The sequence below is a fragment of the Physella acuta genome, unplaced genomic scaffold (assembly GCF_028476545.2).
Source record: "Physella acuta isolate Inbredline_101_S28 unplaced genomic scaffold, ASM2847654v3 ptg002053l, whole genome shotgun sequence".
NCBI lineage: Eukaryota > Metazoa > Mollusca > Gastropoda > Physidae > Physella > Physella acuta.
In genome coordinates this window covers 42,959-173,965 of record NW_026733556.1, presented here as the reverse complement: position 1 = coordinate 173,965, position 131,007 = coordinate 42,959, and the positions used below count along the sequence as shown (strand labels likewise).

The window sequence follows — 131,007 nt, the reverse complement described above, 5'->3', positions numbered from 1 at the left end:
GTCGGCGGAGTTTTACACGAACATCAAGTTTACTGAGATGAGGATGAGACCCACCTGAGTATAGGGGGGGGGGGGGGTCGGCGGAGTTTTTACACGAACATCAAGTTTACTGAGATGAGGATGAGACCCACCTGAGTATAGGGGGGGGGTCGGGCGGAGTTTTTACACGAACATCAAGTTTACTGAGATGAGGATGAGACCCACCTGAGTATAGGGGGATGGGGGGGGGGGGGTCGGCTGAGTTTTACACGAACATCAAGTTTACTGAGATGAGGATGAGACCCACCTGAGTATAGGGGGTGGGGGGGGGGTCGGCTGAGTTTTACAGGTACATCAAGTTTACTGAGATGAGGATGAGACCCACCTAAGATAATTACTGGGGGGTGGGAGGGGGTCAAGTCACATAGTAACCCAGTGGCGTGTGGGGGGGGGGGGAGGAGGGAAGTACACTCTGTGTTTTACATGAACATAAAGTTTACTGAGATGAGGATGAGACCCACCTAAAATAATTACTGGGGGTGGGGGGGGGAGGGTCAAATCACATAGTAACCCAGGGGCGTGTGTGTGGGGGGGGGGGGGAAGTACAGTCTGTGTTTTACATGAACATTGAGTTTTGTGAGATGAGGATGAAACCCACCTAAGATAATTACCGTGGGGAGGGGGTCTAGTCACATAGTAACCTAGGGGTTGGAGAGAGGGGGTGTAGTCTGTGTTTTACATAAACATGAGGTTTTGTGAGATGAGGATCAGACTCATCTAAACACGAGCACAAAAGGGTCAAGTCATATGTAGCTTTGGGGTTGGGTTTGAGGAGAGGGGTGGGGGGGGGGGTTAGTTTACATTGTAACCTAGGGTTTGGGGTATGGGTCGTCTCTGTTTTACACGCTAATGAAATTTCGGGAGGGTGAGATCCACAAAATATGATTACCGGGGGTCAAGTCACATAGTAACCTTGGGGTGGGGGTGGGGTGTGTGAAGTCTGTGCTTATGAAATGAGGGTAAGACCCAGCTAACGTGATAATTACCATGGGGGGGGGGGGGGGGGGTAAGTAATATTGTAACATTGAGTTAGTGGGGTAGTTCTTTAACGTCACCTGAATATTTACACGGAGTCTGAGTTGTTACAGCTGAAACAGATTTCATTCATTGTATTTCAAATTTACTTTTTACTTTAGCTTCAACTTATACAGCTTTGTTTTTTGTTGACAGGTTTTAAATTTAGCACGTTTTTACATACTATATATATATATATATATATATATATATATATATATATATATATATATATATATATATATATATATATATATATATATATATATATGGGGTTATAGGGAGAGGAGTATATTGTTGGACCAGGTCTCTTGGCAAATTTATTTCAATAAATTAAATAAAATACACGTATTTAGAGTGAGAGTTTGTAATTATACTGAATTTGATTTGAAAATTCCAATTCAATTAGATAAATAATACTTTGAATAAAAAAAAACTCCAAAAATTTTTCTCTTGAGATCAATTATACTTCACGGCTCTATTCCGTTATTGATAAATGATAACTCATATGGGAAAATGCCTTAGCGGTCGTTGTCTTTAAGAAAAATGATTACATTATTAAAAACAGAATCCAAATGTATTTCCGTTCTGTTATTAATTTGAAATGAAAGTGTAAGTAGTGAAAGTGAATAGATACTTTCCCTAACGTGAGTTAGGCATCGTAGTAGGGTGGACTCAGGGACGGTCTACTGACTTGAACCCGGATTCGAACTCGAGACTTACGGTTTAGCAGTCCAGCTCACTACCGCTAGACCACTCCGTCCCCTTAACCAGATCATGAGTAAAACACTTCTGGAATAACGAGATGGCACCATCAACAGGACTCTGTCGTAGACTTACATAACAAGTATTGTCGCTTGACATTTTCATTATATAAATAAAACAATGGTTCTTAACTTTTTTGAGGTACCGAACCCCATCAGTTTCATATGCGCATTCACCGAACACCTTTTAATAGTTCTATCATCTGACAAAATACGATCGTGAATCATATGAGTCGGATATGTATCTTGACCTCCGCCTAACCCATGAGACTGACTCACCGAACACCTAGGGTTCGATCGAACCTAGTTTAAGAACCACCTAAATAAAACCACCGACTAAGCATTTTGTGTTAATACTACTTTGAGTAAAATAGACAAGAACCAGGAAAGGGGAAGGGGATGTTTTGCATGCAGTGGTGCAGTTTGGTGAAACGGAGGGGTTAGGAAAATTTGTCCACAGTCAGCGATGATGGGAACAGGAAACAGATTCTGCAGTGTAAGTGTTGAAAGGGCATGCACATCATCTCGTGATAAGTGAGCCGGATTGGCGAGAAACTTGGATCTATCATAAGCTTTTACACAGAAACTGCTGACGGAGAGTTACATAAGAAAGCAGTTGTTTTTCAGTATATATATATATATACAAATATATAAAGGCCTATATGCGTACTTGGATGAGACTTTTCTTGAGACGGCATAAAGTAAAACAATAATTCTTCATCATGACAGCAGTTGAAATAATGCTGATTCTTTTTCTGCCTTTTGAAGTCATTTATGGTAACGTTACATATATTATGTTACATAATATAATGTTATGTTATTGTGAATTCTAATTCAGTCTCGTATTTATGCACTGAAATAGATGTATATGTTTTAAAGACATGTTATGATGTTTTTAACTCTAAGGTATTTTTAAAAAATATATTCTGACTCACTGTCCAAAAACTCATTTCTATCTTTACAACGCTATACTTTGCATTCAATCGAACACTTTCTTCGAATAACTAAATAAATTGCATTAAATTGGAATAAAGTTGAGGGGAATCGTTATGTCGAAAGATAATCGTTACGTGACAAGGACAGCATGCAAAAATGGAGTGGGAGGGTATGGTCGAGTGGTAGAACGTTTGACTGCATGTCCGGACGTCACAAGTTCGGATCGCGGTTCGGCTTTGTGATGTTTGGACGTCCATGAGTCCATCTATCCCGGGTGGGTACCTGACTTACGCTGGGAAAAGTGAAAGTGGGTTGGCATAATGCTGGCCACACAATGAATCATCGGCCCAATGAATCGTTACATCTAAAGAGGAATCATTACTTTCTTATGTGAAGAAGGGATCTTTGTTTGATATTTCTAATTGGCTTGGTGTAATAATGTGACTACGTAATCTAAGGCTTGATATTAGTATAGATATTAGAAAACAAAAACACTACCATGCTCGTATGAAATATAGATGCAGTCGTACACAAATGCGTAGTTCGTATGTTACAATCCCCGCAAGGATGCCTTATCCAACCATTTGTACAACTAATTACTTGACTAACCAAAGTGACTTCACGGCTTCAAATTGTGGGACGGGTGGCAAAAGCGGTATAGCGCTAGGCTACTAAATCAGGGTGCAAGTCAGTCGAAAGTCCCTGGGTCCACCCAGCTCTGATGGGTACATAACTCAGGATAGGGAAAGTAAAGGCGGCTTGGCAAAGTGCTTACCACACCATCCAGAAGATCTCCCCTAAACTTTCTCGAATATTCTTATATAACACTAAGGCGGTAATAAACCGTTCAATGCAGGGGCTAAAAGATAATATTTTTCTTAATAAAAACAGCATTTCTAAAGTTGATCAAAGTTTAGAAGGAATTAACCGTTCAATGCAGGGACTTAAAGATCGAATAATGAGTAACAACGTTGACACAACAAACGTTTATGTGTTTACGTTTTAACTACGTTGCAGAAATATAGAATTTTTATTTCATTTTAACACATTGTTGAAATACGTATTCATTGTAAATTTTTAAAAATGCAATAGTGTACATTAAAATGGGCAGGTAATTGAAATACGTTTTGTTTCGGTGGTTTACAATATTTTTAAAGTTGTAATTAACATTATCCGACATTTGTAGAAACGTGAAATATTCAAGAACCATTTTTGTTTTGTGACCAGCTGATACGCGATATAAATTTAAAAATTACTGACCAAACGTTGAACATATCCGATCAAAAGCCACAAACTCCAGACTCAAGAATACTCAAGATTCTATTTTCTAGAATGTAACTACAAGCTAGATCCTTCTGAGTACACAACAATGCACTGTAATTGACTTTACAGATGGACATGTGTGTCGTAAATAAATTATGAAGCCACTGGAAACCTAGGGCTAGTCGCTGTTCTAGTAAAAGTAAGTTCATTTTCTTTTTCTTGAGTATTTAGCGAAACTTAGTATATTAATTATATCCTATTGCCCAGAACTATATTTCTAAATAAATCTAACTCATCAATTATTGTTACTCTAATTTAAGAGAATCCGTATTGTCGCCAGTGCTGGTAATGAAAACGTGTGTGCAATCCTCATCATATGGCAGCTAATATCCATTTGGGAATTGTTGAGGGTCTGATTACTGCCGGATGGAATATTTGTATTACCTACACCCATATCGAATGGGGAAGTGTTGATTACCTGATTACAGCTGCACTGATATGTTTTTATTCAGCCAATGGTAGTACCAAAAGGACCCTCGCACCTTCATCGACGAGTTTCTTTACTTGTCTCTGTAATATATGTGTTCTTATAACTGATATTTTTTAAAAGTAATAATGCTTAAGAATAATAAATTAAAAGATAAATGATTTTCTTTATATATATTAAAATTAGCTACTATTTAAAAAACTTTAAAATGCGTGGGTCGCATGTATTGGATACCTTTACTAGAATTTGAAAATCGACCAACGCTTTTGTCTTTAGTTCTGTAAATAGTATTTTATTGTTATATTTATTTTCTTCTTTTTAATGTATATATATATATATATATATATATATGTATGCCCATAAAACAAACTAGTCCAATTGTTGTAGGGTAGTAGCCGGCCCGAAGGCGCATTAAATGAGGCAGTCGGTCGCCTAGGGCAAAATGAACAGGGGGGAAATCTCGATCAATAAAGCGTCCACAACAATGGTGTTATAAACTGGCCCCAACTGACCATCACGTTATATATATTTAAAAAAACTGGCCGTTGTAGAAAACCCTTTATCAACTCTATGGACGTATATATATATATATATATATATATATATATATATATATATATACATTATATATATGTTTTATGTATTTATTAAGAGGCGATGTAGATGGCGCTTTCATACGCATTATTCGCTCCTTCATCCATCTCTGCATGTGCCACTGCACTAATCATATATTGGTCTGGGTCACTTTACTTTCTCAATTTTTCTTTGGTTCCAAATCATAAAATCTGAGCTCATATCGCGATGTTCGTACATTTATTTAAATCGACTTGAAATTTCAAGTCTCTAGATAATTTTACGTGGAAAACCCACGTTGACCCAATTGAACAAATTTTTTTCGTAATATGCTGAATTAGACATACCAATAATAATATTGTGTTTCATGGTGTAAAAGTAGTTGAACATTTATTCATTAGTAGTAATGTAATTGTATTTAAGGGCGTAATATACACATTAAAATAAGACAGTGATTATTTAAAAAAAACTATCATTTAGTTTTGATTATTACTATTTAATAAATAATTTCAATTAATTTTGAGAAAAATTCTAATAAAAAGAGTTACGTTTTACAAAACCTGAGGGAAATGAATTGTGCGTCAACAAAAGATTGCGCGTGATGGCGTGCAATTTTCTGGCTGAAATGTAAAGTGCAAATAGCATTCACATCGTCTCCTGTCCTAACCAAGTTTTGCTTCCCTATGACAGCCCCTCACCCCCAGAAGATTGATATGTTGAAGCTCTTGTGGCATAGTTTACGACCCCAGTGGGTCGGTATACGACCGAATCTGTTACAGAGGTGCGTGCAATATATTAGCCAGATATAAACAGAGTAAGTATTATAAAAAAATTAAAATGTACTATTTGTTTTTTGCATAATTGACAATAATTATATACGGAAATACGACTGGTCAGCCTTATACGATTTTTTTTTTCGATTTTTTTCTAGATATTACACATTTTATTAATGATCGCCGCATGTCGATAAAAGAAGACAGGATGTCCAGCTTAACCTTGATTATGATTGAGCGGTAGTTCGCTTCTGTTCTGAGTTTCTTCCAGGCCGAAAATTTTTTACCGCCCCCCCCCCCCTCCCCCGAACGAAATGAAATTTATATAATTTATATAGAAAATATATACTTTTAACAGTGTCCGCCCCCCCCCCCCCCCGAAGAAAGTTTACCGCCCCCCCCCCCCTCCCGAAGATTTCAAGTGCCCCCCCCCCCCCCCGGAGAAAAAAGTCTGGAAGAAACACTGCTTCTGTTGATTTAAAAGACGAAATTTTGTGACAATGAGACATTGGTAAAAAAAACATGTTGTCTCTCTATCGAATGTTCTAGAGCACAAAATAGATAACAAAAAAAAATTCAAATTTATTTTTATTGGAAAGTAATTGATGAGGTTTTTTAAAAAAATAACTTTAAAATGTAGACCGTTTTGTAAAATTGAATTTAAAAAAATCTGCATACACTTGTCTTATACCTACCAATTTTTAAATCAACTTTAAATGTGAAGTCAGTTGTTGCACCTCGGCATGAACACAATTGTTCTTTAATTATTGTAGCTAAATGCACCGATGTTTCAAGCTGAGTAATATATTTTGTCTGCATTTTTCATGTAGAATCTTTTTTTTATTATTAAAAAAAAATTTTGTCGACCGCCGCACATTTTATACTTGTTATTATTTTTTTACATTTTAGACTCTAAGAAGATCATTTTTTCTTATTAATGTTTATTCCTTGATTTATCGTAGATGAAATGCAGCAATGACAACATCAGCACCTGCCAACTTTTGTGTATCGATGATTTAGATGACAAGAATTAACCTTTTACCATCGATTAAGCCTTTGGTGGTTTTTTTCCCAAACCATTTTTTTTAAACTTTCTGTTAACATAGTAGAGTGTTAAAACCGTTTAAAAATATATTTATACTAGAAGTAAATAAAAAACGGTTAAGAGCGTTTTAGTCCGATGTTTAATGTTTCGGGTTTTGTCAAATAGAGCTTGCAAGTAGGACACCAACGTCTCGTTTTCTTGCTCGCCAAACATTAAAAAAAAACAATAAATGTGAATATTTTAATAATTTGGTTAAAAAAATGAACCGCTAATGCTATTTTATTTAAATCGTAAACAATGATAATGATAAACTACAAGATGAAGGCAAGCTTAAAAACAATATGCCAAGTTAAAGAGAGATTTGTTAAAGAAGCGCAGTTTGACATTCCTTATTTATTCGGTTTCGTAACATGATGCCCTAAACGTAGTAACAAGACAATAAGTAATCATTGCAGATTATATACTATTATTAAAAACATATGCTTACCGCTTTTTTATTTTATTATTAGTTAAAAGAAGTTATAATTTTTGCATTTTGGGTATTCTTAGTATTTTTCAATCTTGAAGGCCTAAACAACAAATAGCGGTCATCTTATTTTGTTATCAATAAAAATTGTTTTCGAAACAATTAATTTGGTTCATAAATTTGAATGCTGTATCTGCATTCAAAATCTGACTATTGTAACTAAATTCAAAATTTGACTTAGTTATTGCACTATTCTTGTTGTTATAAATGCTTTGTTCATATAACTGTGTAGCTTATTAAAATTTGACTGTTGAATCTGCATTCAAAATCTGATTATTGTAACTGCCTAAATTTTTTGTCTATTGTAACTACATTCAAAATCTGATTATTGTAACTACCTAAGAAAATGTGTGACAAACAGTTCGTCCTCGTTGACAATCTGATCGAGCGATCGCAAATGGATTTATTTAATCTTGTTATCTCCCCTTTTTCAACTTTAATGTAGTATACAACATTGTCATCTGAGGAGAAGGTATATGGGAAATGTGAACGAAATTGCTGCATCATAGGTGAGACATAAATTGAGTTACAAGATTTGCCACAAACTCACGGACATTATGAACTTAGTAAATAACTTGTAAAGAGGTACAAGAAGAAATGAGAAAACGACATCAGGAGATGTGTGTGGGGGGGGGGGGGAGGGCACTTAAAGCGGCGTAAGACAAAGTGAAATGGAGGAAGACAATCTGAAGGACACAACTGCTGAGGCGTAGTGACCCATTCCGGCGCCCAGCGTGAATTATCAATCCCCCCCCCCTTATTTATATATAATTATTCAATGTAACGAAAAAGCGCCCCACCCCTTACAGCCACTATCTTGTAACAGTTTTTATTTTGGTCTAACAATAGATAAATAAAATAGTTAAATCAGTCCGTAAAGCCAAGTCTATCTTCTCAACTTCGATTGTTCAATAATGCAGCTCAGAATAGGCTTTTATTTCCTAACCCGTTTGGCGCCCCACCCTCCCTCCCCTTGCTACGCCTCTGCACAAGTGGCAGAGGCGTATCAAGGGGGGCGGGGGACATATGTCATGTCCCAGGGCGCCGACCTTAGGGGGGGGGGGCGCCAACTTGAAAGTTTGAGGGGGTGCAAATGAAAAGTTCGAGGGGGGGGGGGTGCAAATCGAAAGTTTGACGGGGGGGGGGTGCAAATGAAAAGTTACAGGGGGGATGCAAATCGAAAGTTTGAGGGGTGGGGATGCAAATGAAAAGTTCGAGGAGGGGTGCAAATAGAAAGTTTGTCCCCGGGCGAGGGGTCGCTACGCCTCTGACAAGTGGTATCCCAACAGTCAATTTAGACTACGTGAGAGAATAAATTATTGTTGGTGACACCATGACCAAACTTCTAACATGTCAGGGGTTGTCTATATATTCTGTTTCACTGTTGTGAACTCACGGACACGCCTCTACAGGTTAACCAGTGCGTCGAGCAACATATAAGACGACACAACCACAAACGGGTTACAACACACTAGACTAAATAAAACAAAGGTTCGTTATAAAAGAGTTTAATCCTATCTACACTATCTACACAAACAAAGGCTATTCTAAATAGTAACTCAAACTAGTACACAAACTACGATACAGTGGTTATGTAAAATGTAAAAGTACACAGAACTAACCAACACTAACTTGGTAGAAGAACTGGATTTAAATGAGGCGATCACACACGTTCTCACACATTGTATATACACATACACAAACATGTATAAACTGGGATAGGATTAGGTAACTGACACAACTCAATGCACGAGGATTGAACAGGAACAGGGTACAAAATACAAACAACATTCACCCCTCCCCCACCTTCATCCACCTTCACATGTTCACTACATACGCTTTTAAAACAGATTCATACCCCCCCCCCCCCAACTCCTATTATCACACGTTAGCACACAAAAATCTAAAACCCACTTGTAAAATTCAAATATCCTTATCCCCACCCACAACCTACCGTTTTCTAAGAAAAATTAAATTGTTTTTATTTATCTTCTGCCCTGTACATAATACAACATAATGACGGAACTGCGTTTATACTTCTCCCACACGGTCACTTCAGTTAATTCCATCTTCGCCTAATTCGCCAAAAGTGTTTTGTAATTTATACGCCCCCCCCCCACCCCACTCAACTAAACTGTTTTTACTACAAAACATTTAGCCAGTCGTAGGGTAGGAAGAAAAAAAAATATTTTTTAGTTCCGCTGTTAGTTATTTGCTAGTTCGTGATATCCTGTTATGCCTACATTTCTCTGAAATTTAACATGTTGTTAGTTACTTTTAAATTGATTGATGTTTTTTTGTATTAAATTTAAAAATGAACTTGTACAAAGTCGGTCCAGTTCTTATCATTAATAGAACTTTGGACTGCGGTTGATCTAATCATGGAGTCCATGTTTATTTAATTAGTACTTCTGGTGTACTCTAGCGATGAAGGAAATAGCAATAGGAAAGAGGCCTTATGATTTGCTCTAATGCAGATCATATATATATATATATATATATATATATATATATATATATATATATATATATATATATATATATATATATATATATATATGTTTGTAATTATAATGGATTTGATTTGATACTTCCAGTTCAATTTTGAAAAATAATATACGATTCACTTTTGAATTAAAAAACAACTCCAACAAATTTTGCTTGAGATCAATTATACTTCACGGCTCCATTCCGCTAGTTATAAATGATAACTCATATGGGAAAATGCGGTCGTTGTCTTTAAGAAAATGATTACATTATTAAAAACAGAATCCAAAGGTATTTTCGTTCAGTTATTAATTTGAAAGTGAAAGTAGTGAAAGTGAAAGTAGTGAAAGTGAAAGAAGTGAAAGTGAAAGAAGTGAAAGCCCAGCCGCCTTTACTTTCCCTAACGTGAGTTAGGCATCGGAAGACGGACTACTGACTTGAACCCGGATTCGAACTCGAGTTAGTAGTCCAGATCTCTACGGCTAGACCACTCCGTCCCCTGACTGCTAACCAGATCATGAGTAAAACACTTCTGGAATAACGAGATGGCACCATCAACATGACTCTGTCGTAGACTTAAATAACAATTATTGTCGCTTGACATTTTCATTATATAAATAAAACAATGGTTCTTAACTTTTTTTGAGGTTCCAAATCCCATCAGTTTCATATGCGCATTCACCGAACATCATTTTAATAGTTCTATCATCTGACAAAATACGATCGTGAATCATATGAGTCGGATATGTATCTTGACCTCCGCCTAACCCATGAGACTGACTCACCGAACACCTAGGGTCCGATCGAACCTGTTTAAGAACCACCGAACTAAAACCACCGACTAAGCATTTTGTGTTAATACTACTTTGAATAAAATAGACAAGAACCAGGAAAGGTGAGGGGGATGTTTTGCATGCAGTAGTGCAGTTTGGGGAAAGGGAGGGGGGGAGGGGGTAGGAAAATTTTCCCACAGTCAGCGATGATGGGACCAGGAAACAAAGTCTGCAGTGTAAGTGTTGAAAGGGCATGCACATCATCTCGTGATAAGTGAGCCGGATTAGCGAGAAACTTGGATCTAACATAAGCTTTTACACAGAAACTGCTGACTAAGAGTTACATAAGAAAGCAGTTGTTTTTCAGTATATATACACAAATATATAAAGGCCTATGTGCGTACTTGGATGAGCCTTTTCTTGAGACGGCATAAAGTACAACAATAACCCTTCAACATGACGGCAGTTGAATTAATGCTGATTCTCTTTCTGCCTTTCGAAGTCATTTATGGTAACGTTACATATATTATGTTGCATAATATAATGTTATGTTATTGTAAAATCTAATTCAGTCTCGTATTTATGCACTGTAATCGATTTATATGTTTTAAAGACATGTTAGTTTAACACTATTGTATTTTTAAAAATATATTCTGACTCACTGTCCAAAAACTCATTTCTATCTTTACAACGTTATACGTTGTATTCAATCGCACAGTTTCTTCGAATAACTGTAAATACATTGTATGTATTTAAAATAAAGTTGAGGGGAATCGTTATGTCGAAATATAATCTTTACCTTACAAGGACAGCAAGTAAAGATGGAGGACAGCCCAAGGCAAAACTTATTAAAAGCGCCCCCCCCCCCCTTTCGCATTTTTTTTCGTGCCCCCGTATTATCAGAGGCGTAGCGACCCTTCCCTTTCGATTTGCACCCCCTCAAACCTTTCAAATTGTTTTTCCAACCCATTTTGGCGCCCCCCCCCTTACGGACAACGCCCTAGGCGACCACCTAGTTCGCCTTATAGGTAGCGCCGTCCCTAAGTGGGATGGTGTGGTTCAATGGTAGTCGGGACGTTACGAGTTCGGATCGTGGTTCGGCTTTGTGACGTTTGGACGTCCGTGAGTCCATCATCCAACCCTGTGGGTACCTGACTTACGTTGGGAAAAGTAAAAGCAGGATGGCATAATTCTAGACACACTATCACATTTAAAGCCGAGGCCAATGAATCATCTGCCAGATGAATCATTACATTTAAAGAGGAATCTGTACTTTCTTATGTGAAGAAGGGTACTTTGTTTGATATTCCTAACTGCTTGATGTAATAATGTGACTTCGTAATCTAAGGCTTAATATTAGTATAGATATTAGAAAACAAAAACACCACCATGCTCGTATAAAATATAGATGCAGTCGTACACAAATACATAGTTCGTATGTTACAACCATTTGCACAACTTATTACTTGACTAACCAAAGTGAATTAACAGCTTCAAATCGTGGGACGGCGTGGCCTAAGCGGTAGAGCGCTATGCTGCTAAATCAGGGTGCAAGTTAGTCGAAAGTCCCTGAGTCCACCCAGCTCTGATGGGTACCTAACTCACGTTAGGGAAAGTAAAGGCGGCTGAGCAAAGTGCTGACCACACTATCCCTTTACAGGTCGAGGTCAAGAAACATATGAACTCTACTTCATCTTCCCAATGGATCGCTAGGTCTAAAGTAGAATCCTTTTACTTCATTAAATAAACCGGGGAGTGAACTCCCCTAAACTTTCTCGAATATTCTTATATAACACTACGGGGGTATAGACATGATTTTTAATCCATTTTTAATTACTTAATTAAACTTTTTAAAATAGAATAGAATCTCGTAGAAAATAAATTGCGCACTAAGTGAACGCCAAACAATATGTGTATAATATTGCGGAATATTATTAGTAGCCCTACTTTATAAATTCACATGCGTTTTTTTTTAGAAATCGGAGATAGCGTAAATTACTACTTCCCGTCAACGGAAATTAATCAAAGTTTGATAGAAGGAAGAAAATTAGATCTTTTACTTATATGTGAAATTTCATTTATCTATCTCAAAAAGTACTAAAGGTATAGGCTTTTGAAAAGAAATTGAAAGTAGAATAAGTTCCACTTCCGGTTACCGGAAATCGCTAAAAAGTTGACACAGAACTACAAATTTGACATAATACTTATATATAAAATTTCATCAACCTAGCTGTAACAGTACTCAAATTATCGCGTTTACAGACAGACACACATACACACACATACACAGACACAGACATATGGTCAGAATTGCAAAGCCCTGTTTTTCCGACTAGATTACGCATAGAACGCTGAAATTTTGATAAATCTGCATTTATTATTTTTGCCCAATTAAAATAAGTCCCTGAGGTGTAAAACGAGGAAAACTGTCAAAATTTCATGTGATTTTTGTGTACGTTTACAATACTTCCTCTATACTCTGTATACGAGAAAGTAAAATAAAAAAAAAAGTTATAAATGTACTTTGTAGTCATTCAGTACATAATTGTTTATTTAACAAGCGACTTCTAATTATAACTTGAAAGTCCCGGGTCCTGTTGCCAGGTATCATTGAGCCTACTCAGCTCCAATGGGTACCCGAATCACTTTAGGGAAAGGTGACTTGCAATGTAATTGATCACTACTGAGGTACTCATAAAAAGTAGAATTCTATTTCGTCTGTGCTATTGATTGCGATTTCCAAATGGGTATCTCTACTTATTTTTTATGTTGTAGGGCTTCATTTTGACGTTGAAATTACCGACTATTTGGAGGGCAAGAAACTGTACTGTGGCAAGCTGAATTGTGTTGTGGACTCAGCGAAAAACGCCGATATCAAATCTCTGGTCAACATGTCAGTCTACTCTATGAACGAACACCTTGAGAAGAACACGTTGGCGTTTCTTTCAATGTCTGGTTCCAAATTGAAAACAGTCAAATCTTCAGGAGCTCGCGTGGAGAAGGAGATATCAAAAACTCATGGGAGTATTACTGTTTCGTTGTACGAAGACAATATTTGTCGATCCCCGAAGATTATATGTGATGTTTTTTATCTCAATCATCTTGGTCAAATAACGAAGATGGAAGAAACCAGAACACAGGATGTCAAGGAGCTTGAGAATTCACTGATGATGATTTATGTCAAGTCAAAAACCCCAGACATTGTTAAAGCAATAGAATCGTTTATGTGGAAATCCTACGGGCAAGATGAATGCGAGAAAGCAGATGATAAGGTTGGTTGTGATATGGATTTAAATCTAATGGCCAACTATTTCTCCAATGAGAAACGAAATTTACCATCAGTAGACGTCACAAAAACACCGCTATTTTTAAAACTATCAAGTCTCGTAGAAGAAAAGCTACAAAATTTGACTGAAGAGCTTCATGAAAAATTGGAAGATATAGAAACAAGACTCACATTTCAGAAAGAAGATTTTGCGAAATTTAAATCTGAGTTTTTAGATACAAAGGAGAAAATCACGGAACTGATAAACGACGTTGAGACAAAGGCGTTACTGAATTGCTCTACGGGAATAAGAAAAGTTTACACTGCATTAAACAATAGCATTTCTCTTAATAAAAATAATATCTTTACAGTTGATCAAAGTTTAGAAGCAATTCACCATTCAATGCAGAAGCTAGAAGATAGCATTTCTTTTAATAAAAACAACATTTCTAAAGTTGATCAAAGTTTAGAAGTAATTAACCGTTCAATGCAGGTGCTTAATGATCGCATTTCTTTTAATAAAAACAACATTTCTAAAGTTGATCACAGTCTAGAAGTAATAAACCGTTCAATGCAGGGGCTAAAAGATAATATTTCTCTTAATAAAAACAGCATTTCTAAAGTTGATCAAAGTCTAGAAGTAATAAACCGTACAATGCAGGGGCTAAAAGATAATATTTATCTTAATAAAAACAGCATTTCTAAAGTTGATCAAAGTCTAGAAGTAGTTAACCGTTCAATGCAGGGGCTAAAAGATAATATTTATCTTAATAAAAACAGCATTTCTAAAGTTGATCACAGTCTAGAAGTAATAAACCGTACAATGCAGGGGCTAAAAGATAATATTTCTCTTAATAAAAACAACATTTCTAAAGTTGATCAAAGTCTAGAAGTAGTTAACCGTTCAATGCAGGGGCTAAAAGATAATATTTATCTTAATAAAAACAGCATTTCTAAAGTTGATCACAGTCTAGAAGTAATAAACCGTACAATGCAGGGGCTAAAAGATAATATTTATCTTAATAAAAACAGCATTTCTAAAGTTGATCAAAGTCTAGAAGTAGTTAACCGTTCAATGCAGGGGCTAAAAGATAATATTTATCTTAATAAAAACAGCATTTCTAAAGTTGATCACAGTCTAGAAGTAATAAACCGTACAATGCAGGGGCTAAAAGATAATATTTCTCTTAATAAAAACAACATTTCTAAAGTTGATCAAAGTCTAGAAGTAGTTAACCGTTCAATGCAGGGGCTAAAAGATAATATTTATCTTAATAAAAACAGCATTTCTAAAGTTGATCACAGTCTAGAAGTAGTTAACCGGACAATGCATGGGCTAAAAGATAATATTTATCTTAATAAAAACAGCATTTCTAAAGTTGATCAAAGTCTAGAAGTAGTTAACCGTACAATGCAGGGGCTAAAAGATAATATTTATCTTAATAAAAACAGCATTTCTAAAGTTGATCAAAGTCTAGAAGTAGTTAGCCGTTCAATGCAGGTGCTAAAAGATAATATTTCTCTTAATAAAAACAACATTTCTAAAGTTGATCACAGTCTAGAAGTAGTTAACCGTACAATGCAGGGGCTAAAAGATAATATTTCTCTTAATAAAAACAGCATTTCTAAAGTTGATCAAAGTCTAGAAGTAATAAACCGTACAATGCAGGGGCTAAAAGATAATATTTATCTTAATAAAAACAGCATTTCTAAAGTTGATCAAAGTCTAGAAGTAGTTAACCGTTCAATGCAGGGGCTAAAAGATAATATTTATCTTAATAAAAACAGCATTTCTAAAGTTGATCACAGTCTAGAAGTAATAAACCGTACAATGCAGGGGCTAAAAGATAATATTTCTCTTAATAAAAACAACATTTCTAAAGTTGATCAAAGTCTAGAAGTAGTTAACCGTTCAATGCAGGGGCTAAAAGATAATATTTATCTTAATAAAAACAGCATTTCTAAAGTTGATCAAAGTCTAGAAGTAGTTAGCCGTTCAATGCAGGTGCTAAAAGATAATATTTCTCTTAATAAAAACAACATTTCTAAAGTTGATCACAGTCTAGAAGTAGTTAACCGTACAATGCAGGGGCTAAAAGATAATATTTATCTTAATAAAAACAGCATTTCTAAAGTTGATCAAAGTCTAGAAGTATTGAACCGATCAATGCAGGGGCTTAAAGATCGAATAATGAGTAACAACGTTGACACAAAAATTGCATCCGTTGAAAGGAATTTAAAAGCAAACCAAGAGAACACCAATAAAGTATCTGGGCAGTTGAGAGTCATGGAGAGGGAGATTAGTGAATTAAAAGCGGCTAATAACAAGGAAGATTCTGCACGCGCTCTGGAAACTGTAAGTACTCAATGGAATATATATATATATATATATATATATATATATATATATATATATATATATATATATATATATATATGTATATATATATATATATATATATATATATATATATATATATATATATATATATATATATATATATATATGCCCTATATATATAAATCATACATTTTGGGACGTAAAGGCGTTTGGATTTATGCTTGGACGGGTGATTGGAAGGATTTTTGACGGATGGTTGGGCAGATAGTTTACGGATTGTTGGGCGGATAGTTGGAGGGACAACCAGACAACTGGAAGGAAGGATGGCTGGATTGATGTGTAGATGTGTGGATGGATGGTTAGTTACGTGGTGAATGTGTATTGATGGATGTATATGAAACAATAGATACTAGATTAAGTTTGTCTTTAAGCTTCGAATCATTCTCCAACAGTATGAATGTCGTAAAGGGAACAGAAACAGCCAAGTGCCGGGGCGTACAGTCGTCAGGCTGGACAATGGACATAAAGTTTTGTGTGACACCGAGACTGACGGTGGGGGGTAGATTGTGATACAGGTAACATCAAGATTAGATAAGTTATATTTCATATTTAAGACAATTTGACTACAGTAAAAGTCAAGGGGGCGGCATGGTCGACTCGGTAAAGCTCATGGTTGCTGAAACGAAAAGTCTCGAGTTCGAACCCTCGGGCAGATGAGGCTCGTTAGCTGGGGACAGCAACTCTTCTAGGAAAGACAACTCCAAAATCAAACAACTGATGCCTTGTAGTTTGTTCTTGGTTGAACAAAGGCTATGAAAGCAAATCCAAAAAGAAAAGCAGGCTGAAATCTGAGTCAATGGCCAAAATGACGCATAACCAGTTGACAGGTATATTTAATTGTGATGGAGGCGTGGTCGAGTCGGCAAAAAGCTCATTGTTGATAAATTCCAAAAAGTCTCGAGTTCAAACCCTCTGGCAGATAAGGCTCGATCCCTTCCAACACTAAAAATTAAGAATGAAGAAGAAGAAAGAAGATAATTAAGACAATTTGACTACAGTAAAAGTCTATTTTTCTAACTCTGGGTCTATTCCTGTCAATTTGTCAATCTTAAAACAAAAATCTGGTTGATGTGTGAAAGTACTTGACAAACATTATCTTCTTATTCATCTACTTCTTCCATTTGTCTTTCTTTGGAGCATGAGGATTAGAAAGTACTTTACAAACATTATTTCAAACTTAAAAATCCAGCCACATCCATCAAGCATGTAATTTGTGTTTGTGTTTGGATTTGAGTTTGTTTTTTTTGTTTGCTTTTTTTGTTCGCGATTGTGTTTGCATTTTCTTTGTGTTTGCGTTTGTGGTTGGGTTTGTGTTAGCGTGTGTGTAACCTTTGCGTTTATTTGTGTTTTGTTTTGGGGTGGTTGTGGTTGGGGTTAATTCGAAAAGTAGTATATTTCCTAAACCCGGGAAATGACGGCTATATGCTGATTTCTAAACACACAAGTAACGGTCCTTTACAGATAGGTTTTTCACAGAGGCCAGTGCAGGGCCTGGCCGGGACGGCTAGTTAATAATAAAATGTTCCATTTTAACTCGTCCCACATAGTAAAAATTATCTGAGAAAATTTTATTTTACTGTAACTATCAAAAATAATATTCGATAAAGTATATGAGACTTTCAAATTGAATATCATATAGTGTAGGTTAAAAAGTTGTTTAAAAATTGATTTTAGTTTTTCTTCAATTTTTAATGAGCTAAGCCACAAATGTGTGAATAAATGAAATATTAATTTTAGAAATCTATTTTCTTCTTTTTATTTAGAGAAGAATGAATGGCAAAGTAGATTTTCTGAGATCGTGGGACGAATATAAAAATGGCTTCGGTGACTTTTCTGGTGACTTTTGGGTTGGTAACAACATCATACATCTGTTAACCGTCCAGGTAATACTAGTATATATATATATATATATATATATATATATATACATATATATATATATATATATATATATATATATATATATATATATATATATATATATATATATGAAAACTCTTTTTAAAATTTATATATATATATATATATATATATATATATATATATATATATATATATATTTACACACACATATATACTTTAATAATTTCTACATTAAAGATTCTTATTGTTCAATTTTGTAAATGTTGTACGTAAATTTATAAGCTTTAAGAGACTGAAAGCACATTAAGTACCGTTTTCGGTTAACGGAAAAGATTAGAATTGAATAAAAACCACACATTTATTAGAGTATTTTTATTAAATGAAAGACATCAAAATTACTGAAATGGTGCTCAAATTATCGTGTCTGTTTATAGACACAAGGGGACACACAAAATTTTTCCTACTCGGCTAAGTATAAAACATCGAGATTTTGATAAATCTCGATTTAGATTTATTGCACGATTACAATACGTCATCAATGAGCCGTATACAATTAAGTAGTTCTTCTTTTGCGTTCGGATTTTCGTTTATGGTAGAGGATTTAAACAACAAGTCCAACTTCGTGTATGAACTGGACTGTGGTCTCCAGATCCGCGAGTGCCCCATACAGTTTTTCCTTGAGTGGGGTGTGTAGGGGTCAGTGTTTGGATCGCGCCTGGCTATATAAGGAATGTCCTGATGGACGTGCTCTGTATTCTCCGGGGCAATGCCACATTGGCAAGTTTCGCCAGACCCAATTTTTAGGTTTTTTATGCCTGTGATGTTTTAGTCTGTAGTGGCCTGTTCTGAGTCTGTAGATTAAGTGTTGTTGTTGATTAAGTAGTGAAATGTAAAACAGTAAAGACTGTCGAAATCTCATTTGATTTATTTCGCGCGATTATAAATTCTTTATACGAAGTATTAAATAGAAATTAATTTAAAAAAATTAAACTAAAACTTGAGTAAATTAAAAAATAAATAAGGATGATAACAAAATATAATTATAACGACATACCCCTACACATTTTAGCGACCAATATTTAAAAAAAAAAGCAAGTTTGTTGTATTTTCAAGTTTATTATTATGAAGTTTTTTTTTTATAGTTTTTTAGATAACTAAATTAAACTGAAGATTTTACATACTCTATTATGAAAATCAGTAGTTTTTTAAAATGCTGATGTAACTTGTTATTTACTTTAAAATAATCTGTCTTAATTTATTGAAAATATCTGTAACATTTAGTAGTTTAAAATTATGGCATGGTTTGTAGGGGGCGAGTAGGCATTTAGTATTATAAATAATGATTTTTAGAAATGTTGATAACATTGTATAGAGTAAAAAAAAGTCCTATTTTATGTTATATAATTTTTAAAAGATCCCATAACTGTTCATTGTTCTTCCTACAGGGCTACAGAGTGCTACGATTTGACTTAAAGTTTAGGGGTACAAGCTACTTTGCCGAATATAGAAACTTTTACGTCAAAAGCGAGGACTACAAATACAAGGTTAACTTCTCGGGCTACAGAGGAACTGCACCGGATCATTTTTACCAACACGAGAACCAGTGGTTCTCCACCATAGATAGAGACAACGATAACTCCTACAACGATTGTGCCAATAAGCGGAAGTCAGGCTGGTGGTATAACGATTGCCAGTGGGTCAATGTTAATGGTTTATGGAGAAGTCAAGGTGAGTATACTGGAATCTACTGGCACGACATAACGGGACCGCACGAATCTTTAGACTATGTTGAGATGAAAGTTCGCCGAGAATGATGACAAAAATGCAATGCCCAATGTAAAGAATAATTTTTGTGTGCACATTAACTATTATAAATGTGTAAATTCTCAGTTTACTTGCTACAGCGCTTTGTCTATTTTTTTTTAAAGACAGTTGTTGTATATCTATTGCAAGCGTGTTAATAATAAGTTTTACATGTTGTTGTTTTTAGATTCTTAAAATTGTTTTAGGTGTTCGTCTATAATTGACGTCACGTACCATGGGTATTTATGTTGCTCACTTGCATCAAGTAGGAGGAGGGGGGGGGGACGAATTGGTACGTAGGTTAAATTTGGTTCAATACAAAATGAAAAGTTGCCGCTTTAGACCAGGCATTTAATTGGACAAATGAAGTAGAGTTAGCATTTAGTTCAGCCCCCTTTACTTTCCCTAACGATGGTAAGGTACCCATTAGAGCTGGGTGCACTCAGGTACTGGAGATTTTCGGGTTCGTGAGAGAAAACCTTCTGACCTGGTAGATTATTAGATTAGGAATATATGCTCTTCCTGTAACAATGTTGGTATTTTAAAATTTATCATGTTCTTCTTACTAATTATTAATGATGAAAAAACATATAACTTATATTACGAGGGGGTGTTAAGAAAGAAAAGGGTAGTAAAAAAATTGTAAAACGCATTCAATTGAAATTGGGTTTTAATGAATGAAGATCATTCCTAGCCATAACAAATCCTGCCCCTTGTTTAATAAAACAGGTTTTTTTTTTGCCGCTGAAAAAGTAGTTAATCAACTTTGAGCAATCACTCAGATTTTAAAAAAAATACTTTTTTTGGAGGGGAGTCATCATTTAGACCTGGAATCGTTAAAACTTAAAGTAAATAACAAATGGTCGGCAGTGTTTACGGCAAATCAACATAAAAATGTTGACTGTAGTAGTTACCCTTCAGTCAAGATGGGACTTAGCCACAGTAGCATTTCGGGCAACTACGGTAAGAACGATAATCTAACAACTACAGAAAACTGATTTTATGTTGATTTTTTAAATAGACAGTTAGACAACCAGTTTATGTAAATTCAAGCTAGAAAAACTCAATTTGATTACATATTTGATGAATGCAAATTTACCTTAAAGATCATTTTAACTGTGTTAACTTGTCACCAACAGTTTATTAATGACACATGTTTAGTTTCTTATTGACCTGTAATGCTCTCCCTTCTACAAATTGTATTAGTTTACATTAGCACGTTTACATTCAAAACTTGACTTTAGTTATTGCGCTATTCTTGATGTTATAATTGCTTTGTTCGTATAACAGTGTTGTTAATATATATGCAATTTGACTCATGTAACTGCATTCAAAATCTGACTATTGTAAGAAAATTCAAAATTTGAATTGAGTTATTGCACTATTCTTGATGTAATAAATGCTTTTTTTTCATATAACTGTGTAGCTTATTAAAAATTTGACTGTAGTGTCTGCATTCAAAATCTAATTATTGTTTTTACTTTAAAAATGTGTCTATTGTAACTACATTCAAAATATGATTGTTGTTACTACCTAAAAAATGTGTCTATTGTAACTACATTTAAAATATGATTATTGTAACTATCTTTAAAATTTGACTATTTAATTACATTCAAAATTTGACTATTTTTACTGCACTATTCTTGATGTCATAAAGGTATTGAGATGTCATACACAGCAAAATCCTGTCTAAGTTTGGTCTTCAAAAAACCAGCGACATTGTATTGTTCAAATAACTGCGTTGCTTATATATTCAAATATTTATATAAATTTATATAAATATAAATGCTTTGTTCATATAACTGTGTAGCTTATTAAAAATTTGACTGTTGTATCTGCAATCAATTGTATTGTTTTCAATTGATTATTGTAACTACATAAATAAACCGGGAGTGATCTCCACTAACTTTCTTGAATATTCTTATATAAAACAACAGGGAATGGCAACTCGGGATATAGGCATGATTTTTAATCCATTTTAAATCCTTAAACTTTTTAAAATAGAATAGAATCTCATAGAAAAAAGAATTGCGTACCAAGCGAACGCCGAATAAAGATGTGTACAATATTGCGGAATATTATTAGTACTTTATAAATTCACATGCGTTTTTTGAGAAATCGGAAATAGTGAAAATTACTACTTACGGTCAACGGAAATTACTCAAAATTTGACAGAATGCAGAAAATTTGATCTTTTACTTACATGTGAAATTTCATTTATCTATCTGAAATAGTACTCAAGTTATAGGCTTTTCAAAAATTCAAAGTAGAAAAAGTTCCACTTCCGGTTACCGAAAATCGCTCGAAAATTGATACGGATCTACGATTTTGATATTATTTTTATGTATCAAAATTTCTTCAACCTAGCTGTAACGGTACTCAAGTCATCGTGTTTACACACACACACATACACACACACACATACGGACAAGATTGCAAAACTATGTTTTTCCGACTCGGCGAAAATCTCGATTTTTTTTTTTTTTGCACGATTACAAGACTTTCTCTATACTTTGTATATACGAGAAAGTAAAAATGTGTGACAAACAGTTCATCCTCAGCGACCCTCTGATCGAGCGATCGCAAGTGGATCTATTTAATCTTGTTATCTCCCCTTATCCAACCTAATGTAGTATACTACATTGTCATCGGAGAAGAAGGTATATGGGAAATGTGAACGAAATTGCTGCAATTATATTTGAGACATAAATTGAGTTACAAGATTTGCCACAAACTCACGGACATTATGAACTTAGTAAATAACTTGTAAAGAGGTAGAAGAAGAAATGAGAAAACGACATCAGTAGATGTGTGTGTGTGTATGGGGGGGGGGCACTTAAAGCGGCGTAAGACAAAGTGGAATGGAGGAAGAAAATCTTAAGGACACGAGTGCAGAGGCGTAGTGACCCATTCCAGCGCCCAGCGTGAATTATCAACCCCCCCCCCCCCCCTATTTAAATGTAAATGTCTAACAATAGATAAATAAAATAGTTAAATAAGTCCGTAAAGCCAAGTCTGTTTCCTAATTGGCTTTTTTTTTCTAACCCGTCGGGTCGGCGCCCAAGGTGTCCCAACAGTGAAATTAGACTAAGTGGGGGAATAAGTTATTGTTGGTGACACCATGTCCAAACTTCTAACATGTCAAGGGTTGTCTATAAATTCTGTTACACTGTTGTGAACTCACGGACACGCCTCTATGGGTTAACCAGTGCATCGCGCAACATATAAGACAAACAACCACAGACGGGTTACAAAACACAAGACTAAATAAAACAAAGGTTTGTTGTAAAAGAGTTTAATCCTATCTACACTCTCTACACAAACACAGACTATTCTAAATACGAACACAAACTTTTACACAAACTACGATACAGTGGTTACGTAAAAGTACACAGAACTAACCTACACTAACTTGGTAGAAGAACTGTGAGTTAATTTAGGCGATCTAGACAGACTGACGACAGACTGACGACAGAGGAAGTGAGTTAAATAAAAGCTTGTAAAAAATTCAAACACCCTTACCCCACCCATATTCTTGGAAAAATTAAATTGTTTTTATGTATATTCTGTCCTGTACAGAATACAACATAAATACAACATAAATGACGGAACTACTATTATACTTCTCCCACACGGTCACTTAAGTTACTTCCCTCTTCGCCTAATTCGACAAAAGTGTTTTGTAATTTATACGTCCCTCCCCCCCCCCCCTCAACTAAACTGTTTTTACTACAAACATTTAGCCAGTCGTAGGGTAGGTAGAAAAAAAAAGATTTTTTAGTTCCGCTATTAGTTATTTGCTACTTCGTGATATCCTGTTATGCCTACATTTCTCTGAAATGTAACATGTTGTTTTTTACTTTCAAATGAATTAATGCTTTCTGCACTAAATTTACAAATAAACGTGTACGAAGGTTGGGTTCAGAACTTGTCATTAACAGAACTTTGGACTGCGGGTGATATAATCTTGGAGCCCATGTTTATTTGATTGGTACCTCTGGTGTACGCGAGCGATGAAGGAAATAGAAATTGGAAATATGAATCCTATGTGGCCTTATGATTTGCTCTAATACTGCGCACGTACACACACACACGCACACACACACACACATATATATATATATATATATATATATATATATATATATATATATATATATATATATATATACATATATATATATATATGTGTATATATATATATATATATATATATATATATATATATATATATATATATATATATATATATATATATACATATATATATATATATATATATTCGTTCTCCTTTCTGAGATGATGAGAAAGCGGAAGGGGTGGTGTATAAAATTCACATTTTAGTAGATTTCATAAACATGACATTTAGACTTTTTTAAAACAGCGGTCCGGTAAAATAACAAAACTATTGTCTAAGAATGTCAAGTTCTTAAATACGTCATAGCGTTAAAGCCAGCTTCCTTGTTATTTGTTGCGGATCTTAAGGGCCGTGAGTTTGGGTGAAGTACGATAGCGACACCAACGACGTCTGCCGGAACTCCTTTAAGCTGTTCGCCGTAAGTGTCTGGAGATTTTAAAAGCTTTTTAGTCCGCAGTGTCTATACGTCTGTCTATCATTACGTTTGTAACTTATTATTCTTCCTGTAGCTTAATTCTGACACATTTCAACGATTGTTGTAACAACATGAATTCTTTGTTGTTATTGTGGGTTCTTCAATATACTCATACGAGCAACAGTAGTTGTGAAACAATAACTTTATTTACACTTTGTACAGAGAATTAATAGATCCATAGTAAATCCATGGTCACAACTGGTATAAGTACAATCACAGTCAAGAAACAAAGTGTCGTAGTAACATCCTACATTCACAGCCACAGTCCTCAGGTTCAAGTTCTAGCACACAACACCCGTTCACCTTTTTGCTCTCCCTTTTATTCACCACTTTCTCTCCCCTTACGTACATGAGCGATCTCACCCAAAAGCATGAAACAACACATGACGATCGCTCAGACAGTCCTTCCGCTAGCCAGGTACTCTTCATTCATGCAAAACACAATATAATAAGGATACATAATTATACAGTCTGTGACACGTCCCCCCTTCAATTAAAATTTTGTGTAACAAAATTTATAAATACAATATTGGTAGGGCAGGATCATGTGCCAGACAACAAAATTTTTTATACATCTCAAAAAACATGGAAAAATACATTCTTTGTAGACTAATGCACAAGCATTATGTGTAATGTATTCAAATATGAGAAAGAAAAACATTTCAATTACCAAGTAATTGTATAAACAAGACAAATGAGTTTAGTGAATTACCAAACTATAATACATAGTTGAAATTATCAAAGACTTAATTCAACTCATGAATTAAATAATTATATCCTATGTAGTAAAAAACTTCCTTAGCATCAAGGCATGTTATTACGACGCATGATTAATATACTTTGTTGTCTCCCCTAGTTGACCCATTTCAGACAAATCTAGGTCACAACACAACAACATTGCCTTTCACAGGTATGGCTAACACACAATTCATCATTGAGACTTCCGTCTTATTGTTATGCGGAATAATAGTCTCTAACTTTTACTTGATTTACTTTATTCACTGTTAATTAATAGTATAGAATAGGTTTAACATAATACAGTTTACAATCTTTTGAAATAGTACACAATTTATATTACTGATACAAATTGTTTGATATTTATATATTACAGTTACAGACTGTATAATATTAATAAACTGTAAATTGATAATTTAATCTTAGCACCCTCTATAGCATGAGTAATCGTTCTCGTGCAGTTGACGATGACCTGTATGCCATCTCTCCCTCAAATTGTAGCTTTTAGCTGTGCTACCATAATCATTTCCTAGATTTCGTGTAACTTGTGTTACTTCATTTGTTTTAATATTCTCCTCTGGTTTCTGAACAACGTCAGTGGTTATCTTGCTTTGTGTATGTTGGTTTGGTTCATCAACCAACTCAATATAAATATTATGGCATTGCTTTGGCCTCTCATAATATGTGTTGCGTCGGTAACTTCCATTAGTATACCTATTCACACTTTTGTTATTCTGATTTGAAGTTGATACATTTCTTAAATTACTGTATTTCTCACATGACTTTCTGTGTACATAATTGTTTCTTCTCTGATTTGCCAACCTATGCCAACATTGATTTTGGTAATGACCTGTTTTTCCGCAGTAAAAACATCTAGATTTTGGCTTCTTATAAACATGGTGACTGTATTCATAGTTTGCTAAATTTCTTTTTCTTTCATTCTGTGCATTAATGACATTAATGACATTCTTATTAACATGTTGACTGTATTCATAATTTGCTAAATTTCTTTTACTTTCATTCTGTGCATTAATGACATTGTAGTTTCTAGTTACTGTTTCATCTTTCTTAACTTCCTTGTGCTTCTTTATTGATTCTAATTCACACATAAATTTCTGTGTTAATTTCTCCATTTCTTTGTTAAATTTATTCTTGAGTTCTAGGATATCTTCTTTAAAGTTTGACTCCAGATTTCTAAGTAACTCCTCAATAGGTACGTTCTCTTTATTGTGGCTTATTAAGTTCACTGATTCATTAATCATCATTAGTTTATCATGATTCCTGCCATTCTCCGATGGACTTATTAAATCATCACTGCCATTGACTGATGGGCTTATTAAATCATTTTGACTACCATTCTCTGATGAACTTGTTTCTTGTTGACTGCCATTCTCTGATGGACTTGTTTCTTGTTGACTGCCATTCTCTGATGGACTTACGATACAACTTTCAATAATATTCTCGTGTACCTGCGTATCATTCAAAAAAGAGTCAATCTTAAGACATACTAATGTATCTGTCACCTTTAAATCATTATTAAGTTCAACCTCTGTTTTATCCTTGGGTTTCAATTCTTCCTGGACTATGTTACTCTGTTCTTCATTCCAAAGGTTGCCAATATTTACTTCTTCAAGTTCTGCTTTTAATTCTATCTGTTCACTTTCTAATTTTGGTTCATTTGTGTCTGTTATAGCTTTCATTTCTAATAGTTCTTGTTCATATGCTAGTTCATGTAGGCCAACTTGTTTTTCCATAGTTTCAGCCCTTTTATCTGCTCTCTGTTTTCTGTTTCTTTTTTTCCGCTTTCCTTTTGGTTGTACAGTCTCTTCTACTTTATCTAATTCTGAAATGTCTTCTTCTTTATGCATATCTGTAATAGCTCTTGATCTATTACACACTATTTCTATCACATCATCTAGTTCTCTCAATACATTTCCATGAGCTCGTCGGGGTTGTTCTGGTACTTCGTCCCATGCTTCTTTTGCTTCTTCTATGTCTCTTGCAAGTCGATTGGTTGCCCAGGCTATCTGCTTATTCATCTTCTTAATGCCTTGCGCCCTCGCCATTTCCATATATTCTTCAAGTTCTGTTTCATGCTTGTGCTTTCTTTCATCATCTTCTATTTTCCAATTCCTTTCCTCTAACCTCCTAGCCCTCTCTTCTGCCTTCCTAGCCTTCTCTTCTTCTTTTTCTTCAGCTTTCGCCTTAGCAGCTTTTTCTTCTCTAGCCTTCTCTTCTTCTTTTCTCTCAGCTTTCTCTTTAGCAGCTTTCTCTTCATCTTTCTTTAGTAGTTCTTTTATAAATGCCAACCTGTCTTCCTTCGGAATGTCAAGTTCCTTCACAAGTGCTGTATATGTTTCAAAATTTGACATTTTGATATATTTTCTATGACATAAAATATAAATTCATTAGTTGACAATAGATAAATGTTAATTAATTTACAATACCCTTTCTTGTATTCTGGCTTTGTTCAGTTCATTAGAGACATCTAGTAATCCAAGAAAAGTTCATAGTACATATATAGTACAAAAATAGTTCACTTTGTTGATTCCAAAAAGTTGAAAAAAATTCAAAATAGTTCTAGTAGCCTGTTACAGAGTAGAAATTTGTCCAGTTTTAGATAAGACATCTTTAGGAACAGTTACAAAAATAAACTTGATCTGCTAAATCCAAACAGTAGAAAAACTTGAACAGCTAATCCATATAGAAAAAAAATTGAACAGCTAAATCCAAATAGAAAAAACACACAGACGATATTTACTCGACATTGGTGAGACAATATCGAAATAAGGTGATAAAAATTATCACGTTGATGACTTGACTTGAACAAAACGTCTGACTTGACTACAGCAACCCTTCTGACTTGAGTGTAGATAGATGACTTTCAAGAACTTGACGTACTTGGTAAACAGTGGAAGACCACTTCAAAAACGTTGAAAACTGCTTACAATGATAATGTGACAATTCTTGATCACTTGTAGTAACACTGTAACTTCGTTGACGATTTCAGACTTCAATATAATTTACCAATGTAACAACATCACTTCTTCAATTGCTTCTGACAATGTAACAGTAGAATCAGTAACAGTAGCACCACTTCTTCAACCACTTTTGACATCATATGTAACAGTAGACGCTCACTTCTGACACCATATGTAACAACATGTATTCTTCATTGTTGTTATTGTGGGTTCTTCAATATACTCATACGAGCAACAGTAGTTGTGAAACAATAACTTTATTTACACTTTGTACAGAGAATTAATAGATCCATAGTAAATCCATGGTCACAACTGGTATAAGTACAATCACAGTCAAGAAACAAAGTGTCGTAGTAACATCCTACATTCACAGCCACAGTCCTCAGGTTCAAGTTCTAGCACACAACACCCGTTCACCTTTTTGCTCTCCCTTTTATTCACCACTTTCTCTCCCCTTACGTACATGAGCGATCTCACCCAAAAGCATGAAACAACACATGACGATCGCTCAGACAGTCCTTCCGCTAGCCAGGTACTCTTCATTCATGCAAAACACAATATAATAAGGATACATAATTATACAGTCTGTGACAATTGTGTTCATACTTTCCAGATACATTCGTCTCTTAATACAAAGAATGAAAATGTTATTTTAAAATTTATTTGATATTTGATATAGATCTAGTCAGTAAAAGATAATTAAAGGTGTACTCACTATTCAATACAATACCATAAGGGGAGATAACGGGATCGCTCAATCTTTGCAGAAGGAAAAGGTCCCAGCGGCCGACAAATTCGGTGTGAGCGATGTTTCAGCCTGTTAGGATCAGCCTTGTTGATGATAAGCTTAGCTTCTGTAGCGTCACAAGTGAGCGAGGGGGGGGGGGGGAGGGGGTCGGAAACAAATTTTAAAAATCGTAAAAAGTACTTGCAATATAATAGTATATCGAGTTAAAACTATAAAATAGTTGGGGGGGGGGATCGTGACATTATCAGTTAACATAACGGAAGACATTCGACCTAGTTATCCATTAGGCAGATGAAGTAGAGCGTATGTGTTTCTTGATCTCGACATTTGAAGGGATGGTCTGGTCAGCACAATGGCCAGCCGCATTTACTTTCCCCAACGTTATTCACGTACCCATCAGGGCTGGGTTGACTCACGGACCGAGGTCAGAACTCGAGGCTATATGGTTAACAGTCGAGTGCTCTATCCTTCGATCACGCAGCCCCCTCATTCGACCACACACAAACTCAACTTTTGTATTTTTAATTTGACTAAAAATACTAATTTTTTGTCTATTCTCATAAAGTGTTCGTAATTCAACAATGCATTTGAATTCATAATATTTTAATATTAATAAATACTCTTTGCAGCTATGGTGGTGTTAGATTCTCATATGTAACATTAGGTATTTATTAACCAATGGGTCTTTTTTTAGCGTCTGTTAATTAAGTAAGTTATAATGTCCTGCCGATTTTTAAGAAAAAAGTGAAACTCAATATAAACCAACCGTTTTCCAGATCCTTAAGTGTACGCTGGTCTAACCAACAAGGGCGTTAATTTCACGATGTCAAGTTTTTATCTCTCAGTGGCGTAACCAATGTTGTAGAGTTGTGCGCCTTGGGCAAATACTATTAATAGTGCTACTTTGGGTGAAATATTTGAGGGTAGAACAAATTAAAGCCACCATATATATATATATATATATATATATATATATATATATATATATATATATATATATATATATATATATATATATATATATATATATATATATATATATTTACATGTAAATGTTCCACTTCTCAAAAATGTTGACAATAAGGCTTTAAAGTTTTGTTTTCCTTAACATTTCTTTACTATCGAAAATGTAAAAATTTTAAAATGTGTAATAATGGTGAGTGTAATAGCCATGATTTCTTTTTTTGCCATCATGTCTTTGGTAGATTTAGAACACGACGTTGTTAAATTAATCGCGAAATACAAAAATGGAGTTAAAACATTTGGTTCTATGAAAGGGATATATATATATATATATATATATATATATATATATATATATATATATATATATATATATATATATATATATATGTATATGTATATATATTTGTATATGTATATATATGTATATATATATATATGTATATTTATATATGTACATATATATATATATATATATATATATATATATATATATATATATATATATATATATATATATATATATATATATATATATATATACATATATATATATATATATATACATATATATATATATATATATATATATATATATATATATATATATATATATATATATATATATATATATATATATATATATATATATATATATATATAAGGTTATTATATCTGACACAGTAAATACACATTGCACATCCGCGTCAAGAAACCTACGATAGGTTTCTGTCTACTCCCCTGTATTTCACAATAATGAGAGTGACGTAGGGACTGGTTATAAAAGATTGTAAAAGTAAATTGAAGAGTAAGCTACGCATCTCTCGATTGGTCGGTTAGAACCTTTGCTCCTTACGTGGACAAGATTCAAGTTCGGCTTCAGAACAATTTGTTAGGTACTCTAAAAGAGACATAGCTGTAAGTACGCTCAATACAATTTCATATCTTTTCTGTAATATGTTTATATCCATTGTGCTGTGTAAGTCTGTGCTGTGTTTATATCTATTATAATATGTAAATCATTGTGTGAGAGTAGCACTAAGTTAAAACTTTGTCGTGTGCAGAGTATTTTTAATGTAGAAATTCAAATTTTAGAATTTTATTTATTTTTAATATAAAATTTGACCTATTATGCTTTACCCCTTCTTTCTATATTGTAATATTGGATGGCGGGGGGGGGGGGGGATATCCTGTAACACAATTAAGACAATTCACCCTTGGGGTGTTATAGCTGAGAGCTTGACCCGACGATTTCCACCTTCTCTTCATTTAGGGTTTACTTCCTAACCCCAAACCCTAACCCCAACCCAACCCAAACCTCAAACCGTAACCCAACCCTAACCCTAACCCTAACCCTAACCCTAACCCTAACCCTAACCCTAACCCTAACCCTAACCCTAACCCTAACCCTAACAATAACCCTAACCCTAACCCTAACCCTAACCCTAACCCTAACCCTAACAATAACCCTAACCCTAACCCTAACCCTAACCCTAACCATAACCCCAAGCCAACCCAACCCTAACCCTAACCCTAACAATAACCCTAACCCTAACAATAACCCTAACCCTAACAATAACCCCAACCCAACCCAAACCTCAACCGTAACCCAACCCCAACCCTAATCCTAATTATTCTAAACCCAACCCCAACCCTAACCCAAACCCTAACAACAACCCTAACCCTAGTGGCGGATAAGGAGTTGTTTTATGGCGTGCGTTTAAATACCCAAATGTCTAGACATCTGAAATAGGTCACAAGTGGCGGGGCTTAACTTTTCGCCCGGGCACTTTATACATTAGTGGCGGAACTAATCTGGACAAGGTCCCTACAATGCAGCGATTGTTTATTTTTGGAGTTATCTCTCTTAGATGAGTTGCTGTTCCCAGATAACAAACCTCATCTGTCCTTTGGGACTTCCTATACTGCCGAGGCCGGACCGAGATCCGAACTCGAGACCTTCGGGCTCGTAGCCAAACAACTGTTCGCTAAGGCATTCAAACTACTAACCCTTCGATCTGATAAACGGTCACTAGTAAAACATGTTATTTAGTCAAATAGTTAATCTGTATATATAATTCTCTTCGTGGGGACCATACGAGACACCACGCAGCTTAGCCACCGCCCTCATCCCCACCTGTCAGGTGAGTTATGGTTCATCCCGAATGTTTACAATAGTAGAGCCGGTTCGAATAAGTGACGGCTATTAGGGGCAGATAATTTAGTTTTTAAACGATTTGAAACTAAGGGGAGATAATAAGTTATTTTTGACATTTTCATTTTCGTCTGTAAACGGCTGCTTTCACTGGGCGGAGTGGGGGTAGGGTGGGGGTGGGGGAGTGGGGGAGACAGGGGTGGGGTAGTGACGAATTCACAAATTATGAATTGTTGATACGTATAAAATAAAACAACTAGATGGCGGCGTATGCTACGTCGCGGGTCAGCTCGTTTAGTTTAAACCACAGAAATTGTATCAACGTTACTTTATCGAAACCATTCACCAAGTTAAACAGCTGATTTATTTCACACTTAAACCAATAAGATTTAGTGTAAACTTTGTACCAATTAAGTTAAATCTCTCCAGAGGCGTAGCCACCCTTCCCGGCGGCCGGGGAGAAACTTTCAATTTGGCACTCCCCTCGGTAGCAACCTTTCAATTTTCGATTTGCACCCCCTCCCCCCCCCCCCCCCCCCCCCGTCAAACTTTCTATTTTGACCCCCCCTCCCCATCTATCATATATATAATGCAAAAATGCAGCTAAAATGAGATTTTAATTTCTTTTTACAACCCATTTTGGCGCCCCCTAAGGTCGGCGCCCGGGGACATATATACCCCCCCTCGCTACGCCTCTGAATCTCTCGTATTTAGAAACGTTTCGGCAACTTTCTTTTTCAATGTTTACACGAGCAAAACCAAATGATCACAACCAGCTCTAACGCTGATCAAATTACGTCACATAAACTAAGCTACTGAACGAAGGAAAATGGGAGGGACGGGGAGGTAAACTCCCTTTACCTATCGCCCATTACCACCTGTAATTAGAACCTGACCCCGGGGGGTGTGACAGCTGACAGCGTGACCCTCCCATCATTCACCGGGGTCACGTCACGTGGTCACAGCGGAAGTTGATCATGTGCTTAGGATGTCGTGTATTTCGTGAATTTCGTCAAGTGTTTTCTGTGCATTGATTGGATTCTGTTTTAACTTTCAAACTTTCATTAAAGCAATACCTAGGTATGTTGTCTATGAATCTGTCATGAGTGTAGTTTCGATAAGAGATGTTATACTGTCAACTACTTCTTATTGAAAGATTTCGTAGAAAGAACTTGCATTTTAAAACGATGAATGTTGATTTAGAAGTTGTAAAATAAATCTAATTTCGCCTTGTCTCTTCGTTACATACAACCCCTCCTCCCTGCCCCACCTCCTAATTCCTCGCTTCCATTACTCTAACATCAATCCAAAAGGGGGGGGGAAGGGCTATGCCCTTCAGGACCAAATTGAACAAATTTACAATTAATATAGAAATTAAATACGTTATTTTAAACGGGAATTTCTTGCGAGAAAATGTCTGAAAGCAACCCTGGCAGGCATTTTTTTTTTGGGGGGGGGGGGGGGGGGGGCGTCCCTCCACTGTACGAAATATATTTTTAAAAAAACATAACTTATATAGGAAACATATTTTAACCAGTGAACCCCATCCCCCACTTCACTTGCCTCATAAACTGTCAGGTTTGAAAGAAACTTTACTTTCTTTACTACCCCCCCCCCACCCCCGTAGAGATTTACGCCCCCCCCCTCCTTCCCCGAAAGTTCGAATTGCTCCCCCCCCCCACACTTCCAAAGATACATGTCTGAAAAAAAACACTAAACCCTCTTGAAAGGGGGGGGGGGTCGGATCCCGTATATTTTCTGTACCTAGTTCTAACTCTGGCGATGAAATAATACTGTAAGTCTGCTAAAGACGGACATTTAGATACGGCCCTGGGTAATTAAACAGACGGGGAACGGATGAGCAGGTTAAGTAGATAAAGCAATTAGACATCCCGACAAGGTCGGCTTAAAGGAATCCGGCGCCCCGAGGGCAAGTGTTCTTTATAACCCCCCTCCCGTCCCCTTTTTCGTCAATACTACGACAGCGTCAGCTTTAAGGAATCCGACGCCCCGGGGTCAGATGTTTCATGTGCCCTATCCAACCCCCCCCCCCCCCCCCCCCCCCCCCCATGCACAGTGTAGGGATTAATAACAGGAAATGTGTAGTTTTTTTTAAGTGTGTTTTTTTTTTCTTTTTAATTTTGATGAGTCTTCTTAATTGATGAGACTTCTTAATTAATGCGTGTATTAACTTGTTGATTGACATACCTTATTAGGTGCTCGGTTGTATAATGGTATCTCAAAACTGCTTCGCGACACAGAAAGTTAGAATTAATGAGTAGAAATTCGCAGTGTACGTATAAACTTTGGAGTGATGATCACGATTTATGATATGGACGAACAGTTTGGCAACATTATTTTGTGGTTAGGGCTTTAAATAGCATTACAGTTTGTTTACTAAACGGTGTATACTATAGAAGTGAAATAATATTAGCGTCAGGTTATATAAATTGTCCCAAAAACAAATGATAAAAAGTAAACAAACATAATGTAAAATTATTAATTTTATTCTTATTGATATTCGGAGTTAATAATAAATTTTAATTTTTTTTTATTATTAAAACACAAAGTTGTATCAAATTTTTAATATTAAAAATTTCTCAAACTGATAAATATTTAAAAAATTCAGTCTTTAATACAAAGCGATTTTTCTGCTTATATCTATATGAAAGTTTGAAAAAATATTTATTTGAATTTATATCTCACAAACAAGAACTTAACGAGACAAACTTAAAGCTTAGATCAGATCTAGTGTCTTGATAAGCGTTAGCGAAAATCTCGGGTTTGAGTTTTTATTAGGTAAGATGAATTCTTTTTAAAATACAATCGACATGACATATTGATGTTTTTAAGTATCGATTCTAGAAGATATTTTTTTGCCACAATCTTTGGATACATTTTTACAAATATCGATGCTTGGTTTACAAATATCGATGCTAATATACAGTTTTACAACCATCAGTGCTTGTAAATATTTTGAAACGTAAATTTAATTATATTTTCGTTACTTAGAACTTACGTCTATTTGAGCGAATGAATTACACAGAATATCTAAAAATAATTTGGTGTTTACCTATAAAGTTAATCATTTTAGATGTTTTTTAAATCAATGAAATTGTGATGACCCATTGTGATGTCGTCGTCGCCCCCCCCCCCCCCCTCATCCTACCCACAACCCACAATTGATATTTAAAGCGATGGTAAAGACTAGGTTTAGGCGTCGTCTCTAACTGTCATACAGGTGAAGTAGAGTTCGGAGTTTGAGATTTATGTAGCATACAACTATTTGAAAGGGAAAAGGGAGGGGAGGCGATTATGTGTGGGGAGGCATCTACTTAGTATTTCTTACGGACAAAAATGTCGAAAACACTAATTTCATATGAAGTATTTTAAAGTAAGGCTTTAGCGGCAGTGGCATAGCGAGGTCGGGTGTCACCCGGTGCGGCACTTAATGGTGTCAGCCCCCCCCCCCCCCACTCCTCCACCATAGTCGGGATTTGTCAAATTTGCTCTTAAAAGACTATTTAAAACTCTAATTAATCACTTAATTAAGTGGAATTATCATTTTTCTGTATACATATTTTTTGGCTTGGTGTCACCCCCTAAATGGTGTCACCCGGTGCGGTCCGCACCCTCCGCCCCCACATTTGCTACGCCTCTGCTTAGCTGCGTTATGTTAGTGGCGCTTTAATTTTCATGACCTGTATCAATGTGGGGTAAGGGGGGGGGGGGGGTGATAAGGAAAATAAGTCTACTAATAAAACCTCACTTTTTGTACAAATCTATCCATGCTTGATTTTTCTTCTGATTATCCCGATTTGGTTTGAAAATTAATCTGCCTCAACCGCGGACATGCTATTTAAATTTATTTTGCTGACGAAGACATTTGGTCGGAGCAGGAAGTAACAAGACGTGGTATCCTCCGCAGGTTAAAGAGATGTGTTCCAGGCTTCAGATGTGTGTAGTGTGTTTGACACTGCTTGCTGCGATGGTCACATTGACGCAGGGGCACTTGTGTATACGGAACCCAGAGCAACGCTTAAGAAGTGAGTACTTGAATCTGGCTTGTGGTTGGTGAGTGAGGGTGTGAGATAAGATTAGCTGTGTCTTACACTTGAGATTATGGTGGGGTTGGGGTTATGGTGGTTTTGTGGTTATGGTGGTGTTGGGGTTATGGTGGTGTTTCGGTTAGTGTTAGGGTGGTGGTGGGGGTTATGATGGTGAGGCCATGGGGGTTTTATGGTTATGGTTGTGTTTGGGGTTATGGTGGCGTTGGAGTTATGGTTGTGTTGGGATTATGGTGGTGTTGGGGTTATGGTTGTGTTGGGATTATGGTGGTGTTGGGATTATGGTGGTGTTGGGGTTATGGTGGTGTTTGGGATTATGGTGGTGTTGGGGTTATGGTGGTGTTGGGGTTGGGGTTATGGTTGTGTTGGGATTATGGTGGTGTTGGGATTATGGTGGTGTTGGGGTTATGGTGGTGTTGGGGTTATGGTGGTGTTGGGGTTATGGTGGTGTTGGGGTTATGGTGGTGTTGGGGTTATGGTGGTGTTGGGGTTATGGTGGTGTTTGGGATTATGGTGGTGTTGGGGTTATGGTGGTGTTGGGGTTATGGTTGTGTTTGGGATTATGGTGGTGTTGAGGTTATGGTTGTGTTGGGATTATGGTGGTGTTGGGGTTATGGTGGTGTTGGGGTTATGGTGGTGTTGGGGTTATGGTGGTTTTGAGGTTATGGTGGTGTTGGGGTTATAGTGGTGTTGGGGTTATGATGGTGTTTGGGTTATGGTGGTGTTAGGTTATGGTGGTGTTGGGGTTGGGGTTATGGTTGTGTTGGGATTATGGTGGTGTTGGGGTTATGGTGGTGTTAGGTTATGGTGGTGTTGGGGTTGGGGTTATGGTTGTGTTGGGATTATGGTGGTGTTGGGGTTGGGGTTATGGTTGTGTTGGGATTATGGTGGTGTTGGGGTTATGGTGGTGTTGGGGTTGGGGTTATAGTGGTGTTGGGGTTATAGTGGTGTTGGGGTTATGGTGGTTTTGAGGTTAGGGTGGTGTTGGGGTTATAGTGGTGTTGGGGTTATGGTGGTGTTGGGGTTATGGTGGTGTTGAGGTTATGGTGGTGTTGGGGTTATAGTGGTGTTGGGGTTATGGTGGTGTTGAGGTTAGGGTGGTGTTGAGGTTATGGTGGTGTTGAGGTTAGGGTGGTATTAGGTTAGGTTAGTTGTGATGGTTATTTTTATGTTAAGGTCATGTTAATGTAAAATAATAATGGGGCTGTCTTTCTTTGATAGAAGAGGGGTCTTATACCCTCAATAACGACGCTCTGCTTCTATTATCTCTCATCTTTTCCGTTCGTGCCTAAGACATGGAGCAGTAAAGTAGAGTTCATCTGTTTTAATGACCTCGGAATATGAAAGGATAGTGTAGTCAACACTACGCCATCCGACATTATTTCCTTCAGAGAGTCGGATACCCATCAGAATTAGGTGTAAAAGGACGTCGTACAGACTCGAAACTAAGAACCGAACTCGAGATTTCGGATTAGCAGTCATTAGCTCTACCATTCGACCACTTCCCCTTTTAATAATATTTCCTTTCCAGCTGCCAACGATACTTGGTTCAACTGCTACCAGAACACCAACCCCCCTTGTGGCAAAGACTTCCCTGACACGCCCACAGAAAACCCCAAAGTTATCAAGTAAGCTGAACTTTCTACTCTGTAGCTTTATGTGACTCTTGAAGCTATCGTCTAACTTTGTAAGTTCGTGGTGCAATTTTGTAGTTTCCTGATCAAATTGTGATATTTTCAGGTGTAACGTTATTATTTGTGATGAAGATTTGTAACTTTTTTTCGAGTAATTTTTTTTTTTAACTTGGTAGCTTTGGGCTGTTAATTTGTTCTCTATAACAATCAGAGTACAAAGTAGACTATGTTTCTAATTGGTGCCCTATATAAGAGAGCCCTAAATAGATGTATACTCAGGAATATTGAACTCATTTACTTCTGAGGTGCATTAGAGCTTTCTAACTCGATCCAACTAATACATTTTTTAAAATGGTTTGTTATAACAAAAACATATTTTAAAAAACGACCTTATTAGAGTATATCCACATATGTTTATACTTATATTACACACACAGTTCAATATTACATAGAAATTTAAGTCAGTATGTATACATATATATATAATTATATATATATATATATATATATATATATATATATATATATATATATATATATATATATATATATATATATATATATATATATATATATATATATATATATATATATAATTATATATATAAATATATATATAAGTAAATAAATAAATAAATAAATATATATATATATATATATATAAATATATATATATATATATATATACATATATATATATATATATATATATATATATATATATATATATATATATATATTGTTGAACAGTGGGTGTACAGAAATATTAATGTACATCACAATAATGAATTTAAATTATGCGCCGGTTTTCTTTAAATGGTATGCATCACTTTTATTCCCTTTGGCCTAGCCTGTAAATAATCTTGAACTTGATACTTTTTCTTGTGCATTACCTGTCCCCGCTCATACCTGATAACCTCTGGAATTCCCGTTTTTGTTTTCAGATCTGGGAGTGAGTTTTCTGTCCATCTTAACATGCCCTTCACACATTATAATAAGGATTTCCCGGTAAGATTATTTTTAGAAACGTTACTTCATGGTTTTAAGTCATTTTCGAAACTCGTGGTGATTTTGTTTTAGTTATGCCGTTAGTGTCCACGCTTAATTGTTATGATTTTGAGAATGAAAAAAATCGTTTAAGAAATCAGATGAAGATATGGTTTCTTTTTTTACTTTCTCGTATATACGTAGTATAGAGAAAGTATTGTAATCGTGCAAAAAAAAAAAATCGAGATTTTTACAAATCTCGACGTTTTACACCTCACTGATACGGAAAAACATAATTTTGCAATCTTGTCCGTATGTCTGTGTGTGTGTGTGTCTGTGTGTCTGTGTGTGTGTCCGTGTGTAAACACGATAACTTGAGTACCGTTACAGCTAGGTTGATGAAATTTCATATATAAGTATTATATCAAAATCGTAGATCCGTATCAACTTTTGAGCGATTTCCGACAACCGGAAGTGGTACTTTTTCTACTTTGAATTTTTCAAAAGCCTATAACTTGAGTACTATTTCAGATAGATAAATGAAATTTCACATGTAAGTAAAAGATCTAATTCTCTACCTTCTGTTAAATTTTGAGTAATTTCCGTTGACCGGAAGTAGTAATTTACGCTACTTCCGATTTCTCAAAAAACTAATGTAAATTTTAAAAGTACTAATAATATTGCGAACTATTATGCGCTTTTTTATTTCGCGTTCACTTGGTGTGCAATTAATTTGTCTACGAGATTTTATTCTATTTTTAAAACTTTAAGTATTTAAAATGGATTAAAAATCATGTCTATAGCCCGAGTTCCCATCCCCTGTTATTTTATATAAAAATATTCGAGAAAGTTTAGGGGAGATCACTCCCGGTTTATTTAAATTATATCAAGTTAAAAATAAAAGTGCTATCTGTTAAGATTTCTACTTCATCAAACCAACGGATCGCTAGGTCTCAAAGAGGTATCTTTACTTTTTTTTTACTTTTTTTTACCTCTTAAAGTTTTTTTTTTTACATTTAAGTAATGTAGACTTTAATGTAAAGTAAAGATATATTTTCGGACCTGAAGGTCAATAGTGCAGGTGAAGTAGATTTCACCTTTTAAAGCGTAACGGGTAGAATGAGGGGGAGTACGTTCAGTTCATTGCCGAGACGCTTTTATCTTTCCTAACGTGGGTTAGGCAGCCATTTATTTGGTGATCTCAATTCTCCTGCATAGATTCTCAAAGTTTAATAAACAATTAAATCTATAAAAAAAATTCAGAGGCGTAGCTAGGGAAAGGCGGCTGGTGTGGCAGCCCAGGGTGCCTTTCTAAGGAGTGCTAAACGGAGTAGGTAAAAAACAATTAAAAAGCTCATCTTGAGCAGTTAAAAATTGGCTACTGCATTGTTTTCCTGACAACTTTAACTGTTTTCTACATCAATTGTGTGACGTCATAATGAATTTCCAGATGTCAGTGTATGTGTGTGTTGGGGTTGGGGTAGGTTCTTGTTCGCCAACTTGAACAACTGTATATGAATGGGGAGAGGGGTGCAAATTTGACAGTTCGCCGCGGGCGCCATAATGGGTCGCTACCCTTGTGGAAACAGCTTATATTCCAACAATTTGAGGTTCGCAGCTAAGTTTTATGTCGACTGGCATAGTGATGGTGATATGTACAAAGGACTTGAACCATAAGCGTTCAGCTAGCTGCACTGCTGTGAGATTTGATTACTGTATCAAACACAACAACACATCAAGCGACAGTAAAACCTTTCCAAATATGAGTGTGTGTTTTCGATGCTGGGTAGATGCCTTTTCGCCAACGTGAATAAACAGTTGAGGTTCACGGTTAACTTTTCATGAAGACTGGCCTGATAGTGAGTTGTGTACAAACGACTCAGATTTATAACATTTCAGCTAACCGCATTGCTGTGAGATGTGATTACTGTATTAATACGAAAACACACCAAGCGTTAGTGTGACGTCACGCCAATGTGTGGCTTAGACCCACGTGATGCGCACCTAACCCCGGGGCAATTTTTTTTATAATTGACAAAATCTTCGTCAACTTATGTAACACCGCTTACACATCACAGGTCACAGGTTAACTTTAAAGAGATGCTATTAGTTAAAATCTATTTATAGCAGTGCCCAGTGTTTTTATTATTAAAATACCTTATTCCAAAAAAACAAACAAAAATGTTTTAGCGTATGATGTTTTCGTTTTTCTTCACGTAAATTTTGTTTTCGAGAGATTCAGTATTATCAAACACCTTTATTGAAAGAACACATAAAATGTAGTTTTATTCATCACGGAGATCATTTTAAAACGACTAGTAAAACATGTTTCAGATAAAAAAAAAGGTCGTTTCGTTCTTGAAACTTTGATTATATTGTTTAACGGTAAACAGACGACCAAAGCAGTGAGTTTACATTATTTTACAATATCTGTTTGTTTGAGTTATTTTTAAAGGCTTTTGTATAGGCAACCGCAGGGTGTGTAAAGGGAGTTAAGTAGGTGGTTAATAAATATAAGATAGAGGGGAAACAACTTGACAATAAAATTAGAAGGGAGACTACTGAAATAATTATTCGAAAAGGCAGGTCGTTTGAAGAAAAGAGCAGCAAGGCTAGATTGAATACATATAAATAATAAATATATGTGTTACATTATTTGTTAGACAGGATAGCCAAAATATTTTTTAAATTGATCACTGTGTGACTGTGACTCAGTGAGATGTCGCGTTTTACCAATGGACAGCAATCACAATCCGTAAAGAAATAACTGTTTAGCTTGGAGTAGTAACCGATCTAGGATAGTAAAAGCAAAGGCTAGGATCACATCTAGAAGAGAAAAACTTCCTTGTTGGCTTGGGATACCAACTCATCTAGGAAAGAGAGGAAAAAACAAGTCCAAATACTGTAGTAGATACAGACGGTCTATGATAAACAACGGCTTTAAAACACATCTAGAAATAAAAAGAAGTCTATGTTTGAGCCAACAGACCATATGGTGTATAGTGTATACCTACCATATTTGTAAGCAATAATTAAATATGTTGAAGGGAAAACAACCATGCTTGAGTTATTGTCTAACTTGTTCGATAACCGTTAATGTTTTCATTAACAACGTAGTTTAAAAAATACAATTGTATCGTCGACACTCTATTCAATCTTCATACTTTTTTTTTACTTCACTTCTTCTTCTTCTTGGTTCTTAATTATTAGTGTTGAAGGGGATCGAGATTTATCTGCCAGTGGGTTTGAACTCGAGACTTTGTTCAAATTTATCAACCATGAATTTTTTTTTGCCGACTCGACCACGCCTCCAACACAATTAAGCGTTACGTGTCAACTGGTTATGCGCCATTGATGCCATTGACTCCGATTTCAGCCTGCTTTTCTTTTTGGATTTGCTTCCATAGCCTTTGTCCTACCAAGAACAAACTACAAGGCAGCAGTTGTTTAATTTTGGAGTTGTCTCTCCTAGAAGAGTGGCTGTCCCCAGCTAACGAGCCTCATCTGCCCGAGGGTTCGAACTCGAGACTTTTCGGTTTAGCAACCATGAGATTTACCAACTCGACCACGCCGACCACTACTTCACTATTTTTTGTTATTTATGATTCATTTATACAACTAGTTTTTGCGTTCAGTACTAATGTACTAATGAATGTGAACTATGACCTACATGTAGAGTAATCCAAAATGGATCATGTTTTTTTAAACTAGTTTAAATTAATCCTTTCTTAAATAGACTGTCTCGGGATAGTTGATATATCTTAATGACAGGTTTATCTGCGGATTAACTCATTAGTTAAATGAATCTTTAATTACGTGACAACGACCTGCTCGGGGGCTTTAGCTCGTGACCTTGTTACACACACACACACGCATATATATATATATATATATATATATATATATATATATATATATATATATATATATATATATATAATTTACATATATAAACAAAGCTCTTTACATCTTTTTCCTCCCATTAGAGTACAACGGGGGGGGGGATATTTTTATTGCCAGCCGAGTTAACAAATATCATTTGAGCTATTTTACAACATGTGAACTGCTTTGTTAAGTTAGACACAGAATCATTAAGATTATCATGTAATTGTTACGGTGCTCAATCTGAAGTCGGCTTAACTTACTTGAATTCGTCCTCTTTGCTTCTTGTGGAACATAGCACCCCAACCATATCATTCCATTTCTTTCGGTCCCCGGCTATTGATTTTACCATCTCTCAAGTCATCCCTGTTGGCTTTAGTTCTTCGAGAAGACTCCGCCTCCGGGTCTGTCTTGGGTGCCCTCTCTCAAGCGCCTGGTGTTAGAGCTAATGATATAGTTAAGCAAATTTGGTACCCAGTGATAAAGAGTATTTTGGTTTGAATTCCTCTAAGCTGATTTTAGAAAATCATAAAAGTAACAGTTTTTTTCCAACAAGGTAAATATTACTTCAACTTCAGGAATGGAAACTCCACAGACTTTACGTGGTTTATTGTGAATTCATGTAATGATAAAATGTTACGTTATTTTCCCCACAGGGTAAATATACCATCAAGATCAAGAAAATAAACTCCACATCCACAGAAGATTTTACGTTGTTGGGACAGTGGCCCGATGGCACACTGGAAGACAAGTATCTGGTTGTGAAGTTTCCATCAGAGTAAGACTTTTTTTAAAGTTTCCATCAGAGTAAGATTTTTTTAAAGTAACTATCAGAGTAAAAAAAAATTTCAAAGTTTCCAACAGAGTAAGATTTATTTTAAAGTTTCCATTAGAGTAAGATTTATTTTTCTTGAAGTTACCATCAGAGTAAGACTTTTTTTAAAGTTTCCATTAGAGTAAGATTTATTTTACTTGAAGTTACCATCAGAGTAAGACTTTTTTTAAAGTTTCCAACAGAGTAAGATATTTTTTTAATTTGAAATTTCCGTCAGAGTCAGATTTTGTTACTTAATGTTTAATGGATCAGAATATTTAAATGTTGAAATCAAGAAAAGTATGGATTCTGCCTTACATGAATAGTTTACCCTGAATACACATTTAAACACACACACATTATATATATATATATATATATATATATATATATATATATATATATATATATATATATATAATGAATGGCATTTTCTTTTACTTGCAGACCAGGGAAGTATCTTTTACAGGTATTTGTTAATATTTGTATTTCTTTATAATTTATTCATTATATATTTATATGTATTTATATGTAATTATATCTATTTTATTGTTTATCTAGCTATTCGAAATACAATTTGGGATGGGGTTATTGTGATAGAGGGGTGTGTATTGTATATAGGGTATACAATTGCTGCCATTTTAATACCATATTAATTCTTTTATAATGCCTGTCCAAATGTATTAATGCCGTTCTAGGCCATCTACGCACCTCACGGAAGAACTTATTACAGCTGTGCTGACGTCACACTGGACGATACGGTGCAGGCGGAGGCTCTCAGCCCAAGTGAGTACAAGGTGTAATGGGGTGGTCTGGGATTACGTCAGTTCCAGATTATACTTGTAGTGTCGGAGGGGGGGGGGGGGATTTTTTTAAGCGATATTTTAATAACAATTTTTAAAAAATATTACACTAAGTTTTTTTTAAAAAGATTTTAATAAGAAATATTATTGTTACTTGGTGAGATGTACCAAAGTATTTCAATATATGCTGGATAAAGACGATTCATTAACCTCATTAGGGGGCCGTCACACTTCAGCCCTGTAACGGAGAGGTTGGGTGGTAGAGCATACGACTGCTAACCCGAAAGTCTCGAATTCGAAGCCCGGGTTCATGGTATAATGTTCTTGAGTCAACCCAGCTCTTATGGGTACCTGATTCACGTTGGGGAAAGTAAAAGCGACTGGGCATACTGCTGAACAAACTATGCCTTCATATGCCGAGATCGACAGTCATTTAAACTCTACTTCATCTGCCCTATGGCTTTTAAGGTCTGAGAGAGGAGCTTTCCTTGTTTTTAGCGAACAACAATTGAATTTTAACTTTTATGGATCATTCTATTCATAAGACCTTTGGTATATTGCTGACCACACTTTCCCTTTATATACCGAGATCAATGAAGCAGATGAACTCTACCTTACTTTTGCACTGCAGCTCCTCCCCCACCCCCTTCTAACACACATAAATTGCTAGTAAACAATTAATTCTTGCAAAGTTGGTTAATTATCCCGAATACATCTTTTATCCAATATTCAATAAATAGCGATTAAATTCACAGATTTGTATTTTCAGAAATAGTTTAAATCTTAATTCATCATATACAGTCTTGTATGTTGTTCAAAGATAATTGTAACCCCCTTTATAATCCAGATTCTGTTCTCGTATATTTTAGACGCTGAGTCAGAGGCGTAGCGACCCTTACCGGCGCCCGGGGACAAACTTTCAATTTTGCGCCCCCCCCCCCTCCTATATTTTTTTATATTTATAATGCAAAACTGCAGATAAAATGAGTTTTAATTATTTTTTACAACCCATTTTGGCGCCCCCAAGTGTCGGCGCCCGAGGACATATGTAACCCCCCCCCCCCCCCCCCGCTACGCCTCTACGCTGAGTATCCACAGATTTGTATTTTCAGAAATAGTTTAAATATTAATTTATCCTATACAGTCTTATATGTTCAAAGATAATTGTAACCTTTATAATCCAGATTCTGTTCTCGTATAATTTCAGACGCTGAGTACCCACCAAAAGCCGAAAACGGAGCCGTCGGTACCCATTATTCAGTCGTGTCTCTTTTATTTGTTTCGCTATTGGTTCTACTCAAAGCTACTTTTTAAATTGACGCCGCCCTAAATGTACCAGTTGAAGAAAATCTTCATGGGATTTTTTTATCTTTTTAATAAACCAAAACCTACTACAGTGTAGTGCTGGCAGTTTCATAATTTAAAACAATTTAAAAGAAAACTTGGTAAAAGAGAGACTGAAGCTCTAAGACGAATGAAATAAAGTCAAAAAATTGCAAAGGTCTTGGAAGATTTCATTTGAGATTAAAACAATTTTTAATACTTTTATTGTGTTATTGCTTTTTTTGTGTTGTTAAAATTAAATAATCATAACATTTTAACGCGTTTTTAACGATCAACACTTGTACTATTGTGCCTAAAAACACACGTTTGTTTTATATTATCTTATTGATTTTTTTAAATTGAAAGCTTGTTATTATAAAAGGATGATCGCAAATTTAACAGCCGGGGACCGGACAAAATGGAGGGTTATGTTTGAGGCCCTATGCTCCACAGGAAGCAAAGAGGTTTCCATGGATACTGGCTAAAAACTAATTTTGGTTCATTTTAGGGTGTGCTTGTAGCGATCTCTATCTAACTCACTGCAATGTAATTATTTCAGTATGCAATGTAATCTAAGTTATTCACTGAACCTATACAGAGGCGTAGCGAGGGGGGACGAGGGCGGGGGGGACACATGTCCCCGGGCGCCAACCTTAGGGTTGGAAAAACAAATTGAAAGTTTGAGGGGGGGGGGTGCAAATCAAAATTTCGAGGGGGTGGGGGTGCAAATCGAAAGTTTGAGGGGGGGGGTGCAAATCGAGAGTTTGTCCCCGGGCGCCGGGAAGGGTCGCAACGCCTCTGAACCTATATCTAACTTACTAAACTGTAATCTAAGTTATTCACTGAAATTATATCTAACTTTCTCTACTATAATTCATGCAGTATGCCATGTATTCTAAGTTGATCACTGAAACTATATCTAACTTTCTGTACTGACGTAAAAAGGTAGAAACACTCCTGTCATTCATTTCATTCAGTATGCTATGTGAACGTTGAACCAAGTCATTGAAACTAAAAAAAAACGATCTTGCTATTGATCGATTTGACTGTGTGTATCATACTAAATTCTTTATATCCCCCCCCCCTGTTCTTTATTCAGTCCACACGACAAAAAATATTTGTTTTAAAAAAGATTTGTAGCTTTTAATGAGAAATACTTGCCCATTGTTAGCGTCAGTATATGCTAGAAAATGTAGAAACAGTTTTAGCAATCACCATTGCACAAGACTGGTCGTTACCACCTAGTTATTTCCCTTTCGTAATTGTATTTTTAAAATGTTTAATTGATTTTTATTAAAACTAGCGTGTTAAAAAACAGTCTCTGGACAATCCGGGGCAAATCGTACCCTGCCGGGGCGCGGTTAGACGCGCCTGATTCAGTTTAGTGAACGACTATAAAACTACATCTTATCCATATGCCATCACACTTTTTAAAACGAATGTATGCGTCATAGCGCTGCCGGGATAGCCAGGGGCGCTAAATTGCAACCTGTCGGGCGCCAGCTCACGGGATAGCCCGGGGCGCTAAGTTAGCTCAACATTTCCCCTAACCTCATTTGCTATAACTGCCTATCCTTATAGAAAACATCTTTTCATCAAATATCTGGAATGCATCTAATCAGCAACAGTCTTAAACAATTACAAAATGTTCATAAACTTGCACGTCCAATAACAACACATTACCAAGAAACAGGCAGTGATTATAGTTTGCTGTATTTGTAGTTGATGATAGGGCCGGCGCTACCTATCAGGCAAACTAGGCGGTCGCCTAGGGCGCCATCCCTAAGGGGGCGCAAAAAGGTTTAATCGCTATTATCAAAAAGTACCTAATAATTAAAAACTTTTATAAAAGAGTAGCGATTTATCTCTGCACACAGGACGAACTATCAGTTTTGCACTCCCACCCCAAAATTAGGTCTATATAGGCCTACATTTATTCGCGATGGTGAATATGCAACTCCACCTCACTAATTTGGAAAGGTCGGGGCGCTTTTTACGAGTCACTTTGCCTTTTTAATGTGGTGTCATATAATGATGTAGAAAACGATTAAATAAGTTCGTAATTCAAATTTCGAACATTTCAAACGGTTATCTAATTTTAATAGGGCTTGTTAGTCTCGTTTTCTCTGACTTTGAATTAGAAATCTGTCCTGGTGTTTAGAGTTTTGTAATGATGGGGTGTTCAAAGTATTGTACTTGTTGGTAAGTTTTGATGGATCGTTTAGATTCCGGAGTAACGGCGGAAGGCTGTTGCTGATATGGTTTCGTAGGTATAAAGTATCGACGTGTTAAAGTGTCATTATTTTTATTCGGCTGTTTTGTAGTGGAATCTGATTGGTAATAGAGAAATGAGAAAGCAAGTGATAAAGTATCGTAGTTCTGGACCTCGGGAGTATCGAGTCTTGTGGTATTAAGGTATCGAATTATATTGACTGTTAAAGTGTAGGTAGTAGGTCCAATGAAATCGTTGTTGATTTGGAGTTCGTTTGTAGAGCTTGATGAAGTTAATCGGGTTGGTGTCGTAGTTCTGGAGCATCGAGTCTAAATATGTTTAGGTATCGAAGTTTGATATGTGTTGTGAATGTAGTAGAGTATATCGAGTTGTCGAGTTTATCGTAAGTTAGATGATTTCAATTCAGTACGGAACACACTACAAAGAAAGGTAGGCGTTCTCTAGTTGAAAAATTTTAAGTTTTTTGGGGATCTGTATTACCACTCTTATAGTATTAATATATAATATTAACTAGGATAGAATTTATAATTAACCGTAGCTTTGTTTTTTTTTTTTTCAAATTAATTTTTTTTTCATTTAATCACCAATACTAGCAATGTCTAAAGCAGTTAACCGTGTTTGATATTCTTAAAGATGTCCCTTAATTTATGGGATCCAAAATTTTATATAGTTTACTTGATGGTATGAATAACATTGAATGAATGTCATCAAAATTGAATTCAAGTATGCTATAATTAAGCTACCATTATTAGACTTTTTTTTTCAAATTATTTTTTTTTTGTATATTTAATCACTAAGTCTAACAAGTCTAAACCCGTTGCCCGAGTTTGATATTCTGAAAGACGTCCCTTAATATATGGGGTCCATAATGTTACACCAGGGGTCGGCAACCTGCGGCTCGCGAGCCGCATGCGGCTCTTTTGATATCAAGATACGGCTCTCCAGCTCCTTGAAAAATACTAATAATCTTAATAAAAAAATAAGATATTTGAAATAAAAAAAATGTTAGTGGCTCTTTAAAACCAGGGAAATTTTGAAAATTGTAACTTTTGGCTCTTCCGCTTCAAAAGGTTGCCGACCCCTGTGTTACACGGTTAAAGCTGCATGTATAATGAAAAGCAATGAATGTCATCAAAATTGAATTGAAGTATGCTATAATAAAGCTATCATTTTTAGGCTTTCAAACAAAACCTACAGTTAAGTATCCAATAGGTAAAATATATATTTTTCATAAATGTACAAAGATAACATAAAAGATTTGTTATAATTATTACGTGATGAAATTTAGAGCGTTTTATTGTGTTTTTCCAACATGTCTTAGTTACACGTGTTTCATTTAGCTATTCTTGTGAAAGTTATTTCCCTTGAATAAAATTTTGTTATTATTATTTTAAATGGGAGATAATTCGATCGTTGACTTTATATTCATTTTAAAATCTTGCACCCTAGGTTGACCGCTTACACATAAATACAACTTTAAGTTATTGTAAAAATTATATAGAGCTTAAAAGTTCTAAACAAAATACTTTGGTAGTTGTTTTTTTTAACATTATCAAGTTGAAAAACAAATACATCAGTAGCCGTTGTAGATTGCATTACCTAATGTTAGTAGACATACAGTCTTAGTCGTGAATTAAACATCTAATTAATTGTCTAATCATATTTTTCACTCTCTCCTAAAGGATTCACTCATATATAACAATTGTAGGTTCGAATCTATATCATTTATAATCTTTTATTTTTCAAAAACAAAAAAAAATCGTTACATAATCACACAATATAGACGTTTTACAATTATAACTAAAGACAGTCAAGCATAAAACAGGTAAGTTCTGTTTAGGAATTCACCTTGGGAGCCCAACACTACAAGCACTTTTTTCCAGTGTTTTTTTTTCCAGACTTTTATCTCCCGGGAGGGGGGGGGGGCACTTCAAATTTTCTAAAGGGGGGGGGGGGGGGCTATGTCGTTAAGTACAAAGTAGATTCGTGGGCTTAGCTGACAATTTCAATAAAATATGATTACGCTTGCAAACTGGAATTGAAGGAATTAGTACAAATTTTGTGACGAAGAGGCAAGTAAAATTTTATTTTGATGTCTACTTATAACGTGTATACAATTGATAATAAATTAATATGCCACTTTTAATTAATTGTTTTCTTATAAATATGTTTTAGTAATTAATTTGTGTGAAAGGGGGCGTTTTAATAAGTTTTGCCTAGGGCGCTAAATAACCTGACGCCGGCACTGGTTGATGGTTAGTTATCAGCCATGCTTCTCTAACCTTGGTCAATACAAAAATATGAAAATAAGTGTAATCTATGGTTCCCAAATGGCTTTAAATTTTAAAATGTTGCTATCATTTTATCGCTTGCCAGTGACGTAGGCAGGGGGGTAAGGGGGGGGGGGGTCATACCCCCCCATAGACTCCTCGGTATATATATAAAGTATGAGGGGGGTGTAAATCAAAAGTTTGAGGGGGGGGGTGCAAATCGAAAGTTTGTCCCCGAGTAACCCCCCCCCCCCCCCCCTATGAGACGATCCTGGCTACGCTTCTGTCGCTTGCCATATTTAATTTTTTTTTAATGTTAAAATCAGAGTTTCTTCCAGGCATCTCCTCGGGGGGGCTTAGCCCCCCCGAAAAATTTTTACCGCCCCCCCCCCCCGAACGAAATGAAATTTATATAATTTATATAGAAAATATATACTTTTAACAGTGTCCGCCCCCCCGAAGAAAGTCTACCGCCCCCCCCCCCCCCCCCCGAAAATTTCAAGTGCCCCCCCGGAGAAAAAAGTCTGGAAGAAACACTGGTTAAAATGTTTCCTACCTATATATTAGCAGAGAGAGGGAGTCCCATCTGATTTCTTTCAACTAGAGTTGCGCACCTCTTCTACCCATAAATGCAGTTCTTGAACGGTAGCGTAAAAACATAAAACATTGCGCACCACCCCTAGTCATAAATGCAGTTCTTGAACATTGCGCACCACCCCTAGTCATAAATGCAGTTCTTGAACGTTAGCGTAAAAACATAAAACGGAAAAGGTAGGAGAAAATGTATTGTTTGACTCGGCAGTTAGAACAATACAATGGCCTACACATTGACAGTCAGGTAATCAATAATTTCATTAGCTAACAATTAGTAATAACCTTGTGTTTTATTGGCACAATATAAATCACGGTTTGACATAGCTGTGTAATTAAGATAGGAGCTTTTATTTTTTACAAACTTTAATTTAACTTGCATTCTCTGGTGTGCTTAGTGCGTATTGCTTCGTCATGGTTTCCAAATGGGCGAACGATATTTCAACTTTTTCTAACCGACCTTTTTTTTCAAACTTGGCACGTGGGTCAATATCCGATGACAACTCAACTTGACGTCATTTTGACTTAATTTGATGCTTAATTAATTTTTTAAAGAATTAATTAAATTTTCCTTTATAAATTAGTATATTACGCGCTATTTAAGCACGTTGTGTTCATTTGGTGTGCAATTGTTTATAAGTCATAGCGCCCCTAATTCAATATTATTTCCTTATCGCAGTAGGGCATGTTACAGAACACCCGCTATAAGTAAGGGAACACTGTACAAGGGATGTAGTGGGTGGGAGGGAAGCGTCAAATACTTTTTCTTTGTTTATTTAAGTAGGCACGAAGATAAAAAAAATTTGGAAAAGGCTGCTGAATAGAGTTTAGTTGTTTTATCCTTCGCACTGACAAGCGCCGATCGTGAATAATATGTGTCGGGTCTATGTATGTGTCTTGAAATCCGCCAAACCACAGAGACTGATTCGCCGAACCCTTGGGGTTCAATCGAACCCAAGTTAAGGACCACATACCTAGTCGGATTGAAACCGCTGGTATTTAGTTTTAAAAAATATACTATAACCTTGATCATTGTAGTAAAACGTCCGTTGTTTTTTGTTTTGTTTTTGTTTTTGTAAAATAATTTACCTATGTATGGAATTTTATGTGAAGGCTTGGTCTAGCGGTAGCACGAAAATCTTGAGTTCAATACCTGGTTAAAATCAATGGCACGGCACTGTGGAAATTAAAACGGCTGAGTTAAATTTTGACTAGGTATACAACTGGTGGGTGAAGGCTAAAAGCCTGTTACGTCATATTCCTCGTCTTTCCGAATTAGAGATTAGCATTTGGAGTTTTTATTCTGCATTTATGCTTGGTTAAGCGTGAATAATATAACCCCCCCTTTATATTGACTAATGTATATAACATCTTCGTCGCAATCATTCTTTTGTAGTCGTGAAAATATTATAAATCACTAAGAAGATGTGCAACTGCCCATTATACCACACGCTCCATTCTATCGTTAGCTCCCATTTAAAATTGTTCCATTGAGATTAAATCCGTTTTGTTTTACATTGAATTTAGAATAGTCTATCCGATTGTGTTTTTAATTAATCTCTCTCTCCATCCTTCACTCTCCCTTCTCTCTCTCTCTCTCTCTCTCTCTCTCTCTCTCTCTCTCTCTCTCTCTATATATATATATATATATATATATATATATATATATATATATATATATATATATATATATATATATATATATATATATATATGGAAATCCTGAAAGGGGATAATCTCATCTATCTGCGATAACTATGACATACTGGTTGTCAGATATTAACGTTCAAGTGCTATATAATACACGTTTTGAATATTTGTATATTTGAATTATACTATTTTTAATCGGGTTTCTTTGAGTTTGGTTTTTATTTGCTAAGACCCTGCAATATATAATAACGCTTTAATCCTCTACCTTTTTAATGTATCTGTTATCATTACTTTTACCTCTACTCTCTAAGTGTGTGATGTCATTATTATATTCCTCGTTATATAAATTGACTGTTTAATGTATTTCTTGTCACAGGTATAAAAAAAATTTAAGAAGATGAAATTACCATGACTACCAATAGAACCACGTTCTTAATTGTTGGATTTATGATTGTGAATTGTTCTGCATTACATCAGTTTAAACGGTCAGTAAAACATAATTATAACAAACACTTGTAAAATATTGTTATATTATGTATAATCTTTTTTATTTTTTGTTTTTTAAATCAATAGTCACTGTTAATAAAGATTTTTGTCTTTAAAGCATATAAGAAGGCAAAAGTAATTTTATTTTTTAAATTAAAAGGCGGAGGTCACCTACGGCTATACCACTACACCAAAAACACAGGATACTTCTACACGGAGAATTCGACGTCCACTTCACCGAAGCGACTAAAGAAGAATTCTGGGACGATGGTCCGATAGATATCTATGAAGCTTTTGATCAACATTCCTACAAGACTTTAGATACGTGTAACAATATTTGTCATGCAGATAATCCTGTGTGTTCTGCTACAAGTAAAAATGAATTCAACGGATTAACAGAAAAAGATTTGATTGTACCAAAACCGTTCCTTGCCAGAGGGCAGTATGTTTTTGAATGGGAGAAAAAATATTTGAGTTATCCCCCTTTGACTGATACTAAAACGCTGCCAGATTTGGAGTTGTCTAAAGTGACAGTTGAAAACACAAGACAAGGTGTGGTCAGGTGTAAGATACTTGAAACTATACACGGTCGTCTGGATGTCGTGGATGGGTACGGGCGTCAGAGAACCAAGGGAGACGATGTGGTCAGGGTGTGGATGAAGGGCAGTAATCCAACTGGATATGCTGTAGTGGGTGATGTCTTGGATCTAAAAAATGGCAGCTATGTTTTCAGTGTCAAATGTCTCTGGACTGGATTATCTTCGGTAACGTAATTATAATTTATAATTTTTTTAAAATTATTACAAGCTTTTATTTCTGTCGAAGAAAAAAACGTTTTTCTAAAACATATAATAATGCAAATTGTTTATTATTTTATTATAACAATTTTATATTATATATAAAAAAACTTATTACAATTATATAAAGTCGAAATTATAAGTAAGCCTATTCAGTAATTTGTAGAAGAATACATTTTTTAATGAATCATAAATCGAATTGTATCAAATTTAATGTCACATTTAAGTGTCCCTGTGCCTTGATATGTGTGTCAACTTTGGAGTAAATGCTGCGGTAGAAGTGAGAGAAGTTTAGTTTTCAAGTTTCGACTCATCGACTCAACGAATCGTTTGAAATAAAAGCTTGTAAAATTTTCAGCAAATTGTGTAAATCAATAATAAACTAATTTCACAGTTGTGATCAGAAGAATCAATACAGCAGGATAAGTTCGAAACAGAAATACTTTTTTTTTTAAATTAAAAAAAAATAACTCTCTATAAGTACTGACAGATTAAATAAAAAATGTTGGTCGCTAAAATAAGTAACAGATCTCATGAGAGATTAAAGAAAACAAGATTGTTCTTTTTCTTACTTTCAGTGCATTTTTATTATATAAAGGTTTTTTTTTATATTTATTTTTCCCATTTTTTAGTAATTTAAAAGCTTATTATTATAAAGGTTTTTTCTTTAATATATTTGTTTTTCCCATTTTTTTTTTGTAATTCGTTCTCAATTAAGTTGATACCACATAGTCGTAGCGACCACAAATATTTGCGTTAAACCCGATCAGTAGCTTGCAATCTCTAAAATAAAAGTATCCGCGTTTCTTTATCCACGAATCACTCTCCAGAAAAAAAAACCCTCAATCAGCCTTTAAAAAAACTGTTCACTGCCGACAGTTAGCTGGTATAGTGATCGTTAGTATTCAATCATCTTAAGTAAAGTTTCAATTTCAAACCTGACGATCTATGGGGCAAGTGAAGTAGATTTCACTTGTTTCTGTGACCTCGGCATATGAAGAGATAGTGTGGTCAGCACTATGCCCAGCTGCCTTTACTCTCCCTAACGTGAGTTAGGTACCCATCAGAGTTGGGTGGACTCAGGGACGGTCTACTGACTTGAACCCGGATTCGAATTCCAGACTTAACTCCCCTTTTATTATTGAATTTAGTATTTTTAAAAATTAAATTATTGAATAACCTAAGGTCCAAATCGTTTAAAAAAAAAATAATATTACATCATCAACGGAGAAAGTTTGAACGAAATACGTGCATTAGAAGTGGGTCAGAATTAATTTACAAGATTAGCCATACCCCACAAACTAACAAACATAGTGAACTAAATAAAAGCTAATAACAAAGCATACCAATGCTTCTTTTTATAATTTATTCAATATTTTTACCTTTATTTGAGAAATAAAAACATAATTTTATCAACCAAGCTCATCAGCAATTGAAAATTAAAGGTAGGCTAGAAACAAGTTAATTAAAAAAATCTAGTGACATTTATGCGCAATTTCCTTATGTTATCTAAAAATAGCTCTGACGTATAATGCTGGGGTGCGTTCAAGCTAGAAGAACGATCGGTTTGTAGGTGTTTATGTAATTTTAAAATTTGTGACCAAACGAGAGGATATTTTTGAAAACTTTCTTCGGCAATATTGTTCTAAATTATGGCGTCTGGTTGCCGAGATATAGGCCAAAAACTGAATTTTTTCGAGGTTTTTGGGCTTTTCCGGGAAATACATGAAAGAAACCCGGAATTTTTATGGCCTAGGCTCATTCTCGTAACTTGTTTAACATAATTGCTTTTGGAACTAGTCATCGATATTGCTTCGTTGAGGAGGAGATACGACTTAAAGCCCGGACACACATTCATCCATACATTCATTCATCCATCCATTCCCAGAAATGACGAGTTAATAAACGCAATTCTCCAGAATGGAAATTGCGCTAAAAAAGTATAATGCGTAATTAATGTTAATATTAGAGTAGCATATATTGAAAGTTGTGTAATAACAGAAAACTTATAAAGTAGGATTTTGGCCAACAAAACAACCAGAAAGTAAGCTGGCTAGGCAAACATGAGAACAAAAAAATATTCTAATTGCGGTAGTTCATGCTAGAATCTTGTTATAAAATTGCATACAACTTTAGATGGTAGTTCACGTTAAAGTACAGTCATGTGATAAAATACTCTCCATCTTTAGCTTCACGTGGCCATCGCCTACCCGCGGGAATTCATCAGGACTTTCATCCATCAGATTCACATTGGGGCAACGAGATTCATGACCGCCACATTTAAAAATGGAAACTATAATGAGGTAAATGCTGGAGAATGTAAAAACTCTATACTTTTTTTCATTTACTTATATGTATCTATCATTTTGATTATGGTATATATATATATATATATATATATATATATATATATATATATATATATATATATATATATATATATATATATATATATATATATATATATATATATATATATATATATATATATGTATATATATATATATATATATATATTCTAACAATGTTTATTATGCAATTTTTAACAGGACACCATTTGTTTTCAAACCCCAAACATACCAGGCTGGGAATGTATCTGCAACTTCAGCAAGTTTGGTTATGAGAATTATTACTGTGGTAGACCGAGGACTAATCAGTAAGCTTACACATACCTACACCCTCATTACACATACCTACATTTATATATATATATATATATATATATATATATATATATATATATATATATATATATATATATATATATATATATATATATATATATGTATATGTATATATATATGTATATATATATATATATGTATATATATATATATATATATATATATATATATATATATATATATATATATATATATAATTTATAGAATACTACTTAAGTAGATAAACGACTGCTTTTCCTCCAAGGGGCTCAACCATGTGTGACCCGTCTAGTGCTGGCAGCGTTGAACTTGAGAACTTTTGCCTTTTGCTTGTAAATGTTAAGTCCAACCTGCACTAATTTTCTGTCACAATATTTGTTTTCTCCTGCGACTGCTGTTGGTTATGGGAGAGGGGCGCGAGGTCGCCTGCAAAGTCCAAGTTGTCAGGTTGTTTCCTCAGTGTTCACTGAATTCCGTTTCTACGAGCTTTGGTTGCTGTTTTTATTACTCAGTTGATGGCAAGAAGAAAGAGGAGTGGCGACAGCAGGCATCCTTATCAGATTTTGGTTAGTACGTGAACGCCGTTTGTAATTTGGCTTCATTGTACTGTAATGACCGCTCTCCGACAGCCGCGGAGGGAGCGGACACCCCGGGTTCGTTTGGGATGGCACTGACAGAAGTCACTACTAATGAAATTCCAACAACTTGACGTGAGCTCGTTATTGATGTCTAGGGGTAAAACACGACAAATTGAAGAGACTCAACACGACTTAAAACTGTCAATACCCTTTTAATAAGTGTACAAGAAATTACGACACTGGGTCTATACAAAATGTACAGACTTTAAGAATACCATAAATAAAATCAAAACTCCAACTTACAGTTAAAGAAAATCACTATATATCACAGCTGTGGCTTAGTATATTAAACACCATTAAAGAACATTACTTGACACAACTGAATGGCATTATAAATACCACAAATATTAATAAGAGACATATTGACTCTACAACAATAGAAAACCAAAAAAAAGGTCAACCTATCACTGATGTGACAAAGGGTGCAATTATACACCAGAACAAAATATCAGTAATACTACAAATGGTTACACAATAACTTATATAAGGTGATAAAATATGCCATACACTACACAACTGAAAATGGCGCACCAAAACATACGGCACATCTCTCTCCTAGTCCCAAGGTCAATCTAGCTGCCTCTAGACTTGAACTGCACGAGATTAAATACAGCTCAGTATTAGGGGAGATCACTCACAAGTCCTACGACTATTGATTGAGGATCTGTTAAGGATCCTCACGGTCGCAAGATCATTGGTCGAGGGTCTGCTAGGGATTAAACAATCCATTCATATGACGTGACGGAGTTCAGTTGACCGATGAGAACCGGTGAACTAACAACTCTCCCAAGGTCAATCACAAAACTCAGGAGACTAAATAATATAAATAAATTAAAAGACCTCAGTAGGTCACAGTACGTCTGCCTGTCTGTCGTTCGCAACGAGGACTAATATTCTCATTGGACTGCCGTCGTAGCTTAAGACCTACCAGAGGGTATTTCGGTCCACAATGTCGAAAAAAAATTTCATAACCAATGAAATGAACGTACAGTTGTGAGTTCCAACCTATTGACTGCCCGATTATGATGCGGTGTTGCGATCTAGCCCGTGCAAGATTTATTCTGTCGGAATGCTGGTTGCTCATTATTCAAGGGGACTGTTAAACAATTTTCTGGGTATTAAGAGGAGTGTGACTCCCTTGTACTTGTTACGGTAGCTGAGTGTACCTTTCTTGGGGAGCTTCATCAGACGGCCTTCCAAGCGGTCTGTTGATATTTCCTAGTCCTCCGCTTCTTGTCGAAGTGCTGTTTCATGTTTCAACTGTATATTGTCTGACTCTCCAAATAATCTTTCCTTGAGTCTCCTCTTCAACTCTCTAAGGACTTCTCTGTAGTCTTCCTGTGTATCTACCTATACTGTTCTTATTCTACTCTTGTAAAATACAACATCTTCTATGATCTCATATATATATAAGTATATAAATATATAAGTATATATATAAGTATATATATATATATATAAGTATATATATATATATATATATATATATATATATATATATATATATATATATATATATATATATATATATATATATATATATATATTGTAATCCACAGTCTAACATGCGACGACTGGATAAATGGTGGATATCTAAGCGTTCCAACTCCACATGACGTTACAGGCGCTGAAAGAAGTCTGATTAAGTCTATTGCCACGTAAGTTGTTTTTTTTTTTTGTACATTCAGATTTAAAGATAGAGGTAAAAAACCTTTCATTAACGTGCAATCATCAGTCTTTTAAAAAATGATTTAAAAATTCAAAATTTTTATCTTTAAAAATATTTTGCATTGCAAAGTTTACAATGTCAATCTGTGTTCTTCTACCTCTACATAAATGGAACTATTAAACATTTGAGTTAAACTTTATTAGAACTAAAACAGTTTTTTTTCTTGCTTTTACGACAACTTGAATATTGTTCCACAGAATACCACAACAGAGGACAGTAGCTCACAATTTTAAAATATCTACAGAGAATACAGGTATTGTGGTTGTGTTGTTCTGTGAATCTTTTGGACTTTTCTCTCTGGGGAGAGGGAGGAGAAAACTTGAAATACTATTTTGGGGGGGGGGGGGGGGGCGGACGACACTGGTGTTGTTTCACTGTTTACCAACATTTAATTTCATTCGTAATTTCACCGGCGTTAATGTCGATGTTGTTGATCTAGGGCTATCTAAACTAAACACAATAGAACACCAGATATTGTTAAGTAGATTCAATGATATTAGGATGAGCATTTTTTCTAACCCATTAAATCTCCAGTGCGTTGAATGGTTCAGTTACAAGTTGGCACTAGTAATAATGTTGTTGCTTTTTTGCGCTTATGTTTTGTTTGTGTTAGCGTTGTGTATGGTGTTTTCTGTTCCCGAGTTGGTCCATTTAAAAAAGATTCACCGTTGCGAAGCAATACTGGTATGCAGCTAGTATATATATATATATATATATATATATATATATATATATATATATATATATATATATATATATATATATATATCGCTATATTTAAAAAGTACTTGGCCTTTAAAATCTTAGTCTTTATTTGTTTTGTATTTTGCAGGCAATGTTTTTCCTGAATTACAACCTTGTCACATGTCAAATAAAAATGTCACCTGGACAACAGCGATGCCTAAAGGCATCTGGACACCTGGCAATATCTGGAAGTCTCTGGTCTGTAAGGACGTAGGGGTCATCAATACAGACTGGACACTAAATTGCCTCAGAAACACATCCGTCTGGATCTTCGGGGACTCAAATGCCAGGTTTACCTATGATATGATTCTAGCCCTAACAAAATGTAACAAAACTGAAGGTGGGTACCCATTGAGAGGAACATGCATTAAGCCTGAGACTGGACTCACCATAAATGTGTTTTGCCACGAAGGACCGGTGTATACATACTCACAAAGAAGCGACAATTTTACCGTTCCAAATTTTATACAGAAGCTTCCAAAAAACCAGAAACATATTCTCATCATTCAGTATTACCTCCACTACACGGCTTCCCATCTCGCTGTGCTGTCGTTACGTATGAAATCTCTGAGAGCCGCCATAGAAAAACTGCTTGAAGAAAACCCCATCGTCTTGATAGGACTTAGAGGTCCTCACATCGCTTCATTATATTACAATTACAACCATGCAGTTGGAGGAGATCCTTTAGGACCCCAGTATATCCATATAATACGAGATAGGTTCAAAGGCTTAGAAGATAAAATCGTGTTCTTAGATTTGTGGGAAATGTCCATTGGAATAGAAAACTTTGATTATCATCCACCACAGTATGCTAATCTTGAGATGTTCAAGTTTTTGTTGTCTTTTCAGTGCAATTAGCCCGAAGGACGCTATTCCACACTCTAATTGATCACATGAATTGTTATATTTAAAACTTACAATATATTATTATTAGGTTGAATTTGGTTTAGTTTGTTTTATTTTTCACTCGTTATATAGTAATTACATGTTTTGCATTTAATAAAATTTAGTAAAATGAACCCTGTAATTCATATAATTTTTTTTCTCTTGTATTTTGTATTTTAACCTAGCCGTAAACCATGTTGTGTAACAGGCCCATTTTTTTTAAAAAAATGTATGTGTTTTTAGACTTTAAGTTATCTTGATCAGTTCTTGATCAGTAAAATTTTACAGAAACAGCATGGAATGACAAAGTTTAGTAATATTTCATTCAAATTAAGTAACCATTTTAATGGTAGCGTTAAAAATTGGTTGATCTATTTATTCTTCTTATTTGTTTCTTAATATATATGTCAGAGGATTTAAACAACAAGTCCAACTTTTTGGATGAAATGAACTGTGGTCTCCAGATCTGGGGGGGGGGGGGGGGGGGGGGACGGACCCCGTACAGGTACAGCTTTTCTCTGCGTGGAGTATATTGAGGCCAGAGTTTAGTCCGCGTCTTATTGTACACGTACCAGTACTGCAGGACGTACTGTGTGTTCTTTGCGTTATGCTACAAGTGTTCGTCTGGACCAACTTATAATTTCTATGAACCATGTTCATCCATTTTAATAGCTCATTGAATTCGACAAATATACAAACAAACGAACTTAGCTGTTTATTATATTACTAGCAGCACTACGCCTCATAAACCCCTCTCTTAAAGTCCACACTTAACCATACACTATTCCCTTTTTATACACAAACCCCGCACCAACTTCACCCTCATTTAACATTGCACTTACCAACAACGTTAAAAATTACATTTTAGCGCATTTTCCATTCTGGAGAATGGACACCAGCGAGAAAAGTCTCAAAGGTAATTGAGAAATGCATAAATTAAATTAAAAATCTTGCACGGCGTAGTTACAATTAACATGGTTATAAAATCCTGTCTGTCTGGTTTTTTCGGACTTTACTAAAGATTTGATTTATTTGATGTTTTTAATATTTAATAAGGGAACTAAATAAAAATTAAAAAAAAAGCAAAAACAATTTGGTTTTCACGTGTAATGGCGACATAAACAATGGCCGCCATAAATTTTATTTTACACATTGTAAGCTAAAAATAGAAAAAATAGGTCATGGTGTTTAAATTTGCATAGTTATTTAAAAACTTGATCTGCAAAGTTTTGTAAACAAAATAACTATGAACTGGGGCTGTCAGAAATCGATCACGGAGTTCCTTTACAGCCAATCAATGTTTGTCTTACGAAAGTGAAACATCGGGTTATAACTTAGGCTTGATGAAAATAAATAGAAATGTAGCCTTAAACTCAACAAATTATTTTCAAGTTCTCTGGATCTGCAACTTGTATAGCATTGATTCTAAAAATATTAAATTTCTGAATTAATTTTAGGCTTAAGTTTTTAATAAAATTTTATCATTTATTATTTTATGGTCCTAAATCTAAAAAAGCACATTTTTATTCCATGTCAACAACATTACGGAAGGAATCTCGTCAACTCGCTGGTGTCCATTGCGTTTATTAACCCGTCATTTCTGGATGTATGAATATATGAATATATGAATGTATGAATGTGTGTCCGCAGCTTCAAGTCATATCTCCTCCTCAACGAAGCAATATAGAGGACTAGTTCCAAAAGCAATTATGTTAAGCAAGTTACCAGGATGATAGTGGGCCAAACAAATTTCGGGTTTCTTCATGGATTTCCCAGAAAAGCCAAAACAACCTCCACAAAATGCAGTTTTTGGCTCATATCTCGGCTACCAGACCACTTAGCGACTTGGAACATTTACCAATCGATTTCTGCCATAATTTAAAACAATATTGCCGAAGAAAGTTTTCAAAAATATCCTTTCGTTCGGTCACAATTTTTTTTAATTAATTAAAATTTGGACCGAATTAGTAGGCGTGTTTATCCAACCACACCACACGACACGCGTCATCACGTTCAATAGCTGCGTCATCACGTTTAGTAGCTAGGCGCGCAAGGGTTTTTAGTCATGTAACTATATTGTAAATAAAACATGTAAAATACTGAAAAAAAAATAATAAAAAACGTTTTAATAACTAATTAACTAACCAATGGTTTTACTAACCCTGCTCTTGATTTACGCTACGACAGAGCTATTTTTAGATAACATAAGGAAATTGCGCTAAAATTGTCACTAGAGTTTTTAATTACCTTGTTTTTAAAGATCTAGTTGTCATCTTGATTTTTCTCTATCTATTCTATCGATGTTTATGTTGGAGTTTTTCTGCCCTCCACCCCATCCCCTCTACTCCACCTTCCATATAAGTTTACCTTGCGGTGGTGCAAATATCTCACTTGTGTACCTTACTTTTTTTTACTTTCTCGAATACGAAGTAGAGAGAAAGTAAAGTAATCGTGCAAAAAAAATGTACCGGGAGTGATTTCCAAAAAACATTCTCGAATATTCTTATAGAACACTACGGCAACTCGGGATATAGACATGATTTTTAATCCATTTTTAGTTACTTAAACTTTTTTAAATAGAATAGAATCTTGTAGAAAACAGAATTGCATACCAAGTGAACGTCAAGCAATATGTGTATAATATTGCGGAATATTATAAGTAGGCCTACTTTATAAATTCACATGCTTTTTTTTTAGAAATCGGAAATAGCGTAAATAACTACTTCCTTTTAACGGAAATTACTCAAACATTTGATAAAAGGCAGAGAATTATATCTTTTACGTACGTGTGAAATTTCATTTATCTATACGAAACGGTACTCAAGTTATAGCCTTTTGAAAAATTGAAATTAAAATAATGTTTTCAGCGATTTTCGGTAAAAGAAAATGGACTTCTTTTTAACGGAAATTGCTGAAAAGTTGATAGAAAACTACAAATTTGATATAATACTTATACATGAAATTTCATCAACCTAGCTGTAACGGTACTCAAGTTATCGTGTTTACAGACACACACACAGAAATTTCATATATAAATATTTTATCAAAATCGTAGATCCGTATCAACTTTTGAGCGATTTCCAATAACCGGAAGTGGTACTTTTTCTACTTTGAATTTTTTAGTACTATTTCAGATGCATAAATGAAATGTCACATGTAAGTAAAAGATCTAATTCTCTACCTTCTGTCAAATTTTGAGTAATTTCCGTTGACCGGAAGTAATAATTTAAGCTATTTCCGATTTCTCAAAAAACGCGTGTAAATTTATAAAGTACTAATAATATTGCCCACTATTATGCACATTTTGTTTTGGCGTTCGCTTGGTGCGCAATTCTTTTTTCTACTAGATTCTATTCTATTTTTACAAGCTTTTATTTAACTCACTTCCTCGTCAGTCTTTCTAGACCGAGGCGCCGGAGTGAAAATTCGGACACTTCCACTTCACCGATACGATTCACACTTGGCAAGTGGGTCAAGACATGAAGACAATGCAATCTGAAATTAAATTTGACTTAATTGGATGCCTAATTAATTCTTTATTAATTAATTAAAATTTGAACCGAATTAGTAGGCATGTCTATCCAACCACACCACACGCGTCATCATGTTCAATAGCTGCGCCATCACGTTCAATGGCTGCGCCATCACTTTCAGTAGGCGCGCAATAGTTTTTAGTAATGTAACTCTATTGTAAATAAAACATGTAAAGTACTGAAAAAAATTCATAAAAAACGTTTTAATAACAAGCTTTTATGTAATAATGCACTAAAAAGTAGAAAATAAATTATAGAATATTATTTAAATAACTATAAAGAAAAGCGTGGGTGTCTTCCAGGGGCGGAACTACAGTGCCGCCAGACCCCGCATTGCGGGGGGGACCGGAACGTTTAGGGGCCCGCAGCCGACCATAATCAATTTTTTTTACAGTTAAAAAAAATAATGTTCTTGCATTTTTGACTTGATGGTTGTTTTGTAAAAAGAATACTGCAGATGCTGTTTGATTATTCTATAGACACCATCTTTAGTCCTCTTTCTCCTACAATCAAACATGCTGTTGTCGGCAAAATTCTTTTGAAAATAAATCCATCGCGTGAAAGATACGCAAACGTTCAAACCACTTCCATGACTTATTTCCCATTTTTTAAATAGTCAAATATGTGTGCTCTTAAGCACTATTAATAGATTTGCATTAAACAAATTAAAAAGCAATTACGGCTCTTAACTATTATTTTTAAAAAAATACATAATAAAGAATGACAAAGCATAAAACAGAAATGTATTTAAAACTAATAATATAAATACAAAAAAACATAAAAGTAAACATAGGGCGAGAAACCATTACACATACACAGCTTTCATGCTTCATATTATTTCGACCGACTTATTCATGGGAGGAATTATAGCAAACATAACGGAGATTTTCAAAACAGACTAGATGTGAGGAATTATAGCAAACATAACGGAGATTTTCAAAACAGACTTATAGATGCAGTTCTAATAGCAGTCACACAAATGAATTGGTGTCAGTGGCGTAGCGAGGTCCGGTGTTACCCGGTGCGGCGCAACCAATGGTGCCACCCCCTCAGAGGTGCAGCGACTCTTCAACAGCTTTCAATTTTCGATTTGCACCCCCCCCCCCCTCGAACCTTCGACTTGCACCCCCCCCCTCGAACTTTCGATCTGCACCCCCCATCGAACTCTCGATTTGCACCTCCCCCCAAACCTTCGATTTGCACCCCCTCAAATTTTTCTCTATATATTTTACTATTTTTGCCTTGGTGTCACCCCCCTAAATGGTGTCACCCGGTGCGATCCGCACCCCCCCCCCCCCCCCGCCCCCCCCCCCCCCCCCCTCGGTTCGCCTCTGAGTGGTGTAACGGTTTTACTTTTTAATAAAAACTAAGCATTTTTAATTGATTTTTTAAATCTCGAACAAGCCCGAAATGAGTATTCTATGTATCATATTTTCGTATATATATATATATATATATATATATATATATATATATATATATATATATATATATATATATATATATATATATATATATATATATATGGGGCCCAACAATTTTCTTTGCGGGGCGGCCCTTTTTTTCTAGTTCCGCCACTGGTGTCTTCCTTAACATTAGTAAAGTTATCCAATAGATACTAAAGTGACCCACGCTTTTCTTTATAGTTATTTAAATAGTAGTCTATAATTTATTTTCTACTTTTTAGTGCATTATTACATATAAGCTTGTTATTTAAACGTTTGTCTGTCTGTCTGTCGTCAGTCTGTCTAGACCGAAACGCCGGAGTGAAAATTCGGACACTTCCACTTCACCTATACGATTCACACTTGGTACTTGGGTCAAGACATGAAGACAATGCAATCTGAAATTAAATTTGACTTAATTGGATGCCTAATTAATTTTTTATGAATTAATTAAAATTTGGACCGAATTAGTAGGCATGTCTATCCAACCACACGACACGCGTCATCACGTTCAATAGCTGCGCCATCACGTTCAATGGCTGCGCCATCACGTTCAGTAGGCGCTCAATGGTTTTTAGTCATGTAACTTTTTTGTAAATAAAACATGTAAAGTACTGAAAAATATTCATCAAAAACTTTTAATAACAAGCTTTTATGTAATAATGCACTAAAAAGTAGAAAATAAATTATAGACTACTATTTAAATAACTATAAAGAAAAGTGTGGCTGTCTTCCTTAACATTAGTAAAGGTATCCAATAGATACTAAAGTGACCCACGCTTTTCTTTATAGTTATTTAAATAGTAGTCTATAATTTATTTTCTACTTTTTAGTGCACTATTACATAAAAGCTTGTTATTAAAACGTTTTTTATGAATTTTTTAAAAGTTTAAGTAAAAAAAAATCATGTCTATATTCCGAGTTGCCATCCCACGTAGTGTTATATTAGAATATTCGAGAAAGTTTAGGGGAGATCACTCCCGGTTTATTTTTTATTTTTTTGCACTATTACAAGACTTTCTCTATACTTGGTTATATACGAGAAAGTAAAAATTCATTAAAAATCTAGCCAATATCCCGAGTTGCCATCCCCCGTAGTGTTATATAAGTATATTCGAGAAAGTTTATGGAAGATCACCCCCACTTTATTTTAGAAGCGTTGCTTATTGTGGGCGTGTGTTAGAGGCAAGTATTGGAAAAATTATATTTTACACGCTAATTGTACAATACATAAGCATAGACATGATGTCGACACCAATCTCTTTCATCATGAGTTGCGCACCAACTCTGTTCATCAATGCAGTTCTTGACTTTAAGTGTAAAAACATGAAACGGTAAAGGCACAAGAAAATTCACTCGGCAATTTGAGCAATGCATAGATCTACATGCTGATAGTCAGGTAATCATTGATTTCATTAGCCCACAATTAGTACTAAACCTGTGTTTTAATTGCACAATATAAATCACGGGTTGGCATTGGTATGTAATCAAGAAAGGAGCCTTTGTTTTTCTAAAAGCTGTTATTTAACTTACTTTCTCTGTCATTGGTTAGTGCTTTGTGCTAAATGCTTCGTCTTAGGTCGAAACGGGCGAGCAATATTTTGACCACTTCGGATCATCGACCAATGTCTTTCAAACTTGGCACATGGGTCAAGATTCGATGACAACGCAGCGTGACGGCAAAACGACTTAATTAGATGTTTTATTAATGTTAAGATGTAATTAAAATTATTCTTTGTCCTATTTAAAGAACTATATTCCGCGCTATTATACTCACATTGTGTTCATTTAGTGTGCAATCGTTCATAAAAAAAAAACAATAAAACACTGTTTAATGGCTGTCTTTTACGATGTTATGCACTAAAGAAAAGAAAATAGATTATTTTCTTTAAATATATAATGTTGGACGGATAATTAAACAAATATATTATCTAATGAATATCTTAACTACAATTTAAAAAACAACCTACGCTTTTCTTTAGGTATATTAAAATAATGGTGCATTATTATTTTTTTTTATTATTGTTTATTAGCAGCACCCCCTTCTACACACTCACACACAAGTACATTCATATGCATCGTTTTTTTTTAAATACCAGATTAACTTCAATTTCGTTGTTTGATTTTTTTGAGTAGGCCCTACTAAACACCGAAATATTCAAAATCTTCAAAGCTATCACGGTAAAAATTGTTCATGGCCATATTTCTTACCATTATTATTCAACAATAACTTATAAACAGGTGTCTAAAACACTGTTATAGAAATCAACACTTTAAGGCCTTGGTGTGAATAGCTGGTAGACATTTTAATTAACAATAACCTTCACTTAGCCTATCATAGACTTTAACCTTTTGTTATCCCTAGTCCAGAACTAAAACAATACCCTAAACCTTACGCTGAACGTTACCCTAATTAATCCAAAACCCTAAACCCGAAATTCTTTACCTGATTGTTAGGCTACTACATAATTAAAGGACAGCTCTCTTATATTTTGTTACAGTTATCGACTGCAGTGTGCTCGTGAAGCTTCCAATACTTTTTTCTAACATTTTTAACATCACATTAGACTACACGTTAATCTTGGATAACCATGGGTTTCGGGGGTCATCTATGAAGGACGTTACGTTTAAATTGAACATTTTTATTTTTCACCTCCCCTCCCTACTGTCACACATCTTCATAAAAAGCCAGACCCCAAATTCAAAAAGACGTCACACCTCAGACAACGTGTTTTGTCTTTTAAAATAACCGATTTCGGCTGAGCATGTGTCTGACCACATTAACCCTTCATATGCTGAGGTCACAGCAACAGATAATCTCTATTTCACCTGCCCCGTGTTCCGCCAAGCATCAGACACTATGATTTTGTCTTTAAAATAATAATCATTAAAAAAGTTTTAAAAAACCCACGTTTTCTGATTGAACTAAAAAGTAGAAAATAAATACTATACATCACAATAATGCAAGCGATCACTCTACTATAAGCGATCAAAAACGTGGGTCGCCGAAGTAAAAGTTATATTACTATTGATTAGATAATACTATTGACTTTTATTAGGGAGCTTGTAGATAGTCAACAGTATTAGAAACTGTAAGAAAATCACGGCGCCCCACGTTTTTGATCGCTTATAGTAGAGTGATCGCTTGCATTATTGTGATGTATAGTATTTATTTTCTACTTTTTAGTTCAATCAGAAAACGTGTTTTTTTTTTAACTTTTTTAATGATTATTATTTTCTACTTTTTAGTGTTTGTCTGTTTGTTTGCATTAAAATCTTGCTATCGATTTTATCTTTTCACTTTTTTTTTGGGTAAACGAAGACAACTCGTAAAAAGACAACTCGTAAAAAGACAACTCGTAAAAAACACGTTGTGTGAATACGTTACTGACTAGAACACATAGATTTGAACCCATGTCGAGTGGGATAGCAATCGTGTGCCCAACCACTCGACCATATCGTCTCCCCCATACTGGCCACCAGTTGTTACGGTTGTTTGTACACAAACACCGCGTGAACACTACTCAGTAAGCAAAGAGGGAGAGTACCGAACCTTGTTTTCATCAAATTACAGTTACTGGGTTATGTCCCTTTTTCCCCACGTTTTTTGTACAATTATATAGCGGTCTAAAATGATCAATAAAATGTTTCCATGGATCAATTTAGTAATAAAAACAATAGAATATTCAATTGTCATCCAAAACAAAGCTTCCCTGAAAATTTTAGCGCGCTAGCTAACTGGGAAGTGCCAGAAATTTCGATCGCAAGATTTGATTGGAAAGACAAACAAACAGAGACGAAAGCAAGTTAAAGAAAACGTGGGAAAAAGATTTCGGCTGAGCATAGGTCTGACCACACTATCCCTTCATATGCTGAGGTCGCAGGTGAACTCTATTTTACCTGATGAACTCTACTTCCCCTGCCCCGTGCCCCGCCTGGGGTTATTCTGTATAGGGTACGATTCTTTTATTTTCTTCCTTTTTATTTATTTGTTACCAATACTTTTACCTTGCTGAGTGCGTTATACCATTATTAAATTAAATTCCTAATTATAAATATTTTATATATTTCTGGTCACAGATAGCAAAAATCTAAGAGGATGAGCTTTTCCAGGATCACCAATAGAACCATGTTCTCAATTATTGGATTTACGATCGTGTATTTTGCAATATTGTATCTTTTATATCGGTCAGTAAACAATAATTATTACTACGCACTTGTAAAAATATTATAACAATATGTAAATGTATTTTTTTTTTACTGTAGTTATTTTTTGTAAAAAAAATGATCTAGTACGAAACTGAGCAAAAGCAATTTTATCTTTTAAAATACCAGGAGCCAGTTGTCAAATTTTGCACCCGTGGCTACACCACTACAACAAAAAGACAAGATGCGTGGAGAGACCGATGTACACTTCTCTCTGGCGACTAAAGAAGAATTCTGGGACGATGGTCCGATATATATCTATGAAGCTTTTGCTCAACATTCCTACAAGACTTTAGAGACGTGTAACAATACGTGTGTTGAAGATAATCATTTGTGTAAAGCTAAAATTACAAGTGATTTCAATAGACTACTAGCAAAAGATTTGATTGTACCGAAACCGTTCCTTGCCAGAGGGCAGTATATTTTTGATTGGGAGAAAAAATATTTGAGTTATCCACCTTTGAACGATACAAAAACGCTGCCAGATTTGAAGTTGTCTAACGTGACAGTTGAAAACACAAGACAAGGTGTGGTCAGGTGTAAGATACTTGAAACTATACACGGTCGTCTGGATGTCGTGGATGGGTACGGGCGTCAGAGAACCAAGGGAGACGATGTGGTCAGGGTGTGGATGAAGGGCAGTAATTCAACTGGATATGCTGTAGTGGGTGATGTCTTGGATCTAAAAAATGGCAGCTATGTTTTCAATGTCAAATGTCTCTGGACTGGAGAATCTTCGGTAGAGTATTTGTTTTTCTAAATGATCAAAAAATACTTAATCAAAACTGTTACAGGGTATTTATATAGTAATTTTAAACAGTTTTTTTTATCAGAAAGTTAATTTTATATCATAGTTAATTTCACATTATATTCGCATTGCGTCTTTTCTTCGTATCAACTTTGGAATAAATTGGCTCTGTAGTAAAAGTAGGTAAAAGTGAGTAAAGTTTTGTTGTCTAGTTTCGACTCAAAACGGAATAAAAGCACAAAGAACCGTGTTAAATAAAAGCTTGGAAAACTGAACAGATTCAGCAATTGAATAAATCATAAAAGATTGCGATTTAAAATGATTCAATAGAAAGTGGCGAATTCGTAACATAAATTCTAATTTTTTTTCAAAAAATATTTCCAATAAATAACTTTTAAAAAGTAATTTTTATTCTCATTTTTAGTTAGTGCTTTACGCTAAAAGAGTTCATGCTGAACTAGAGTCTGTCGATTAAAAGTGTTTCCATCTTTACCTGGTATTTCACGTCGGAATCTTGTGATAAAATTATTCTAATCTTTAGCTTCACGTGGCCATCGCCTACCCGCGTGAATTCATCAGGACTGTTATCCACCAGGTTCACATTGGGGCAACAAGATTCATGACCGCCAGATTTAAAAAGAGAAACCGCGTGGAGGTAAACGCTGTCAAAAGCTACATTTTTCACTCACTTTTAACTTGCATTTGTTTTTTGACTATATATATATAAATATAATTATATGTATATATATGTTAACAATATTTATTATCTAATTTTTGTTAAAAGGACACCATTTGTTTTCAAACCCCAAACATACCGGGTTGGGAGTGTATCTGTAACTTCAGCAAGTTTGGTTATGAGAATTATTACTGTGGTAGACCGAGGAATAATCAGTAAGCTGTTGCACACACACTACACATACATACATTCTCTCTGTATGTATGTATGTATATATATATATATATATCAGGGGCGGAACTACAGTGCCGCCAGACCCCGCAATGCGGGGGGGGGGGGGCCCACGCCGTTTAGGGGCCCACAGCCGCCCATAATCTTTTTTTTATACTTAAAATTAATTTTCTTGCATTTTTGACCTGATGGTTGTTTTGAAAAAAGAATACTGTAGCTGCGGTTGGAGTATCTTTATTCTATAGACACCATCCCACGCTCTTGTATATTCTTTTTCCTACAATCAAACACACGCTGTTGTCGGCAAAATTCTTTTGAAAAAAAACATCAATGGCGCGAGAGGCCGCTAGATATTAAGACGGCTTTTTGAGACCATCCCAAATTTGGTACTGATGGATAAAAGCACATCGGTGCTTTTTTGTCCCTTTTAAGTTCCTTTCTCAGACCTCCCCTCCCGCTCTTAGCCTTACAAGAAGCGAATAGATAGCGCCTCAACAACTAAGCTGGCTCGTATCGGTGGTAGTGTAGGCAAACTAACGCTCCAACAACTAATATCCAAGAAATAAAGTGCCGACATTGTTTACGTTTAATGACCACTGTTCTAGAAAACAAGGCAAACGTCTCAAATAAATACAGTAGTGATAATATATAGTAGCTAAGACATGCTGTTGCGTAAAAAAAATTTTTTTTAAATATACACATTAGCTGTAGTGTGAAAGATAGGCAAACGCTCAAACCACTTCCATAAATTATTTCCCTTTTTCAAATAGTCAAATAGGGTTGCTCAAAAGCTCTTTTTAATAGATTTGTAATAATCAAATTAAACAGCAATTACTGGTCTTAATTATTATTTAAAAAAAATAAGTACTAAAGAATGGTATAGTATGAAAATAAAACGTAGTTAAAATTAATGATATAAATACAAAAAAACATAAAAATAAACATAACACGAGACACCATTACTTATACAAAGCTTCATGATTGATATACTTTTGACCGACTTAATGATTAGGGGTATTAAACATAAATGAAAACAAGAGATTTTCAAAACAGACCAATGCACTCATACACATGACATGGTGTTGTGATTAGATTTAATTGAATTTTTTTTTTCAAAACCCGATCAGGCCAGAAAGGAGTATCCTATGTTCGTATTGTGTTTATATATATATATATATATATATATATATATATATATATATATATATATATATATATATATATATATATATATATATATATATATGGGGGGGGCCCAAAAAATTTTTTTGCGGGGTGGCCCATATTTTCTAGTTCCGCCACTGATATATATATATATATATATATATATATATATATATATATATATATATATATATATATATATATATATATATATATATATATATATATATATATATATATATATATATATATATATATATATATATATTGTCAGTGAGATTATTTGTCCTTAGGGTATTTGTTCATGTTATTATTTGTGATAATTATTTGAGATAAATAATCTCGAATACATTGTCTGAGATAATTTGTCATGAGACCGTTCCACCCATCTGTTCATCTGTTTGTCCAAACTTTTTTGTGGTGTTTCCCTGTTTGTCCTTGACAGGGCTTTCCCATTTCTATAATTAAAATTTTTGTGAACAGTTTATCATGCGACGATTGGATAGAAGGTGGATACTTAGATGTATCCCCGCCCCATGACGTTACAGGCGCTGAAAGAAGTCTGATTAAGTCTATTTGCACGTAAGTTTTTTTTTTTAATCAATAAGATTTTATGAAAAAGGTTATTAACCCTTGACTTACGTGTAATCATCAACTTCTAACAAATAATTTAAAAGTTAACCATAACAATTATAATGTTAACTTACTATCTTCTAAAATATTTTACTTTGCAAAGTTTGCTATGTAATTCATGTTCTTGTCTTTCTTCATAATTGTAACAATTAAACATTTGAGTTAAACTTTACTACATTAATTTTGTTCTGGCTTTTGAAACCTCTTCCACAGTAAACCACCAGAGCGGACAGTTGCTCACAATTTTCAAATATCTACTGAAAATACAGGTACCCTCGTTGTGTTGTTTGACTGTTTACCTAAATCTAACTCCATATGTTATTTGACTACAGTTAACCTCAGCTTTGTTGACATGGGTTCATCCATACCAAGATCTTATTTTTATGAGATATTTTTTGTTTATATTATAATGTATTAAATTTGTTAGTTTTTTACATCAACAAACAAAAAATTCTTAAGAAAGCTTGTTAGGATACTATGTGGGAAATAGAAATTGATGATTACTGTTATTTGAAAGATCAACACTTCATAGAACACCACATCTTTGTTACGTATATCAATTATATTTTAGAATGAGCATTGCTTCTTACCCATAAATTTTCGGTACGTTATATTTAAGCGTACATGTATATATATATATATATATATATATATATATATATATATATATATATATATATATATACTAGCTGCATCCCGTGCTCCGCCACGGTAAATCTTTTTAAAATATACCAACTTTGGAACAGAACAAAACAAACAAAAACACAACACAAACAAAACACAACCACAACCACTACACAACCACATTACAACCACAACACAATCACAACACAACCACAACACAACCACAACCACAACACAACCACAAAACAACCACAACACAACCACAACCAGAACACAACCACAACCACAACCACAACACACGGTAAATCTTTTTTAAATGTACCAAGTTGGGAACAGAACAAAACTAAATACAACACAAACGAACGCAAAGAAAAAACAAAAACGAAAAAACAAACACAACACTCAACATAAACTCAATTTAAATGTAATCATAAAGGCATATTGCTCACAGTCTATCCCGTAGCGCCAAATCGCGCCCTTTCCGAGCGCCGGCGGAAAATTTCGATTTACACCCTCCCACCTCCCTCAAACTTTCGATTTCCACCCTACCTTCCCCCCCCCCCTCTTGCTACGCCTCGGTTATAAAACCCCTAGCTTTTCCGCAAATAAATTAAAGGCAGTATTTAGAATATCCGTGTTTTACCGACCATATTGCACTTTATAAATTCATGCATTTTTTTCAGTACTTTTAAAAATTTACAATAATTTACAATTTTCATGACTAAAACCATTGCGCACCTAATGAACGTGATGACTTAATATAATAATGGAGAATAGTTGATTAAAAATTATAAGTAGCAAACATTACATTCAGTGAACATAATAAATAAAAAATAGCCTTTTATCAATCAATGCTAATTATAATATTCCAACAATAATGTACTCTTACACGTCTGCATAATTTGCATTCACATTTTGCTAATTATATTATTCCAACAATTATTCCGTCTTGCAGATTTTGCATTCACATTTTTAGCGTGAGTTCAATTTATTTTTAAAATACCTCCCTTGGCAAAATTACTAAACAGTTTAATTAGATTTTTCTAACCTACAGTTATTATGTTATTAAAATGTATCCACTTTTTCTAGGAATATTAACGAAAACTATATTTGACATTGATCCTTTTAATATGTTTTAGTAATGTGCGTGTATTTAATATCCTCTTTACGTTATGCTAAATTGTACAAACAGTGGAAATTATAAAATAGCTCTATGCCGCTATATAAACAAACCCTACTCTAATACTTATAATAAGACACTGCGGTGCACTGAAAAGCACAGCATGGTGCGTAGTTTACTTTTATAGTCCCAAAATCTATAGCGATGACGGACGGACGGAAGGAAGGAAGGAAGGAAGGAAGGAAGGAAGGAAGGAAGGAAGGAAGGAAGGAAGGACAGACACAGCCCGCTTATATTATATATATATATATATATATATATATATATATATATATATATATATATATATATATATATATATATATATATTAACGTTATTGATTGTTAAAATGCATGTCTAGATCACAGACGTCGTTTGCTTTATATTTTGCAGATAACTTTCCAGAGTTACCCCCCTGTCACATGTCAAACAAAAATGTCACCTGGACAACAGCGATGCCTAAAGGCATTTGGACACCTGGCAATATCTGGAAGTCTCTGGTCTGTAAGGACGTAGGGGTCATCAATACAAGCTGGACATTAAAATGCCTCAGAAACACATCCGTCTGGATCTTCGGGGACTCAAATGCCAGGTTTACCTATGATGGGATTCTAGAGCTGACAAAATGTAACAAAACAGAAGGTGGATACCCATTGAGAGGAACATGCACCAAGCCTGAGACTGGACTCTCCATAAATGTATTTTGCCACGAAGGACCGGTGTATACATACTCACAAAGAAATGAAAATTATACCGGGATTCCAAGTTTTATACAGAAGCTCCCAAAAAACCAGAAACATATTCTTATCATTCAGTATTACCTCCACTACACGGCTGCCCATCTCGCTGTGCTGTCGTTACGTATGAAATCTCTGAGATCTGCCATAGAAAAACTGCTTGAAGAAAACCCCAACGTCTTGATAGGACTCAGAGGTCCTCACATTGCTTCTTTATATTACAATTACAACCATGCAATTGGAGGAGATCCTTTAGGACCCCGGTATATCCATATAATACGAGAAAGATTCAAAGGCCTAGAAGATAAAATCGTGTTCTTAGATTTGTGGGAAATGTCCATTGGAATAGAAAACTTTGATTATCATCCACCACAGTATGTCAATCTTGAGATGTTCAAGTTTTTGTTGTCTTTTCAGTGCAATTAGCCCGAAGGAAGATATTCCATACTCTAAAGGATCACATGGATGATAAGAGTTAAAACTTACAATTAATTATTTGGTTAAATTTGGACTATTTAGTTTGTTTTGTTTCATAATAATTATATATTTGCACTTAATAAAATTTCTTAAAATGAATCCTGTAAATAATGTATTATTATCCCCCTTGTATGTTGTATTTTAATCTAGCTATAAAACATGTAGGCTGACAGGCTCATTTTTAAAAATGTATTTGTTGTTAGACTTTAAGTTATCTTGGTCAGTTCTTACAGAAACAGCATGGAATGACAAAGTTTAGTAATATTTCATTCAAATTAAGTTGCTTTTTAATGGAAGCGGTAAAAATTGGTTGATCTATTTCTTCTTCATATTTTTTCCTAAATATATTCATGTCTGAGAATTCAAACAAGTTCAACTTCTTGGACGAAATGCGCTGTGGTCTCCAGATCTGTGGGCGGGGGGGGGGGGCACCCCTCACAGCTTTTCACTGAGTGGAGTATATTGAGGCCAGAATTTAGTCCGCGTCTTATTGTACACGTACCAGTACTGTAGGACGTACTGTGTGTTCTTTGGGTTACGCCACCAGGGCCAGATTCGTCTGCACCAGCTTATAATTTCTTTAAACATGTTGATCCGATTTAATAGCTCATTGAATTCGACAATTATACAAACAGACAAACATAGCTATTTATTATATTATTAGCTGCACAACGCCTCACAAACCCCTCTCTCGAAGTCCACACTTAACCATACTCCTCGCCCTTTTTACACACAAATTCTGCGCCTCCTCCACCCCCTTTTAACATGGCACTTACCTACTACGTCAAATAAATTGTTTCAAAAGACTTATTTATTTGCTTTCTTGCTTTTTCTCAGACTATTCTATTTCTATCGATATTTGTGTTTGAGTTTTTTCTGACCCACTCAACAGTCCTTAAAATATTCTCTAAGCGCAATGCAAATGAATTACTTTTGTACCTAGACCAACACCTTATTTTTACTTTCTCGTATATACGAAGTAGGTGCCTATAGAGAAAGTCTTGTAATCGTGCAATAAAAATAACTGATGCGGAAAAACATAATTTAGCAATCTTGTCCGTATGTCTGTGTGTGTGTCTGTGTGTGTGTGTGAGTGTGTAAACAGGATAATTTGAGTACCTTTACAGCAAGGTTGATGAAATTTCATATATAGTATTTTATCAAAATCGTAGATCCTGAACAACTTTTGAGCAATTTCCGATAACCGGAAGTTGTACTTTTTCTACTTTGAATATTTTTCAAAAGTCTATAACGTGAGTACTATTTCAGATAGATAAATGAAATTTCACATGTAAGTAAAAGATCTGATTTTCTACCTTCTGTCAAATTATGAGTAATTTCCGTTGACCTGAAGTACTAATTTACGCTATTTCCAATTTCTCAAAAAACGCATGTAAATTTATAAAGTACTAATAATATTGCGCACTATTATGCACATTTTGTTTTGGCGTTTGCTTGGTGCGCAATTCTTTTTTCTATGAGTTTCTATTCTATTTTTAAAAGTTTAAGTAATTAAAAATCATGTCTACATTCCAAGTTATATAAGAATTTTCGAGAAAGTTTATGGGAGATCACTCCCGGTTTAGTTACACACAAACTCCGCCCCTGCCCCGTTTTTAACATTGCAATTACCTACTACGTCAAATAACACATTGTTAAACAAGAACTTGTTCGTTGTTTCCTTGAATTTTCTCTAACTATTCTTTGGGTATTTGTGTTTGAGTTTTTCCGCCATCCATCCCACCCTCTCAATTCCACAGCCCTATAAACGTTCCCCGAGCGTAGTGAGAATCTGTGACTTGTGTGTAAGCGCTTTCTCTTTTAGAAGCCGTTGATTTTTCCTGGAGTTTTTGCGTTGCTTGTTGTGAACATGTTAGGCAGAGGCAAGTAATGGAAAATGTATTATTTAACACCGTTTATGGAACAATATTTAACACCGTTCATAGAACAATACATAAACACAGCAATAAAATCACATCAATTTCTTTCAACCAGAGTTGCGCACCAACTCTAGTCATAAACGCACTCTTTGGCATGTAGTGTAAAAACATAAAACGCCAAAGGTATGAGAAAATTTATTGTTTTCCACAGCAGTTAGAACAATAATACATGCAGACAGTCGGGTAATAAATGTATTCGTATTCCCACAAGTAGTACTAACGCTGCATTTTATTGACACAATATAAATCACTGTTTTTAATGCTATGTAGTCTAATTAAGGTAGGAGCCTTTCTTTTTTACAAGCTTTTATTTAACTTGCTTTCTGTTTCTCTCTATTTTCAAGTATTTTCCTATCGACAAAATTTTCGGGCACTTCTAACCGATCAATTTCTCTGAAATTCGGCACGTATGTCAAGACCCAATGACATTGCAATTCGGTATTAAATTTGACTCGATTGGATGCCTAATTTATTTTTTTATGAATTAATTAATGTTTTCTGAAATTCGTAGTCTGTCTCACTACTACTATTCCGCACTAATAAACGCGCGTTATCATGTTCATTTGGTGCGCAATATTTCTTAGTCATGCAGGTTTAAGGTATACACATTTTTAAAGTAGGCCTACTACAAGAAAAAATATTTTTAAAACACATTAATAAGTTTTTATTAACAAGCTTGTATGTAAAATTACACTAAAAAAGGAGAAAATTAATTATAGTTATTTAAATTGTGGTTTATTATAATATATTTTTAAAAAATCCTTTTATTTTCTCCTTTTTAGTGCATTTTTACATAAAAGCTTGTTATTACAACGCTTTTATGCAATTTTTTACAAGATTTTATTTATCTTACATTGTCTGTCGTGCTAAGTGTTTGAAGGATTGAAAAAAAAATTAATAAAAAATAATTTAATAACTAGCACTAATTATTCGCTAAAAAAAAGAAAATACATGATTTTCTTCAAAAATATAATAATGGACCATTTTTTAAATAATAATTACAGTATGGGTCATTATATTATCTAATATAGGCCTATACCTTTACTAAAATCTAAAAAGTGACCCACGCTTTTCTTTTCAGTTATTCAAATAATGGAATCCGCTGCTGATGAGATTTTCGTAAAAAACTGATTTCTCCTAACCAAAACTTTAGACTAACTCTAGTCAAAGACGGACCGCTAGCCTTTAGTTTCACCTCATTAACTTTAATAACGTCGTTTAAGTAAAATCTACCGTTTTATTTCTTTGTAAAGTAGTACACCTATGTAAGGAACGTAAGGGAGGGTAGTGTGCTAGGCTACTAATCCCAATGCTAATCACATTATTCATTAATATATAAATTAATTTATGTTCGACAGGAATGATAACTTTGATATAAGTAAAACAGGTTTAAAATTCAATGGACCTCCTTGAGTCCATCCGGTTCAAATAGATAGGGAAAGTAAAAGCGGCTGGGCATTGTGCTGATCACATTATCCCGTAATGTGCCGAGGTCAAGAAACAAAAGAACATCTGCTCAATGGATTACTAGGTCTAAAGAGGAATCTTTACTTTGTGTTAAACTAAGCATTCTGCCTAGCTTCGCTTATGTTCGCTTATTAATTAATTGGTGATTGGCTGTTATGTGGAGTGCATCGGGACTAAATTTTTTAACAGTGAGTAATTTCATGACATGCTAACATTGGTGGAGTATTCGCAAACTTATTACTCGCAAGGTTATTATAACAGCAAAGGCTTTATTAGTAGTGTAAATCAAATATTACATTAATTTCACTTTTGCAATTGATTTTTACATTTTGGTACAATAACTTTACTAAATTTATAACGAAATATTTATTTAAACGAATACTATACTTTGTGATTTTAGTTTTTTCTAACAGATTGTATAAATATTATTTAAAAATTATTACTTTAAAAGTTACCTCCCTGTACATAAACCGAATGACGTAGTCTTTGTTTACTTTACGACAGACAATTGTTTATAAAAGAAAATACAGCATCTAGACAAATCTAACGACCATAAGGATTTTTTCCGACGGGAATAATGTTGTTGTTTTTTCGTTACCCTCCAGGGTCAGTCTACGACCTCACAAAATATTAGGGGATCGTTCGTCAATTTACTTATTAAAATCTCATATTAGGAGAATGTCACTCGAGGTCATTTTTTTTAGACCAACAGTTTTTCCATACGGCATGGTAATCTATATAGTAATCTATGCAGGTTCATGTAAAAAATTAGCTAGATGTACAGAGGTTAAGTACCTGAAATTTGTGTTGAAACTACCCTGCTTTTCGCATAAAATACAAAGATTATATAGGAAAATACAACTGGACAGTTTTGACACATTTTTAAATTTTTCCCGGATACGGCGAGTTTTTTCTTACACTCCTTGAGGTTTTTCTACCACCTCACAAAATATCAAGTGGTGTTGTTCGGCAAAAGTTTGTTTCGTAATATTGCTCATATAAAGAGAATTTCACTCGTGGTCACATTTTAGCCAAACCGACAGTTTTTCCGTACGGCCTAGCCACTTACCTAGGTGCATGCCAAAAATTAGCGTGATGTACAGAAGTTAAGTACCCTGAAATCTTTATTGAAATTACCCTCTGTTTTTCACATAAAATACCAAGATTATATAGGGAAATACGGCTGGTCAGTTTTGACCACTAGGATTTTTTCCCAGATATGCCGTGTTTTTTGTGATACCCCTTGGTGTTCTTCTACCACCTCACAAAATATCAAGGGGGGTCGTTCGGCAAAAGTTTTTTTCGTAATATTGCTTATTTAATCGCCGGCCAGTCGAGGTCAGTTTTGACCCCCTTCTCGTGGACGGTGCGGCCAACCGGCTTCAGCTCTCGTGTTCTATTGTCCCAAGGCAGAATCCTGCCAAAGGTGAAGCGCCTGCGACGCAGGAAAATTCCCTATCGGGAACCCGGGCACTTTGCTTTCTATATATATAGATAGGTAAAAAAATATAGCCTTCAAAAGAAGGATAGTCAGGGGGTGGGGGGGGGGGGGGAGAGAAGCACTACTTGCTTCACTACTTGCTTCTCTTTTATTTAAAACTAGCCGACCCGCGGCATATCATAAGCCGCTATTTAGTTGTTGTTTTTTCTACTTTTCGGTAATTCATAACTTGTGAATTCGACAGTACCAACGCTGCCACTGAAAATATTTCTTTAAAACACTATAAGTACCTCGTTAAGGACGATATCCCCCCCCCACCGTTTCCCCCCCCCCCCCCTCTCCGTTAAAGTAAACTCCACTTAATTACCCCCCCCCCTACGTTTAAAATCGTTTCAAACTAAATTATCTGCCCCTAATAGTCGTCACTAAACCCGGCTCTGCTTGTAAACAGCGTGAACCACAGCTCACCAGACCATGAAGGGGTGGGGGTGGTAGGGAGCGCGCTTACAGCTTGTTTTCAAGCGACTCCCAGAAGAGAATTATATATATATATATAGATACGCTAAGGTATATTTAATTAAAATGTCGAGGCAGATTTTTTACCTCGTGATAAGTTACTGTTTAGCACTGATAGATAGTTAAGATATGAGTCTTTGTTGTTGTTTTTTTTTATGACCTGCCGTCCTGAATTATCTGTTCCCACCTCGCATTGTCTTGAAAGTTAACAGCTAGTTTATGTCTATCTGGTGAGTGTGCAGAGGCGTAGCGAGGGTGGGCGGGGGGACATATGTCCCAGGGCGCCGACCATAGGGGGGACGCCAAATTGAAAGTTTGAGGGGGGTGCAAATAAAAGTTCGAGCGGGGGGTGCAAATCGAAAGTTTGAGGGGGGGGGGGGGGGGTGCAAATCAAAAGTTCGAGGGGGGTGCAAATCGAAAGTTTGTCCCCGGGCGCCGGGAAGGGTCGCTACGCCTCTGTGTGTGTGTGTGTGTGTGTTTAATCTAGGGTCCTACACAGATAGAGCTGATTGTATCCAATGTTTGTTTAGACTTGGGGTCCTAAACACCCAGTTTTTTGTAGTTTCTTGGAGTTTTCGTTTTCGAGTTGTCTTCAGTGGAGTTTTGAATAGTCTGGGGAGGTATGTGTTATTTGTAGTTACTCGAGATTAGACACACACACACACACAACACCCCCCCCCCCCACACACACACGACATATATAGGCCTTTATCGCTTCCCAAAACCAGCTCAACTTCAGTTTTGCTGTTTCGATTATTTTTAGATTGATACAACGTTATGTTTGTATTCCACAAACCTTTAATGGTAGTAAACAATTTCGTGGCCATATTTCTTTATTACAAGTGCCTAAAACACTTTTATAAAATTCTACACTTCAAAAGCCACGTTGTGAATATTTTGTTGACAATATCATCAAGAGTGACCCTAGAATTAGCCTCACTGTAATCTTATCACTGAACATTAATTTAAACTTATCCCTTTCTCTAAACTCGAAATTCTGAACCTAATTGTTAGGATACTACATATTAAGTAAAGTTTCCCTTTCAAACCTGACAGTCTATGGGGCAAGTGAAGTAGAGTTCACTTGTTTCTGTGACCTCGGCATATGAAGAGATAGTGTGGTCAGCACTATGCCTAGCCGCCTTTACTTTCCCTAACGTGAGTTAGGTACCCATCAGAGTTGGGTGGACTCAGGGACGGTCTACTGACTTGAACCCGGATTCTAGCTCTAGACTTACGGGTTAGCAGACCAACTCTTTACAGCTAGACCACTCCGTCCCACACTACATATTAAATAGACGAATTTCTCACAAGAAATTACAGTTTTAGATAACTGTGTGCTTGTGAAGCTTCCAATAGTTTTTCATAAAAAATAGTCGTAAAAAATGCATTCAGTGCATTTTTGACGCCCTTTCGAAATCTATATATATATAATTCTCTTCTAGGAGACGCTAGAAAACAAGCTGTAAACGCGCTCCCTACCACCCCCACCCTTATATGGTCTGGTGAGCTGTGGTTCACTCTAAATGTTTACAAACAGAGCCGGGTTTAGTGACGACTATTAGGGGCAGATAATTTAGTTTGAAACGATTTTAAACGTAGGGGGGGGGGAAGTGGAGGTTACTTTTAACGGAGGGGGGGGGGGAAGGAGAGGGGTTATCGTCCTTAATGAGCTACTTATAGAGTTTCAGCGTTGGTACTGTCGAATTCACAAATTATGAATAACTGAAAAGTAGAAAAAACAACAACTAAATAGCGGCGTAAGATACACCGCGGGTCGGCTCGTTAAATATATTTTTGCAGAAATCTCCCTCGAGTATTGTCATCAACTTCCCCAAAGATTCATGGCTTCGGATGAAAGCTGTAGTAATGCATATACCACAAACAAGCCCACATACACACTTTCACCTTTTTACGTATATATATATATATATATATATATATATATATATATATATATATATATATATATATATATATATATATATATATATATATATATAACTGTCGTTCGAGCACACAACACACACACACACACACACACACACACAATCAGGGGACATGTAAGGGACGTAACACCTTGTATTGACTGAGGTATATATTCTCATCGTCTTAATAAACTTTGTAGTCCTACAAACTATATGAATCACAAATATGACGTATAATTCGCCATTCTACTACTAGTTCCGTTATTTTAAAATCTGTTATTATGCTAGACCGTTAGCCGCGTTTAAAATAGTTCCATTAAGATTAAATCCTTATTGATTAAATTCAATTTAGAACATAGGCCTATTGGAGATTATGATTTTAATAAAAATTCATATTTGTTATCCCTAAAATGGAATAACCTCATCTATATTGTTTGTCAGTTATATCATTATAATACATGCATTGCATATTTGAATATTTGAATTATATTTTTAATCGGGTTTCCTTGAGTTCGGAATGTATATGTTTATAGCCTACAAATTTTAGCGATGTTTTTTTTTTATTTTAAATTTATGTTACATTTACTTTTACCACTAGTCTCTGAATGTATAATGTCATTAATATATTACTATTTTCAAACATAGACGGTTCCATGTATTTCTTGTCACAGATTGAAAAGCTAATGAAGAATGAAATTTACTACGACTACCAATAGAAGCATCACCTTCATTGTTGGATTTATAACCGTGTATTGTTCGGTATTATATCTCTTTAAATGGTCAGTAAAAAAAATTATTATCAAGCATTTGCTAAAATATTGTAACATTATTAATTATCTTTTTTTTTTTAATCAATACCTATATTTTGTAAAGATATGTGCCGTTAAAGGAGTCCAATAAAAGACAAGTAATTTTATATTTATAAAATAACAGGCAGCAATTTTTAAATTTTGCACCAATGACCACGCCACCATACAAAAAAGAAACGACGCTTTTACCTCTACATGGAGAAGTTGACGTCCATTTTTATCAAGCGATTGAGGGAGAATTCTGGGACGATGGTCCGATAGATATCTATGAAGCTTTTGCTCAACATTCCTACAAGACTTTAAATACGTGTAACAATATTTGTTATGCAGATAACCTTGTGTGTACAGCTACAAGTACACAGGAATTCAATGGACTAATAGCAAAAGATTTAATGGTACCTAAACCGTTCCTTGCAAGAGGGCAGTATATCTTTGATTGGGAGAAAAAATATTTGAGTTATCCCCCTTTGAACGATACTAAAACGCTTCCAGATTTGGAATTGTCTAAAGTGACAGTTGAAAACACAATACAAGGTGTGGTCAGGTGTAAGATACTTGAAACTATACACGGTCGTCTGGATGTCGTGGATGGGTACGGGCGTCAGAGAACCAAGGGAGAAGATGTGGTCAGGGTGTGGATGAAGGGCAATAATCCAACTGGATATGCTGTAGTGGGTGATGTCTTGGATCTAAAAAATGGCAGCTATGTTTTCAATGTAAAATGTCTCTGGACTGGATTATCTTCGGTAACGTATTTTTTCCTAATTGATTAAAATAATGTTTTTTTTTTTAAAAACCGTTTAAAATTATACGCTTTTATTTTTGCCGAAAAAAAATAAAGTATTTTTTTAAATATTTAATAATGCACCACTGTTTTGTAGATATAGTAAATTTGTATTCTATGTATATAAAATCCTTAGTACAACTTGGCTTTAAAAGTTGGTTTAATTATTTTTCCACCAAAGTTAAATATTTTATAGCATTTGAGAAATAAGTACTAAATGGTTTATCTAAGCCTAGAAATTTTCTAACAAATAAATACTAGCAATACTTATAGTAATTTAACTGAAGTTTTAATTTTTATTTTAGATTTGTAAAGTAAGGGTTTTGTTGTGACAGGTGATGCTATATTATTCAATATGAATAAACTATTAAATAAATCAGAAATAGAATTGTATCATAGATATTTTCACATTAAATTGTCACTGCGCCTTGATATATGAGTCAAATTTGAAATAAATTGGCGGAAATAAGATAATAGCGCAAGGCATCTTTTAAAAAAAGAGCTTGTAAAATAAAAGAGATTTCAGCAAACTGTGTTAATCATTAACGATTGAATTTTAGGATTGCAATCCAGTAAGATTCAATACAGAGACACATTTCAAATATGTTTTTTTTAAAAGGTTTTTTTTTTAAATTAAATTTTGAGTACAGACAGATGTTTTAAAAAACTTTGCTCGCTAAAATATGCAAGGGATCTCATCAGCGACCCAAAGCTTTGATCAAAGAAAACAACATTGTTCTTTTTTTGTTGTTGTTGTTTTTCAAAGCAATTCAATGCAAAGCAAACAGAAAGTATACTAGCTACGAAAGCATAAATAGGCGAATGTTTCTAATTGTTATAATTCAAGATAGGGTCTTGAGTTTTAACAAATAATTGTCTAATCTTTAGCTTCACTTGGCCATCGCCTACCCTCGTGAATTCATCAGGACCGTCATCCACCAGATTCACATTGGGGCAACAAGATTAATGGCCGCCACATTTAAAAAGGGAAACTATAATGAGGTAAATGCTGGAGAATATAAAACTCCGTTTTATTCGCTTACATTTACCTATAACTTTGTTAATGTATGTATATATATATATAATTATATATATATATATATATATATATATATATATATATATATATATATATATATACATACATATATATACATACATATATATATATATATATATATATATATATATATATATATATATATATATATATATATATATATATATATATATAAAAGCGTGCCCGTACGCACGTTGCCTTGGTTTCATAAGAAGTATGACGTAATATTTAAGATGTTTTTAGCAATACGTTACCAATCCTATGTTCATAGACGCGTGACCTTGTTTTCTAAAACCGAGTTTAAATGTCAACAGTGCCTGCGCCATATTTCTTGGGTGATATTTTTCAGGGCACCGGTTTACCTACATTACTACCCAGCAGGCCCCAGTACGTGGTGTATGATACTGTATGTTAATCAGTTTCCATAATTTGTAGGTAGAACACACTTTAGCCACCTCCCAGGTGTCAGGGGCGTAGCAGTGGGCTGAAAGGGAGCCCCCAGATACACTACCGTAGGGGCGCCGCGTACGGCCCCTGGTCATTGAATGTCGTGTGCCTCAGTGTCAATATTATAAACGAACGTAGGTGCCATAGGGCTCAAGAGAAAGACGAGAGCGCCAAATCGCACATTCCTGTGCCGCCCTTGGAAAATTTATTTTCTTCACCTCGTGGGAGTATTTTTTATCAACTCCCCAAATTTTAATGGCTTTCGGATGAACGATGTCGATCCGCATCCTACTTTGATTTTATAAACCGTAAATGGAGACAGTTTGAAAACTCTCGGGGCGCCACCCTAGCAATATTAAGAATGATTTTTGGCTAACCCCCCCCCCCCCCCCGGTGTGTTCTCATCAAGTCCTCAAAGTTTGATGGTGATTGTATGAACTTCCCAAGAGTATTATCAACTTCCCAAAGTTTCATTTCGATCGGATGACAGTTGTAGTAATTCATAAAAGACATACAAACACACAGACACACATTGTTTTATATATATATATATATATATATATATATATATAGGGTTATGCTAACGGTGTTTATTATAAAAAAAAATATAACAGGACACCATTTGTTTTCAAGCTCCAAACATACCAGGTTGGGAATGTATTTGTAACTTCAGCAAGTTTGGTTACGAGAATTATTACTGTGGTAGACCGAGAAATAATCAGTAAGCTTACACATACATACTCTCTCTGTATATATATTTCCTAAATATATATATATACATATATATATATATATATATATATATATATATATATATATATATATATATATCTTCAGTTTATCATGTGACGACTGGATAGAAGGGGGATATTTAGATTTATCACCGCCCCACGACGTTACAGAAGATGAAAGAAGTCTGATTAAGTCTATTTGCACGTAAGTTTTTTCTTTACTTTTGGAAATCAAGATTTTAAGAAAACGGTAAATAACCGTGTTTGTGTATGAAATTAACAATCTCTATTTTTTAATTTAAAATACTAACTTACTATCTTCTGAAATATTTTTACGTTGCAAAGTTTATTATTTAATATGTGTTCTTGCTTTGCCACACGAAAGTAACAGGTAAACATTCTAGTTAATATTTCTTACATTAATTTTGTTCCGGCTTTACGAGTTGAAAACTCATCCACAGGAAACCATCAGAGCGGACAGTTGCTCACAATTTTAAAATATCTACAGAAAATACAGGTATTCTGGTTGTGACCATTCACTAAAATATAATTTTAATAGAATATGTTGAACGATGTTAATCTCAACGTTCTTAATGTTGGATTATCCATTCCGATGACCAGCACAACATACAACATCACATATTTTATGTTGATACATAGGTTATTAAAATAAGCATTACTTCTTACTCATTCAATATATATATATATATATATATATATATATATATATATATATATATATATATATATATATATATGTGTGTGTGTGTGTGTGTGTGTGTGTTTGTGTGTGTGTACACCTTATTGAACTTCAAAATGATTAATCTCAGCGGCGTTGATTATCATACCAAGATCAACACTTCATACAACACAACATATTGTAACGTAGATCACTTACATTTTAAATGAGCATAACATTTTCTGTACGTTATTTGTAATATATATATATATATATATATATATATATATATATATATATATATATATATATATATATATATATATATATATATATATATATATATATTTATTTATTTATATATATATATATATATATATATATATATATATATATATATATATATATATATATATATATATATATATATATTGCAGATAACTTTCCTGAATCACCCCCTTGTTACACGTCAAATAAAAATGTCACCTGGACAACAGCAATGCCTAAAGGCATCTGGACACCTGGCAATATCTGGAAGTCTCTGGTCTGTAAGGACGTAGGGGTCATCAATACAGACTGGACATTAAAATGCCTCAGAAACACATCCGTCTGGATCTTCGGGGACTCAAATGCCAGGATGACCTATGATGTGATTCTAGAGCTGACAAAATGTAACAAAACAGAAGGCGAATACCCTAAAGGAAAATGCAACAATCCTGAGACTGGACTCTCCATAAATGTTTTTTGCCACGAAGGACCGGCGTATGTATCCTCAAAAAAAAGCGACAATTTTACTGTCCCAAATTTTATACAGAAGCTTCCAAAAAACCAGAAACATATTCTCATCATTAATTATTACCTCCACTACACGGCTTCCCATCTCGCTGTGCTGTCGTTACGTATGAAATCTCTGAGAGCCGCCATAGAAAAACTGCTTGAAGAAAACCCCAACGTCTTGATAGGACTTAGAGGTCCACACATCGCTTCTTTATATTACGATTACAACCATGCAGTTGGAGGGGATCCTTTAGGACCTCAGTATCTCCATATAATACGAGACAGGTTCAAAGGCCTAGAAGATAAAATCGTGTTCTTAGATTTGTGGGAAATGTCCATTGGAATAGAAAACTTTGATTATCATCCACCACAGTATGTTAATCTTGAGATGGTCAAGTTTTTGTTGTCTTTTCAGTGCCGGTGATATGAAATTATACAATTTTTAATAAATTGACACACCAAATTTAAAATTCAAACATTCAACAATTTTATAGTATAAAGCAAAGTGGAGGATGTTTGTTTGTTAATCACTGCTAATGGATCGCTATGTTAATCTTAAGATGGTCATGTTTTTTAGTCCTTTCAGAGACAAAAGTCAGAGGGAAGATTTTCGACACTTTAAATGAGCATATGAATTTTAAGATTTCAAGTTTCAAATTAATCATTAATATGAAATTGTGTTATTTAATTTGTTTTGTTTGTCACTTGTTTAGAGTAATTGTATGTAACGCACTTCATAAAAGTTCAAAAAATAAATTCTCAAATTAATTTGTGATTTTTTTAAAATTAAATTTTATTTAAATCTAGTTTTAAAACGTATTGGTTGACTGACCCATGTTTTTAAATGCATGTGTTATTAGATTTTAAGTTATAATAATCCGTTTTTTAAAATAACATTTCATAGAACCAGCATGGAATGACACATGTTAGTAATATTTCATTTAAATTTAGTAACTCTAATTTAATGGTACTGTTGAAAATTCTTTGTTATTAATATATTAATGTCGGAGGATTTAGACAATAAACCCAACGAACTGAACTGCCGTCTCCAGACATAATAAAGACCTAATAAAGTTTCTCCCAGAGTTGGGTGTACTGGGGCCAGAGTTTAGATAGCTCATGATTGTATAAGGACCCACCTTTACGGTGTGGTTTTAGTTTTCCGGGGCCATGATACAAGGCCGTGTTTCATCTGGACCAAAGTCCACACATAACTTTTCACTTAACCAGCCACTCTAATATTCATATTATATAAGTAAGCCACTCTCTCACAAACTCCATACATAACTTACACTTCGCACCACAAGATACACTCTCACAAAGTCCATACATAACCTTATTCCACTCCGTTGTTACACACAAACTCACCACCACCTCCACCCCATTTTACTTATCACGGGACTTACCTACTACGTTAAATAACACATCATTAAAATGGTTCCTTGCAATCAGCTAGCACGCACTTCAAACTATAACATGTCACACAGCAGCCTTGGTTAAACATCTCCTTTTTCTGAATTGTTTCCTAATTTTTTTTATAGTCAACTGGTCTAGACAACTATAAATCTTACAAAATATTTTCAAAAGTAAATGAAGCTGATAGGTGGATATAAATATTTAAAAATAAATAAAAATAGAAATTAAAAAAACAACAACTCATTTTCGTTTTGTTTGATATTGTGTAGCATATTTATTACATATCAGCAGATTTACAACCAAATACATGAAATTAATAAATCTACTAAATCAAAAATGAAAAAGGAAATTAAGTATTTTGAAATTTTGAAATTAGGTATTAAAATAACATAATATTTACAGACACTATAAAGTTCTTAAGTGAGTGCTATTCTAAATAATTTGAATCATGGATTATATATATATATATATATATATATATATATATATATATATATATATATATATATATATATATATATATATATGGTGTGTACTTGACGTAATCGGTCAGGCTTTAATCCAGCCATCTATACCCATGTCTAACAGAAAGTGATAACAGATATTTATGTGTGTTTAAATTTTAAAATTTAAACCGCAGTGCTTAAAGATAAGCTCAAATCAGCAACAGGTAAAACGTTTAATTGATTTTTAATGTAAACTAGACTACCCGTTATCATTTGATAACTGTGGGTTTCGGGGGTAATCCATAAATGACATCACGTCTGTCACTATCATCACAAAATAACCATACTCCACAATCAATAAGGCGTCACACCTCCGACATTTTTGTCTTTTAAAAAACACTGACTTCGCCTGAGTATGGGTCTGACAACATAATCTTTTATTTGCTGAGGTCACAAAAACAGATCAACTCTACTTCACCTACCAAGTGTCCTCCCAACTCAGACATGTTTTTGTCTGTGAAAACACAGATTTTGGCTGAGGGTGGGTCTGACCATACTATCTCTTCATATGCTGTCGTCGCAGGTGAACTTTACACCTACCCAACACTACTTCACCTGCCCAGTGTTCCACCAAGTCTCAGACAACATGTTTTATCTTTAAAAAAAGAGATTCCGGCCGAGCATGGCTCTGACCACACTATCCACGGTATATACTAAGGACAAAGAAACAGGTGAACTCTACTTCACCTGCCATGTATCCCAATAGGCAAAGGCAACATTAGCATTCACAGCTAAAAAAATTATTTAAAATTTTAAAAAAGAACACCGACATGTCTAGAACCCATACCACCCGCATGGTACCTAAGGTGCTAACCTCTTAGCCATCTAGGCTCGTTTGGAGAAGTTAATAACTTATATATTTTACTTCTAAGCTGCGTAAGAATCTTGACATATTTCTGTGGATCTAGAGAAATGTATTGTATAACAAAATAAAAAGTGTTCAAACATTGATTATAGAATTGAAACGTAATAAATACAGCAAACGGACGTATTGTTAAAGTTATAGCCGACAGAAAATTAGCTTTAGAACGCGTTAAACTTTTGATTGGGCCACAAAGTCTATGATGGAAGCCGCCATTTTATTGTACTAAAAAATAAACAAATCATGTGACGTCACTATTCCCACAAAGTTAAGTGAATGTTTTAAACTTTTATAATTAATATGGTTAATCTACCTATGAATAAATCAATAAATTAATTAATGTCTTTAAATAAATTTGTGATTAACAGTCTGTCTGAAAACAAAAATTGTTCTCTATCTACATAGTATTTTACAGCTCTCTACATAGAGCAGATCCTCTACAGTAGTAAATCAGACAAACAAATAAACAAACAAATAAATATTCAAACATATTCAAATATTCCTTAATAACACGATTCGTTACACAAATTACATAAGTATCAAAGCTAATTATTTTATAGAAATACGCTTGTCGCCTACTTATTATTCCCTGTCGAACAACAAAACCATGCGATACAATAAAAATAACCAAAAATAAAATATCAGTAAGAGTCTCATGTAAAGGTATATCGTCTTTTAGACTACCCGTTACCCTTGGATAAATGTGGGTTTCGGGGGTCAACCCTAAATGACATCACGTCTATCACTTCGTCTCCAAAAAAAACAACAGAACCCACATTAAAAAAGACGTCACACCTCAGACGTTTTGTCTTTTAAAAACACCTATTTCGGAAGAGCATGGGTCTGACCACACTATCCTTTCATATGCTGGGGGTAAAAAAAACCAGGTCAACTCTACTTCACCTGCCCAGTGTCCAGTCAACTCAGACATGTTTTTTTAAAAAAAAACACAGATTACAGCTGAGCATGTTGTAACCAAAAGAAATATTAAATATATGGAAAAGAAACACTTTTACTATGTCGGCTTCACTCGCCCCGGAGAATTTTATTCACCCCTGCCAATTTTCAAGCGTCCCTGGGGAAAAGTCTGAAAGATACACTGGTGGCATTTGTAGATCATACAGACTAAAGGTAGAGACTACTTCTGTAATATTGGCCCGTTATCTATCTCACGCATTGTTTCATTCAGTATATTTTCTATATAAATTCCATTTCGTTGAATGAGACGGTAGACATGCTTCGGGTTAAGAAACGATCCCCTTTCTCTCCCCCCCCCTTCCACCCGCGTAGAGTCGCCTGAAAGAAACTCTAAACGCGACTTTTGCCATGCTTAAGCTTAGGTGCAATGTTTAGGGGTATGTCTAAGACTATATTTAGTATCATTGTGCAGAAACAAGCTTAAATCCAATTAAAATCCCGAATCTGGATATAAATCAGTTTTTAAAGACATGTTTCGTTTCCGGTTAAATTTGAATTTGAGGTGGTGATTTTGATTTTGGATTCGATTTACATAAAAAGACAACACTATAAATCTAGCGCCCGTTGTATCTCTCCCTCAACGGGCCATTCATCTCGTATTATAGAATTATTGAATGTTTCAACTTTATAATTTGTGTGCCAATTTATTAGGCGATGAATAATTTCATATCACTGGCACTGAAAGGACAACAAGAACTTGAACATCTCGAGATTAACATATTGCGGTGGATGATAATCAGGGTTTTCTATTCCAATGGACATTTCCCACAAATCTAAGAAAACGATTTTATCTTCTAAGCCTTTGAACCTTTCTCGTATTATATGGATATACTGGGGTCCTAAAGGATCCCCTCCAACTGCATGGTTGTAATCGTAAAATAAAGGAGAGATATGAGGAGCTCTAAGTCCTATCAAGACGTTGGGGTTTTCTTCAAGCAGTTTTTCTATGGCGGCTCTCAGAGATTTCATACGTAACGACAGCACAGCAAGATGGGCAGCCGCGTAGTGGAGGTAATACTGAATGATGAGAATATGTTTCTGGTTTTTTGGAAGCTTCTGTATAAAATTAGGTACCGAGAAATTGTCATTTCTTTGTAAGGTTATATACACAGGTCCTTCGTGGCATAGTACATTTATAGACAGTCCAGTCTCAGACTTGGTGCATTTGGCTCTAGGGTATAGGTCTTTTGTTTTGTTACATTTTGTTAGCTCTAGAATCACATCATACGCTAATCTGGCATTTGAGTCCCCGAAGATCCAAACGGATGTGTTTCTGAGGCATTTTAATGTCCAGTCTGTATTGATGACCCCTTCGTCCTTACAGACCAGAGACTTCCAGATATTGCCAGGCGTCCAGATGCCTTTAGGCATCGCTGTTGTCCAGGTGACATTTTTATTTGACATGTGACAGGGGGGTAATTCTGGAAGATTTTCTGTGAAAAACAGTAAAACACTGCCAACATCAACGCCAATTTTTTGTAATATAGTCATGCTTTTGTTTTTATTTATTAATCTAATATCATCATTGCTATGATTACCACATTGCATAGAGATTATGAAAGTATTTTTAGATATGTAAACATAAAATTACCTGCATTTACAGTATTTATTTTTAAACTGTGTGAAACTGCCCTCTGTGATGGTTTGCTGTGAAAAAAGTTTTACTCGTGAAAGTAGGAAGTTGACATTTTTCAATAATGCAAAGCTTAGTTCGTGGCACCTAAATGTTAGAAAAAAATGTTCTTAACTTGGGTTCATTGAGAAAAATGAACAAACAGAATAACTCGCAAGTGCAAACTAAGCAGCTAATACACTTTAATTTTGTCGTTTTGCTGGAAGGTTGATTTATTATGCTAAATGTACATATAGTCATTCAATGTTAATTTATAAAAATGCTCGAATTAGGAAAACAAAAATGCCCTATGCCAAATTTATCAGTGGACCCCTTTGTCAGCCGTTAGGCCACAAAATAATGTTTATCTGTACTGCAATAAATACTATCGTACAGGTCTGCGTTGCTGCAATCTATACCCACATACCAGGGTAACGAAAAAATGTGTAATGGTTTAACCCATATTCTGCTAGCGTCCCACTTATGGGACGCTTGGTAAAAAAAATTGCTAAAATTTATTAAATACTAGTTAAAACACAAATTATGTTTCATTGTATTTGAAAATGGCTAAACTATTGAATTTGTGTGTGTTTTGTGAAAAAAATTAATTTAGAAAAATGTTATAGTTCCGGATTTGCAGGACTTGTCAAAATTGCTGAAAAAAGAAAACATGCGCACAGGATAATGCATATCTTCTAAAATATTAACATTTTAAGTGCAAAATACATTTGAAACTTGTAGCAGTACCATATTTCTATCAGATAAAAATTTAAAAATAACAATTTTTTTTTACTACTTCGTTATATCAAGTGTACAACAAGCGTCCCATAAGTGGGACGCTAGCAACGAATGGCCACATGTAGATTGTTACACAAACGTCACATTTATTGGACACTAGCGAGAAACAAAGATGCAAATGTTTATGTTAAATGGTTATTTATGGTGAAACAATTGTTGACTTTGTTAACTGCTGAATTTGGGGTGTTTAGTAGTATGTATAGATATTTAATTATGACCTTGACCTATATTTATGCAGATTGTTACACAAACGTCACATTTATTGGACACTAGCGTGAAACACAGATGCAAATATTTATGTTAAATGGTTATTTATGGTGAAACAATTGTTGACTTTGTTAACTGTCGACTTTGGGGTGTTAAGTAGTATTTATAGATATTTAATTATGACCTTGAGCTATATTTTCTTATATATTATTGTATTAGAAAATTGCAAATATTGAAAAAATTAAATTTTATTTTTAAGTTTTCAGAATTACACTTACTGAAGTATTTAATACCATTGAATACAAACTAATTTAGTATTGCTGTAAATTTACTAGCGCGTGATATTAAAATTATAACAAACCAGAATAATAACAATGGCCACAATTTAGGTGAAATGATTCAGTCATGGGGGTTGGTTGACTCTCTTCATATAAGAGGGCTTAAGCTAAATATAGCAGAAATGTGAATTAGCTGTGTACAGTTGTCATGCCCCAATAATATCCCCCTCCAAAGGTTACCGATACCAGCTTTACTTTGTTAACTTTTTAAGGAGATTCCTGGTGTTAGATTGGGAGCTGTTCGCATAGTGAGGTGCATACATGGATGAGAGCCATGAACACTCAATACAAGCCCCCAGAGACGGATCCGTGCCCTAGAAATAAGATGTCTGATGTCCTAATGTACGCCTGTGGGGGGGGGGGGGATAGCGAGGGTAACAAAAGAGAAGATGGCTGGATGACATCTGGGACTGGACCGGAACATCTTTTGCAAATTCACTAAGGGCAGAGTTTCTTTCAGGCATCATTTCGGAGGAGGGGGGGGGGGGGCTCTGCCCCCAGAAGAAAATGGAATTTATATACAAAACATACTTTTACCAATGTCCACCCTTCCCCTGAAATTTAAGTCCCCATCCCTGAAAATTTCAAGTACGCCCCGCAAAAAAATCAATTATTTATATTTAATTATATTACAGTTTCGATGAATAATAACAATATTTGTGATCATGTGTGTATAATTAGATGTACTAGTCACAGCTTTACTTATTTCCAAGTGTTGTTCACTTTGATGGATGCTAAATTGAAAGAAAACTAGACTTTTGAACATAATTTCTGCATTTTAGACCATGGTATGGCTAACCCAATTGATCATTATCAGTATTTTTAGCTGTCCTAAACAATTAAATCATTGGTCTAACAATACAAAATCAGTACACAGCTTAATTTTCGCGTGATTAGCCATATTTCGTGAAAAATGATTTTATTTTTCAATAAATGTACATGGGGCCGTTCGTTGCTAGCGTCCCATTTATGGGACGTTTTTTAAAAAATCGATATTTAAAAAAAGTATTGATTTTTAAAAAAAATCCATAGTCATTCCTTCATTCAGTGCCCAAAAGCTAAACCATATCAAAAAATTATAAAAATTTGAGACCTTGGGATAATATGGGTCAACGCGTTACCAATTGTGTATTTTTAGTCATATGACGTTGATTTCTAAAACTGAGATAGATAAAATGTAAACAACGCCATTGGTTAATCATCCTTTGTCGCGCGATGTGAAGGGTTACACTACCGTTTTAATCATCGAACATAGAGGCCCACCTTGTCTCTAGTGTAGGGTGCTCTTTTCTTAGTGTCATTCGTAAGCCGGGGGCATCGAATGCCGCCCCTGTTGCAGCTTGGTCGTTGAGTAAGTAGTACCCCTGACTGCAGGAGCACTCAGGTAACTACTGGCTAACTTGGGGCGCCCAACCTTACCACTACTGATGCGCTGGAGGACACCTCTTATTCGATATAGTAATCAATTTTAGTAGCCCTCTGCGTCCCTCATGGATAGCACTCATTAAAACGAATATAGGCGTCAAAGAGCTCATTAACGAAAAACTTTAAATGTAAGCGCTATATTGATTAAAGATTACTTACATCAAAATATGAAATGTAATTAAGGTAATTATTAGTAGAAAAACATTGAAATTATTGAACTTAGCTTGTTGTGAAAACACTGTCCATGCTTGTTATTTTTTTAATGGCACAAGTGTTATCATGTATGTTTAGTACGATGGAATTTCAGGGACAGCAGACAGTTGGGAAGGGGGTACAGGTCTGTAGGGTGGGGTAGGAAATTTTCTAGTAAGTTGAGGTTTGTAGCAATGCATGTAAGTTTACGGGTGTCTGATCCTAATCTCACTGAAGAGTCAAAGTTCAAGTTTATTTGTAGGCCAATTATCTCAATGGCTTGCACGACAATGCGACAACGCATATAGTGTTTATATTACAGATGGACCCGGTTTGACACCTTCCCCCTCCCCAAACACACACGCACAAACACACTGTGCAGCAAGAAATGTTTGGGGGCCTTATGTAACTTTAATTATTTCTAAAGATATTTACATATAACAAATATCACAATTTCAATGTAAAAGTTTTAATTTTTTTAATATGGAAAAGAACCCGTGCGTGCCCCTATGTGCCTTGGGCCCTTATGCTTTGCTCACGCTAGCTTTACGGTAGCCACGCTACTGGCCCTCGCTCCCTTATTTGTAAGTAATTTTCATTTTCGCAGTTTTCTTTTCCGCATTTTCTGCGATTCATTTTAAATAATTTGATCAAGGCTTTTAGTTTTTTGCTGAAACATCAACTAAACAGAAACGTCTTTTATGAGAAGCCACTTTCCATTGTTGCTGACATACAATATGTTTCGTTATACTAATAGTCGTGAGCACACCAAAGAAAATAGAAAATAATTCAGAAATTCAATATTTTAATAATTAAGATTGTAAAATGTACGCCTTAGAATATGAAAATATATTTCTTTTCTGCTTTAACAATTAATATTAACTTAACCTTCTGACTATAAACCGCTGGTCGAAACAAAGATATTTCAAAATAGTTGTCTATAATGCGAAACAATGGTATACCTGCATATGGACTTGATAAGGCTCCTTTCAGCGCTTATGACGTCATGGGGAAGTGGTACATCTAAAAATCCTGTTTCAATCCAATCTTCACATTTGAGTCTGTTGATCACACATACAACATTTATTTATTTATGTATTTATTTATTTATGTACTTATTTACTTACGTATTTACTTTATGCTTTTATTTATGTATGTATATATGTTTTTATTTATGTATGTATTTATGTTTTATTTATGTATTTATTTATGTATTTATTTATTTATGTATTTATTTATTCCTCCCCCCTCACTCCCATCTTCCTTCTTTCCTTTCCTTTACTTTCCATTCCATTCCATTCCCTTTCCTTTCCTTTCCATTCCCTTTCCTTCTTTCCTTCCTTCCTTCCTTCCTTCCTTCATTCTTTCCTTCCTTCATTCCTTCCTTCCTTCCTTCCTTCCTTCAAAAAATAGATCATGTGTGTCTCACTTACTGTTGCTTTCTTGGTCTACCACAGTAATAATTCTCATAACCAAACATGCTGAAATTACAGATACACTCCCATTCCGGTATGTTGGGTGTTGAAAAACAAATGGTATCCTGTAAATAAACATGAAAGAAATGTTAACTATTAGACATATATATTAACATATATATGTATATATATATATATATATATATATATATATATATATATATATATATATATAATATTTTCTTTACGTTATGCAAAAAAAGCAAAAGCAGTGGCAACTATAAAATAAATTTAAGTCGTTATATAAACAAACCCTACTCTATTATTTATAATAAGACAATGCGATGCACTGAAAAGCACTGCAGGGTGCGATGTTTACTTTTATGGTTCCAAAATCTATAGCGATGACGGAAGGATGGAAGGACTGACACACTACCACCAGCGTTATATTATAGATAAGGTTTGTTGGACTAGACTGTCCGTTATCCCCATTAATATATAGCCTTAGTATAAAGCTTCTGCTAAAAATCATTAGACAGGACATCCGTATAAAAGGATAGCCACTTCCAAACACGACAGCCAAATTCTTACTGCAAACAGAAAAAGAAATAAAGGCGATCGCAGAAACTTTCATAGTATTCGGAAGAGGAAGTGAGGGTCAAATAATGTAGAGAAATAAAAAATATTAGGATTAGGTACACCAAATATGAAACCCAAATTACAGAAACAGACAGACTCAGAATGTACGACATAATTTTCACATACAGCCCTAATAATGACAACAAAGACACGCGGAAAAAGCCGACTGACAAAATTACCCTAAAATTGAACACATATAAAAACTGCAACACAACTATTTTTGCTAGGGCAGCACTAATGATCAGATAGAAACTATTTAAAGTTATTTACACAGCAACGGCCAACACAATCACCTCCCACTTTATCAAACTAACTAATAAACACATTAGAGAATTTATATTTAAAAAAACCATTAGGGATATTAATCATCAGGCCTTTATACAGAGCGAATTTAACGGAGGAATACGTGTACCTGTTACAAAAATAAAAATTAACATCTTCAGGCTAAAACACTTAAACGAATATATACGGAGAGAGAGAGAGAGAGAGAGAGAGAGAAAGCAAGAGTGAGAGGGAGAGATTTTATAGTGTTTACCTCAATCAAGTCACCCTTTTTAAACCTCGCCGCCATCCATCTGCTTGTACCTATGTGAATCTGGTGGATGACGGTCCTGATGAATTCACGCGGGTAGGCGATGCCCACGTTCAGCTAAAAGTGGAGAAAAGTGTACCACTAAACGACACAACTTAATTTTTGCCGTAATACAGCAGTTCATACATTGTTTACAGACAAACACGATAACTTGAGTACCGTTACAGCTAGTTGATAAAATTTCACAATATTATATCAAAAATTTGTATTTCTGTATCAAGTTTTCAGCGATTTCAGGTAACCGGAAGTGGAACTTATTCTACTTTCAATTTTTCAAAAGCCTAAAACTTGAGTACTATTTCAAATACATAAATGATATTACATATTACGTAAAATATCTAATTCTGCCATCCATCAAACTTTGAGTAATTTCCGTTGACCGAAAGTAGTAATATACGCTATTTTCGATTGCTGAAAAAAAACTAATATGAATTCAAAAAGTAATAATATTCCGCACTATTATACAGATATTGTTCGATATTCACTTGGTGCGCAATTCTTTTTCTTTACAAGATTCTTCTCTATTTTAAAAAGTTTAAGCAATTGAAAATGGAATGAAACTATATCTAATCCCTAGTAGCCATTACCCGTAGTGTTATATAAGAATAAATGAGAAAGTTTGTGAGAGATCAATCCCGCTTTATTTTAATAAGATAGACAATTTAAAGTTAAATTGTTAAATTTTTATAACGCTACAAGGTTCGCATTTTACTAGATTTACTTTTTACAAGCTTTTATTACTTTCTCGTACACAAAGTATAGAGAAAGTATTGTAGTCGTGCACAAAAATCACTTAAAATTTTGAGTTTACACCTCAGTCGTTCATCACATCCTGAGTATAAAGGACTTACATTAATCAGACAAAAATTATAAATCCAGATTTATCAAAAATGAAAATTGTTTTACAACACCTTCAGTATTAATTGTTTAAATCATGAATTTAGACAGTGAGCACTTTAGGCAAAAGATTTACTCGAAGTGAAGAGAAACCATTTTTGGATCACCCCCGAAACCCACAGTTATCTAATGTCTAGTATTTATTAAAATTACGTTACCGAAGATTCTCCAGTCCAGAGACATTTTACATTGAAAACATAGCTGCCATTTTTTAGATCCAAGACATCACCCACTACAGCATATCCAGTTGAATTACTGCCCTTCATCCAAACCCTGACCACATCGTCTCCCTTGGTTCTCTGACGCCCGTACCCATCCACGACATCCAGACGACCGTGTATAGTTTCAAGTATCTTACACCTGACCACACCTTGTCTTGTGTTTTCAACTGTCACTTTAGACAACTTCAAATCTGGAAGCGTTTTAATATCGTACAAAGGTGGATAACTCAAATATGTTTTCTCCCAATCAAAGATATACTGCCCTCTTGCAAGGAACGGTTTAGGTACCATCAAACCTTTTGCTATTAGTCCGTTAAATTCCTTTGTACGTGTAGCTGTACACACAAGGTTATCTGCATAACAAGTATTGTTACACGTCTCTGAAGTCTTGTAGGAATGTTGAGCAAAAGCTTTATAGATATCTATCGGACCAGCGTCCCAGAATTCTTCCTCAATCGCTTGATGAAAATGGACGTCAAATTTTCCATGAAGAAGTATTGGCTCTTTTTTATGTGATGGTGTGGCCACTGTGACAAAATTTGTCATCTTCTGCCTGTTATTGTAAAATATTACTTAAGCAATCGTTTTACATAAAAGGAACAACAAAATCTTCTTATAAATATAAGTAACAGTTACATATTAATTGTAAGGTAAAATATTTTCTAAGAAAAGCATTTAAGTTTCTTTTACTAACCTTTGCATATTATAGTATATGGTAAAATATAACAACGAAAGTCCAATGAATAAGAGGGTGATTTTTTTAATCCTGACTAACTCCATTCTGGAGTCAAACGTGAAAAAATCCAAGTGAAGAAATGCACACACAGTAGCCGAAGTCTGTCAAGGATATATAGTCGTCACGTTTTGTCCTGAAGCTTATTTTAAATTGGCTATTAACGCAGCGTTGTTTAAAATCCAGGTATGCCTTAACGTTGATGGCTGGTACAGATTGTGCCCTGCTACTGCGTTACTATTGATCTGCCAACGAATAGTTATTTGGGATAACAACATTAGTGTGCCACTCTCAATGTTGTCTGTCTATCTATCTAACATTACCACAATCCAGGAAGGGGTGTTGGGCCGACACTGTTGTCAAATTTCTCGGTCCTCTGTTGTTTGTAGTGATTCTGCAAATCGCAATTAATCCAATTCTTAAAGTCATCCTGTAATTATCTTCTTTATATCCCTTACTATCTTTCCCCAATATACCGTGTCATGTATGATATCTTTCTTTATGCCGTTGTTATCATGGATGTCAATTCAATTTAATTTATTCAATTACGGTAACAATTGAAGCCACGGAGGCCTTTTTTCACATTGGCCGTTTTAAAATAAACAAATAAAAACAACAATTTAATAACAGCATTTAAAAAAGCAATAGCATAGTAACGACATAGCAGTAACATAGCACTAAAAATGTGGAATAAGGAAATAATATTACATAGTTATAATACAAGATGAGATAAAATAAGAATATAATAGATGGATGAGAAATATTTCATCGTGTCAGTTAGAGAGGTCATTAAATAATTGTTGTTTTAGTTTAGATTTGAATATATTTTCAGATCTAGATAGTTTTATTTTGTTAGTTGAAAAGTTGTCTTTAATAGGGACATTTTTAGAAGATGGATATGACCGGACCAACTGAGATTGTTATCTATAACCAATCCTAGGCATTTGTAACTATCAACCTGTTCAATGTTTGTATTGTCTATAGTAATGCGTAATGAGGAGGAAGGTGGACGAAGGCGTTTCTGATGAGTTGTAATAATCATGGACTTGGTTTTATCGGGGTGAAATTTCATTTTGTTAAATTTTGTCCATGTAGCAAGCTGATTGGCACATGTTTGAAGTTTGAAACTAAGTGAGTCAGCACTGTCTGCAAAGACATGTAACGAAGTATCATCAGCGAACATCTCGCACTGACCTGCATTGATGTGCAATGCAAGATCATTAATGTATAATGAAAAAAGTAAAGGACCTAAGATTGAGCCCTGGGAAACCCCTATATTAACATATTTCTGTGAAGAGATGGTATAAAGGTGAAACACGCATTGAGATCTCTTAGATAAAAAGGAGTGAAGTAACCTAACTGTAAATTCGTGGAATTTGTAAGGAAATGGTTTGTTTTAAGAAGTATGCTGTGATCAATAGAATCAAAGGCTTTTCTGAATTCGACAAACAGCGTGCCACAAAGTAGGTTTTTGTTAATATGTTTTCATTCATTTTAATCAAAGCAGTGTGACAAGAATGAAACTTTCTAGGTAGTTTGACATGCATTTGTTTATATGTATTTCTAGTGGCTTGGAGAGGGAAGAAAGTATAGAAATTGGCCTGTAGTTATTATCATCTTGAATGTTACCTTTTTTGTGAAGTGGTTTAACCTTAGCATGCTTAAAATGTTTAGGATAATATTGCTTGGCAATACAGAGGTTATAGATATAGGTTAAAACTTCAGAGATTATTGGAGCTGAAATCTTCAATACTTTATTAGAGATGTCATCAAACGAATCTGTTGTAGACGGTTTAAGAGATGTTAGGCTAACATAAACTTCATGAACAGTGAGCAGCGGAATTATCAGCTCTGTCCTACCACGGTGAGCAGAACAACAAAAGTGTTTAATTAAGCTCCTCACAGATAGTGTAATCAGCATCTGTGTTGAGCGCTACAGATGATATAAATGAGTGTTGAAGTCATCAGCAAATATCTGGCAATGTGCAGCTGTATCGCATGTGCTTTTTTTTCTTCTAATTAATTCAAATAGATTTCTCTCTTCGACCTACGTACGAGCAGTTTGACATAATTTCGTTGCTTACAAAAGTCCTCAGTAGTTCCATTTCGTCTAATTAGGTATCTTTTATTAATTGTAGATTCGATATTGTTGTTAAACCAAGAAGGTTTGTTTGTAGTCTTAACCCTTTTAGAGATTTTAGGTATATGTTTGTCATATATGGTATAGAAAATACGAAGCCATTCAGAAATGGCTAGATCGGGACAATTGTAATTGTATACTTTGCAGAAGGGGGCAGCAAATAAATCCGCAAAAAAAAGATCTTCATTAAATTTTCTAAAAGAGCGATAATTTATAGTGATGTGTTGCCGCGAAGATACACCCAATCTTTTCGGCGAAAATGTACAACAAACAGGGAAGTAGTCACTAACACAGACCGCTTTTATGTTGCAGTCAGGTGATGCGTAGATGTGGTCAATTATTGTACTTGATTTATCATTGATCCTGGTAGCCGTGTGTACAAATTGTTTTAGATTCAGGAGAAAGTAAACATGCAAAGTGGTGCATGTTTACTTTCTTCTATACATAGAGGACTAATTATAATAGGAGCATAGATAATTTATTATAACCAAGCAAAAAAATCGAAATGAGGTTTTACACCTTCCTGAGTCAGCAAAACTTATAATGTGAACACGACGACTTGAGTACAGTTTCAGTTTGGTAAACAAAGCTTATACTTATAAAGTAAGCGAGCCAAACCACGGCGTAGCATAGCCGCTATATAGTTGTTTTATTTTCTACTTTTCAGTAATTCATAATTTGTGAATTCGACACTACAAATGCTGCGACTGAAAATATTTTGCTTTAAAACACTATCAGTGGTTCGCGATGGACGGTTATCCTCACCCTCCCTTCTTCTCATTGGACCCGGCTCTACGATTGTAAACATTCGGCTTGAACCACAGCTCACCAGACTGGTGGGGGTGGGGTGGTAGCGATATGGTCTGTTGCGTATGTCTGGAGAGCGAGGGAGGGGGCAGGTCGGCGTGCGTATACGTGGCGGTGTCCCACATAGTTGGGCGACGTATAGATTCTTATACTTGGATCACTGTGATTTTTGATTGACCTCCGATATCTGGAAGTGGTACTTTATTTTCGGTTTCTAAAATACAAAAAAAAAATAAGTAGCGTTTCAATTAGGTGAACGTAATTATATAAAACGGTATAAGATCTAATTTTGTTGATTATGCTTACCTTTGAGTGATTTCCGGTGACCGGAAATAGTATCTCACGCTCTTTCAGACTTCTCAAACACCACCCGAATTTTTATACTTTTTGTATAACTTTTGGTGTGCATTTTTTTTCCAATCGATTCTATTCTATTTAAAGGGTCGGCGTGGTCGAGTCGGTAAAGCTCTTGGTTGCTAAACCGAAAAGTCTCGAGTTCGAACCCTCGGGCAGATGAGGCTCGTTAGCTGGGGACAGCCACTCTTCTAGGAGAGACAACTCCAAAATTAAAACACCTGCTGCCTTGTAGTTTGTTCTTGGTTGGACAAAGGCTATGGAAACAAATCCAAAAAGAAAAGCAGGCTGAAATCGGAGTCAATGGCCTCAATGGCGCATAACCAGTTAATTGTGTTGGAGGCGTGGTCGAGTCGGCAAAAAGCTCATGGTTGATAAATTCGAACAAAGTCTCGAGTTCAAACCCACTGGCAGATAAATCTCGATCCCCTTCAACACTAATAATTAAGAACGAAGAAGAAGAAGAAGTAAAGTACGTATAATAGAACGAATAGTTGATTATAATTTGATATTTCGCTCCATTTTCAATTGTTCAAAAAATTTCAGAATTTGATAATTTTGCATCAAATTCTCATAAAGCATATTCTAAGAAATGTTCACTTTGTGCTGTTTGACAAATGAGCGGTTTTGTCACAAACTGTTATAATTTTATAGCCCGATTGCACGCAGTGTTTCTTCAAGACTTTTTTCTACGGGGGGGGGGGGGGGGACATTTGAAATTTACGGGGAAGCGGACAATGTTAAATGTATATATTTTCTATATAAATTCTACTTCGTTCGAAGAGATGCCTAGAAGAAATTCTGATTGCACGGAAAGTGTCATCCCCCTTACTGTTACATTAGAACATTTCGAAAACGTTTAGTGGTGATCACTCCCGACATGTTTTATATGGTATTCTCATAAACTATATTTTAGAAATTCCCGCCTTTAAGCGTGTTCTTTAAGAAATACTAGCCAGTCCCAAGTTTTCATATTTCTATACCCCCGATACATAAATGTAGGTTTATTTGGTTTCATAATTATAATCTAATATATAAAGCTCAATTCTGTAATTAATATTAATATTTAATTAATATTGAAAGTTTTGGGAAATAATTTTCATTTATCAAACTGAAAGTAATAATTTTCGGCATGTTCATTAAACAGAAGTTTTAAAAAAAAATTATCTTTTACAAAAAATCTAATTATGTCTTTATTTAGTCCTATAGCACTTACTTCCCTTTGATAAATTAGGAAAACACAATTACTTCCCTTTATAAAACCATTGCATTAGTGGAAAAGAATTTACTTTTTATTACTTTGTTTTGTTGTTGGGAAAAAAAATAATTACATAATTAGCGGGGATTGATCAAGTGCAAATGTTGTAGGTATTTTACGGATAAGCTTGGAGTATTATAATTGTTCATTAAATTGAAACAGGCGCGTTCGTTTAAGTGAGTGCAAAAGACTATGAATAAGTTGGGGTACTATAGTCGTTCATTAAGCTAAAACAGGTGATTCCGCCCCGGGCGTTTATGTTCGCGTTAGTGTTTTCTTTGTGTTTAGGTGGGTTTGCGTTAGTGGTTGCGTTTTGATTTGGTTCGTTTTTGTTCTTTCTTTTTTCGTTTTTGTTTGTGTTTTTTTCTTTGTGTTTGTATTTGTGTTTTTGGTTGGTTTTGCGTTTGGATTTGGTTTGTTTTCGTTTGCTTTTTCGTTGTTTTTTTGTGTTGGTATTGGTGTTTGTGGTTGTGGTTGGGTTTGTTGTTAGGTTTTTGTTTTCGTTTGCTTTTTTGTTTGTTTTTTTCTTTGTGTTTGTATTGGTGTTTGTGGTTGTGGTTGGGTTTGTTGTTAGGTTTTTGTTTTCGTTTGTATTTGTAATTGTGTTAGCGTTATGTTTGCGTTTTGTTGTTTTGGTTTTGTTTGGTTGTGGTTTGGGCGGGCAATGCCGGGTTTATGATGATTACTAAACACACAGGTAATGGTCTTTAACAGAAAGGTTTTTCACAGAAGCCAGAGCAGGGCCTGGCCGGGACGGCTAGTGTTTTTATAAATTTACATAGATTTAGATATATAATTAAAAACAGATTGACTTGTATATGAGTATACATATAGCTTTTAAAATATAATGTTTAAGAAATATACATAGAATATTAATAGTTATATAAACACATATCAAACTTATACAGTTCTTGCTTCGCGTTTCCTTTCTTAGGGAATTCCCTTACACTCATAAACATATCAGTAAAACGGTGGACTACTCAATTATCTGCTATTCATAACAAAGACAATGGTTTATTTATGTTTCAGATAAGGTAATTCATCAATAAAATATCATTTTACGACAAAGTAAACTTATCCTAGCTGCTTATATATATAAAAAAATTCATTTTTACCTTTTTTGTATAACTTAGAAAGGTGTTATCGACAATGATATAGACTAGATTATAGAATATAGATCTACCAAAAATGGTATGTTAAAAATATGTTAAAAATTGAATCAATGTTTAAGTTAAGCTGTTATTACTAACACAGCGATAGTTGAATTATTTGCGAGATGAAAAAAAACAAAAATTTTATCATAGGATTCGGTTTGAAAATAAGCGCTACACGGCGTTTTCAAGCTAACTTTTCTAGTTTATAGTATCGCTACCTAACCCTGACCCTTATTTAGACCTTAACATTGATACTGATTAAAACCCTAACCTACTACTGACAAGTATGAAAGTACATTAAAGCAACGCTACTAACAAAAAAGACGATTCGATATTTGCTAACAATAGTGTGATTGCTGGCCTTCGTGTAATTATAATGATGTGTTTTCCTGTCTGCAGAATGTAAAGCCTAAACACAGCATGTTTGTAAACAAACTCAAGTTCGTACATACGTTTGTGATGTTACTCTTTACAACAGCTCTTGTTTTCCTTTCTCGGCGGTAAGTAAAAGGTGATTTAAGATGTTTCGCTATAAATAGATCACTGCTAATCCTGAAAGGTTTTTAGCGCAATTTCCATACTGGCAATTGCGTTTAATAATGCGTCATTTCTGGATGGATGGATGGATGGATGGATGGATGGATGGATGGATGGATGGATGGATGGATGGATGGATGGATGGATGGATGGATGGATGGATGGATGGATGGATGGATGGATGGATGGATGGATGGATGGATGGATGGATGGATGGATGGATGGATGGATGGATGGATGGATGGATGGATGGATGGATGGATGGATGGATGGATGGATGGATGGATGGATGGATGGATGGATGGATGGATGGATGGATGGATGGATGGATGGATGGATGGATGGATGGATGGATGGATGGATGGATGGATGGATGGATGGATGGATGGATGGATGGATGGATGGATGGATGGATGGATGGATGGATGGATGGATGGATGGATGGATGGATGGATGGATGGATGGATGGATGGATGGATGGATGGATGGATGGATGGATGGATGGATGGATGGATGGATGGATGGATGGATGGATGGATGGATGGATGGATGGATGGATGGATGGATGGATGGATGGATGGATGGATGGATGGATGGATGGATGGATGGATGGATGGATGGATGGATGGATGGATGGATGGATGGATGGATGGATGGATGGATGGATGGATGGATGGATGGATGGATGGATGGATGGATGGATGGATGGATGGATGGATGGATGGATGGATGGATGGATGGATGGATGGATGGATGGATGGATGGATGGATGGATGGATGGATGGATGGATGGATGGATGGATGGATGGATGGATGGATGGATGGATGGATGGATGGATGGATGGATGGATGGATGGATGGATGGATGGATGGATGGATGGATGGATGGATGGATGTGTGTTCGCAGCTTTAAGTCGTATCTCCTCCTCAACGAAGCAATATCGAGGACTAGTTCCAAAGCAAATATGTTAAGCAAGTTCCAAGGATGATTGTGGGCCAAAAAAATTCCCGGAATTCCTTCCTGGATTTCCCGGAAAAAGCCAAAAAACCTCGAACAAATGCAGTTTTTGCTCCATATCTCGGTAACCAGACCACTTAGCGACTTGAAACATTTACCAATCGATTCCTGCCATAATTTAGAACAATATTGCCGAAGAAAGTTTTCAAAAATATCCTTTCGTTCGGTCTCAAAAAGTTAATGAAGAACATTTAAACTAAGCATCATGTAGGCCTAGGATGATATTTACTACTTTTTTAAACTGAGCATCTTGTAGGCCTACACGTTAAAATAAAACTATTTCCGTTGATATAGGTTAATATAGTTGTCTTTTTTTTACTTATTAATGCAAACGTTATTTTTGTTTGGCTCTTGTTTGTCAACTTCTTTGTGCAAGATTTTCAAAAGTAAAAATTTAAAATAAAACAATAACAAAAATAACGAAAACTTGGAACGGAAAACATGAGATGATAATTATTGAGGACAACAGCAAAATATAAAATACTAAACAATAAACAATGCTTAAGCGAAATATAGGCCTACCCTAAAAATGTAATTATTTATTTTTTAGATATAGAATCTATACAATAATAACTTAATAATCCCAAGCTCCAACTATTTTTAGCGCAATTTCCTTACAGGAATTGCGATTATTAACTCGTCATTTCTGGATGGATGGATGGATGGATGGGTGTCCGCAATGTATGGATGTGTGTCCGCAGCTTTAAGTCGTATCTCCTCCTCAACGAAGCAATATCGAGGACTAATTCCAAAGCAAATATGTTAAGCAAGTTCCGAAGATGATTGTGGGCCCAAAAAATTCCCGAAATTCCCCCCTATTGGATTTCCCGGAAAAGCCAAAAAACCTCGAAAAAATGCAGTTTTTAGCCCATATCTCGGCAACCAGACCACTTAGCGATTTGAATTATTTACCAATCGATTTCTGCCATAATTTAGAACAATATTGCCGAAGAAAGTTTTCAAAAATATCCTTTCGTTCGGTCACAAAAAATTAATTATGAACAAATAAGTTTATATTTATAGGATGATATTTACTACTTTACTTGTTTAAACTGAGCATCGTGTAGGCCTACTCGTTAAAATAAAACTATTTCCGTTGATATAGGTTAATATAGTTGTCTTTATTTTTTACTTAATAATTCAAACGTTATTTTTGTACCCTATTAAATAATAAATATTTTTTTCTATTTTGTTTTGAATTATTAAAACTACTTGTGTTGCATTATTTATTTGCTGAATATATGATTTATCTCGATTTAAAATTGTTATGGATAACATGAGGAAATTGCGCTTAAATTGTCACTAGACTTTTTATTAACTTGTTTTATATATTTTTTTTCTTAATCGCGGTATTCATGATTATACTTGAGGTGGTGTCGTTATGTTATTTGCCATTTCGATAAATATACCGATCCTGCAAAATTGAGGTAGACGTAGGGGTAGTTGTAGATGAGACGTAGACAGGCACGTGGACGTGGACAAAAGAGCGTAGGCGTAGGTATAGACCAGAGCTAGGGTATGGGCATGGGCATGGGCACGGGCATGGGCATGGGCATGGGCATGGGCATGGGCATGGGCATGGGCATGGGCATGGGCATGGGCATGTTCATGGGCATGGGCATGGGCATGGGCATGGGCATGGGCATGGGCATAGGCATAGGCATAGTCATAGGCATAGGCATAGGCGTATGTATCTTTACCTCAGCATATAAAGGGGATAATTTTCTCAGCCCAGTCGCCTTTATTCCCCCTAACGTTCCCCATCGGACTCGAAACTTCTAGGTCTAGGTTAAGAATCTTGCGCTATACCCCTAAGCAACGTCATCCCATGTTAGAACATATAGGACGACATTAAAAATCTTTAAAACCTCCTTGATGACTCTTCCTCACCAACATAATCATGACACTCACTAAAACATCCGTGTTTACTGCTCTCTGTGTACTTTATAGGTCTCCACCCATAGGGATTAGTGTACATTACGATTCTGGCCCAGAGCCAAAGCTGGAGCCGTTGCTTCAACACGGCTCACACGATGTCCACTTCTCCCAAGCGACAGATAAAGAATTCTGGGATGATGGTCCGATAGATATCTATGAAGCTTTTGCTCAACATTCCTACAAGACTTTAGATACGTGTAACAATTCTTGTGACTATAAAGACGATCTATGTGAAGCCAGAACAATGGAAAAATTTGATTCAATTATTTCAAGAAATTTAATACAGAAGCCCAAACCGTTCCTTGCAAGAGGGCAGTATGTTTTTGAGTGGGAGAAAAAATATTTGAGTTATCCACCTTTGAACGATTCTAAAACGCTTCCAGATTTGGAGTTGTCTAAAGTGACAGTTGAAAACACAAGACAAGGTGTGGTCAGGTGTAAGATACTTGAAACTATACACTTTCGTCTGGATGTCGTGGATGGGTATGGGCGTCAGAGAACCAAGGGAGACGATGTGGTCAGGGTGTGGATGAAGGGAGGTAATAACTCGGATTACGCTGTTGTTGGTAACGTCACAGATTTACAAAATGGCAGCTATACTTTCTCTGTCAAATGTTTGTGGGCTGGTATCTCTAAGGTAAGTTTAAATATTTTAATTACTTGATTTATTTTTATTTTAGTATTTACGTAAAGCTTCATAAAGATCTTTTATTTGTTTTAAATATATCACATAGATGAATGATAAGTTCCTAATATTTTAACTATGATGGTAATGCACGTTTCTCGCATTTCAAAAATTGTCAAAGAATGTACAAAGAACTTAATGAGTGATTTATTCATCCGAATCTAACCTTGGAGAAGTTAATGATATTTGCTGCTTTACCAAATCTAGATCTGTGTTTATTACGTGAAATATGTTGATAGTTGTAAACATTATAGTAGATAACTTATGTTGGTATTTTAAACATTCTTGTACGTTACCTTATATTGATGTTTTAATTTTATTGTTTGCTATGTTAATGTTTTTAACATTATTTTCTGTTATATAAACGTTTTTAACATTATTGTATGTTATATAATGTCATTGGTTTTTTCATTATTGAATTTTACTTTATATCTTTTTAAAATGATTGCTTGTTACTTTATGTTAAATATTATACCATTAATTTGCGTTACCTTTCTGCTAATATTTACCTACTGTAGCTTCACGTGGCCATCGCCTACCCTCGTGAGTTCATCAGGACGGTCATACATCAGGTACACACAGGTGTAGCCAGGTACATGGTGGCTACATTCGATCATGGGATGGCCCGAGAGGTAGAGTAAAGGTTAAACCTGTACACACATAGTTACCAACATATATTATTCTATCCCCATACCAAAAAGACACACACAAGTTATAGCCTGGAGACGGCTATATGCAAACATACTTTATACAAACTCTTATATATCCACCTTGACGAGTAAGTTCAGGGTTTCTTTCATACATCTACCTTTGGGGGAAGGTGGGGAATTGCAGGGATTGAGCTATATAAATAGAAAAATCCTAATCATAGTTATATGCTATCTCAGGACACCATCTGCTTCCATACACCAAACATACCAGGCTGGGAGTGTATCTGTAACTTCAGCAAGTTTGGTTATGAGAATTATTACTGTGGTAGACCGAGGCATCCGAGGTAGGAAACTTCATTAACTACTGGGTATTGAGGCTCAGGTGAACAAGACATTAGGGAGGTGCTGAGAGCAACAAAACATGATCACCCCCCCCCCCCAATCGTACTCTTGCCGTCTAAGTGTTTGCTCTAACGTTTTAACTGTAATAACTAACAATTTTAACTTTCAAATTTTTACACACACACATACACACACACACACACACACATATATATATATATATATATATATATATATATATATATATATATATATATATATATATATATATATATATATATATATATATATATAATATATATATATATATGATTACATATAGGTATGTTTATATATCTTTTTAAAATTGTAAAGGTTAACGTGTAATAACTGGTACAGTAGCAATGCTTTGACCATTTCACCTCCACATGACGTCACAGAGGCCGAACAAAATCTAATTAGGTCAATTTGCAGGTATTATAAAAGACTTGTTTTAAATAAATAGAAGAAACATTTTATATAATTTTAAAAATTTCCTTTTGAAGCCACTTAACCCGAGCTAGCGTCTACAAAGACTGGCTTTCGTTTTGGAACAGGATGTAAAGTTCCTTTTAAGGAAGGAGGAGAATGTCCTCTTTGATTACCGGGGGGGACACTTAAAACTTTAGTAGGGGGCGGACAAAAATGTACATATTTTCCATATCAATTTTATTTCATTTGAAAGAGATGCCTAAAGAAACTCTGGTAACATGAACACACTGAAACACCTCACAATAAAATAAACGCTGGCTTTGTATTTGTTAACTGTTTTTCTTTTATACAGTCAAGCAGCTGAACGTCTTGTTGAAAACAATTATCTAATAGTTACAGAAAATACAGGTGAATAATATTTTATAGAATTGATTTTATTTTTTATTTTTTACTAATTCGTTGTTTTCACCATAAATCAAAAAACAAATTCAGACTTAATTATTGTTTTAATTGATTTTTTTCTATATTTCTTATTTTTAGTGGTAGAAAATACAGGTGAATAATATTTTATCGAACTGATTTTCTTTTTACTAATTCGGTGTTTTCACCAGAAATTTAAAAAAAAACAAATTCAGACTTAAGGAATTTTTAAATTGATTTTTTTTTCTACATTTAATTTAATTCAATTTTTTATTCTTAGTGGCAGAAAATCTTGTGCATCTTCAATCGTGTCGAGAGTCCAACAAACGCGTCACGTGGTCTCAAACTACCCCCAAAGGTTTCTGGTCCCCGGGTCACGTCTGGTCCTCCCTCGTCTGTAAAGACCCCGGGGTCATCAACTCCAGCTGGACCCTGAACTGTCTCCGTGACAGCTCTGTGTGGATCTTCGGCGACTCCAACGCCCGAGAAACCTACAACTACCTTTTAAATCTAACCCAGTGCGAACACGTCCAGGGAGGGTACCAATACTGGGGACATTGTTTCCAACCCATGTACAGTCTCAGCATAAACGTGAATTCTCACGAGGGTCCTAAGTACACACACGCATGGTCGTCTGACTATTTTACCGTCCCAAGTTTTATACAGAAGCTTCCAAAAAACCAGAAACATATTCTCATCATTCAGTATTACCTCCACTACACGGCTGCCCATCTCGCTGTGCTGTCGTTACGTATGAAATCTCTGAGAGCCGCCATAGAAAAACTGCTTGAAGAAAATCCTAACGTCTTGATAGGACTTAGAGGTCCTCATATCTCAACGTGGCAGTATAATGAAAACCATGCAATAGGGGGAGATGCTTTAGGGCAACAGTACATGGAGATTATACGAGAACGGTTCAAAGGTTTGGAAGATAAAGTCGTGTTGTTGGATCTATGGGAGATGACGATTGGAATCGAGAACGCTGATTTTCATCCACCAGCGTTTGTCAACAGGGAGATGATTAAGTTTTTGTTGTCTTTTCAGTGTTTGTGATTTGTAACTAGCTGGAGTTAGTTGTAACTAAGGAGTGGGTTGTTACTTGGTGGTTGTAACTAATTGGGTGTAACTGAGTAGCTGTAACTGAGTAGTTTAAATGTAGTTGTTGCTACTGAGTGATTGTTTTTGGGTGGTTGTTACTGGGTGATTATAAAGAAGTTTTTGGTTTTACCTGAATGCTTTTAACTGAATAGTTTTAACTGAATAGTTACATTTGAGTGTTTGTAGCTAAATGATTGTCTAACCAAAACTCGTACAAGCTGTGTGATTCTGTGATGAACGTCAAATAAAAAAATAAACTCGGGTAATTGTTTTCTATTGTATCAATAAACAAAAAGGTGATTCTGTTTTCTCTAGTGATACGAAGTTCATTTGCATTCTCAGATCTCAAGGGAAGTAAATATGATTATGTAGGTATTGGCTTTAACAATGGTACTTTTTTATGATTATCTACCCTGTTTTAGCCGTGTCCCACGCTTACACTGGCCCACACCTCTCACTGACCCACACCTCTCACTGACCCACACCTCTCACTGACCCACACCTCACACTGACCCACGCCTAACACTGACCCACGCCCCACAAGAGATTGACCCAGGGTTTCCTACAATCAAACTTTAAAACTTCAACATAAAAACTACACTAGAATAACGTTCATCCTTAATGTTTTCACCCAACGACGTGTTGACAGCATCTGCAGAGTATAACACTATCTATCACAGCTTTAAACATGAACTGAACACGCCATTCATCGTAACATATCGAGCAGTATAAATTATTTTCTTATTTCAAAATCTTTTTACAGTGTCAACATACATGTTCAACGGACCGAAGCATGTTTTTAAATAGCGTATAATGTAGTATGCGGGGTGAAAGCTAAACAAAATTAAAAGCTGAAATGTAGAAGGCGAATTTTCTTTAGTAATAAACCACTGCCAATATCCAGCTTTTAATTAATTGCTATGAGATTTAAACGTGTATTTAAAATTGATTATTAATTACCGTCTATTATAACTTGGTAAGTTTTGTTGAGTTTTAATGGTGGGTTACTAATCCTATCCTCGACAATGGACTGGCGTCAGTGACGTTTGTGCTCAAGTTTTGGCTTGTTTTCCACAACTATGGACTTGATTTTATTAAAGGATCGTATATCAAGTAAAGAAGAATCTAGTGCGGGGAACTCTGAAAAGATTTATAATGCAATAATCTTGCATTATTAACAAATCTAAAGAATTAATTAATCAAAAAGCCTGTGGTTGTTGCGCTAAAAAAAGCAGTATTCTCTTCTAATATGTTGCTTAATAAGATGATGACACGCAATTATATTCATTACAGCTCGGGTTTTGTACGTTGCTGGGGTTGTGTATGTGTGTTTGATTGTTTTCGTGGATTGGGTTGTGTAGGTGTGTTTGATTGTTTTCGTGGATTGGGTTGTGTAGGTGTGTTTGATTGTTTTCGTGGATTGGGTTGTGTACAGGGGCGGAACTACAGTGCTGCCAGACCCCGCAATGCGGGGGGGGGGGGGGGCAGGCCGTTTAGGGGCCCTCAGCCGACCATAATCAATTTTTTTATAGTTAAAAAATAATTTTCTTGTAAAACAAAAAACAGATCTACTACAGTAGTGATGTTCTACAGTACCTAACATACGCTGTTTCGTAAAGGGAAAAATATATATATATAGGCTATATGAGTTGTAGTGTGAAAGATAGGCAAACGTTTAAACCACTTCCATGACTTAGGAAACTTTTTATAGATCTGCACTAAATAAATTAAAAAGCAATTACTTCTCTAAAATTTTAATTTAAAAAAAATACATAATAAAGAATGATATAGTGCAAAAGAAAATGTATTAAAAACTAATAATATAAATACAAAAAACAAAAATAAACATAAGGCGAGAAACCATTACACATACAAAGCTTTCATGCTTCATATTCTTTGACCGACATTTAATGAAGGAGGCATTATGTCAAACAGTAAAATAGACAGTTTCAAAGCAGACTAAGCACTCACACAAATGATGTGTTTTTGTAACAAGTTTTAATTAAAAATAAAAACTAAGAATTTTTAATGTTTACAAATTTTGAACAATCGAGTATTGAGTATTCTATTTTCGTATTTTGTTTATATATATATATATATATATATATATATATATATATATATATATATATATATATATATATATATGGGGTCAAAAAAAATTTTGCGGGGTGGCCCTTTTTTTCTAGTTCCGTCACTGCTTTAAATAGAGGACTTTTACCATTAATTCAGATTGATGTATATTCCAATTTGCTTTTCTTTTTGAAGCGATTTTTTTTTAAATCTATTTTTCAAGTTTTGTTATAGTCAACGTTACATATCTTGTTATTTGAAAACGCATCATGAGGCTTTAGTATTTACTTGAATCTAAGCTGCTTGGTATCATTTTGTATTTTTTATGTTTACCTCAATCTTAGCTGTAACATAGGTCTAATGTAACGGGGTCTTGTTTGATGGTCAGGCTAGAAACCTATGGTGACTACTGAGTCTGATGACACAGGCCAAAGTTAAAGGCCAGAATTAAATGGCCAGAATTAAAGGCCAGACTAGAAACCTATGGTGACTACTGAAAACACAGGCCAAAGTCAACGGGTTCCCGTTTGATGGCCAGAATTAAATGGCCAGACTAGAAACCTATAGTGTCTCAGCCCAAAGCCTCTCATGAACTGAATAGTGGGTGTAGAGTAGTTACCCATAGGCTTGAGTATATCTATCGTAACTTGATGAAAATGATAAACACGTGGTTCCTCGTCGATTGAGTAAGCCGCCACACTTATCTGTGTCTTGTCTTCCATGTGAATGTCCACTAAGGACTGCAGTAATCCACGGAGTAAGTCTCTGAGACATGTTAAACCAACACACCACAACCCACTGAGTAAGCCTCTGTTAAACCAACACAACACAACTCACTGAGTAAGTCTCTGTTAAACCAACACACCACAACCCACGGAGTAAGTCTCTGAGACCTGTTAAACCAACACACCACAACACACGTAGTAAGTCTCTGAGACCTGTTAAACCAACACACCACAACCACGGAGTAAGTCTCTGAGACCTGTTAAACCAACACACCACAACCCACGGAGTAAGTCTCTGAGACCACTTAAACCAACACACCACAACCCATGGAGTAAGTCTCTGAGACCACTTAAACCAACACACCACAACCCACGGAGTAAGTCTCTGAGACTCTTAAACCAACACACCACAACTCACTGAGTAAGCCTCTGAGACCTCTTAAACCAACACACCACAACCCACGGAGTAAGTCTCTGAGACCTGTTAAACCAACACACCACAACCCACGGAGTAAGTCTCTGAGACCTGTTAAACCAACACACCACAACACACGGAGTAAGTCTCTGAGACCTGTTAAACCAACACACCACAACCACGGAGTAAGTCTCTGAGACCTGTTAAACCAACACACCACAACCCACGGAGTAAGTCTCTGAGACTCTTAAACCAACACACCACAACTCACTGAGTAAGCCTCTGAGACCACTTAAACCAACACACCACATGCACTCGTGTTAATTTTCCACTGACGCACAGCACTTGAGACAAAAAGAACACAATCCCATTGCTCGTCTAGTCAAATATATCAGGTGTATTCTAGTATAGTATTACACAAGGTCGTGACTGCCATATTTTTCTGAAGCTCGGGTCTATGAAGTATGGGCAGAGTTCCGCTCACTGCTAGAATGTTGAGTACATGACTACAGCGGTTCTCATTCATTTTTAGCCTTGGGACTTACCTTAGATAAACATCGTTAGTATTATCTGTGCACAGTTTAAAGCTACCACCAACTAACCGCTGTGACATTTGCCTGAGGAAAAAAAATTCGTTAAGAATTGTATAAACTGTTGTCAATCGACTTCTGAGGTGCTGCACCATGTGACAGTTTTTTTCAGGCATCCTTTCACCTCCCCCCCCCCCCCTCGAAGCATATCTACCGCCCCTCGAACGAAACATAATTTATATAAAAATATATACAACCTGCCCCCCCCCGTCCCCCCCCCCCCAACGAAATTTAGTGTACCCCTCGAAAGTTTAAACTGTACCCCTCCGGAGTACAGTTTCTGAAAGAAACACTGGCTGTAATTGTATACAATTGTCCACGCTCGCCCTGATTAGTAAAGTACCCTACTCTTTCTGGACCTTAACTAAAAGTCTTTAACCCAGAGGCGTGGCGACCCTTCCCGCGCCCGGGGACAAACTTTTCGATTTGTACCCCCCCCCCCCTCAAACTTTCAATTTGCACCCCCCCTCAAATTTTCAAATTGCAACCCCCCCCCTCAACCATTCAATTTATTTTTCCAACCCATTTTGGCGCCCCCTAAGGTCGGCGCCCGGGGACAAATGTCCCCCCCCCCCCAGCCCCCCCCCCCCCCCCCCCTCGCTACGCTACTGCTTTAACCTGACAACTTTTACCTTGAAGGTTGTGGGGGAGAGAGAGAGAGAGAGAGAGAGAGAGAGAGAGAGAGAGAGAGAGAGAGAGAGAGAGAGAGAGAAAGCGTTGTAAATCAAGAGCTCAGATTGAATGGTTTGCTACGTGATATGAGAGGAAATGGGGAGGTTTAAGAAATGTGTACCATCATTGGTTTTTATTTTCAATATAAGGGAAGAAAAATTGGTTAATTTCCGTTAGTTATGGGGTGGGTAGAGGCTTAGAACTTGTGAAGCCATTTTAAGGGGGGGGGGGTCTGACATTTTTAATACATGTCATGGCCGTCTACAGTTTAATGACGTCATGTAAGTGATGTAACCCGGCCATTTTTCCCGAACCCTAGGGGTCTAGTCACAACCATGATAAAAATGTAACAGCATTGACATTTGTGATGGCGGGGACCCAATAACAAAATTAGACCCCTATGCAACCATTAAAATTATTATTTTATTGCTTCGTGCTTATAACAAATAATTATTTTATTGTTTCCTGATTATAGCACAAATAAAGCATTAAAATAATTATTTTATTGTTTCGTGCTTATAACACAAATTAACCATTAAAATTGTAAACCTTAGATTTAAAAAAAAAAAAAAACCCATTGAAATTAACAACCGTAGCACACATAAAAAAATTGACAAACTTTTCACCCCTAGAAAATCAAATTGAACACACCATTTCATCAAAAACAAAAATTTCGTTTAAATGAGTCAATGGCTGTTTCTGTATAAAAGTTTTGTTGTATCCATTCTTTCGGTTAGGTTTACCTGCAGTTACCAAGCACTAATTACCATCAATTACAAGCTCAATGGTTGCGTGTCACGTGGGTCGAGTGAACTCGCCCGTACCATAACACGATCAACTTGTAATCTCGCTTATCGTATGCAACACCTTTCAGTTCCGTGTCGCGTATGTGTAAACTACGGCCTCACCTGTACCAGAGCAGGTCACAGCCTCGGCACTGAAATACGTGTGACCACTCTTTTGGTGCGGCACTATTTAACTATCCTAACCTCAGTATTTGTGTTATTGATTTTATCACGATACCGTTTCCTATCGATAAATGTAGGGCGTCAGTGGGTGAACAAACTTTACTAGTTACAGCAGGAAAGGGGGGAGGGGGGGGGAGTTATGGCTGCCGATTAACGAATAAATCAAAGGCAAAAATTACTTTTTTTCTAATTTTCTTATTGAGGAATACATTATCGTGCTAATTTTTCATCAAGTTGTTGTGTTATTCCTTCGTGAATCATTCACCATTGTAATGTTACTGGTGGTAGCACCACCACTTCCACCCCTCCCCCATTGGTCGTAACACCACAGAGACCACCCACACCCTCCAAGGTTAAATAGATTTGTTATATTTCGATCGGATATATTTAAGTAGCCATTTACAAAACTCTCGTTGGTAAAAACTAATCGATATGGTTTTTGGGACTTTGACTGCCAGCACCTGTTGAGTAGTCCAAGCTGGTTGGGATTAGCGGAAGGAGTTAATCAGAGAACAAAAGCTAAATGTAAGAGAGCAGTCACGGGGAACTTGAACACCTGACAGCAGGTGAGAAGACACGGGCCGAAGGTTACGGTGTTAGGTTGGGATGGGGGGAAGTTGAGGTAGGGTTGTGGGTGGGGCTAAGATGGAATGGGGGTGATGTAGAGATGATGGTGGGGGAAGCTGGGATGGGAGTGAGGTAGGGATGGGGAGGGGGTCTGTGATGGGATGGGAGTGATACAAGCAACCCACATCTAATGACCTAAACCACCAACATCGAGTGAAACAAACCACCAACATCAAATGACACAAACCACCAACATCAAATGACACAAACCACCAACATCAAATGACACAAACCACCAACATCAAATGACACAAACCACCAACACCAAATGACACAAACCACCAACATCAAATGACCTAAATCACCCACATCAAATGACACAAACCACCAACATCAAATGACACAAACCACCAACATCAAATGACACAAACCACCAATATCAAATGACACAAACCACCAACATCAAATGACACAAACCACCAACATCAAATGACACAAACCACCAACATCAACTGACAGAAACCACCAACATCAAATGACACAAACCACCAACATCAAATGACACAAACCACCAACATCAAATGACACAAACCACCAACATCAAATGACACAAACCACCAACATCAAATGACACAAACCACCAACATCAAATGACACAAACCACCAACATCAAATGACACAAACCACCAACATCAAATGACACAAAACACCAACATTAAATGACACAAACCACCAACATCAAATGACACAAACCACCAACATCAAATGACACAAAACACCAACATTAAATGACAAACCACCAACATCAAATGACACAAACCACCAACATCAAATGACACAAACCACCAACATCAAATGACACAAACCACCAACATCAAATGACACAAACCACCAACATCAAATGACACAAACCACCAACATCAAATGACACAAACCACCAACATCAAATGAAGCAAACCACCAACATCAAATGACACAAACCACCAACATCAAATGACACAAACCACCAACATCAAATGACACAAACCACCAACATCAAATGACGCAAACCACCAACATCAAATGACGCAAACCACCAACATCAAATGACACAAACCACCAACATCAAATGACACAAACCACCAACATCAAATGACGCAAACCACCAACATCAAATGACACAAACCACCAACATCAAATGACACAAACCACCAACATCAAATGACACAAACCACCAACATCAAATGACACAAACCACCAACATCAAAAGACGTAAACCACCAACATCAAAAGACACCAACATTCCGTGAGAAATTCCACCCTGCGTCGTCTGTATCAGGGGCGGAACTAGAGTGCCGCCAGACCCCGCAATGCGTGGAGGGGGGGGCGGGCCGTTTAGCGGCCCTCAGCCGACCATAATCAATTTTTTTTATAGTTAAAAAATAATGTTCTTGTAAAAAAACAGATCTACTACAGTAGTGATGTTCTACAGTACCTAACACACGATGTTTCGTAAAGAAAAGAAAAAACATATAGGCTACATGAGTTGTAGTGTGAAAGATAGGCAAACGTTCAAACCACTTCCATGACTTATTTCCCTTTTTTAAATAGCCATATATGTTTGTTCTTAAGAAACTTTTAATAGATCTGCACTAAGCAAATTAAAAAGCAATTACTTCTCTTAATTTTTATTTTAAAAAAATACATAATAAAGAATGATATAGTGCATAAGGAAATGTATTATTTTTTTTTGCGGGGTGGCCTTTTTTTCTAGTTCCGCCACTGGTTGTGTACGTAATTTTATGTGTTGTAGATGGTGTTGTTAACTGCATTTGGTATTATACTATACATGTGCAAACAAAAACTAAAATCAATATCATTTCTTAATTGACATCTCTCAATAGCTAGATCGCAAAAATAAACTAACCAGTCTACAAATGAATTTAACACACTGGTCACGAAACAAAAGAAAAATAAATAAAAACTAACAGCAACAATAAAATTACACATACGATATTCGTATGTCAAAAATAAATTGTAACATGTTATGAAGCTTCCTTCAGGTAACTTGTTAAATTTTATCTCGTACAAACGGTCTTCAACACCTGTGTCAAACCTCGTATCAAAACGCTATTACGGTACAGTGAATCCAAAAAGGCGAAAACTACTAGGGGATACAAATTGCATTACACATGACCCATACAGTACAGACTTAAGCGTGACTGCAACAAACGCGACGAATCAATTTAAGATACGCGTCTTCCTGCTTTATGAAACGTACACGCAAGGGGTGATAGGAGAAGTGCACCGAGGTTAGTATTTCTATAGGCTTGATCAGTGTATGACAGGGTGGAAAATACCAGGTGAAGGAATCAAATAGTATTAAGGTTTAACAGTTTTTTTCTATTTTAGATTATTATTGATAAATCCAAATAGTATATATATATATATATATATATATATATATATATATATATATATATATATATATATATATATATATATATATATATATATATATCTTAAACAATTTCGTAGTCCTGCAAGTATTATTCATCACAAATAAGACGTATAATTTCCCATTCTATCACTAGTTCCGTTATTTTAATATTCTATTTTTATGCTAGATCATTAGCTGCGTTTAACTTTGTTTAATTAAAGATTAAAACCATATTTATTAAATTCAATTTAGAATATACTAGCAGATTATGTTTTCAATAAAAATGCGTATATGTAAGCCCTAAAAGGGGATAACCTCATTTATATTGGTTGTGAGTTATCACAGCTTGTCAAGAGATAGAGAAAGTGCAATATAATACATATTTCTTATATTTGTAGGCCCTATATTTGAATTATATTTTTAATCGGGTTTCTTTGAGTACGGATTGTATATGTTTACATCGTGCTATTTATAGCGATGTTGTTATTTTATTTTCAATTTATCTGTTACACTTACTTTTACCTCTATTCTCTGAGTGCATATGTCATTATTATATTCGAATTTTCAAACATATACAGTTCTATGTATTTCTTGTTACAGATTTTTTTAAAAAACTAATGAAGAATGAAATTTACAAAGATTACCAATAGAAACATCTTCTTAATTGTTGGATTTATGATCGTGTATTGTTCGGTACTATATCTCTTTAAATGGTCAGTAAAAAAACATATTGTTACCATGCAATTTATAAAATATTGTAACATTATTAATATCAATAACTACATTTTGTAAAGATATTTGTCGTTAAGAAATCTAATAAAAGACAAGTAATTTTTTATCTTTAAAATAACAGGCAGCAGATGTTAAATTTTGCTCCTAAGGCCACACCACTATACAAAAAAGAAACGAGGCTTCTACATGGAGAATTTGACGTCCATTTTCATCAAGCGATTGAGGAAGAATTCTGGGACGATGGTCCGATAAATATCTATGAAGCTTTTGCTCAACATTCCTACAAGACTTTAGATACGTGTAACAATACTTGTCATGCAGTTAACCTTGCGTGTACAGTTACAAGTACAAAGGAATTTAACGGACTAATAGCAAAAGGTTTGATGGTACCTAAACCGTTCCTTGCAAGAGGGCAGTATATTTTTGATTGGGAGAAAAAATATTTGAGTTATCCCCCTTTGAACGATATTAAAACGCTGCCAGATTTGAAGTTGTCTAAAGTGACAGTTGAAAACACAAGACAAGGTGTGGTCAGGTGTAAGATACTTGAAACTATACACGGTCGTCTGGATGTCGTGGATGGGTACGGGCGTCAGAGAACCAAGGGAGACGATGTAGTCAGGGTTTGGATGAAGGGCAGTAATTCAACTGGATATGCTGTAGTGGGTGATGTCTTGGATCTAAAAAATGGCAGCTATGTTTACAATGTCAAATGTCTCTGGGCTGGATTATCTTCGGTAACGTATTTTTTTATTTTTTTTTAAAATTATGTTGTTGTTTTTTTTAAAAAACAACTTTTATAATTACAAGCTCTTATTTTTGCCGAGAAAAAATAAAGCAAAGTATTTTTTTTATATTTAATAATGCACCACTGATTTGTAGATAAAGTAAATTTGTATATTATGTATATCAAATCCTTAGCACAATAGGCTTTAAAAGTTGGTTAAATTATTTTTCCACCAAAGTTGAATATTTGATAACATTTGAGAAATAAGTACAAAATGGTTTTACTAAGGCTAGAAATATTCTAATAAATTTCTTGGATCCAAAAAGTAAAAATTGCAGCTATGTTTTTAATGTAAAATGTCTCTAGACTGTGTTATTTTCGGTAACGTAATTTTTTTTAATTTATTAAAAAATTTTTTTTATTAAAACCTTATAATTAAAGATTGATTTATTTCTGTCATAAAAAAGAAAACAAAGTTGTTTTTTAAAGTAATATTACATCACTGTTTTTATTACAATTTTAGAAAGAGTAGATTTGTAAAATTATGATTCTAAAACCCTTAGTACAACAGGCTTGAAAAGCTGGTTTCAAAGGGTTGTTGCCAGAAAGCATATTTTTCAACCAAAGTTGAATATTTTATAACATTTGAGAAATAACTACAAAATGACTTCCGGTATTACTAATACTAGAAATATTCAAACACATAATTACTAGTAATATAATAGTTATTTAGCTAAAACTTTAATTTTTTAATGAGGAAAGGGTTTTGGTGTGATAAGGAATGTTATATTATTTAATACAAATAAACTATTAGGCTACCCCATTGACCACTATTTTGTATTTTATCACGGAAAACAATTGTTGTGATTTTCATAGTTTGACTTCAACGAGGTATTGAGTGCGGATTTTTTAAATATTCGATAATTCTAAACGTCTTTTCAGTGGTTTATATTCAATGAAAAAAAATTAGTATAATGGGTGGTTCCTAAAAGGCTTTAATTTTTTTTAAATACGACTATAATTTTATCGCTTACCATATTTTTAAATGATTTTTTTAGTATGATTACATAGACTTTGCAAGAACATTATATGTTCTCGAAATAATAAGTAAAGGCCTAAAGTAATTTTTAAATATCTTTATTTAATAAATCAGAAATTGAATTGTATCATAGTTATTTTCACATTAAATTGTCACTGCGCCTTGACCTGGAATGAATTAGCTCAGTACTAAAAATCTGTAGAAGTGAGTAAAAATTCGTTGTCTAGATTTAAGGCAGAAATAAGATAACAGCACAAGGAATCGTGTTAAATGAAAGCTTGTCATGTTAAAGAGATTCAGAAAATTGTGTTATTAATTAACAATTGTATTTTAGGATTGCTATTCAATAAATTTTAATACAGTAGGCACATTTAAAACTGAATGTTTTTTAAAACGTTTTTTTTTTAAATAAAATGTTCGAGTGCAGTCAGATGTTATAAAAAGATGTTGTAAAGGATCTAATCCTTGACCCAAGTTTTTATCAAAAAAACAACTTTGCTCTTTTTACTTTCTCGTATATACGAAGTAGAGAGAAAGTCTTGTAATCGTGCAAAAGAAAAATCGAGATTTTTACAAATCTCGACGTTTTACATCTCACTGATACGGAAAAACATAATTTTGCAATCTTGTCCGTATGTCTGTGTGTCTGTCTGTGTGTCTGTGTGTGTGTGTGTGTGTGTGTGCGTAAACACGATAACTTGAGTACCGTTACAGCTAGGTTGATGAAATTTCATAAATAAGTATTTTATCAAAATCGTAGATCCGTATCAACTTTTGAGCGATTTCCGATAACCGGAAGTGGTACTTTTCCTACTTTGAAATTTTCAAAAGCCTATAACTTGAGTACTATTTCAGATAGATAAACGAAATTTCAAATGTAAGTAAAAGATCTAATACTCTACCTTCTGTTAAATTTGAGTCATTTCCGTTGACCGGAAGTACTAATTTACGCTACTTCCGATTTCTCAAAAAACTAATGTAAATTTTTAAAGTACTAATAATAATGCGCACTATTATGCACTTTTTTACTTAGCGTTCACTTGGTGTGCAATTCTTTTGTCTACGAGATTTTATTCTATTTTTAAAACTTTAAGTATTTAAAATGAATTAAAATCATGTCTATAGCCCGAGTTCCCATCCCCTATTATTTTATATAAAAATATTCGAGAAAGTTTAGGGGAGATCACTCCCGGTTTATTTTTCAATGCATTTTAATTTTTTGTATTCTAAAGATTTTTACTTTCTCGTATATACGAAGTAGAGAGAAAGTCTTGTAATCGTGCAAAAAAAAAAATCGAGATTTTTACAAATCTCGACGTTTTACACCTCACTGATACGGAAAAACATAATTTTGCAATCTTGTCCGTATGTCTGTGTGTCTGTCTGTCTGTCCGGGTGTAAACACGATAACTTGAGTACCGTTACAGCTAGGTTGATGAAATTTCATATATAAGTATTTTATCAAAATCGTAGATCCGTATCAACTTTTGAGCGATTTCCGATAACTGGAAGTGGTACTTTTCCTACTTTGAATTTTTCAAAAGCCTATAACTTGAGTACTATTTCAGATAGATAAATGAAATTTCACATGTAAGTAAAAGATCTAATTCTCTACCTTCTGTTAAATTTTGAGTAATTTCCGTTGACTGGAAGTAGTACTTTACGCTACTTCCGATTTCTCAAAAAACTAATGTAAATTTTAAAAGTACTAATAATATTGCGCACTATTATGCGCTTTTTTATTTGGCGTTCACTTGGTGTGCAATTAATTTGTTTACGAGATTTTATTCTATTTTTAAAACTTTAAGTATTTAAAATGGATTAAAAATCATGTCTATAGAACTTGTAAGTTTATCGTTCTTTCTCGCGTTAATTCGTGTCTGGTTAGCCAGGGAGAGATAAAAGTTTTCGAACTAAATCAATTGTTGTGAACGGGGTTTCCCATTGATAACAAAAACATGGCGGCTATTTGTTAGTAGGTCCCGCTTCAAGATTTCAAAATCATCAAACGTTCCAGAAATGCAACAACTGTAAAAACTTTCAACGCTGTTTTGTTCATATGGATGGGAACAAACACATGTGTATGCATTTTTGAATATAAAAGTTTTGTGGCGGTAAGTATATTGATTTTATTTCTTTTGTTGATAGTTTGTCCAAGGCTAGGGGACATTACTCTGACTCTACTCAGTCTTTGCTACGAGACTTAAGATTCCCAGACCTAGATCTAGACCTAGATCTAGATCTAGAATCTACCTACTAAGATCTACATTGCTTTAATCTAGTTCTAAGAGTATAAGTTCATGAATTAGAATATATTAGATCTAGATTCTAGATCTAGTATTTTAGTGATCTAGATAAAATATTTAAAATATTAAGAAAAGGATGACGGTAAAAACTAAAACAACAGGAAAATGAGGATGACTTCCAGTCTCACTCAGCCTACGACTACGACTTAGATCTAGATCTAGCTCTACTTATTAATCGAATCTAGATTCTAGATCTAGATATTAGATCTAGATATCTAGAACTTAGACAACAATGTTAATGTTAATAGACCTAGATCTAGATCTAGCTAGATTACTGAACTAGAGACTCTAGTACTGATTACTCAGTGATTACTGTTTAATATTTTAGAAGTAGGCCTATTAATATTATATATGTAACTAGGGGAAGTTACCAGAGACAGAAGGACGCAGTACAGCGCTGTCAACTTTGACACGACTGATGCAATAACACAGGTGTTGGCTGATAACGATCAGAAAGCCAAGGCGTAGTATCTTGGGAAGCGATACAATAAGAACGCAATACGGTCTGTCAACTTTGATGTGACAGGATGCAGATGGCTTATTAAATCGGACTGTACGACAGAAGCGGCGTAATTAACATTCTGATGCAACGATTAGAATCGATTACGATTACGATTATGATAGAACCGAATACGATTACGAATACGAAGGGGATATATAGGAAGGCGACGGCTGAGCTCGCTCTCTCTCTCTCTCGCTCTCTCTCGATCAGTCAGTCAGTGTGGCAGTATCAAGTTGGTTATTGAACGGGTTAGCCGTATTGTGTTAAGAAGGACGATAGACATGTGCATTCAGTTATGTGAAGACTAGTGAGGACTGTTGGGGGTCAGTTGATTCAGACTATTATTGTGAAGCATTCCTTTTGATTCATTATATTATTGTGAAGCATTTCTTTGATTCATGTAATAAAAGGATCAATAGCGAACCTGCATCTTCTAGTATCTATACTGTGGTCGATGTTGTGTAGAATGAGTGGTTAGACTCGGTAACATTTGGCGTTGTCGAGCAGAACTCGTTAACATTTGGCACTACAGGCAAATAGTCTCGTTACATTTGGCGCTGCGGACAGGATGAATTCAACGAGACCTGCCGCTTGAGGCACCCATAGTCAACCTTGTTCATAACTGTGTTTCGTGTGTGTGTGAATTCGGACATTCAGGAACAGTGAAAATTGAGGAACGAGGAAAATTTTTCATACACACACGGTAAGAAAGAACTCTTTTTTGTTTTTTTACTCAAGGAATAAAATGTCTACTCTGGACGAGAAGCAGACCCATATTGTGGTCCTGCCCAGAGAGTCCCACATTAAAAAATTTTACGGGGACGGTGATCCAGCTTTAACCAACAGGTTCAGTGAGGAGGTCAAAGCGGCCTGGGCCTCGAGACACATGTCACCAGAGGAAAGATTAAGACTGCTGATGGGCAGTATAGGAGAGACGGTTAGGGCAGAGGTCAAATGCCACGATAAAACCATCCAATCAGATCCAGATAAGGTGCTGGATTTAATTATGGAGACCTTTGGGGAGAGACGGTCGGGATCGCAACTGCTATCGGAGTTCGTAGGCTTAAAGCAGAGAATGGCGGAGAGTGTGATGGAGTATTCACACCGAATGAACAGGGCCTTTGATTCGGTAAAGGGCAAAACACCTGACATTGATGTACGCCTACTGAGGGACCATTTCATCGAGGGGCTAGCAACCCCGATCTTAAGGAGAGAGTTGAAAGAGGAGGTCCACAAAGACCCGCAGTTGACCTTCCTTCAGGTCAGGAACTCAGCGATCCGCAGGTCCGAGGATGAGGACCAATCGAACTGTTCGGTGGACAAAGTCTCTGTGCCGGAACAGAGACAATCCCCACCCACAGGGACCGGCACGGTGGAAACCATGATGGCTCGACTGTTGGCCCACCTGGATAAGGTTGACCAACGATTGGAGAGGTTAGAAAGCAGGTCAACAGCTGAGAATCAGGAAAAGAACGGGACAAAACAGAGACAGGTTGGACGGCCGCGACCCGCCGGTCCATCGCTCCGGTGGACGGCTGACGGTCGACCAATTTGCTTGTCCTGTTCACAACCCGGACATATGGCACGGTACTGTCCGGTGAAACGATCGTCCTCTGTAAGGCAGGGTCAGGCTACAGAGGGGCGAGGTTATGGCCCAAGAAACAAAATGAAGGGAGTCTGTCCCGAAATGGTGATTACGATTGGGGACATCGCGGTGAAGGCAATTGTGGATACAGGCTCCCAGGTGACGACAATTACGGAAAATTTTTACACCAAATGGATGAAAGGAAAAGACCATAGGTTGAGGTCTGACACATGCATGCGCCTGACGGCAGCTAATGGACTAACCATTCCATACTGTGGTTATTTTCTGGCGGATGTCGTGGTGGCGGGACATAGGTTGAAGCAGGTTGGGGTGTTCGTTACGAAACACAACCTAGAGACAAATGTGTCAAATATACCTTGCCTGTTGGGCATGAATATTCTTGGCCAGTTGCCAGAATTTCTTACAAATATTGTCGGATCGACCACACCAGGTCGGGGATCCAAGTTGGCCAGGTTTGCCAAGACCAGAGGAAGGATATCAGTCCCGGCAAACACGGTCAAGGCAATCACATTACAAATTGGTGATAGAAGCGTGAATGGTGATGTGATGATAGAACCATGTGGCGCCGCACTGAGGGCAGGCGTCGTGTTACTGCGGACATACACATCAGCGGAGAAGGGACTAGTTCAAGGATTAGTGGCAAATGTTTTGGATGAGGAAATTTTTATACCGCCTAATACTCTGGTAGGAGTACCACAGAACGTCGAGGTACTAAGGTCGGCACAGTGCATCGAACTGAGCAATACCAGCAGTAATGAAGTAACAATTAGGTCGGTCAATGTGACGGCCGAGGTGAAGAAAGAGGATGGCCGATCATATACATTCCCGGAAACTGAGGACCCAAAACTAAATGAATTGCTGAATAAGTACAGGGATATATTTGCCTCGTACGAGGGTGATTTGGGTTACACGGAAGTAATAAAACACCAGATACCCTTACTACAAGACAAGCCGGTGGCGCAACCTTATCGAAGATTACCACCAAGTCACTACTCTGCGGTGAAAGCACACCTGAACGATCTACTAAAAAAGGGAATTATTACAACCAGCACGAGCCCGTATGCGGCACCGATAGTAGTGGTAAAAAAGAAGTCAGGGGAGATAAGACTGTTGTGATTACCGGAAATTGAACAATATCACAAGAAGGGATGCATTCCCCTTGCCTCGTATTGATGAATGTCTTGATGCGTTGGGGGGAGCAAGATTTTTTTCTACCTTGGATTTGGCTAGTGGCTACCACCAAGCGGCCATGCACCCCAACGATCAACATAAGACTGCATTTATTTCTCCACTGGGACTGTACGAGTGGACCCGTATGCCGTTTGGTCTAACTAATGCGCCTGCTACATTCCAGCGAGTAATGCAGAG

At 35.3% G+C, this 131,007-nt stretch overlaps 8 protein-coding genes and 1 long non-coding RNA gene across 9 annotated transcripts; 8 read left to right on the top strand and 1 right to left on the bottom strand.

Annotated features, from left to right (window-relative positions):
* Positions 1–18,115: 18,115 nt before the first annotated feature.
* LOC131931920 (ficolin-1-like) lies at positions 18,116–20,232 on the top strand. Its single transcript, XM_059288750.1, has 3 exons — positions 18,116–18,229; positions 19,655–19,937; positions 20,219–20,232. The coding sequence occupies exons 1-3, from the start codon at positions 18,116–18,118 to the stop codon at positions 20,230–20,232; spliced, it is 411 nt and encodes a 136-aa protein (XP_059144733.1).
* Positions 20,233–30,829: 10,597 nt separating this feature from the next.
* LOC131931912 (uncharacterized) lies at positions 30,830–45,942 on the top strand. Its single transcript, XM_059288742.1, has 8 exons — positions 30,830–30,970; positions 36,136–36,253; positions 37,806–37,902; positions 38,853–38,916; positions 43,434–43,555; positions 44,039–44,060; positions 44,290–44,377; positions 45,602–45,942. The coding sequence occupies exons 2-8, from the start codon at positions 36,145–36,147 to the stop codon at positions 45,706–45,708; spliced, it is 609 nt and encodes a 202-aa protein (XP_059144725.1). The 5' UTR covers positions 30,830–30,970; positions 36,136–36,144; the 3' UTR covers positions 45,709–45,942.
* A 5,021-nt stretch (positions 45,943–50,963) lies between these two features.
* On the top strand, positions 50,964–60,493 carry LOC131931911 (NXPE family member 2-like). Its single transcript, XM_059288741.1, has 8 exons — positions 50,964–51,058; positions 52,838–52,946; positions 53,108–53,711; positions 55,934–56,047; positions 56,294–56,400; positions 58,605–58,703; positions 58,972–59,027; positions 59,607–60,493. Exons 2-8 carry the CDS (start codon positions 52,870–52,872, stop codon positions 60,374–60,376), a joined length of 1,827 nt encoding a protein of 608 aa, XP_059144724.1. The 5' UTR covers positions 50,964–51,058; positions 52,838–52,869; the 3' UTR covers positions 60,377–60,493.
* Positions 60,494–69,771: 9,278 nt separating this feature from the next.
* LOC131931919 (uncharacterized) lies at positions 69,772–73,375 on the top strand. The gene is made up of 4 exons (XM_059288749.1): positions 69,772–70,326; positions 70,877–70,990; positions 72,852–72,988; positions 73,372–73,375. Exons 1-4 carry the CDS (start codon positions 69,772–69,774, stop codon positions 73,373–73,375), a joined length of 810 nt encoding a protein of 269 aa, XP_059144732.1.
* A 1,903-nt stretch (positions 73,376–75,278) lies between these two features.
* Positions 75,279–75,986, top strand: LOC131931918 (NXPE family member 1-like). The gene has a single exon (XM_059288747.1). It carries the CDS (start codon positions 75,279–75,281, stop codon positions 75,984–75,986), a length of 708 nt encoding a protein of 235 aa, XP_059144730.1.
* An 8,829-nt stretch (positions 75,987–84,815) lies between these two features.
* Positions 84,816–87,369, top strand: LOC131931910 (uncharacterized). The gene is made up of 4 exons (XR_009384411.1): positions 84,816–84,884; positions 85,811–85,924; positions 87,044–87,150; positions 87,267–87,369. It is a non-coding gene; the product is annotated as an uncharacterized LOC131931910 (long non-coding RNA).
* A 5,678-nt stretch (positions 87,370–93,047) lies between these two features.
* Positions 93,048–93,869, bottom strand: LOC131931917 (NXPE family member 4-like). Its single transcript, XM_059288746.1, has one exon. The coding sequence runs from the start codon at positions 93,867–93,869 to the stop codon at positions 93,048–93,050; it is 822 nt and encodes a 273-aa protein (XP_059144729.1).
* A 16,746-nt stretch (positions 93,870–110,615) lies between these two features.
* On the top strand, positions 110,616–114,253 carry LOC131931916 (NXPE family member 3). Its single transcript, XM_059288745.1, has 5 exons — positions 110,616–111,290; positions 111,857–111,910; positions 112,226–112,332; positions 113,133–113,188; positions 113,481–114,253. The coding sequence occupies exons 1-5, from the start codon at positions 110,616–110,618 to the stop codon at positions 114,251–114,253; spliced, it is 1,665 nt and encodes a 554-aa protein (XP_059144728.1).
* A 9,077-nt stretch (positions 114,254–123,330) lies between these two features.
* LOC131931914 (uncharacterized) lies at positions 123,331–124,395 on the top strand. The gene is made up of 3 exons (XM_059288744.1): positions 123,331–123,440; positions 123,581–124,196; positions 124,381–124,395. Exons 1-3 carry the CDS (start codon positions 123,352–123,354, stop codon positions 124,393–124,395), a joined length of 720 nt encoding a protein of 239 aa, XP_059144727.1. The 5' UTR covers positions 123,331–123,351.
* Positions 124,396–131,007: the final 6,612 nt, after the last annotated feature.

Bases quoted from the DNA above. Each gene is read 5' to 3' on its own strand.
- LOC131931920 (XM_059288750.1), top strand. From the start codon at position 18,116: ATGAATGGCAAAGTAGATTTTCTGAGATCGTGGGACGAATATAAAAAT. The intron at 18,230-19,654 runs GTAATACTAGTA...TTCTTCCTACAG, and splicing joins TACATCTGTTAACCGTCCAG to GGCTACAGAGTGCTACGATT.
- LOC131931912 (XM_059288742.1), top strand. From the start codon at position 36,145: ATGTGTTCCAGGCTTCAGATGTGTGTAGTGTGTTTGACACTGCTTGCT. The intron at 36,254-37,805 runs GTGAGTACTTGA...TTTCCTTTCCAG, and splicing joins CCCAGAGCAACGCTTAAGAA to CTGCCAACGATACTTGGTTC. The intron at 44,061-44,289 runs GTATTTGTTAAT...ATGCCGTTCTAG, and splicing joins CAGGGAAGTATCTTTTACAG to GCCATCTACGCACCTCACGG.
- LOC131931911 (XM_059288741.1), top strand. From the start codon at position 52,870: ATGACTACCAATAGAACCACGTTCTTAATTGTTGGATTTATGATTGTG. The intron at 53,712-55,933 runs GTAACGTAATTA...CTCCATCTTTAG, and splicing joins TCTGGACTGGATTATCTTCG to CTTCACGTGGCCATCGCCTA. The intron at 58,704-58,971 runs GTAAGTTGTTTT...ATTGTTCCACAG, and splicing joins CTGATTAAGTCTATTGCCAC to AATACCACAACAGAGGACAG.
- LOC131931919 (XM_059288749.1), top strand. From the start codon at position 69,772: ATGCGTGGAGAGACCGATGTACACTTCTCTCTGGCGACTAAAGAAGAA. The intron at 70,327-70,876 runs GTAGAGTATTTG...TCTAATCTTTAG, and splicing joins TCTGGACTGGAGAATCTTCG to CTTCACGTGGCCATCGCCTA. The intron at 70,991-72,851 runs GTAAACGCTGTC...TGTCCTTGACAG, and splicing joins AAAAGAGAAACCGCGTGGAG to GGCTTTCCCATTTCTATAAT.
- LOC131931918 (XM_059288747.1), top strand. From the start codon at position 75,279: ATGCCTAAAGGCATTTGGACACCTGGCAATATCTGGAAGTCTCTGGTC.
- LOC131931917 (XM_059288746.1), bottom strand. From the start codon at position 93,869: ATGACTATATTACAAAAAATTGGCGTTGATGTTGGCAGTGTTTTACTG.
- LOC131931916 (XM_059288745.1), top strand. From the start codon at position 110,616: ATGACACTCACTAAAACATCCGTGTTTACTGCTCTCTGTGTACTTTAT. The intron at 111,911-112,225 runs GTACACACAGGT...ATGCTATCTCAG, and splicing joins TCAGGACGGTCATACATCAG to GACACCATCTGCTTCCATAC. The intron at 112,333-113,132 runs GTAGGAAACTTC...TCTTTTATACAG, and splicing joins GGTAGACCGAGGCATCCGAG to TCAAGCAGCTGAACGTCTTG.
- LOC131931914 (XM_059288744.1), top strand. From the start codon at position 123,352: ATGAAATTTACAAAGATTACCAATAGAAACATCTTCTTAATTGTTGGA. The intron at 123,441-123,580 runs GTCAGTAAAAAA...TTAAAATAACAG, and splicing joins GTACTATATCTCTTTAAATG to GCAGCAGATGTTAAATTTTG.